Below are 144,179 nucleotides of genomic sequence, written 5' to 3'. Positions count from 1 at the left end.
TTCCTGGTCGGCCTCACCAAATCATCTTGGTGGAATGTGTGCACACAGAGACAGACCCACCGTTGCCAGTGAACAGTCAGTGCATGCTTTACTGTATGGGTAGGAGGTCTCGAAAGTTGCAGCAGTTTCTTATTTTACTTTTCAACAAACAAGGGCGCTAATGCCTCATTAGACAGGTAATAAGTACTCCTTTTCCCCCCACTATGACAAGTTTCAAATAAAAAGGAGCGCCAGTGATAGCGTTGGACCTGGGTTCTTCAGATTTCAGATGTGAAGCCTCCAGGGACAAGTGACATTCACTGACACCTCATTACAGAGTGCATAGGGGTCAGCAACTCTCACTGACCTCACTCCACTCTAAGATGAGGTAAGGACTGCTGCCTCCTCTCATTGGCTACCCTAAGCTCCAGTAAGGCCTATTGGAACTTCAGAGACAACTCTCCATTTCGAAATAAAGATGCAATCAGTGTGTTGTTTCCAAAGTCATGCTTGAGAGCACTTATGGCTTAATTGATGCCATCACTGATGGATCATTTAGGACTTTACTCTATGAACAACTATCTGACATGATGTAGGTTGCATCTACGTCAAGCAAGCACAATAATTAATGTTTCTAAACATAAAAGAGCATTTAGGTAATGATGGCGCCAAACCACTATGCTACACTTTATCAGTGCTGTATGTTCAATTAGCATACTCTTCCTGGGCGGTAAATAAAACCACCTGAAAGAACCAGGGCTCATTATTAGGTGAACCACTGCAGACAGCAGTTTTGAAAACTGACATTTAAAGATAGAATGTGTTTTTTAACAAATACCATCATGTTTTTACACCAACTTCTGAAGTACACAATGGAACATTTGCCTCTTTCTCTTACAGAAGAAAACCAACAATCTTAGGATTTCGGTTACTGTTTTCAATATACATTTCGCTGTTTTAAAAAAATAAATAAACTTTCCACTCACTAGCTGCACCAAGGAAACATGTAATATTAAAAGTACGTTCAGGTAGCATGCCTGATGGTACTTCAAAACCATTTTGAGCTCTGGTGATCTCCACAAATGACTTGTGGTTTAGTATGCCACCAGAACCTCTCAATGGCATTTTTGGACCTTAACACAAAGTTATGTGTGATCTATATAACAAACTAACCTCATTCCGGTTCAAGTATAGTTCTTGAGAAATGTGGAAGTAAGTTATGCACATTTCGTTTGAGTGGCAAGACCCCACAATGGCAATTGCTAAATTGTACAAAAAGCCCCTGAGATGAAGGACTGGGTGTGCTTAACATTCAAATTTGGACCTTGAAATAATTATTAACGACTGAGTACTAATGCCTGTGACAACATGATAAACAGACTAAAGAGACAGAGAGCTAATTGATGGGATAGCATCAACATATCCTATACAGGACTGATATTTTCTTGAAACATGCATGGATACCCAACAACTTCTAAAATGTCACCAAGAAAAAGGTTGCTTCCTCCTTATAAAGCCATTGTATCAGACCAAAGGGTGTCCACAAAAATATCACAAAATTTGAAAGTGTTGGATGGAACACTACACACACTAGTGTTGAAGGGAAAGATGGAGATTCTTGTAATACCTATTGAACCAATAATGATCAAACATCAAGAAATGTGAATACAGTCAACAGGAGATTGCCTGATTGAATGAAATTCCATTTGAGCATGCTTCAACAGATATGCCACAGACTTTGTGACAATAAGAGCGACAAACGTTCATTGTGAAAATGAGTGCTTCCGAGATGTTTTTACTTGATGGTTGTTCACCATGGTTGACAAAAAGGTTGACAAAGCTTCTCAAATGTTTGCTCCGTTCATGGTAAAATTTGAAAATGTTACAATTTCCTGATTTTTAAGTTTAACATAAAAAATTCTACTCAATTATGTAATATACACCAATAAAAGATATGTTAAAATAATGTTGAAAATATGTATATAAAAACGTTAGGAAATGTTAAAAAAAATGTAAACAATGAAAAATAAGGGATTAAAATGTACAACAGGCAATTGTATATAAATTGTATATGATTTAACTGTTTTCTTATTGTTAAAAAATAATGAAAAATGTTTTATTAACCTAACATTATTTTTATTTGTATCTGAAGTTGATATCATTAAAAACGTAAAACTACACAACAAATAAATATTGGAAACATGCCTTTATCATATAAAGAGTGTATTTAATAACACTATTGGTTGCAAACATACAACTAACAATTTATTGTATTTCTTAGCACCAACAATAATATAAAAATAACACTAAGCATTTTTACTACAGACAAATAAAAGTAAATTAATGATTTTTTATTAAAATTACACAAATTAAATTTTCACACTCCAACATCAATCACTTAAAAAATTGTTACACATTAAAGGGTGTTATTTACTTTCGAATTCCAATCTAAGCCAAGTTGGAGTCGGCATTGGACACTAAATGGGGTAACATCTACTCTAATCTAACTATATTGGAGGAAGGTGTTAGACAGTAAAGGCATGACGTTTACTATTCCCACTCCAATCTAAAGCAATTTGGGGAAGGTGTTGGACAGTAAAAGGGTGTAATTTACTACTCCCACTCCAATCTTACCATATTGGGGGAAGATGCTGGACCCTAAAGGGGCAACATTTACAATTCCTACTCCAATCTGAACCAATTTGCACTCCATGCAAAACCAATTTGGGGAAGGCATTTGACACTAAAGGGGTGCTATTTAATATTTCCACCCCAATCTAACCATACTGGGGTAAGGTTTTGGACACTAAAGGGGTTACTTCTACTATTCCCACTCCAATCTAAACCAGTTTGGGGAAGGTGTTGGACTCTAAAGGGGTGACATTTACTATTTCTACTCCAATCTAAAGCAATTTGGGGAAGTTGTTGGACAGTAAAGGGGTGACATTTACTACTCCGACTCCAATCTTACCATATTGGGTGAAGGTGTGACACTAAAGGGGTGACATTTACTACTACCAGTCCAATCTAAACCAATTTAGAGAAGGCGCTGGACACTAAAAGGGTGACATTTACTATTTCCAATCCAATCTAAATCAATGTGGGGTAGGTGTTGGACACTAAAGGGGTGACATTTACTATTTCCACAACAATCTACCCATAATGGACGAAGGTATTGGACAGTAAAGGGGTGACAGTTACTATTCACACTCCAATCTAAACCAATGTGGGAAAGGCCTTGGACACTGAAGGGGTGACATTCACTATACCTACACCAAAGTAAACAAGTTTGGGGAGGTGTTGGACACTAGAGGGGTGACACTAACTATTCCTTCTCCAATCTAAGGTGTTGGGCGCTAAAGAGGTGAAATTTACAGTATCCACTTCAAAATAAAACATTTTACATAACATATTACAAAATAAAAATATTACATACACTATCATTACTTTAGGTTCCCAGATATTTAATTTATATTACAAAATTAACTAAAATGTTATCTAAAGACACAATAATCTTAACTATAAACCTTTATATTTTGAAAATGTAAGTGATAAAATTAATATTTAATTACAATTAAAAATTAAGCTGTTGTTCAAATGTTTTTGTAAACATGCCTTTATTAGCATTTTACACCAATGAAAGTACACAGGAGTAGCCCAGGCAGCGCATAACCACACAGGGCATCAATGTGCTTGGCACATCATCCAATATTATCACAAAAGGATTAACTAACCAAATGCCTATCATAAAAAAATTCAAAAAGGGTAGAGTCGATGCATGTGAAGTCAACATTAAATAAACAGCAGCAGTATCAGTAAGAAGGTGGTGGTTCACATCTTGGGGGAACCCTCCCCAGCCACACCATGGGTAAGCAGATGAAGACAACTTTCAGGATGGACTATAGGGACATTAGGCAGGGGGCAACTGAGGGGCCAAAGCGGGATCGACCCCGAAGCGTGGAGAGCTGCGAGCAACCAGGGCCCAAGTCCCCCTGACATACCATCACACTCTTTCTACTGTACACCGACAAGCATAGCCACCTATCTGAGCTCTAACTCCAACACAGCTTGCTAGCCCACCATACAGGGTGTCCCCTGTCCTGGATCAATGGAATCGCTGGAGTGGGCAGGGTTCAGCTCATCCACCTCTGACAGGCCAGTCAACATGTCCTTCAAATTTTCAAATCACGCTCAGCATGCTCATCTGTGCGCACTCCTCTAAACATCTCTTCACTGCCACGCCCCATTCCTGCATGTCTGTCAGCCATTTACTGCTTTTCAGGGGCGCGGGCTGTGTCCAGTGTATGGCCACCCTCCTCTTGCCCAACACTAGACCCAACAGTACAAACCTGTGACGTATGCAGACCCTACATTTAGGCATCAGGAGTACTCCTAGCAAGCAGTGTTCAGCTTAGACCTCCACAATACCCACATGACTCCCTGCAGTGTCCTCAGGGCCTCCTTCCGGGCATGGTCCCAGGTCATATGAAGAAAGGACGCTGGGGTCAACCCACAGCAGGGACAGGCCTCCGAATGGGCCCTGTTTATCCTATGTAACCACAGTGGGGTCAAGTATGCTTGTTGTAAGTAGAAGAACTCACATTGTTTGCCAGTTCCTTAACTTGGGCAAATGCTGTTTTCCAGGCCCCATCCATGTCCCGAACCACTGCATCGTTTGTGTGGCAATCTTCCTTAAGAGCCTTTTATAGTCACAAAATCAAGCCTCAGGTCCCCCAACACAAAGACAGTGTGGGATGTCCGCCGAGGCATCCCTTCCGCCCATCAGGTTTTTTTCTCCATTGGGACCATGGGAACACTACTGAGCGGCATATTGCAACAAGCTTGCATAACAGTACAGTGTTAGGTCTGGAAGACCCAGCCCACCTAGGTCAGTGTCTAAATTCAGAAGATCCAGCTTAACCCTGCTGCACCTTTCCACCCACACAAAGGACAACAGGAGGTCATTAAGTCTGCCGAAGGTAGACAACAGAATGTCATACATAGCATTTTGTAAGACGTAGAGGCAGCGGGGTAAAAGAACCATCCTGCTTAATGTGACCCTACCCATCACTGACAGTGGCAGATGAACTCCTCCAGGCCACTGAGGACTCTTCCCAGATTAAGTTTATATCGGGCTGCCAGAGTACTTGCTATCTTGATACCTAGATATCGAAAATGGTCCCTTTCGCACTGAAAGCCAATACGAGAGCTTGGATAGCTTCAGCCACACCAGAACTGGCAACAGAAACAGCATCATCTTCTATTTATTAATGCGGAGACCGAACACTATACCGAATTCAGACATGATCTGCAATAGGGTCCCCACTGACTGCTAAGGGGAGCTAACATACACTAACGCATCATCCGCATAAAGTGAGACAACATTGGTGAAAACCCACTCAGCCATGTCACGGCAATGGCGTTTGGCCAGAGGCTTCATCGTCGAGGCAAAAAGGAGTGGTGACTGGGACAGCCCCGACTGGTACCCCTCCCAAAAGGGAAACACTCCAACACCACAGAGCCTGTCCGAACCCAGGTGACTGGGCCGGCCAAAAGTAATTTCACCCAAGACAGAAATACCGGTTTAAACCCCATCCTCTGAAGAACGCCCACAGATACTCCCAATCCAGAATGTCGAATGCTTTTCCGACATGTAAAGCAATTAAGGCCACCTCCAACTCACAATCCGCAATAGAGTGCATCACATGAGACAACCTCCGTAGATTTATGTGGGTCCCTCATCCCGGCATAAAGCCACATTGGTCATTGTGAGCCAGGCTGATGACTACACCGCACAGTCTAGTGGCAAGCACCTTCCCTAGAATCTTGACATCTACCCTCAACATGGACAGGGGTCTATAAGAGCTGGGGTCTGACAGGTCTCTGCTTGGTTTGGGGAGCATGACTATCTGTGCTTCACACATGGTCTGTGTCAGAATCCTGTGCCCCGCTCCTCGAGGAATGTTTCTAGTAGATGGAGGAGAAATAACTTTGAGAATGTTTGGTAATACTCCACCGGTAGACCATCTGGTCCCAGTGACTTACCGCAGGCCATTCCCCAGACCACCTCCTTCAACTCCTCCATCAAAAGCTACTCCGTGAAGGCTTCAAACTCCCCAACCATAAGGTGAGGGAGTAACAACAGATCCAAGAATCCGCACATCTCCTCCAAGTGGCCATTCCCTGTTGTGTTATAAATGGATGTGGGATGATCCCACAGAAGGAGACCAATTGCAGCCTTGGTCCCTGCAATGATGCCATGGTGGTGTCTCAGAGAAAGACTCACCGGAGGGGGGACATTCCCTCTTAAGTGACCACGCCAGTAGACGTCCTGATTTGTCACCCTTATGGAGAAGTAACTGGCGATATTCACTCCGGATCAACTGGTCCAGTGTAACCCAAGTCTCCCCTACTGCCCTCTGGACTGTTCAGATCCTTTTGTGGAAACAGTCTGTTGGAGGGTCGCCAACTGTCCATCCTCCTCGAGCTGTCGGGCCTGTAAGCAACACCTAGTGCCACTAATATATGACAGGCACTCCCCTTGTGTCACAGCTGTACTCCTATGTGATGTAGTTGGCCAGTTGGAGTCACAAAATGCCCAGAGTCACTACCCTAAGTTCTTTGCAAAACAGCGAATCTGTAAGTGCCTCTGGTATTAGCCACCACAGTGGTACTGAAGGACGTACACCCCCCCCCACTCCAAAAGCAGTGGTGCATGATCCGGAAGGAACCTACCCAATATCTGCATCTGCACCACCTTAGCAGCAACATCCGCCATGACTAAGAATCTATCTAGGTGATTAAAGGTCTCATGGTTTGGGGCATAACAGGAATATTGTCTGACGTCTCAGTGTGTTGTGCATCAGACATTCAAGCAGCCCACCCGGTCTATCACTGCACACAGTGCAGTCACCTTATTTGGTTTAGTACCCATTCTGGGAGGGTGGCAGTCTCAATCACCCTCCAGTACACTGTTAAAATCTCCCACCCAAAGTAGGGGGGTCTCAATGTAGGGAAAAGCTCCTGCTCCAGGGCCAGATAGAATGCCCTGTCATCTATGTTGAGCGCATAAAAGTTTATCAAGCACACCTCATGAACATCCAACGGGCCACAAACAGTAAGTATCTACCCTCAATATCTGCTTTATAGTTTCTCATCTGGAAGGGCACATGTGGGGCCACCCATATGGAAACACCGCAAGCATAGCCACATCCCCACATTCAAAACTCACTCCACCATAAATGACCCACTCCTACTATTACACACACACTCCAGTCAACTCATCAATGCCATAGATGTAGAGCAGGAGCCTGGGGACCACAGTTGGTTCCCGTCACCAGGTCCAGGCTGGCCCCAAACGCACACTTGCAACAGACCAAGGGCACGCATTCACTGACTACACATCCAAGCTTCCATTCATACTACTCATGTATACAATTTAGAGGAAAAACTATACAATGAAAACATTATCCTTTAAAAAGAAAAAAGATAGAAAGCGAAAGGAAGAGAAAGGGGGGTGAAGCCCGACCCAACCTATTCAATCCAACTATCGACTCCCAAGCCACGTCTGACTATCTACACTACTAGCATAATGCCGTATAGACTCACTCTCATCACGGTCGTGCAATGAGCTCTCCCCTGCTGAAAGAAGGGGATCTCATCTTCGTAGAACAGTGTTTGGGTCTGATGTTGTGGAGGGCTTTGAAGGCGAGGGTTAGGATCTTGAATTTGCATTTCTTGTGTACTGGCAGCCAGTGTAGCCTTCTAAGGTGCGGGGTGATGCTGGTATGTTTAGGAAGATCTATGATGAGTCTTACTGCAGAGTTCTGTATAGTCTGGAGGTGGTTTAGGAGTTGAGTTTTGATTCAGATGTAGAGTGCATTCCCGCAGTCCAGTCTGCTGGTAATTAAGGCTTGGGTTACCTTCCTCAGCATCGAAGGGGATCCATCTGAAAATCTTTTTAATAATGCAGAGGAGGAGGAAACAAGGGTGGCCAACAGTGTTTTTCTGTAACTTGAAGGTGAGTTTACTGTTGATGATGATGCTGAAGTTGCAAACGTGGCACATCGGGGTCTGGGGTTGCCCTAGAACAGCAGGCCACCAGGTGTCATCCCAGGGGGATGCGTGGTTTCCAAAAATGATCACTTCTGTAATGGTCGTATTCAGTTTCAAGCAGTTAGTTCTCATCCACTCCGCTACCCTGCTCATGGCATTGCAGAAGTTGGCTCTTGGGTTGGTGTGGTCTTCAGACAGTGAGAGGATAAGTTGCATGTCATCTGCGCATGAGAAGATGTTGAGTTTGTGGGTGCAGGCAATGTCTGCCAGTGGCGTCATGTAGGTGTTGAATAGGGTGGGGCTTAGAGGCTCCCTAGGGGACGCCGCAGATAATGTTCTTGAGTTCAGAGGTGAAAGGGGGTAGGTGGATTCTTTGGGTGTCATGTGCGGAAGGCGTGGATCCATTTGAGGGTGTTGGTCTGAATTCCGAGGTGGTGGAGTCTGGTTATAAGGGTGTGATGGGATCCGGTGTCGAAAGCCGCTGAGAGGTTGAGGAGAATTAGGGCTACTTTTTCTCTGCGGTCGGGGAGGACTTTGATGTTATCTGTTGTGGCAATCAAGGAGGTCTCAGTGCTGTGGTTGGCGCAAAAACCTGCTTAAAAGGCGTCCAGTGGATCGAGTTCTTCTAGGTATTCAGAGAGCTGTTGGTTGATGGCTCTTTCTAGGACTTTGGTGGGGAAAAGTAGCAGTGAGATCAGGCGTTCTAGTATTCACTGGGGTCTGTGGATGGTTTCTTCAGGAGCAGTTTTACCTCTGCGTGTTTCCAGGCATCGAGGATGGTGGCCGGGATCATGGAGGCGTTGAGGATGGGAGTGAGGGCTCTGCTGAGCTCTCTCTTTTTCAGGCTGGAGATCTATTGGGGGCAAAGGTAGTTGGGTGATCCGGAGTGGGTCGTGCTCATGATGGCTGATGCTTCCTGAGTTGTTATCGGCTTCCAGTCGGTGTTGGGGTGGCTGTGGGTTTCATCAGAGTTAGAAGGAGGTCGAGGCTGGTGGTTTGGGGGGCTAAGTTGTATGTGGGGGCTGCTATTTTGTCTTGGAAGAAGTCTGCCAGAGAGTCACAGAGGGTCTGGGAGGGTTTGATTGTGTTCTCAGTGGCTGCAGGCGCACTATGCTGTAAAGCTCCTTGGAGCGATTGGTGCTCTTCTCGCTGTGGTTGATCAGGGCATTATTTTTTGCTTCCTTTAGGTAGTGATGATAGTTGTTGAGGACTGCTTTGAAGGTGGCTTAGTCTGATGGTTTTTTACTAGTGCGCCATCGCTGTTTTAGTCATTTGCATTCTCTCTCTAGAGGGTGAAGTCCGAGGGTGAACGAGCTGGCAGGCTTGCTGGATCTTCTGGTGTTGGAATTTGTTGTGGGTGCGATTTTGTCGACGCAGTTGAGGATCCAGTGTACCATCCAAATTCAATGTACCAACCTGTCTGATCACCACCAGAGGTGGATCTGGAATCTCCGCCGCCCGCTTTCCTGACTGTCGTGACCAGCAGGAACCCCCCATTCCACCACAAACTCTACAAGGAGGTGGTACCTGGATCCTGTTTCTGTCCTATATCTCCAGACAGACACTGCTTCTGGGCTGGTGAAAAAGTGTGAATGCTTACTGTGTAGTACCTTTCATTTCACGGGGTACAGTAGCATATAACAGAGTCCCAGCTTATTTGCCCCGCCCAAATGTCTGGTGCTGCACCTGCCTTGTATAGTCCAGGAGGATACGGATCACATGATTCTCGAATTTGGGGTCTCCATCCTGATGTACCACTCACAAATATCATCTCTGTCTCTATAATTATGCACCTTTGCAAAGACTGTGCGTGGGGGTGGGTCCAGCAGGGGGCTGTGGCACCAACACACAGTGAGCTCTCTCAACCACAAAACAGATAGACAATTGGGTTGAGGGGATCCTTGTTGCTATCTACTGATCAAGAAAGAGTTTGGGAGTATAAACCTCCACACCCTCCAGAAAGCCAACAAATCAGAGGTTACAGCTGCGAGAGTGGCCCTCCCCGTTCTCAGCCTGAGTCTCAAGTGTGATCGTCCTGGCCAACAGGGACTCCAACGCAGTTTGCAAAGAGGCCACCTCACCCTTCAATTTAGCGATGTCTTGCTCAGTAGACAGAGGCCCATATTTATACTTTTTTTGCCCCGCATTTGCGTAATTTTTTACGCAAAAGGGGTGCAGACTTACAAAATATAATTGTATTTTGTAAGTTTGTGCCACTTTTGTGTCAAAAAGTTACGCAAATGCGCAACAAAAAAAAGTATAAATATGGGCCAGAGTGCGTTCCGCAACACCACAAACATCTGCATGCAATAGACCCACATCTGGTGAGACAGCTTTAATTTTTGCCTGAACAGTCACACTTGAAGCCTCAATTGCAGCCAATAGTTAAGCACTAGTTGGACCCTGTGACTCCAAGACCTGTTCCGAGTTGCCCTGTGGCAGAGGGTTTAGCCCCGTACTGAACTTTGGGGCCTTGAATTGGTTGATCTTGGTCTGCTGTGCCCCCTCTGTGGCCTGTCCTGCCCCATTGTGGATGGCAGTAGGCTGGGCTGAAAGGGCCCACTTGCACCCCTAGGCCTCCATTGGAAGTGCAGCACGAGCAGCTCCCCTGCAGCCAGGGATGGTAGGTGGTGAGATTTTTTGTGTGTAGCCAGCAGGTTCCAATACGGCAAGTGCCCCAATGACTCCGCTGGCCTCTTCGTGTCTGCTCTGTAGTGACAATGGCGGGCCCACGTGTAGGCTAGAGGGCACCAGGGCCCAATAAGGCAGATTGTGGGTACCAATTACAGCGTCGTTGGGACCCCTTTCCTGTTCACAACCGTGCATTGAATATGTCCAGGTGTGTGTGCCACATCGGGGAGGCAAGTCACAGAGTGCGGGGACAGGAGTACCCTCTGTCACAAAATGTGTCAGTTTGGCAGTCAAGTGGCAGAGGTCTATTTGAAATGTGCAGGTAAGCACCAACAGCATAGCCACTGAAAGCAAGGGGAGGCCCAAACGTGGAGTCTGCAGCATGCTTGGGCACTCCTGCTTAACCAGGAGCAAGCACTGTGTGGTAAAGGATGATGCCCACAAGGTGCCTCTGCATGCTATTGGCCCAGAAGGTAATAGTGGTTCTCTACTGGCCCCCAGTGAGTTGAGGCTCTAGGTCGGTGGTACATCCAATGGTGCCACAGTCTCCCGGTCCTGGCAGCCACGGCCAAGCAACACCCCACTAACAGCAATGGAGGCCCCACAGGGGAAGTGACGGCCAGTGGGCAAGCTCACAGCGGCTCCAGAGTTTTTCATTGTGGCCGAAACGTAGACTACCCAGCAGCAGAGGTGAGCACCAGCGCGGAACCCAGCAGTGCCCAGGGTCCTGGAAATCCCATAGCCCAATGCACAGCACATATTGTTTGGCGGCAAGGACAACAAGTTTTCATGTTTATTTTGTCCTTGGGACAAGCAGACCCAACCCCCTGCACGACAAACCCTTTGGCTGCTAAAGTTTACAGGGAAGGAAACTGTCTGCAGTTGAGGTAATATTTGTGTCCACATGTTCGAACTTCTATTTACGGTTCATTATAGGAATTACTTATAGGGTGAGCTCGCTTTTTAAACGCTGTAAGTTCACACTGCACTACAAACAGTGGTTCCAGTAAAAGAAATGTGTAGACACAGGTTTGAAAGTTTAACAATATGAAGCTATGTATAATGCTCCCAGAATGCTCTCTGATTAGATGTAAATTTTTGCAGAAGCTTGTAAGCAAGATTGAGGATTCTTTGCTTCCAAAATAAAATGTTCACAAAAAAAAATGCAAGTAGGAAATGTTTTTGCTAATTTACTGTGAAATTGTAGGTACTATTTCTTTGCAGCATAATTTAGTAAAATGTGTTGATACATGCTAATATTTTTTAAGTATTTCCAACAAGATTATGGTAAACATAAAAATAAACAAGCACTGGCAAAGCCAACCGATCAAACATTGGTGGCCAGTCTTTTGGATTTGTCAATGCGTGTCTTGTTTTGACATGGCTTTTGTAACACTTTATTGTTGTGGGAGCGGCCAGGACCTCACCATTGTAAAAAACATTGGTAAAATGCAAAAAAACTATTTTGCACTCAAAAAGCACACATTGCCACAGTACTCCCAGGCACTTAACAAAACTACTTTGTGTACCAGTATGCTCCTTGTGGAAGAGCAGAATGCTATTGCTCACAGTAAAGCCAGGTGATAGATGGATAAAGAAAGAAATACAATTTTAATACAAACAAAATATCTTGGTTAAGGCCTAATTAGGGGCCCAATTCCTAAAGAATATCACAGACGTGCACCTATGGTATATGTCTTTGCATTAGTGGCTTTTGCGCAACAATTTACAGAAGTACTCTTAGAAATGATTGCATTTTAGCACGAGCAAATGTAGATTTGCTCAAGCAAAAATCTGTTAAGTGTTTACAAGTTCAATTTCCCCCAACCACTTTTTTCCCAAACCTGGAAGAACTTCTATTTCTGTCCATCTCAGGAGTAAATTTCCACCCTTTCTCAGTAGGGGGGAAATATTAGAGAAAAGTTGGTGAAAATCTTTAAAACATACAAGTTAGTAGGCTTTCACAGACTCAAAGGCATGCCAGCACTGGATCTATTGCTTACTGCTTTCTTCCCAGTAAATAGATCTGTGGAAAGGTGGCAAAATAAGGAAATTGCTATAGTAGGGCTTGAAATGGTTAGTATTCAAGCCCTACAATAGTATTAGCTCTGGCATAATCAGAGAGGCTATTAACAGAGCTCCTAGATGATGGGTTTGCTGTCATAATTTTTCCGTGCACTATATGGCACCAAAGGGACAAGTAGACTTCTTTTTACAGAACAAGGAGATTTATGAAGCAACCTGTCCCATGGACAGGTAGATATTTTGCTGAATTTCACACCCCTGACGGCCCAATCATTTTCAAAATGTAGGATCAGGCTGTCCCCCACAGTATCTCTCCGGATGACCAGTTAATCCAGGTAATTCAGGTAATTCAGATACCGTGGCCTCCCACAATGTCACCGCAACTCCGGGGAGGCCAACAGCGCCAGGTGTAGACCCTGCTGAGGCACCACACAGCCGGTATGAGGAGGCATGCACCAACTCAGGTTGGTAAACCAATCTGCAGCACTGCGTTTCAGGTGTCCACAGGCTTATCTAGCTCTGGAGATCCATGCTAGGGACCCAGGTGCAGCGCCAAAGGAGCAGCGAAGAGGACAGGACGTCTCGGGCTCCTCAGGAACCTCCTCTCAAGCACCGGTGAGTTATGCGCATTGCTCCCACAGCAGCTTGGGGACACTCTGGGGAAATCTGGCAGTTGGCTCATCTTTCTAATCCATACCTCGCTGCTGTGTTTTCACCAGCACAGCAGTGCTGCCACACAGAATACTGGGGCCAGGCGGCTCTGATCCACAGCTAAAGGGAGTCTGGGCATCAACACGCTGTTAGTTGTAATCGAATGGGCTGAAGATATTAAGGATAATAAACGGGCCCGGCACCGAGCTCCCTAGCAGTAGTCGGGTGCAGCCGCCATCTTGCCCACACCCTGACTCCCACTGTTTAAAATATCTACTACCATTCATAAGCTTAAAATAAAATGCAAATAAAATCATAATACAAAATGAACAATCATCCGTTTAAAAATACTCAAGTAAATTTTATATTTTAAAAGATTTAAAAAATGAACTTGAAATTAAAGTTCAATTTTTAAAAAATAGAAAAAAAATTGTATACAATATTGAATATTTTTTTTAATGCAAACTTTTACATTTTAATATAAACATATTTCTAAATATTGTATTTCATTAAAATATTTATCTGTTTATAAAAGTTTATAATGAATTCTTCCTACTTTAAAGAATATTTAATACCTATAATACATATCTTAATATCAAATTAAACTATATATAACATGTTAATATAATAAAATACATTCAACAATTCTACATTATTAATTTGCATATCTTTAAAATTATTACCTTAAAATTTCAATTTAAAACATAATTAAAAACATCCTCGCCGTTATCCCCTAAAATCCCCCCAAAAATTTAAAATTAATTATATACATTAATTCAACTAAAATACAACCTTCAACAATTTCATAAGTAAAAAATGATCTTACTAAAAACAGAATTAAAAAATAAGCATGGTACAATACATTACATGCTAATTAACACAAACAATATTACAATGTTTTCTACTTCAATATTTTTTGCAACTATATTAAGAGCACTAAAAACTATATTTTTACTTTCAATATTCCTGCCCACTATATTTTTGATGTCCCGATATTCTGGACATATTATTATTGACTCAAGATATTTTTTTCCAATATTTTTTTCCAAACACCCAAATGAATTCAAGACATATCTGGCAGTGGAGGTTGGTGCTAGAGTCCTCCAATATGGCCATTGTGCAGTCCAAGAACTTCAGGACTCTTGTCAGCAGCTGTACAGCAGTGCTATGCAAACATCTGTCTAGGCCCTCTTGGAGGGATCTGAGTCCTAAGTGAATAAAGCAGGGGAGCAAGAGTTTCCTTCTATGTTCTAACAGAGGAATAATATATGCATTAATGATTTGCGGCTAGTTCCACACCCCCTACAGCACAGCAGGCTTCACTGAACTTCCAGGGTTGAGTGGACTTTAGAAGAATTATTATAACTCTGCATCTGATATCTCTGAGGCGTGTCAAATGTTTCAGATTAATAGATTAAGAAGGCTGTTGAGATGGTGAGGCGTAATATGACAAAAATGCCTGCACCCCTGAAATATTTCAAAGCCTCTAAGTTAGATTTACCAGAAAAGTTATTTGCAGCTGTTTTAGCCATTGTTTTGAATAGAGTGTAGTCTGGTCTGGAGCCCCACAAGGCCTTTAGGTGAAGATTGTTCAGAAGCTTCTCCAGATGCCTCATACCAGTTGTCTGATGGATGTTAGGGAAGGTTACTAATTAGTTCCAAAACAGACTTTTTAGGGTCTCGTCTGGTGCCCTTCTCAGCCTGGAGCAATCGTTTGTGAAGCTGAGGTCAGTCAAATCCGTATCTTCAGTAGACCAAACTCGAACCTCATTTGACTGGCAGGCGCTGATATTAGTAGAGCAAATAAGGCTCTAATTGCTTCTGAGTAGAGCCTCTCTGTGCTGTTATAGAGTTGTGAGGCCCAAATAGGAAAACCATATAGGAAAGCTAGGACCACTTTGCCTGAAATATATCCAAATTATAGGAACCTTTCAGCCAACTTAGTTGCTTAGATATATGTCATGGATGATTCTGTAAGATGGAGCAATAGGTAGAAAGGCTTTGCGTTGTTGGTCACATTTTAACTTGTCATCTAGCCAGACTTCTAAATAATAGTGTGCTTCTGTAGTTGTTACTGTTTGATTGTTGGTACTCCAAGTATGTCTGCTCTTACAGGAGCTAAATTTCTCAATTTTTGTTTTGCCTTTTTTAATTTTAGCGTGTTCTTAATGTTGTAGATATTAAGACCAGTTAGGGCTCTTTGAAGACCAGTTGGTGTTTGGTCGAACAATATAGTATCACTAGCATACTACAATAAATTCACATGCTGGCCACATATTGTGGCGGATACGTTCTCAGATCGGAAACAGAAGTTAACAGATCTGCAGCATGGAGGTTAAACATGCTGGGGCCAATTTGCAGCCTTTACTTTAAGCCTTGATTAGTATTTAAGACTGCAGTCCCAGTGCCCAGTTTAATGGAAACCTACATGTCTGAATACAGCACTCTAACCACATTAAGCTGTGGTTTGTGGGCGCTCCATGCTTCAGTTTTGGCCAAAGAATTCCACAATTCACTTTGTCAAACGAGACACTGAAGTCCAGGAAGCACACGTCCAAAATGAATTTTGCTTTAGTGCATTGTTTGCAAGTATATTAACTGCAAAGATGTTATCTAGGGTTTCACAGCTTTTGTGAGCATAGTCTAGAATTTTGGCAAAATATTCCGATTGGAAACCCAGCCTTCTAATTGTTCTAATACTATCCTGACAAATGCTTTTGCATCAATGTCCATTTCTTGGGCCCTTTTTATGGATAGGTGGAGAATTTAGCATCCATACTTGTCAGGAATGATGTTATTAGCTATTATATCTGTATAGAGAGTTAAAAGCGGAGGGAGCCAACAAGCGAAGTCTGTCTTGAAGATTGCACAGGGATTACATTTGGGGCTGTTGTAGCTTAGTTTTTCAGCCCATAATCATCTTTGTCTCTTTCTTGTGAGTAATGTCATGTAAGGAGTTTTGGGTGTTTTGCTGCTTGGATTCTGTCCAAGAACTAAAGGGCCATCTCGCTTCTGAGCTTGGTGAGTCCATGAAAGGAAAGGATGCACAAGTAACTGTTAATTGGTGATCATAGAAAAGGTCTGACAAATAAGCCTCCCATGTTCATTCGTCGATTGAGTTGGCTTGAATCTCACACAAGATTCGTTTATGGATTAGGGTCCAAAAGGCCAAGCTATCTTTGGTATAAATCCATTTGTAGAACTCAAATCATCTCTTAACTTCAAAATCGGACTTCTCTTTCCAACATCTTTGTAAGTTTTTGTTAATTTTTGAAGGTGTTGTTTAATTTCCTTGCTTGCTCCTACCTCATGTAAGTGCCTTGTTTATTGCTTTCCAAATGACCTTGTAATATGGCGAGTACCAGTTAATGAATGTAACAATATTGACGTCTCCGTTTTACCTCGGGTGTCAGGCTTTTTTGTTGGCTTGAGCTGAACTGATGATCAACCATAGATTTCATAATTGTGAACCATCAGCAACTAATCATGTCTGTTACATTCAGTTGAGCAAAGTTGGTGATAAGGGTATTGTCTTCAGCTTGCCTGTTGTAAGTAAACTGGGAGGGTGTATTCCATTTTATTTTGTCCTGCTGAGTGATGGAATTTGCTAAAGAGATTGTGTTTATTGCCATTTAGGTTATGATGCTCTGAGAGTGTGAATTTTCTAATATGTTTATTAATGATCTTTATACAAAAATGTGAAATGAATTAAGGTGCAAAACTAGTGACTTTTGAAAATGTTTGATTTTCAGTTCTTAGTTGAATGAGATTCTAACTAAAAGCCTTGGTTATTTTCCATGATTCAGATGCTTACATAAAGGTGTTTTCGAATTTTGTGGAGATGTGCTCACAGCTGTCCCTAGTGGGTTGCTGCATTCTATCTTACAAGGTCATGTTTTACCCAAGCATTGCATAAGTTGAAATGTCCTATTGTTTGAGAATGTTAGTAATGTCTGGTCTTTCTTTGAGGATGGAGGTGAGTGGATACTGCAAAAACAACAAGTGATGGACGGAATGCTGAACATTGTCAAACACTCACCCCCAGTCATAGATCTGGGTTTAATCCATCGTTCTTTTGCTCACCATGCCACCCCAGTTTGGACCCAGCCATATGCAAATCAGTCTTGACCCCGTTCCTCATGGGAACAGTCCAGACCGAACTGCCAAGCCAGGTCCTCACTGGACCGGAAACAAGCATCCTGGGACCGGTTTCGGGGTTTCACCCCTCATCAGCCAGGCTAGCTTGACTCCAGTGGCATGGGAAGCACGGGACCCACGTCTGGGCATACCCTTCCCACTTAGGGCGACAAAGCAAAAACAACAAGTGATGGACGGAATGCTGAACATTGTCAAACACTCACCCCCAGTCATAGATCTGGGTTTAATCCATCGTTCTTTTGCTCACCATGCCACCCCAGTTTGGACCCAGCCATATGCAAATCAGTCTTGACCCCGTTCCTCATGGGAACAGTCCAGACCGAACTGCCAAGCCAGGTCCTCACTGGACCGGAAACAAGCATCCTGGGACCGGTTTCGGGGTTTCACCCCTCATCAGCCAGGCTAGCTTGACTCCAGTGGCATGGGAAGCACGGGACCCACGTCTGGGCATACCCTTCCCACTTAGGGCGACAAAGCAAAAACAACAAGTGATGGACGGAATGCTGAACATTGTCAAACACTCACCCCCAGTCATAGATCTGGGTTTAATCCATCGTTCTTTTGCTCACCATGCCACCCCAGTTTGGACCCAGCCATATGCAAATCAGTCTTGACCCCGTTCCTCATGGGAACAGTCCAGACCGAACTGCCGAGCCAGGTCCTCACTGGACCGGAAACAAGCATCCTGGGACCGGTTTCGGGGTTTCACCCCTCATCAGCCAGGCTAGCTTGACTCCAGTGGCATGGGAAGCACGGGACCCACGTCTGGGCATACCCTTCCCACTTAGGGCGACAAAGCAAAAACAACAAGTGATGGACGGAATGCTGAACATTGTCAAACACTCACCCCCAGTCATAGATCTGGGTTTAATCCATCGTTCTTTTGCTCACCATGCCACCCCAGTTGGGACCCAGCCATATGCAAATCAGTCTTGACCCCGTTCCTCATGGGAACAGTCCAGACCGAACTGCCAAGCCAGGTCCTCACTGGACCGGAAACAAGCATCCTGGGACCGGTTTCGGGGTTTCACCCCTCATCAGCCAGGCTAGCTTGACTCCAGTGGCATGGGAAGCACGGGACCCACGTCTGGGCATACCCTTCCCACTTAGGGCGACAAAGCAAAAACAACAAGTGATGGACGGAATGCTGAACATTGTCAAACACTCACCCCCAGTCATAGATCTGGGTTTAATCCATCGTTCTTTTGCTCACCATGCCACCCCAGTTTGGACCCAGCCATATGCAAATCAGTCTTGACCCCGTTCCTCATGGGAACAGTCCAGACCGAACTGCCAAGCCAGGTCCTCACTGGACCGGAAACAAGCATCCTGGGACCGGTTTCGGGGTTTCACCCCTCATCAGCCAGGCTAGCTTGACTCCAGTGGCATGGGAAGCACGGGACCCACGTCTGGGCATACCCTTCCCACTTAGGGCGACAAAGCAAAAACAACAAGTGATGGACGGAATGCTGAACATTGTCAAACACTCACCCCCAGTCATAGATCTGGGTTTAATCCATCGTTCTTTTGCTCACCATGCCACCCCAGTTTGGACCCAGCCATATGCAAATCAGTCTTGACCCCGTTCCTCATGGGAACAGTCCAGACCGAACTGCCAAGCCAGGTCCTCACTGGACCGGAAACAAGCATCCTGGGACCGGTTTCGGGGTTTCACCCCTCATCAGCCAGGCTAGCTTGACTCCAGTGGCATGGGAAGCACGGGACCCACGTCTGGGCATACCCTTCCCACTTAGGGCGACAAAGCAAAAACAACAAGTGATGGACGGAATGCTGAACATTGTCAAACACTCACCCCCAGTCATAGATCTGGGTTTAATCCATCGTTCTTTTGCTCACCATGCCACCCCAGTTGGGACCCAGCCATATGCAAATCAGTCTTGACCCCGTTCCTCATGGGAACAGTCCAGACCGAACTGCCAAGCCAGGTCCTCACTGGACCGGAAACAAGCATCCTGGGACCGGTTTCGGGGTTTCACCCCTCATCAGCCAGGCTAGCTTGACTCCAGTGGCATGGGAAGCACGGGACCCACGTCTGGGCATACCCTTCCCACTTAGGGCGACAAAGCAAAAACAACAAGTGATGGACGGAATGCTGAACATTGTCAAACACTCACCCCCAGTCATAGATCTGGGTTTAATCCATCGTTCTTTTGCTCACCATGCCACCCCAGTTTGGACCCAGCCATATGCAAATCAGTCTTGACCCCGTTCCTCATGGGAACAGTCCAGACCGAACTGCCAAGCCAGGTCCTCACTGGACCGGAAACAAGCATCCTGGGACCGGTTTCGGGGTTTCACCCCTCATCAGCCAGGCTAGCTTGACTCCAGTGGCATGGGAAGCACGGGACCCACGTCTGGGCATACCCTTCCCACTTAGGGCGACAAAGCAAAAACAACAAGTGATGGACGGAATGCTGAACATTGTCAAACACTCACCCCCAGTCATAGATCTGGGTTTAATCCATCGTTCTTTTGCTCACCATGCCACCCCAGTTTGGACCCAGCCATATGCAAATCAGTCTTGACCCCGTTCCTCATGGGAACAGTCCAGACCGAACTGCCAAGCCAGGTCCTCACTGGACCGGAAACAAGCATCCTGGGACCGGTTTCGGGGTTTCACCCCTCATCAGCCAGGCTAGCTTGACTCCAGTGGCATGGGAAGCACGGGACCCACGTCTGGGCATACCCTTCCCACTTAGGGCGACAAAGCAAAAACAACAAGTGATGGACAGAATGCTGAACATTCTCAAACACTCACCCCCAGTCATAGATCTGGGTTTAATCCATCGTTCTTTTGCTCACCATGCCACCCCAGTTTGGACCCAGCCATATGCAAATCAGTCTTGACCCCGTTCCTCATGGGAACAGTCCAGACCGAACTGCCAAGCCAGGTCCTCACTGGACCGGAAACAAGCATCCTGGGACCGGTTTCGGGGTTTCACCCCTCATCAGCCAGGCTAGCTTGACTCCAGTGGCATGGGAAGCACGGGACCCACGTCTGGGCATACCCTTCCCACTTAACAAAAACGATGGATTAAACCCAGATCTGTGCCTGGGGGTGAGTGTTTGCATTGTCAGCACTCCGTCCATCATTCTTTTGTGTTGGTAATGTCGCCCTAAGTGGGAAGGGTATGCCCAGACGTGGGTCCCGTGCTTCCCATGCCACTGGATTCAACCTAGCCTGGCTGATGAGGGGTGAAACCCCGAAACCGGTCCCAGGATGCTTGTTTCCAGTCCAGGGAAGACCTGGCCTGGCAGTTCGGGCTGGACTGTTCCCATGGGAACAGGGTCAAGACTGATTTGCATATGGCTGGGTCGAAACTGGAATGGCATGGGCAGCAAAAAAACGATGGATTAAACCCAGATCTGTGCCTGGGGGTGAGTGTTTGCATTGTCAGCACTCCGTCCATCATTCTTTTGTGTTGGTAATGTCGCCCTAAGTGGGAAGGGTATGCCCAGACGTGGGTCCCGTGCTTCCCATGCCACTGGATTCAACCTAGCCTGGCTGATGAGGGGTGAAACCCCGAAACCGGTCCCAGGATGCTTGTTTCCAGTCCAGGGAAGACCTGGCCTGGAAGTTCGGGCTGGACTGTTCCCATGGGAACAGGGTCAAGACTGATTTGCATATGGCTGGGTCAAAACTGGAATGGCATGGGCAGCAAAAAAACGATGGATTAAACCCAGATCTGTGCCTGGGGGTGAGTGTTTGCATTGTCAGCACTCCGTCCATCATTCTTTTGTGTTGGTAATGTCGCCCTAAGTGGGAAGGGTATGCCCAGACGTGGGTCCCGTGCTTCCCATGCCACTGGATTCAACCTAGCCTGGCTGATGAGGGGTGAAACCCCGAAACCGGTCCCAGGATGCTTGTTTCCAGTCCAGGGAAGACCTGGCCTGGCAGTTCGGGCTGGACTGTTCCCATGGGAACAGGGTCAAGACTGATTTGCATATGGCTGGGTCGAAACTGGAATGGCATGGGCAGCAAAAAAACAATGGATTAAACCCAGATCTGTGCCTGGGGGTGAGTGTTTGCATTGTCAGCACTCCGTCCATCATTCTTTTGTGTTGGTAATGTCGCCCTAAGTGGGAAGGGTATGCCCAGACGTGGGTCCCGTGCTTCCCATGCCACTGGATTCAACCTAGCCTGGCTGATGAGAGGTGAAACCCCGAAACCGGTCCCAGGATGCTTGTTTCCAGTCCAGGGAAGACCTGGCCTGGCAGTTCGGGCTGGACTGTTCCCATGGGAACAGGGTCAAGACTGATTTGCATATGGCTGGGTCGAAACTGGAATGGCATGGGCAGCAAAAAAACGATGGATTAAACCCAGATCTGTGCCTGGGGGTGAGTGTTTGCATTGTCAGCACTCCGTCCATCATTCTTTTGTGTTGGTAATGTCGCCCTAAGTGGGAAGGGTATGCCCAGACGTGGGTCCCGTGCTTCCCATGCCACTGGATTCAACCTAGCCTGGCTGATGAGGGGTGAAACCCCGAAACCGGTCCCAGGATGCTTGTTTCCAGTCCAGGGAAGACCTGGCCTGGCAGTTCGGGCTGGACTGTTCCCATGGGAACAGGGTCAAGACTGATTTGCATATGGCTGGGTCGAAACTGGAATGGCATGGGCAGCAAAAAAATGATGGATTAAACCCAGATCTGTGCCTGGGGGTGAGTGTTTGCATTGTCAGCACTCCGTCCATCATTCTTTTGTGTTGGTAATGTCGCCCTAAGTGGGAAGGGTATGCCCAGATGTGGGTCCCGTGCTTCCCATGCCACTGGATTCAACCTAGCCTGGCTGATGAGGGGTGAAACCCCGAAACCGGTCCCAGGATGCTTGTTTCCAGTCCAGGGAAGACCTGGCCTGGCAGTTCGGGCTGGACTGTTCCCATGGGAACAGGGTCAAGACTGATTTGCATATGGCTGGGTCGAAACTGGAGTGGCATGGGCAGCAAAAAAATGATGGATTAAACCCAGATCTGTGCCTGGGGGTGAGTGTTTGCATTGTCAGCACTCCGTCCATCATTCTTTTGTGTTGGTAATGTCGCCCTAAGTGGGAAGGGTATGCCCAGACGTGGGTCCCGTGCTTCCCATGCCACTGGATTCAACCTAGCCTGGCTGATGAGGGGTGAAACCCCGAAACCGGTCCCAGGATGCTTGTTTCCAGTCCAGGGAAGACCTGGCCTGGCAGTTCGGGCTGGACTGTTCCCATGGGAACAGGGTCAAGACCGATTTGCATATGGCTGGGTCGAAACTGGAATGGCATGGGCAGCAAAAAAACGATGGATTAAACCCAGATCTGTGCCTGGGGGTGAGTGTTTGCATTGTCAGCACTCCGTCCATCATTCTTTTGTGTTGGTAATGTCGCCCTAAGTGGGAAGGGTATGCCCAGACGTGGGTCCCGTGCTTCCCATGCCACTGGATTCAACCTAGCCTGGCTGATGAGGGGTGAAACCCCGAAACCGGTCCCAGGATGCTTGTTTCCAGTCCAGGGAAGACCTGGCCTGGCAGTTCGGGCTGGACTGTTCCCATGGGAACAGGGTCAAGACTGATTTGCATATGGCTGGGTCGAAACTGGAATGGCATGGGCAGCAAAAAAACGATGGATTAAACCCAGATCTTTGCCTGGGGGTGAGGGTTTGCATTGTCAGCACTCCGTCCATCATTCTTTTGTGTTGGTAATGTCGCCCTAAGTGGGAAGGGTATGCCCAGACGTGGGTCCCGTGCTTCCCATGCCACTGGATTCAACCTAGCCTGGCTGATGAGGGGTGAAACCCCGAAACCGGTCCCAGGATGCTTGTTTCCAGTCCAGGGAAGACCTGGCCTGGCAGTTCGGGCTGGACTGTTCCCATGGGAACAGGGTCAAGACTGATTTGCATATGGCTGGGTCGAAACTGGAATGGCATGGGCAGCAAAAAAACGATGGATTAAACCCAGATCTGTGCCTGGGGGTGAGTGTTTGCATTGTCAGCACTCCGTCCATCATTCTTTTGTGTTGGTAATGTCGCCCTAAGTGGGAAGGGTATGCCCAGACGTGGGTCCCGTGCTTCCCATGCCACTGGATTCAACCTAGCCTGGCTGATGAGGGGTGAAACCCCGAAACCGGTCCCAGGATGCTTGTTTCCAGTCCAGGGAAGACCTGGCCTGGCAGTTCGGGCTGGACTGTTCCCATGGGAACAGGGTCAAGACTGATTTGCATATGGCTGGGTCGAAACTGGAATGGCATGGGCAGCAAAAAAACGATGGATTAAACCCAGATCTGTGCCTGGGGGTGAGTGTTTGCATTGTCAGCACTCCGTCCATCATTCTTTTGTGTTGGTAATGTCGCCCTAAGTGGGAAGGGTATGCCCAGACGTGGGTCCCGTGCTTCCCATGCCACTGGATTCAACCTAGCCTGGCTGATGAGGGGTGAAACCCCGAAACCGGTCCCAGGATGCTTGTTTCCAGTCCAGGGAAGACCTGGCCTGGCAGTTCGGGCTGGACTGTTCCCATGGGAACAGGGTCAAGACTGATTTGCATATGGCTGGGTCGAAACTGGAATGGCATGGGCAGCAAAAAAACGATGGATTAAACCCAGATCTGTGCCTGGGGGTGAGTGTTTGCATTGTCAGCACTCCGTCCATCATTCTTTTGTGTTGGTAATGTCGCCCTAAGTGGGAAGGGTATGCCCAGACGTGGGTCCCGTGCTTCCCATGCCACTGGATTCAACCTAGCCTGGCTGATGAGGGGTGAAACCCCGAAACCGGTCCCAGGATGCTTGTTTCCAGTCCAGGGAAGACCTGGCCTGGCAGTTCGGGCTGGACTGTTCCCATGGGAACAGGGTCAAGACTGATTTGCATATGGCTGGGTCGAAACTGGAATGGCATGGGCAGCAAAAAAACGATGGATTAAACCCAGATCTGTGCCTGGGGGTGAGTGTTTGCATTGTCAGCACTCCGTCCATCATTCTTTTGTGTTGGTAATGTCGCCCTAAGTGGGAAGGGTATGCCCAGACGTGGGTCCCGTGCTTCCCATGCCACTGGATTCAACCTAGCCTGGCTGATGAGGGGTGAAACCCCGAAACCGGTCCCAGGATGCTTGTTTCCAGTCCAGGGAAGACCTGGCCTGGCAGTTCGGGCTGGACTGTTCCCATGGGAACAGGGTCAAGACTGATTTGCATATGGCTGGGTCGAAACTGGAATGGCATGGGCAGCAAAAAAACGATGGATTAAACCCAGATCTGTGCCTGGGGGTGAGTGTTTGCATTGTCAGCACTCCGTCCATCATTCTTTTGTGTTGGTAATGTCGCCCTAAGTGGGAAGGGTATGCCCAGACGTGGGTCCCGTGCTTCCCATGCCACTGGATTCAACCTAGCTTGGCTGATGAGGGGTGAAACCCCGAAACCGGTCCCAGGATGCTTGTTTCCAGTCCAGGGAAGACCTGGCCTAGCAGTTCGGGCTGGACTGTTCCCATGGGAACAGGGTCAAGACTGATTTGCATATGGCTGGGTCGAAACTGGAATGGCATGGGCAGCAAAAAAACGATGGATTAAACCCAGATCTGTGCCTGGGGGTGAGTGTTTGCATTGTCAGCACTCCGTCCATCATTCTTTTGTGTTGGTAATGTCGCCCTAAGTGGGAAGGGTATGCCCAGACGTGGGTCCCGTGCTTCCCATGCCACTGGATTCAACCTAGCCTGGCTGATGAGGGGTGAAACCCCAAAACCGGTCCCAGGATGCTTGTTTCCAGTCCAGGGAAGACCTGGCCTGGCAGTTCGGGCTGGACTGTTCCCATGGGAACAGGGTCAAGACTGATTTGCATATGGCTGGGTCGAAACTGGAATGGCATGGGCAGCAAAAAAACGATGGATTAAACCCAGATCTGTGCCTGGGGGTGAGTGTTTGCATTGTCAGCACTCCGTCCATCATTCTTTTGTGTTGGTGAGTGGATACTGTCAAAGTTTCTTCCTGAGACAAGATATTCGAGAGGCGGTGAAACAATGGAGCTACAGACGAGATGGAAGAGGAAAAGTTATTCTTGAAGAAAATTTTATAGTTATCGTAAATTTGCTGTGTTTTAGGTCATCAATTTAGTTGTTGATTGGCTGAAATTAAACCACCCCATAGGCTGACCAGTCTTAAGCTTATTAGGATTTAGTATAAAAACAAGGAGTTAGAGTATTAATGTGCAATTTTAAAGTTTGGAGAGCAGACTGAAGCAGATGAAGTTCGTATTGAATGAGTGGGTTAGTTGTTGCTAGGCCATAACTGATGGTGTCCGTGGGCTGAAGCAAGCTACTTGCTGTTTCTACTTTAATCATTGGTAATGTATGTCATTGCAATGTAATATGTGTCTCTTTTGCTTTCTAGGTACCAGCTGCAACTTATGACTTAATTGCTGCATATTAATAATATATTTTTATCATTAACTGAGATAAAGAGTTTTTCTAAATTTGTGTTACTAAGTTCTTTTCACATGAAGGCCAACATGTTGATGCTAATTTGTGGTTAGTGAGGGAATTAATTTTGAAATAACATGTTTTGAAATAATTTGATTCTTAACTAATGTATACTATGCCTTTATTACTGGTCTTTGTATTATTAATAAGTGTGATTCTTTTGGAGATAATTTGTTTAATTGTCTTGATCAAATTGAGATATATAAGACGCTTTAACCAGCCGCTATTGATCTTATATGCTTATCATTTGTGTTTGAGAGTTATTTTCGTGGCATTAGCATTGTTAATATAGGGAAATAAATCTATGAATTCTTCGTAATAAACTGGTGTGGTTATTGATTGTAGTTTGAAATATTGAACGTTATTAACTTTAGTTGATACTCACAACGTTCATTGATTACATCCCCTCAAACCTATGTCGCTTCGATCCATCGTCCTCTAGCGCAGAATCCACTATACACTGTAGATAATAGCTAGGATTCCGAGGCACGTTAGCAATGCCCTGAACGAATAACGATGACCAGAAGTGTTTACCTTTGGTGCGTCGGTTGGTGGTTGGAAATGGCATAGATGGGATGTGGTACAAGATGGCTAACTAATTGATGGCCAGAGATTGCAATGCTTCCAAAGTCAATATCACATTAAGGTGTCACGTAAAAAGCACCTTGTGATCGTTTTGTTTGCTGAACTCAGAGATGGTGTAATGATGTGTTCTGAGTGAGTCTTTTCCTGATAGGGCCTGGAGGAATGTAAATGCTGTCAGGAAGAACTCATGACATATTGAGAAAAGTTATTTTGTCAACCAATATCATGATTTCAGTACAGATGAATTTGAAATTCGATGATATGGGGTTGCAGGCTTACTGTGCAACTGGAACAAAGCTATACCTGGCTGATGAGCCCTAACTGTGGTGAAACGGGGCCTAGATTGCTTGTGTTCTGTTTCAGGGAGGAGTTGGCCTGAGAGTTCGGGCTGGACTGTTCCCACGAGTAGCAAGGTTGAATGATTTGCATATTGTTGGTTCTAAGCTGAGGTGGGCAAAAAAACAAAGGGTTGGGATGTGGACCAAGCGATTGCCAGAGGCTGCGATTACTTCAAACATTCCATCCATCACCTTGTTGTTTTTGCATTTGCCACCCTAAGTGCATTGGGCATGCCCAGAGGTGAGACGGGGGGTCACTGTGCCACTTGAACCAAGCTATACCTGGCTGAAGAGCCCTAACTAGAGCAAAACCAGTCCTAGGTTGGTTGTGTTAAATTTCAGGAAGGACCTGGCCTGGCAGTTCGGGCTCGACTGTTGTCTTAAGGAGAAGGGTCAAGATTGATTTGCATATGCCTGGGTCCAAGCTGAGGTGGCATGGGGGAAAATAAACAATGGTTTGGGATGCAGCCCCAAGCAATTGCCAGTGGCTAAGATTAATTCAAGCATTCCCTCTATCACCTGGTTTCTGCATTTGCTGCCCTGAGTGTGCCGGATATGCCCAGACCTGAGTCCAGTGCTAACTGTGCCACTGGAACAAAGCTTTACCTAGCTAAAGAGCCCTAACTAGGGTAAAACGGGCCCTAGTTTGCTTGTGTTCTGGTTCAGAAAGGACCTGGTCTGGCTGTTTGGGATGGACTGTTCCCATGAGAAGCAAAGTCACAACTGATATGCATATGGCTGGGTCCACGCTGAAGAGACAGGATGGGCAAAAAACAAACTGTGGTTTGGGATGCGGCCCCAAGGGATTGTCAGCGGCTGACATTAATTCAAGCTTTCCATCCATCACCATGTAATTTTTGCATTTGCTGCCCAAAGTGCGCTGTGTATGCCCAGATGTGTGTCCCGGGCTCACTGTGCCACTGGAACCAAGCTATACCTGGGCTGAAGAGCCCCAACTAGGGCAAAACCGGTCCTTGTGTTCAGGTTCATGGAGGACCTGGTCTGGCAGTTAGGGCTGAACTGTTCCTTTGAGGAGCAGGGTCAAGACGGATTTGCGTATGGCTGAGTCCAAGCTGAGGTGGCATTTTGGTCAAATAAACAATGGACTGAGATATGGCCCCAAGCTATTGTTAGTGGCTGAGATTAATTAAAGCATTCCATACATCACCTTGTTGCTTTTGCATTTTCCACCCTAAGTGCGCCGGGCATGCCTAAACGTGTGTCCCAGACTCTTGGTGCCACTGGAACTCAGCTACACCTAGTTGAAGAGCCCTAACTAGGGTGAAAACGGTCCTAGGTTACTTGTGTTCCAGTTCAGGGAAGGCCTGGCAGTCCGGGCTGCACTATTCCCATGACGAGCAGGGTGAAGACTGATTTGCATATGCGTTATTGCTAGCTTATTGTGGTCAGCTGTGGAATCAATTGTGGTTATTGCTTGGGTCACGGTCTATGGAACCTTTGTGATGTAGGGTGATTCCGAGGCTGAAAGTTAAGAGGAAGAAGGGGAGCTTGTTTGCAGTTGGTGGTTCTTGTACTCCTGCACTGAAGAATAAACCTCCTCTCAATATCACTTGGAGTACTCTGATTTGTGTGTAGTATACTTTAACTTTATCACTGGTAATGAGGAATCCATATAATTACAGAGAACCACCAGCATGTTTCACAGTGTTAGGGACTCCGGACTACTGCAAGCAAACTGCTGCTGAGCAAGAGTTGGAATGATACTACTATTCTTTGAGGTCGACAATAGTACTTTTCAGCAAGTATTGTTTTGATTTGTGAATATAACATCTTTAAGCCTACGGAGTATAACTGTGTGTCAAGACAGTTACTAGGTGCACGCAATTATGGTTACTGCCAAGCAAGGACTATCCAGCTATGCTTTCAATGTGAGCAGTGCTTACCGGCAAGATTTGTTTGGTTGCCAAATATCATTTTAATTAAGCCTGCAGAGCATACTGTGCATCGTTATCAACAATTACTGGGCGTGCGACCGTTGCTGCTGCTTACTTGAACATTCGCATGACTGTCAGCAGTACTTTATCCATGTGCGTGCCTCTCTGGGATGTTTACCTTTTTCCACGTCTTGACATCTTACTGCTTTGTGCGTTTCAGTGATGTTGAACAACACTTTGTATGTTTGGGCTTTGCATGCATCTGGTGGCCACTGGGTAAAAATCACAACCTGAATTGCCGGAGCGGAGTGCTGGCGGTCTTGTTGATGTGCATGCAGTGACATGCACACTGAGGAGAAGCGAGATGCGCTGACAGGCACAGCATTGGTAAAGGTTAACGGTGACCTGATGTGTGTGCAGTGATGCGCACACTGAGGAAGAGCATATCTTAGAAGAACATTGTTGCATTTTGACGAGCCCGTGAATAATGAACACAGTGAAGTGTGTCTCAACTTATGACTTTGTCATCTATCCCTGAGGCGCACAGAATATCTAGACATGATTGAAAGCGCTGACACGCACAGCAAAGCATGTCTCAACTGGCAAGCCTATCTCTGTGGCTGAGTTGCACAGCTATAGGGAGCAATATACAAACACTGATACTTTTGGATACATATTCTCTTCAACTTGACTAATAACACCATTCCTTTTGCAGGTATTGGTTTATCTATGTAACTAGTGGCAATGGCTGCAGCTAGTATGTCTCAGCCCCCACAGTTTCTTTCAGAAAAGGTTGAACCTCTGTTAAGTTGGAAGCAGTTGAAACTTTTTTTGATTTTTATTTACTGGCAATAGGTGGGAAAAAGATCTCTGCTGCATAAAAATACAAGCTGTGTTAGTGCATAATTTAGTAGTTAAAGTATGAAATGTTTATGAGATCCTTGATATATTACCAATGGGAAAGACAGAAGGTGAACCTACAGATCTTTTTGAATGGGCTTGGTGCAGTGTTTTCTCAGATTGTAGATGGCGAGGAAAGGGTCATTGCCTTTGCCTCATGGTTGATCAAGGGTGATGAGGAAAGGTACTCAGTGATCAAGCATGAGGCATAAGCGGTTTCTCAGGCAATTCAACATTTTACATTTTTTCTTTGGGGGATACATTTCACTGTGAGGACTGATCATCGTTCTCTGGTCAAACTTTTCTCCTGCAGGGAAAGTACATGCTTAACTCCCAGCATAAAGAGGTGGGGTGAAGGACTAACAGAATAAAATGTTTATGTGGTATTAGGTGTTGGATGCCTCTAACAAAGCGGCAGAGTGGAATAGTATGGGTAAAGCAGTGTGCTATTGATAAATAAGAATGGTATAAATTGTGTGAGATGGATGGTGATCTGAAAATGGGTTCATGATATGTAATTCAAGGTTGGCCTGAATATTAAGATTTGCAGGAGACTTTAAAAGGCTTCTGGAATGTTTGGGATGAGCTAAGTCTGATGGAAGTGAAGGTTTTCCTTTGCTAAAAAATTGTTCCATTGGTAGTAATGGGAGGTAAGTTATTTAACTTGGCCTATGAAGGACATTTGGGCAGAAGTCCCAGTTAAACCAGTGGTATTGGTGGCCCGGATTTGATCATCACATTGAGGAGGTAGTGAATGATTGTATGTTGTGTGCAAAGAGTGACAAGAATAAAATCACAAGGTCTTCTCTAACTGCACCAGTAGAAATCCCTATAGTGCCATGGACTAAAGTGGGTTTGGACACTGTAGGTCCATTGAACAATTTGTCATCACATGAGCGGTTTGTTTTATTAATGCTGAATTATACCTCAAAATAGGTGGTGGCAAAATATGCAAGCTCAGTGAACAAAATGGTAACTGAATTTTTTAAGGAAGTGCTCACAAGAGAAGGAGTGCCCCAAGTTCTGGTGGCAGACAATGGGATTCAGTTTTTTTCTGGGGACATATATGAATTTCTCAAAAGATTATCCATTGTTTATTTGAAAACAGCTCTCTATTGACAACAGGCCAATGGTCTTGCCGAGAGAATGAATAGAGTGATTGAAGATTGTGTAAATAGAGTAGTGGAAACAGAGGTTTCCTTGGATGAGATTTTGAGGGAAACCTGGTGGGCCCATAAACTACTCCAAACTGTATCTCACTGGAATCCCCTTTCTCTTTACTCAAAGGTAGATAAACAGAGACAAAGATCAACCCTCTTTTGTTAAGAACGGGGTTGGGAATAGATGATAGAAGAAATCTTTCTCAGGCAGACATGCTCCATAGACGTAAGGATCATCAGAGGAAATACAAAACCAGATTTGATGAGAAAAATTGTGTGAAAACAGGGGCTTGCTATGAAGAGGATGAAGTTGGTGAAGAAGCCTGTTTTATCTAGGAAGGGTATGTCTAACTGAATGGGTCCATTCATTATTTGGGAAGTCAAGACAAAATGTGGTGATTCTGGACTTTGGAGATGTATGGAACACGTTTAGACTGGTGAAAATGAAGCTAAAACATTGAAGGTGTGTTTTGAAACATCACTAAGAATCAGATCTTTGAGTAAAGTTGTCTATGATTTAATTGTATGAGCTCAATATTATACATTACTCTCTAATGGAAAAATAAAGTTTTTATTTTGTTCTTATTTGATTGTTATTTTAGCCTGGCTGTGCAGTTTAATTTCCAACCAATGTTTTTCCAGTTATTAGTTATTGTTAATCTCTTTTTATTGCTCTGTTCATTGTATTCATGTTTCCGAGGGGCAAGATGTGTTATGGCTAGCTTATTGTGGTCAGCTGTGGAATCACTCATGGTCATTACTCAGGTCACGATCTATGGAACCTTTGTGATGTAGGGTGATTCCGAGCCTGGCAGCTGAGAGAAAGAAATGAAGCTTGCCTGAAGTTGATGGTTCTCATACTCCCGGACTAAAGAATAAAACCTCCTCTCTTAATACCAATTGGAGTACTGTAATTTGCGCGGATACATTTTACCAATATGGCTGGGTCCAAGCTGAGGTAGCATAGGGGGCAAAAAAAGTGATGGACTGCAATGCAGTCCAAGCGATTGCCAATGGCTGAAATTCATTCATGCCTTCCATCCATCACCCTGTTGTTTTTGTATTTGCGCCCCTAAGTGCACCATGTATGCCCAGTCGTGGGTCCCGGACTCACTGTGCCACTAGAACCAAGCTAAACCTGGCAAAACTGGTCGTACATTGCTTGTATTCCAGTTCAGTGGAGACCTAGCCTGGACGGTCGGGCTGGACTGTTCCCATGAGGGGCAGGGTCAAGACTGATTTGTATATGGCTGGGTCCAAGCTGAAGTGGCATTGATTGGAATGCAGTCCAGAGCAATTGCCAGTGAATTACATTAATTCAAGCATTCCATCCATCACCTTGTTTATTTTGCATTGATCGTGCAACCAGTTCCACTCCTTAGGTGTTTCTCCATTGATTAGTTTATGGTACAAAACAAGACAGCTGGCTGTCTTTTTCCAGGCCTGCTCATCATGGTTGTGACCATACTCCCAGGTGCTACAGGACGCTCATGTGCAATGCTCCAGTACAATGGGATGTGCTTGTAATATTCATGAATTAAGGTATGCATGCGTTTGATTGAGTCATGCCATTATATTTCTCTGATGTCCACTTTTTGCACTGGGGTATATGTATTTATGGTTTACTTTGAGATGTTAAAGCACAGTTGGTTGGACCAAATTATGTGAAAGAACATTGTTTTGTTTTCTAAGTAATCGCCAAGTGCTATGAGCATATGGCATGATGACTCATCCCTAGGTACACAGCAGCAAAGCGGAAGAAAACATGGTTCATCCTTGACTAGTCACCACCACCTGTTATGTACATTGTGCAAAAACCTGATGACTCATCCCTAGGTACATAAGCAATTAAGCCACTCACAAGGAAAACAACAAATGGTGACTTAGGCCTCCCAACAAGACTATTTGAACCAAGCGTTTTTTTGAGCCCATGCTTTGACTCATCTCTACTCCTTACCTGAATTTCCAGCCTCCTGTAGCCTAGCAATGGGCTTTTCCTCCTTCGACCGGCGTTCATATTCAGCATTGGTTCCCTGGTCAATGTGTCTCCTGGCAACCATCCTCTGCGCAGCTTCAGCTCTACACCTCCTTGGCTGCTGTGAAGAAACAGGAGCCAGGATTTGGTGAAAGACTGAAGTATATTGTCTTCAAGAACTTTGTTCGCCCTATGTGTTGTATGGGACAAAAGTCATTATATGTGATGAAAGCCTCTGTTGAAATTTTAGGTACTTTAACCTATATGTCCATGGACATGGTATAGTTTCTGGCATAAAATCAAAGCTGTGTTCAAAAGAACCTACACACTAGTAAACTAATTGTGCCTCTTTTTACAGACCTGCTCCCATGCTGGCTAACAAAGGGGACCCAATGGCTGTTACAACACAACCTGTCCACCCATCTTTTGCTCAATAAGAAGGAGTGCTGAGACCAGAGTGGTTCATTTTTTTCTATCGCCTCCAAACCCCCTTCCCTTTGGGGCCTCACCTCGTGCAGGGCTTAGCTAAAAGAATCACTGATATCACAGCCAGGCCCTGGAGGGACTTAGGGCCATACTCCCCCCCCCCCCCCCCGTCAGGTGAGTGGCTTGTGAAAATTGTAACTGCTAGAATCTTCCATAGGTCTGATGTTGTTTAAAGGCCACGTACATTATGCAAATTGCTTGCAGATGTAAGTTTTGTTTAAAGTATTGGAATGGAAGCTAGGAGAAACATTATCGTTCCCCATATTGTGTGGTCCTTCGCTGTTGTAAAGAGGTAATAAAAGTACTAAACAATTTGATGGAGCTCTCCGCTGGTTATGATTGATAAAATATTCATAAGAAGATGGAGTAATTTGTAGACCATGCTCCCAGTGTCTCAACTAATCTACAGGATCTAATCCAGAGGGTGCTAAGCTGCAGGTTCTTTTAAGGGTCATGCCTAGGAGCAGAAACAAATAAATCCTTTTTGATTAAACCAGTTCCTGGAAGAATCTGCTTAGGTATTTCTGTTGGCAGGCTATGATACCTGGAGGAGGCTGGCTAGGCTACAGACTCAAACTTAGGAGTGATGTTACATAGTTGATAGTGTTTCACTCTTTATCTTTCTCAGTGCATAGTATTTCTTGTGTTGGCACTGAATGGGCCGAAGGATGTACGTGGATTGTAAACACTCTAAAACTTTTTCAGGACCATGAAATGGCTTTGGCAATGGTCTTCGTCCCTAAGCCATTGGTTTCCTCGACCAATGACGGTTGCACAGGTTGCTGTGATTTTACAGCAAAGTACACTGCAATGTTACTATGAGTTTTGCTTTTATCCTATTTAGGGAGTTTTTAAGTCTCTTTTTGTTTTTCTTGATAGGTTGCCAGAACACTTCTGTAATATATCCATTTCTTGAAAGGATGGGGCAATCGAACCCAGAGCCAGCCTTTGCTAAGATAGCGGCCTTGGCACGTGCGGAAAGAAATTTGGCACCCTTGCTATAGTAGTGAATTAAATGAGGCAGCTGGTGGTCCCTTTTGTGTTCACTGTTCAGAACCTGGATGAGCAGCGACTGCCCCAACCCACCTCCTTGTACAGAAAATGGTTTTGTTGATGTGGGTCGGAGGGTGAAACGAGGGCAAGGAAGGGGGCTAAAGGAGTGTTAAAACATTGCCCAAAGAACTAATACCATTTTAAAATGGCAAATTAGACGTAACCCTAATGCACACAGCTCCATGCACCCCTGGGAATAATGGTGCCCTGGAACTGGGCCCAGCTCGCCCATGCTAAAGACTGGCCCTGATCAAACCTCAGCAGCTTTAAACTCAGGCCATTCTGCTAAGTCCCTACTTCGAAATCAATTATGACCATACCCTCTGAACTTTCAGGTAATGTGTAAGCTGGTGAAAACATTGGGGCCATGTCTTCTGGTGGTTTGAAGGATGAATTTATTCTCAGGCAGTAGGTTTGTTGCACTGAACGTCTACTGAATTCATACATTGAGGCTGGAGACATGTTTGGCCAGGCCCTGATTTGATGAATTAAGAGGTAAAACGTGCAGCATAATTTCTGTTACGACCTGCATCCATCCGCTGTTCATTGTGTGTAAAACCCAAAGTTTATTAATGATTTCTCCACAAAAGCAGGGAACAGAGGAAGAGCTTCTACTGTGAGAAGATACTTTATCATCAAGGCCTTGCAATTGTAGGCCAGTTCTTGAGAGTGTGTCATTTTGTATTTCCATTTTGAGAGTCTGCAGGTTCAACGCTTCAACTATCAGTCAGTAGAATAGTCATTGAGTTCAATGTCCTAACAGGGGAGACTGTATCTGAAGTCACTGGTTTGTTTTGTGCCTCTCTTTTAAGCTCCAAAATTGTTGTTCTGGAAGTTGATGTTGATTCTGCTACTTGTTTTATTTCTATGACTTCAGCAGCTCCCCGACTTTGCTTGGTGCAGTCAGTGCTGACTACTGTATGGGTGGGTATCCAATATTTATCAATTGAAACACCCCACTCTACAATCACTTTATTTACGAGGCTATCTTCAGTTGGTAAGTTTTCTTGGTCATCCCCCTCAGAACAAGATCTAGTTGTTTTTCAGATTTTTTGAGAGCCACTGCCTCTGTATCATAGGTCCAGGGAGTTAGAGAATAAGTTGGGGATCTTAGTTGGGAAAAGCTATGACCCACTTAATTCTTGATGCTCTTGCTGCATAGAACAGAGCTGCTGACAAGCTGCGAAGGGGTTCCTCAGGATCACCATTATCAGCTGATTCACCATCTCTATAACAGCCTTTCTAGGTTTCAAATAAGCCTCCTTCTTCCGGATTACACTGGTTGAACAATTCAACTGGGTTGAAGTACATTTCCAGCAGTTTTTCAGAGAGGATTTAGTGGCACTGAGGTTCATAGATGTGTTCCCTCCCCTTTGGAGCTTTGACCATGCCCTCATTTACCTCATCCTTACTAAAAGACTATTAAGGATTGAGAAGGGAAGTTTACTTGCAGCTGTTGTGTTAAGACTATGATTAAAATTAAGCTTAAAACACTTTTATAAATTGTACTGTTTGTTAGTTTATAGTCTGCACAGTAGGTTGCATTAGATTGGAATTGCTCGCATTTGTTAAATCAGATGCTTAAGATAACTGAAAACGTTTAATTAACATTAAACATTTTTTGTTGTGCAATACTACTGCCATATTCGAGATATGGCACTCAAGTTCTGGCAAGGAGTTTTCCCACGCATTTGCTGTGCTGACGCTGGAGAACGGATGGCAGAACAAGCAATGACCAAGGGAGTAGAAAGAAAGAAAAAGTACCTCAAACTCAGCACGAGCAGCATAAGGACACTAATCAAAAAGAGGCAATCAGTACTAGGTCCATGCTCCACGTACGGCGGGACAAACTGAGATAGTGAAACTGGATGCACTGGCCAATCAGAAGCCAAGAAATAAGAGTGACAGTGTATCAACTAATGGTAAGCAATTGTCGGGCTCCAAGATTTTTAATTTACAAAATGTCTCATAAGCACATGCGCTTTCTCTTAAAAAGGGAAGAAGACAGAAGGCAGCTTCGGGTGGCCAATGTTTAGTTCAACTAGTCTGCAACTTTTCATGACCAAATCGTGCACTGTACCAAAAAGCATCATCAAGAGCCTAGTATTTGCAGTTCCCCTAGCTTATAGATGTCTTTGAAAAGTGTGTCTGGAAAACATGAAGCTGCCTTGGCTCTGGTAGGAGTATGCAAGCATACTGACAGGAGGTGGTAACTAGTGCAAATATTAATGGTGCAGGATACACCAGTATTCAGCATGAATTGGCAGCTTTGCTTACAGCTACATAGCCTAGGATGAGAAGGAAGTGTCTGGAGAAACAAAATCCTCTTAACCTGTACAGTTACGTGCAAGGCTAACTGATTGGTAATAAAGTTCCTCCAACAGAACATATTTCCTCGTCGATATGGTACTCTGTCAACACTTCTGAAAGGGAAAGAGGAGTTTGGAACGTTGTTTTGCCCTGATGAAAATTATTCAATGGTTTAATGAATACAGGAAATGCTGCACAATGAAATCCACATGTGATTTTACGGGGAGGAAAATTACAGCTTGTCTAGAAATCAGATAATAGGATTTATTGCCCTGGGTGATGACTTGCGGTAGAATTTTAACCTCTGGTCTCTGTATTAGGAACAATGGTGGAGTCCTTGTAGCCACCACAAAAATTCAAATCATCTGGGAAATACCAAGGTGAGCAAACATCAAGCAAAGATGGGGCATATGTTAAATCACAGCAGGACAAAATGGAGAGCTATTCATTTCAGGAGATTTCCTTCAACAAACACTGTCTGGTCTTCTCTGGATGGGTGTTGCAGAAAAGCCAAGCCAGGGCCATTAGAATGGCAGCTTAAGGTGTTTTACGCAGTTCTGGAGTGGCTGGAAAACTCAAATAGGGATTTAAATGGCCCAGGAAGGATGAAGCAGCATTCCCCTGACAGCTTGTGCACATGGCTCACCACACTAAGAATTTCACAGGAAGTGGGTTGGATTGGCAGTTCAACAACACATTACATTGCTTAACTATAAGAAGCAGGGCAGATCCCTATTTAGACTACCAGGGCAACTCTAGGGTACCAAACTGACTATAGCCTCTGGAGCCACTAGGCTGTCAGTGCGCTGCAGTGGAGGAAAATATTTAGTAGTTCCTTAATGGTCATCATTATCTGCAAGTACGAAGATACAAGTATGGAGTCTAGTAAGGCCACACTGAAATCAAAGTGTTTTACTGAAGAGCTTTCTAAGTTCTAACGCAACATGGCTTGGAGAAACTTGGTTGACCTCACGAAGCAGTTCGTAACTTGTATCACTGCATTCAAGATAGATTGCAACTTTGCCTGGAAATGGGGATGCTTATGGCCACAGTGAGTAACCTAGATCAGTGGTTCTTAACCGCTGGTCCGGGGACCCTTAGGGATCTGCAACTGCTTAGAAAATGTAATAATATTAAGAGATTAATAAAGAGTATATAAATAAATAAGCAAAATGTGCAATTGAACATTCTGTAAATGTAAAGGAATTTGTATCTGAAGGCTAAAAACTAAATTAGTATTGTCAGACTGATTCATGATAGTAGTGCAAGTGCATCAAGTAGAATAGGTTATGGCCGATGAGTAGAGACAGCTGAATTTAGTAAAACTCCAAACTCCCCATTGTAATTAACATTTAGATTTTTTTTTATATTTGTTTGTGAATTAAATAAACTGTTTCGCACTTTGTATGTTTGTTTGATTAATATTTCTTTCTGCATTTTTAATGTATTGTTTTCCAGTTCAAATTATCGAAAATGCTTAGGCTTGGGTCCCCGGCTTCTAGTTATTACTCAGTGGAGGTCCCTGGATTTAAACAATGATTTAGTAGGGATTCACAGGATCCACTAATGATTACATGGGGGTCCAGAGAAGTTTGGACCCACTGCCCTAGTTGCAAAAGAATTAGATGTCAGTACCACACCAGGTTCCTTCGGAGTTCAGTATCATAACTAGCTTTTGAGTTCATGAACTTCATACTTTTATGTATGCCAATGTTATCCAAGATACTCAAGGTTTTTCAGCCTTAATTCCATGTCATGGAGTAAGTTGTTCATTTGATTACTTTATAACAACTGGACTACTATCTCCTTTGACTTCAGCAATTCTACTACAATTCGTGCCCTGAACAGCAAGTCACTTTTTCAAGATTCCTCAGTTAGAAGTATTTCCTGGCAACAAACTGGAGTCTGAAATACTACTGAAGCAAACCACTCAGCCAGCATTTAGTGCTGCATGGGAGCAACAGCCACTGATCCATTACACTCCAGACACAAGTCATGGAGCATTTCAATAAACACCACAAGCATCAAAGACATCAGTTTTGGCTATTTATTTCTGCACCACAGAGGCCAGGACAATGAGACAATACAAAGGTCATAATAGCCATTTTAAAAGGATAACCTTACATAAATCCACCCTCAAGAATAGAAGAAATAAGAGAATCAAGAGACATAACTTTGAAGATAAATATGAATCAGAAAAAATATTACTGTTATGGAACTTGTTCTTTTCATGGATGCACCTTCTATCTGATTCCCAGAGGACCGTCTAAAAACTACTCATATGTTCATTCAGAGCAGAAAACAAATTGGTTTGTCAAACTAAGCAGGACTCCCTCACATTAGTATACACCCACAAATGGTTTGTGAATGTGAGCTTTGAAAACCAATCTGTTGCCTGCCAAATCTCCAAAACTGTATTCCTCTCAACAGCACAGATGTAGCAGCTGTACATCTTTCAAAGTGGGTTTAATACCACATGGCTGTTAAGAGCCAGTCCATGACACACTTTAATAGAGAGCAGAACGTATCTCGAAATGGTCGGTTTTATCATCACTTATCATTACTTTTAGCACCAGAACAAAAAGGTGGTAATCAATTCTGCAGTCCACGGTTCTTTCTTTAGAGGTGATCAATTCCTTGCTGGAATCGAGATGATCGACAAAACAGAAATTCTGCCTCAGAATCAACAATCACAGACCAGAAGCTTGATTGCGGATGACATACAAAACTAAAGAGTAAGTTGATGTACTGCACCAGCCAAATGAAAGGCATTGCAATTACCTCAAGTCAGAAACAAGAACAAAGAGCCTTACTCAGGAGTGAGTAGAAGAAAAACAGAAACAGCTGCCAATGATCGTTTTGTACTCCCTACAATTATACTTTTTCAAGCCAAGGAAAGGCGTATTAGTACTATCAGAGTATTGAAACTAAGAACATTAACATCTTGCTGCACAGGCCAGTCCAAAATCCTATTCCATCTCTTCGAGGTCACAGAGGATCAACATGACACAAATGCATCTGAGTTTCTTACTCAGATTGGAAATGTGCCTCAAAGTTGTGGATCTCAATTAGTTGGCAAGTCAGAACAAAAAAAAGTTATAGAATAATCTCCACTATCACAAATGTCCTTAAGTAATATTTTTCTGATGAAAAAAACATGAGCCACAGCCATGCTCTGCTTATGACCTTACCAATTATATTTAAAAAAAAGGCATCACTGATGACATGACCCAATAAGTGTGTTAGTTTGTTTTATAGTTTACATAGTAGCAGGTAACCACCATATTACTTTTGTACCCAATCTTGTACAGCCTCTGGCCAGCTAATGGGAGTGTTTACAAAAGCCATGTGCTCCTAATGCATCGTAGCTTTGTAGAGATACTGAGCATGTTATATATCTGTGTATCCAGGAGTAATTCTGTGTGCAGGTGACAGTTGACGACTTGTGTCCAAAACGTTTTACTAAAGTTTCTACATAATAGTTAATAAGTACATAAGCAGCCATAAATATTTAGACAGAATTGTCTCATTATGACAATTTCTACATAAGACAGAGGACCTTGGGGAGCATGTACATGTGCTTGATTAGCTTCAAAAGATTGGCTACCTGTAAAGTTTTCACCACAGTGTGAAGGCTGCAGGTAGTCGCACCTTCAGACCTCAGGATTTTTTTTATTGAATAGTCTCTTAGGACAATGTTTGCATAGTGAACACTTATTAGTAGATACTTTTTAATACTCTGTGGTGTATTTCTCATGAGAATTTTTCAGTGTGCAAACTGGCTCCAAAGGGTAAACAATGTTTACAGTACCAAATTTTCTACTCCTATCTACTGCATTTCTCACAGTAGGTGAGGGGACTGAAGGGTTTCAAACAGGAAAAGGCTGTCCGTAGTAAAGTATTAGTTATGTAACAGAACTTGAGCATCTGGAGGAACTTGGTTTTCTCTGAACAGTTGTATAAATATTGAACACCATGTACAGTAGGGACTACCCTTGTACCTGTGGTTGATTGTTATTTTGAACTAAGCTACCCATGACATGTACTGTATAGGGTCAATGTTGCACATAACAAAAGCTTGCTTCACCTAAAAGGGTGCATGTGTGATGGTATTAATGATGCTTCTTATCACTTTGAGCTATTTTAGGGTGGGGGGACGGAGTGTGGGGGGGGGGGGAGGGCAGGCCCAGTGGTCAATCCCTCCACAGGCAGTCATCCCACGCTTCGTATGGCCTTCAGCGGTGCACAGCAAGTGGTTGGCCACAGAGCCTACCCTGCACACAGCCTCCCCTGTCCCCCAAGCCAAAAGGGGCCTCAGGATACTATGCCTCAGGGCCAAACCATATATGTGAGGGGGATGCACAGCCCCACTCTTTCAATCCAACAGTACCCCCCCCCCCCCCCCCCCAAAAGACCACATGCACTCAGAGCTAAATTCTCAGGGGAGGGGACCCACGGGCATAGGGTCTCATGCAGCCCCCTTCCCCTGGCCTTATTAGGCCCCAGGTATCCCATCCCCATTGGCCAAAAGCAATTAAATGGGGGGGGGGGGGGGGGGGGGGGACAAGCAGCCCATCCCTCAAACAAAATTATATTATTTAGGGAGGGGGCCATGGAGACCGTAATAGGCTTTGAGATGCCATCTGCTGGGGCTGAATTCTAAGGTGAGAGGGGGTCGCATTTCCCAGAAAGCCTTATCAGGACCCAGGGAACCTGATCCCCTGGGGCTTCTTTATCATAGGTGGGTGCCCCGGTGCCCACCCAGGGCACCCATCAAGCAACACATTGGGGGCTGCAGGGGCAGTCCCAGGGCCCCAGGCGGCTTTCCGCATAGTGCCGGTGCCAGCATTGCTTCTGCTTGGAGGGAGCTGCTATTTATGCTTGCCCCTTCTGGGCGGGAGCAATATGTGTTCCATTTCCATGCCTACAGGAGTATGTTCCTAGCCCGTGGGAGCATGTTTAAATTTCCCACGTGCTGGGAGCACACTTGCCTTCCCTGCACTCTTGCAGGCAGGGAAGCCATATTTGCTCCCATTTGGCAGTATAGTGGGCAGGGAAAATACTGTGTCCTGTGGGACACAGTAAATAAGCTGTCTCAAGGCGATGAGGTTGCTGGAGCCTTTATAGGGTCAGAGATGAGCGCTGTGCAGCCCTCTTCCTTTTATGTTATTTACAGACCTGGGGGTGGGGTGCATGGGCCACATCAAGCTTCTTTGGGGGGGAGGGAGGGGAACGGGGAAGGGGGAGATGTGCATGGCCTGCACCCTCTTTCCCTTTTATTGATTTTGGCCCTAGGAGATGTGGTCCCCGGGGCTTCCTGAGGTTTAAAGAAATTGTCCCTGGGGCCTCAGTTTGGAGGAAGAAAGACGCTGCCCCCCTTCCCTTAACTGACATACCCAGCCACGCGGATGGGATCTCCAGGGTCCAAAATGGGATCACAGAGGAAACACAAAAAGTGCCCCTGCAGCTAGATGGCAAAGAAAAAACAAGCACCTGCAATGCAATAGGTAAGAATTTGCTTGATTTAGAGCTATTGGAGTTGTAAATGCATAACTGGACTTTTCTTGCCATATAAATTAGTCAACCCTGCCACATAATTTGGTCTTCTCTGTCACAAAATCCTTGAGGCCCTGCATATAACTAAAGCACTTCCATTGCCCTTCTCTCTGTTCCTGCAGCAAAAAATGAAAATACTATCCATTATTTATTTTATATTATTATTTTGGACCTGCCTCCCTCACCGCCAATCTAGTCTGGAGACCCAGAGATGACCTAGACAAAAAAAGTGTGTGTGCGGCGAGTTATGGGCAAAAGAATTTGTAAAAGGAATGCCTCACAAAGCATTATGAGGTGAGTTTCCAAGTGCAGCGAATATTTTGTCTTAACTGTAATACTCAGGACAGCCCCTAGAGGACACCTTAATAATAGCATTTGTAAGAAACATGATCATGTAACCATACAGTCAGCCAATCGAGGGCACAACAACATGAAAACAGAATAGCAGAAAGTAGTGCAGTGTAACCATATATGTAGACCCTCACAGGCCTACTGCAATACTATTACAAAGAAAGCCCTTAAAATAAAAACTACTCCCAGCTGTAAAACAAAGGTTCCAGCCATGAGAAAGCTTAAAAATAGACATTGAATGGTGGGAAAAGTTACTATTTTGTCTCCCTCCCCTGCCCCATCTTGTGTGGGGACCCAGAAATGACAGACAGTGTGTGTCGTGCCCAATGTTTTGATGGGGGTCTCAGTAGCGAGGCAAAAAAAAAAAAAAGAAAAAGTGAGCCACACTAAGGTATGTCGCCGATCGTGCAATAATCCGTGTCATAGGGTCAGTCTCCAAGGTGGTAACAATGCAGCCTCAAGGTGGGACAAACAAAGCATTTCTCTACAAAATTAAGGGAATTTTGAAAAGCAGGCTCAGAAACGAATTAAAGTGATGGGCGTGGTTAAAGCCCACAGAATAGATTACAACAAGTCAAAAAGAGATCACAACAAGTCAAAAAGAGATCACCGCTATGCTCGGCCTAAAAAGCATTGGCGATGCCAATCGTTTCTACTTCTGTAGGTTGGGAGAAAAAAAAAAAAAAACACTTGCAAGGTTGTTTAATAAGCAGAAGAGATAGCACATGGGTAAGAGCAAATAATTCTAGTTTGCCAAACATAGGAAGTATTGGCTTGACACTGCAGATAGAACTGTTCTGCATTAGGAAGAACATACTCCGTCACCTGTCCTATCACTGCTTCCTCTGCTAAGAAGTTTAAGCTTTGTGAACATAATTTCATTAATCAAAAACCAAAACAACTGGAAACTTCAGGCCCAGTACTTAATTGGAGCCAGTGGCTGCAGAAGAGGCCCATAGGCCTTCATTTTTAGGTATTTGGCTCCTGCTTTTCCTCATCAGACTATGACCCAGAGGAAGAGAGAAAAGACACAAAAGGGGGAAATTAGGAAGAGAACAAAGAAAATCAATGACAAAGGGAGAAAGCAGGGATGAGTGTTATGAGGTGGAAGAAAGATGCAGGAAGTGGATTCAAGACTACTGATCACTAGGTTTCTGCAATTGTCACATTCATCAGCACCGGCTGCAGGTATCTGAGAAACTTTGGGTAGGGGTACAAGTTAAGCACTGATCAGACATATCCCATTGCACACACTTAACAAGCGCAGAGCATGCAACAGAAAATGCTTGCCCCCTAAACATACAACAGTTACATGAGCTCTCCTCTGACACAGATGCCAAATGGGCATCAGTACAGAAAGTTTCAGTTCAGTACAGAATATGTAGCATAAGCTTAAGTATTACAAGCTACCCTCACACACAAAAGGAGCAGATAGGAGTACAGCATGGCAGGGTGCAATCTTGTGAGTAGTAGTCAGATCCGCAGAGCACAATACAATCAACTACACTTGAAGAAGGCCCAAGCAGCTGGGCGATTGCAATGTGGGGATTCTAACTGTAGGAAGGGAGAGGAAAGATCCTTGTGGAAGCCACAAAGAAAGGCCTGAAATAGTCTGTCTCACTTAAAATTACACAATACAACACAATGAACTTTGAATGCGTGGTCAAAACATAAATCGTCCAGTAACTGCATTCCTCAAGCTTGGTTCCTGTAATACCACTCCAGCTACAACAGGCAAAAATGAGAAAGTTCATCATTACCTTCCACTTCACTCAAAACATATCACACCTTAGATTCGTCACATACTAAGCTGGGACAACTTTTTAGATCAAAGTCCCATTTTACAAATCTGGACAGCCGACAACGGCCAGTTTAATTTACTATATTTGCTTCAGGGCTTGATTTATTGTTCCTATGGGCACTTTGAATACCGGACTTTTGCCACATTGCTAGTGTGAATTTGAACTATTCAGTGACAATTCGGAAATGTACATGACATGTATGGAGTGAACTACTAGGCCCCTCTTACATCTCACTACTGAACATTTGGACCTTGAGTTTCCTGCTGCAAATTGTAGATGTGACCGGTATTTGCCGCACTGAAATTTTGAAGGCTATTTGGCTTGAGTTGTGTTGAGGGATATTTTAGAAGAGAAAGGTGAAGTAAGGTTGCGAAATATCAGTCAAGCGAAAAATTAAGACTTGCAGCTAAACAGGAAACACTAAGTTGGAAGTGTGTGTGTGTGGACTTTGACCAAGGTATTCATAGCACCATTAAATGTTTATTCAACGCCTAGTCCCCATTCTGCCTGAAAAGGAAGTGACTGGGCTTTCGCTATGTCAGCAGCCAATGCCAAAGCAGAGCCGGAGGAGTGTAACTCCTGTCCTACTGAAAGTATACTCAGGTTCGCCTATGTACCCTTCAGGGTTATAGGTTTTACGATTAATCTTCTGGCACACCAAGTACCGAATGACTACTGGAAATCTACTGAATTTGGTTGTGAGTAATTGGGGGGAGGCTTGTTGTTACTTCACAAATTGCATTTCGGCTAAAGTTCTACTAGCAGCTTTGAAATGCGTCACATTAGTTAATGGAGTCTATCTACTTTGAAGTCAGCAGCTTTTTAGGTGCTGGGCGGGAGATTTATTTTTTTGGCAGGGGGTTCTCGTCCTAAAGTGTCTGTTCATATTTACCAGAGAGCGAAGAACATGATAAAATGTGATGCCTTAGTAACAGCATGAGGGACCATCTCAGCACTGTAGAGGTGCTTTGCATTTGGGAGAGGGGGGGGGGGGGGGGGGACACCTCCTCCTCTTCCGGAAGCAGTTCAGAGTCATCAGACCCCCGCGGGTGGGGAGGAGTGTTGTGTGGGAGGTTGAGACATGGCAGCCGGCTGTGAGGGCCGAGGTGAGAATGACCGGCAGACAGGCAGTCAGCTGAGTGGGCAAGGAGGTGGCTGACCCGTCTGCTCGCTCTCCTGGTCGCTGGCAGATGTGCTTCTCATGCACATTTTTAAGGCATGCTAGTAATTGCGCACACATACCCTTAAAAACATATCCTTAAAAAGGCTAACATGAGTTTTAAACAAACAACGGCGAAGGAAAAGAGATGGCTTGTCATGGCGTAATCACACATGATGTGCTGCCGCAATCTTAAACTGGAGCAATGCACATTAAATGTTGTAATGGTATCGATTTTCTCTACCTATCAGCAGCTCGTAATGTAAACATAGCTGTGGTAACAATTGTCTTTGCGTGGTGGCAGCAAGGGGCGGAAACAGGAGCTCCAGAAAACAGCCTCTAACATTTGATCTCGGTCTTTGTAAGCACAGCACATGTAATCAGAGAAAAACATGAGTTACAGTCCTGATTTCAGAAAGGGACTGGACCCACTAAAAACATCCAGCGCTCTGGTCAAGTGCTCTTAGCCTAAGAAAAAAAATGTGTCCCTATGCAAATGCTACAGTGGCACAAGTGGAACAGTACAAGTAGTGGGGCCATGCTACAGGGGAGTGTGCAACTGGGGAAAAGATGGGACCAAGAGGACGGATTAACCACTAGCAAGCAAGGATTTTTTTTTAAGAACACTGAAACAAACCAATGAAAAAGCAGAAAGCCCACAAAAAAGTATATAAGTATACACAAGAGGCAGTACACTTACGCTCGACCTTACAACAAGTTTTGGGGCACGGCTTGTGACCGGGAAAACAAAAAAGCGCTACCCTATATTCCGGAAAGGGAATCTGGGTGGTTACAAATATACATATACACTGGATTCTTTTGAGTAATTTCCATTCTGGATTATATTACACATATATCAAGAAAATATGCTCTATTCAATTAGTTAATTCACACTGCTAGACCTTAAACAGTACAAAATTCACAAGTATGCTTTACCAAAAAACGGGCCATGATTCAGTTCTCGTTGGATGGAATACTCCTTCACAAACGTGACGGATATCCGAGCCTCTGTATTACAATGTCCATAGATTATGAGATCGTAGTACGGGGGACAGGATACCCATCAAGCTTGTGATCGAGTATTCCCCACGGCCAAGATTTAAATCAGGCCCATAGTTTGGACTACCATCAACAGGTTTTCATAGCAGGTCGAGTTGGCAGCTCGTTACAGTCAAGGGCTAACTTTAGTAGAGCAGCTACACCGTGGTTTTATATTCAAAGTCTAATTTATACGTTGTGCTGCATCAATTTATTTTCAAACCCACTATCAAGCTGGACTTACCAGTAAAACATTCAGGGTCCTGGGACGTAGAAGGTTGTATGGTAAGGAGTGGAACACGCATTAAACCATGTGCAAAAGACAGACCTGTCAACCCATGCGGTATCCCGGTGAGGGGCCAATATCACACGGTGACAGAGAAAACTAACTGAAAACCACTGTAAACTGGTTTTCAGCTCATTTTCGGAGGCTTTTTAACTGCCAATGCCCTTTATTGGGTGTGAAAACACCCCAGCACATCGGCAGCAGCCTCAGCAAGCTTCTTTTTTTTTTTTTACATTTATTTTGAGAAGGGGGTTTGGGGCCCATTTGGGTTGGGACAAAAAAAAAAAAAAAAACAGCAGGAGGACCCAACCTCTCCAAAGCCCTGCCCTCTCATTGCACTGAGGTTTTTGGCGAAGTTGGCAGTTCTGAAAAGAGCAGTTTCTATCCATTTCTGGGAGATCAGGATGAAAGAACACTCACAACAAATGCAGTATCATTTTTAAGGAGTGCAAGCACCTGTTGCCCAATCATACAGGCATAGAGAAAGGGACAAGGTTAGGCAGCAGGGGCATAACTAGGCATGTGCACATACCTCATTCAATGCTTCGGCGAATGCTATCCAATTTTAAGTGTGACATTCAACATGCTTACAGTGAAGACCGTCTGCTGTACATAGAACAGATTGGACTGCTCGTTTTACTGAAAACTGAAGACTTAAGATTAACCTCAACAGAACAAAGGCAACCAGCTCCATTGTTTAGGTTTCGCTTATGACAGCGCATGTGCTGTCTCTTGCAAGAGATAATGTGTTTTCTAACAATGGGCACAGAGGCCACCCATTACGTACAAGTGGTTGGCCTCATTGTCACTCATTTGCTTTCTTACTCTTCATTTCTTTGTCCCTTACATAGAATACTGAAGCATTACTTATGTCCTTCCACTGCTTATTTTTTAAGGCGTTACTTTTGTCTGTTTGAGCATTCTGCCACAGCATCTTTTTCAGCTGTCTCCCTCATGTACTACTCTTCCCTCAGTGTTCCTCCTGCCCGCCGGCCCTTTGCTGTCATTCATGTTCCCACCCCACCATATGCCTCATTCCATTGTCAGAGTGTGCCTTCCACCTACCATCACTCCATTATCCATGTTGCCCCCATCCCCTACCCCTGTGTTGTCCCTATCAGCATCTAATGTCTGTGCTGCTGCCCCACTACCCACCCTCCATCTGTTGCCTGTGTGGCCCTGCCACCCTTTTTGCCCTCATACCCATGGTCTGTGTTGCATCTGCCACCTGCCCTTCCACATTTGCCCATGTTGGCCCATTCCACCCACCCTCCATCTGTTGTCCACGTTGCCCCGCCACCAGCTCTCCCTAAGCGGTCTCTGTTGTTCCCCCAACCTAAAATAATATTTTTTTTTAAATAAAGAAGACGAGCACTGCGACACAGCCAGCGGTGGCTTCATCAGCGCCTCCCCCCACACTCTCACTTCTCCATGTTGCCCATCCCACATGCCCTGACTACATGTAGCGCCTGCCCTCCATCCAGCAAACTTTATAATAATAATATATTTTTTTTAAACGGACACTATCAGAGTTGACTGTAAAACAAAACCTTTTTTCTTTTCACCTTCCAGCCATGGTGCTGTAAAACATGGCTAAAACCATTACAAAAGTCAATACTTCATGGAGAAATGACCTATTGGCTTTGCCCATCACTATTTTAATATCTAACTCACTTATTAAAGGGAGTGGTTTTAATTAAAGACAGTCAAAAGGCACAAAAAACAAAGAGGAAGGAGACACTGCAAATACAAATGTTCACTTTCTACTCACTATTAAACTGTCATTAAATTATGACCAACTGAATGAAAAACCTTTTTATTACATTTGTACTGAATCAGAGTTCAGATCATTAATCCTGGTCAGAAGTTAATCGCGTTTCAAATGTTTTATGCAGATTGGTACAGGGAAAGTTTGAAAGACAGGATAGTTTGTTTTTCTGAAAACGTTACCTGAATTTTGGACCGCTGATAATTTTTAGTTGATTACAGCTTACAAAATGGGGAAACACTTAAGCAGGCAACATGCTACATATTTCCCTTCCTGACACATCGCATTGCTTCAAATTAAGCGGTTTCTTCGTACAGACACACAAAGCTCTCACTCTACCTTGAATCTTTAAGGGGTGAAAACACAGATAAAAAAATTGCAGAGCTAAACAAATGCAAATTTTAACAGTTTTCACACAGCTCATTTTTTTGCCTCAATAGATATATTTCCGATCAAAAAGACTCCAGATCCTGACAATGATCAATTTCAATGGCATCCTCTGGGTCCACCCTCATTTCAACATGTCCATCGTGAATATCATCAAGGGATGCTAGGGCCTCATTTGTGTCACTCGCAAACGTTTCTCGTGATGCATCATCATGTTCTTGAAGATTGATGCCTTTAATCGCCTGCTTCATCTTCAGTCCTAAAATATGTCGCCTTCTCTTTTTGGCAGCTTTCTTGCTTTCACATTCCTTTTGGTGTTCAGAATGGAAGATAACCTTTAGGAAGTAAAATAAAATTACAAGTTAAACTAAACACAATTACTAAAATTGTCACTTTATGTAACATGTTACATGTCGGGATTACAGGGTCATATTTTTATTTTTATAACACATTGCCGGCTGTCCATATTTAAAATATATAACGTGCATATATTTCTGTTTTTAAGCATTATTATTGAAGGGAGAGTGAATTTGAAGTTAGTTACAAAAGTGGGGGGGGTGAGGAATTTGTGTATGGCAAATTTTATTTTATGGCATTTCTGACTGAGAACCTGTGATGAATCTGCAACCAGTGGTTGTTGGATTTAAAGTGTTTATTTAAACTATAACTCATGCCCTAAGATAACTATAAAACTCTAGTCCCCTCCATCGCACAATTTTCTCATCAATAATTAATTGCAAATGTTGCAATAATATTATCAATGATTTCATGAGTGATGCAATATGTAATATTTTTAAACATAGTAATAATTTATTACCATACCTAAATCCAACCTCCTTGCATGCAGCCAACCTCAGTCTGTGCCGAGGGTGTGTTGGCCACAAGGCCTGGTCTGTGGCCAGGCCGTGTGGCCAAATCCACCAAGGCAGCTGAGTCCATGCTCTGCAGGGTCCTCTGCTGTCTGTTAGAGGGAGTGGGTTTTTGAGCCTTTGCCACGCGGTATGGGATTGGCTTTTTGACCCCCATCCCCGAGGCCGAATACCATAAACACGGGAGAGGGTTCATGCCCCATAAAAAAAAACTACAGTGGGTCCGAGGGATAAAGTCCCCGGGGCCAAAGACTGCCTGTGAAGGGGGCCAGGCGAGCCATTTTTTTTTTGTCCTCATTCACCACAGCCCCTGAACCATCTCTCTTCCAAAAACACTTTTCACAACTTCTCAAAAAGAGAATGGCCCATGCCAGGGGACTCCATTGAACTCTCATACAACCTTTCGCCTTGGAGGGAGAAACCACTGCTGGGCAGGAGATCCTGGAGTGAGGTGTATAATCATTGGACATCCAGAGTTTTATCATTAAATACCTACTCCACAGCCCCCTCAAAAGATCTCAAGATGAATCACTCCTTTCTATCAAAGGGGCCCAAAGATTCACTCTTATCCTCCTAGTACTTCGTAATTCCAAGTCCATTTGTGAAGTATGAAAGACGGCGCTGAGCCAATCCAAATAAGTCAGGGGGGAAACGAACATCCATCTTCTGCAAATTTCCCTTCTAGCCAACAAAACAACATAAAACAAAAAATTTATCCTATCGTTCCTTTCTGCTCCCCAATTCCAGTTCCTGTGACTTCCCAAATATTATCAAAGGGAGAGATACTGTAATTTCCCAGCCTAATATACCCGAAATGATACTGCATACTTCCTTCCAGAATGAATAAATATCCGGGCATTCCCAAAACATATGAACATCTGTTGCCCTTTCAAGACAGCATTTCTGGCATTTGACCACCTCTCTTTTTTTTGGGGGGGGGGGGGGAGGATAATTTATCCGACAAAATATAAGCTCTGTGTATAGTGTAGATATGGTTTTTCCTTAATGGAGCTGGTTTTACTACATCAAACAAAATAGACAAGGACTTCTTCCACCATCTATGTACCATCTCCCTAGATATAAGGTCCCCCCAAAGATCCATGGGCAATTTAAAGTCTCCGTCTAGTCCTTCCACAATGTCCCAGTACCAAACCGCTACCTTTTTTGGAACCAAGGAGAACCCAAACACCCCTTAACCCCCGTGCCCATGTGGACCAACACTTTGCGAGATCTTGAAATATTTTCAACTTAACCGTTTTGAAAAACTTGGGGTCTCCAAAATTGTGCAAAAGGTGTCTTGCTGCCCCTTAAACAGTCATAACCATAGCCTTATACATAAGGCCAATTGCCGTGGTAGACGGACATGTAAATAACATCCTTGAATTTTTAAATAAAAATGCCCAAGCATAGTATCTCAAGTCCGGCAATGCCAAACCCCCTTTTTCCCTCCTTCTGCACAGTTTCTTCCAAGATATTCATGGGCCCTTTGACCTCCATATGAAAGCATTGATGACCTGCTGCATCTTATCTAAATATCCTGTATGCATTATAAGAGGAATGGCCGAGAACAAAAAGTTCCACTTAGGCAAAATTGCCACTTTAACCAGGTTGACTCTTCCAAGTATAATCAATGAAAGGTGTGCCCATCTTTGCATTATGCCTTTGCATACCACCAACAATTTTTGCTGATTCTTCTGCCAAATGCTTGAGATTGTGTGTCACCATTATAACTAAATACCTCACTTCCTTCTTTCCATATAACAAACCATCCTTCATATTCCAAGACATTGTATCCGCTTTTTTCAACATTCATCCGGTATCCTGATATGCTGCCAAATTTATCAGCCAATTCTATTACCGCGGGAAGAGTTGTTGATAGCTTATCAGTATATACAAGGAGATCATCCGCATATAAAGCTACCTTTTTTACCCAACCTTTAGAACTGAAAGGAGAGATTGTCAAATTCTGCCTGATCTTCCTAGCTAAAGGTTCTACAAATACAAATTAAATAGTACAGGAGACAAAGGGCATCCTTGCCTAGTACCTCTTGTAATTTAGATGAATCCTGCGAGGTTCCCGTTTACTAATACCCTAGCCGAGGGGGCTTTGTAAATCTGATGGTAATTTGGGGGATAAGTTTTGTAGGATTATCTAAGTCTCAAAATTGATTATAAATAATTCCAATTAACCTGATCAAAAGCTTTCATTGCATCTATAATAAGAATCACCAGAGGAGATTCAAAAGAAGTGGCCAAATCTATTGCCCCAGTCAGATTATAAATCCGTTCATGCAAACATCTTCCTTTAGAAAAACCTTTCTGATCAGGGTGTATCAAATTGTTCACTACTCAACCTATCAGCTAATATTTTGGCAAATATAATCACTGTTCAACAATGATACAGGCCTTTATGATGCACATTTGCCCGATTTGTATCTGGTTTCAAGATTAATGTAATAATAGCCTCACTCCACAAAGTCAGTATATAAGCTCCGTTTTCAAGAATCCCTCCAAACAATTCCGTTAAGGCTGGAATGATTGTGTTCCCTAATACCTTATATATTTCCACTGGGATACCATCCGGACCAGGAGGGTTGCCCCCTTTCTCCTACCTAAAGCTCTCCTTATTTCTTCTGAAGTTATAGGTCTATTCAAAAGTGCCTGCACCTACTGTGAAATACTAGGAAGTATATTGGGCCCCAACCAATCATCAACCTTCTCCTCTCCCACCTCTAACTCCTCTGTGTAAAGTATTAGTTACTCTTTCTCCTAACCGATCTACTTCAATTTCTTTAACCACTCGGGTGCCTTGGATGAGGTCACCTCGTCCTACACCTGGGAACCGGGGGGAGCGCTGCACTCCCCCCACCCCCCCAAGGCAGGGATGGAAGGGGAAGCCCTTCCCCTTCCACCCCCGACCACCCCCCCACCCCCGTGACATCAGCGTGCATCGCGCACTGACAAACACAGAGGGCCTCCTCCCATCGCGCTGGAAGCTCAGCGATTGAAAGAGAAATGCTATGCATTTCTCTTTCGATCATGTAGGGGAGGCCCGGAGAGGCTTCAAAGGGAAGGAAAGGAATTTCCTTCCCTTTGAAGTCTCTCTGACCGTTTCAAAAGCCGGATTGCTTGCAATCCGGCTTTTGAAACCCACCAGACACTAGGGATTTTTGTATTTTTTCCTGAAATTGGCATAAGGGAGCGACCCCTTGGGCAAGGGTCGCTCCCAGTGGGGGCATTTTTTTCGAAGGCCTTTTCTGCCCCCCCCCGGGGGCAGAAACCTCTAGGCACCAGGGATCATTATTTTTTTATTTTTTTTGTTTTGTTTTTTTGCAGGTGGATCGCTCCCCTGGGGGGAAAATTTATTTTAGGCCATTTCTGCCCCCCTGGTGGGCAGATCAGCCTATTTTGATTAGGCCGATCTGCCCCCCACTAGGCACCGGGGATTTTTTTTTTTTTTTTTTACAGATGGGGAGCGACCCCTTGGGCAAGGGTCGCTCCCCTGGAGGGGAAACTTTTATTCAGGCCAATTCCGATCGGCCGATTTTTGCTACGCCAATCGGCCCCCAAGGGGGTCAGAAACCACTAGGCACCAGGGATTTTTTTTTTGCGCCAATGTCACGCAGGGTGAGCGACCCCGTAGGCATGGGTCGCTCCCGGTGGGGGGACTGGGGAGGCAAATTTATTTTAGGCCATTTCTGCCCCCCCCCCCAGGAGCATATCGGCCTATTGTTATTATTCCCTTTGAAGTCTCTCTGACCGTTTCAAAAGCTGGATTGCTTGCAATCCGGCTTTTGAAACCCACTAGACACCAGGGATTTTTTTTATTTTTTCCTGAAATTGGCATAAGGGAGCGACCCCTTGGGCAAGGGTCGCTCCCAGTGGGGGCATTTTTTTGGAAGGCCTTTTCTGCCCCCCCAGGGGGAGAAACCTCTAAGCACCAGGGATCATTATTTTTTTTGTTTTGTTTTTTTGCAGGTGGGGAGCGACCCCTTGGGCAAGGGTCGCTCCCAGGGCAAATTTTTGTTTGTGTTTTTAGAGATTGGGAGCGACCTATTAGGCAAGGGTCGCTCCCCTGGGGGGCTAATTGTATTTAGACCATTTCTGCCAAGGGGGCAGAAGCCACTAGGCACCGGTGATTTTGTTTTCTGCGCTGTCACGCAGGAGGAGCGACCCCGTAGGCAAGGGTCGCTCCCGAGGGGGGGGGGGCACATTTATTTTAGGCCATTTCTGCCCCCCCCCGGGCCGGCTGAGGTAGAGGCCAAAATCCACAGGTAGGCACTTTGCAAAAAAACACCTCTGTTTTCTGTGAAAAAATTTGATGTGGCCACGTTGTGTTCTGGGGCATTTCCTTTCGTGGGGGCTAGGCCTACCCACACAAGTGAGGTACCATTTTTATCGGGAGACTTAGCGGAACGCTTGGTGGAAGGAAATTTGTGGCTCCTCTCAGATTCCAGAACTTTCGGTCACCGAAATGAGAGGAAAAAGTGTTTTTTGGGCCAAATTTTGAGGTTTGCAAAGGATTCTGGGTAACAGAACCTGGTCAGAACCCCACAAGTCACCCCATCTTGGATTCCCCTAGGTCTCTAGTTTTCAAAAATGCACAGGTTTGGTAGTATCCCTAGGTGCCAACTGAGCTAGAGGCCAAAATCTACAGGTAGGCGCTTTCCAAAAAACACCTCTGTTTTCTTTAAAAAAAAAAGTGATGTGTCCACGTTGTGTTTTGGGGCATTTCCTGTCACGGGCGCTAGGCCTACCCACACAAGTGAAGTATCATTTTTATCGGGAGACTTGGGGGAACATAGAATAGCAAAACAAGTGTTATTGCCCCTTGTCTTTCCCTACATTTTTTCCTTCCAAATATAAGAGAGTGTGTAAAAAAGATGTCTATTTGAGAAATGCCCTGTAATTCACATGCTAGTATGGTCACCCCGGAATTCAGAGATGTGCAAATAACCACTGCTCCTCAACACCTTATCTTGTGCCCATTTTGGAAATACAAAGGTTTTCTTGATAGCTATTTTTCACTCTTTATGTTTCAGCAAATGAATTGCTGTATACCCGGTATAGAATGAAAACGCACTGCAGGGTGCAGCTCATCTATTGGCTCTGGGTACCTAGGGTTCTTGATGAACCTACAAGCCCTATATAACCCCGCAACCAGAAGAGTCCAGCAGACGTAACGGTATATTGCTTTAAAAAATATGACATTGCAGGAAAAAGTTACAGAGTAAAACATAGAGAAAAATTGCTGTTTTTTTCACCTCAATTTCAATATTTTTCTTTTTCAGTTGTTATTTTCTGTAGGAAACCCTTGTAGGATCTACACAAATGACCCCTTGCTGAATTCAAAATGTTGTCTACTTTTCAGAAATATTTAGGTATCTGGGATCCAGCATTGGTTTCACGCCCATTTCTGTCACTGACTGGAAGGAGGCTGAAAGCACACAAAATCGTGCCAAATTTGTGTTGAAAAATTGGGTTTTCTGATTCAAGTCTGCCTGTTCCTGAAAGCTGGGAAGCTGGTGATTTTAGCACCGCAAACCCTTTGTTGGTGCCATTTTCAGGGAAAAAAAACACAAGCCTTCTTCTGCAGCACACTTTTTCCCATTTTTTTAAAAAAAAAAAAACGAAATTTTCACTGTATTTTGGCTAATTTCTTGGCCTCCTTCAGGGGAGGCCACAAAGTCTGGGTACCTCTAGAATCCCTAGGATGTTGGAAAAAAAGGACACAAATTTGGCTTGGCTAGCCTATGTGGACAAAAAGTTATGAGGGCCTAAGCGCGAACTGCCCCAAATAGCCAAAAAAAAGGCCCGCCACAGGAGGGGGAAAAGGCCTGGCAGAGAAGGGGTTAATGTAATTCCTTACTTGGTCTGATTTGCTCTTCCAAGTGAATAACTTCCCTGCGTTTTCACCATATTAAAAATGGGCCAATTTACTTGCCTCCCACCTTTTTATAATTCTACGTTGTAGCACATCTTCCAACTGCCGCTTCAATTTATCCAAATTAATCCTCAAAACCTCCGTCTCACCCGTCTCCACCAGCTGATGCTCATTCCTAAGCATTTCCTGTTCTAAAAAACTTATTTCATTCCTAAATAGCTTATTTTTATAACTGGATATGCTCATAATAATCCCTCTTATAACTGCTTTAAAGGTATCCCAAACAACTGATGGCAAAGCAGACCCTACATTAACTCTGAAAAAGTCCTCTGTCTCCTTGCGTAATTGAAATACAACCTCATCATCTAATAATAATAATGAATGGTCTAATGCCCATCTTTTGCTAGTTGTCTTCTGAATCAAAGCAATTTCTAGCAAAACAGCTGCATGATCAGATAAGTGAGCTGGCAGGTATACTAACTTCTCCACACATTCTCTCAACCGTATATCTAACAGAAAATAATCTATACGGGAGGCATGTCTATATTTTTTTGTTAAAAAAAGGAGAAATCCCTTTTGTTTCCAACTCTCTGCCTCCATTTATCACACAAACCAAGTTCCTTCATCATCCCCCTCAAATATTGCTGGGACTTCTGAGTTCCTAAGGATTCACAATTATCTGACCTATCTAGTTTATTATCTAAGACGACATTAAAGTCTCCCATCATTATAACCGGGTCTGAAAACTCAAATAGCTGGGAGAACATCCGTCTAAGTGGTTCTATATTGTCGCAGTTCAGACCATAATACCCTACCAGTACAATGTTTCTACAGCCAACCTGTACCCTGACTATAACCCAGCGCCCTGCTGTATCTGATCTTACATCTAATAATACTATATTAGCTAAAGATTTTGAGAAACAGTTCCTCTTGGCCCCTGGCCGCTACCCCTACTAGCTATCCCTAAGGTGTAATATAAAAACTGACCAAGGTGAACAAGCCTTTTTTTCTATTTCCCCCATATGCTCCCCACCAAGTGGCCCCCCATTACCCTCCCTTCCCATAGAGAACCCCCCCCCCCCACCCCTGATTTAAGGGCAGATGTTAGCCCCATTTTTAGAAAGTTCCTGTATTCCTGGGTATGATCATTCACTCAAAGGAAGAAAAAACCTTTACTGGTGTTCGGCCTGCCCACTCCTGACTGCTGCCAACAGTTCATCCGCTCCATTCACATCCCTTATATTATGCATTTTGTTGTTATACATAACTTGAAGAGATGCAGGGAATTTTAACTGTGCTGAAGCCCCTAAGCTCTTAAATTCCTCCAAGTGTTTCCCCAACTCCCATTGCTTGTCCATGGTAGACCTAGATAAATCTGACCTAATCTCAAAAGTGACATCCTCTACCCTTAATGTTTTTTGTTTTAATGCTTTAGACAGAATCCTCTCTTTCAGCTCGTAAGTTATAAAATGTATCAACATTTTCCGAGGTTTACTACTGTTAGGCCTCCTCCTAAGGGGGTCTCTATGGATCTTCTGAATACCCTTTTCAATCCCTTCTTTACTTTCATCATGCACAATTTCAGATTTGATGAGGTAGACCACATAGGACTTCAAGTTCCCCCCCTTCCACTCCTTCCAGTATCTTCAATAGTCTCAAGCTGTTTCTTCGTGAATAATTTTCCAATTGCTCTAACTTATTTTGTAGCTCCTGCTCTTTCTCTTAGTACCTGAATCTCTCCTTTATGTAATCTCAATTCTTCCTTCATTCCTCCCACAGTCTCTAAGGCTTGAGTTCTTGCCATCAGGATGTCAAGCTTCCTTTCTAATACCTCACAGGCTTCCCTGTTCTCCCCCTGATTTATCTCAGCATTTGCAAAGCCCTTTTTTTATATATTCAGAAATAGAGAGGATCATTGTCTCGACTGAGGAGCCTGAAGTAAGGCAAGGGGCAATAGGAGCTACAGATTCTGGCACAGTCTGAACTTTAAGTGTCTGGGGAGCCACCGGTGATGGATCAACAGCTTGCAGGGAGGCAGACTCCTCAGTATTGCTCTGTGCAGGAGAAGAAACCCCAAATCTTAATTGCATCTCCTCAGAACATCCATTGGCTTGGAGAGGCGGGAGTACGCCATTTTCTACTGTTCCAATGGCAACTCCATCCTGTTCCCCTATTTGCAGGCCAGGGACCTCCATTACCTGTTTACTCCGGGTAGTCTTTACCTGCCCTGGGGCAAGTACAGTAGCCTCAGGTCTAACCCTGAAGTAAGACATCAAGGAAGGCGCAAGTTTACTTTTAATTTTATGCATGTTTTCACTCCCCCTCTTCACACGGTTCCTGCTACATTCAGGCTCTTTACTTTTGCATGCTCTCCCTGTTTTCCCTACTTCAGAGCCCCCCTTGCAAGACACCTCCTACCCCAGTCCACCTTCTTCCAAAAAACCTTTGGGGGTGGGGGGAGGAGGGGTGAGCCACAAGCCCCCCCCCCGCTCTGTCTTACCACTGCTCCGCCGGCTGTCGCCGCCTCCACCTCTGCCGTCACACCCTTCGCACTCCTCTTCACCTCCACTCCAGGCTCCTCTCCCCCCACACCGGCAGCATTGCTTGTGCTGCCACAGTTTCCCCAAAGGGGAATACGCGCTGCTCCTCGGTGCATCCGACGAAGCTCCAGCGCAGCTCCAAATACCCCACACCAGCCGCCGACCGCACCGCTCCACCAGCCGCCGACCGCACCGCTCCTCAATGTGCTTCCTGCCCTCATCGCTGGCCCACACATCAGGGGAGTGTACCCTCGCTTCCAGACAGTGGCGCCACCTTCACTACCCAGGAAAACAGGTAAGCATTCTAGCGCGCTGCTTCTCTAGTGCAGCCCGCCATGTTCTCCTCCCTGCACCCGTAGTGTTGGGCAACCCATCTTATAAAAAATAAATAAATAAATAATACATGTCAGGCCCTGGGGACCTTGGGGCCAAAAATGGCTTGTGAAGGGGGTGGTGGGGGGCTGGTTGTTGCCCTTGCCCAATACAAATAAAAACGCATCGTCTCTCCAGTTCCTGGCCCACCCCGTGTAATTTTAAAAAGCAACACAGGCTTCCTCTGCGAATTGATGGCCAAATTTAATAAGAAGAGAAAAAAAGAAAAAAAAAGTTTTGGGCCTCAGGCAGGGTCCCCACCACCAGGCCAAGGGAGTTAGGTTATCCTCACACTGCCCACTTATGTCTTTTTTTGTATTTTATTTTTTACATTCTATTTAGGTCTCTGGACTGAGTGCTGAGTCATAAAAAAAAAAAGCTGCCCTACACTTCCAAGTTGAGGAAGTGACAGCCAATCAGATTGAGATTTTTCAGCGCTGCAGATTCTCCGCAGTGTGATATATACAACTGTTTTGAGCCTTAATTTCACCAAAACTAGTGAATAGATTTAAACAAAAAAAGCACTCTCTGGATCAGAATCCAGCTTTCTGCCAAATCTGGTGTATCTCCGTTCAGCAGTTTGGGCTGTAGCGGTGTCTAAAGCTCCTTTGGTAAAAACATACTTACATGTTGTACATCATATCAGTTGCTACAAAGCATAATGTGTTGCAAACAAGGTAAAATAACACATTGTAAAAGTCAGTGGAAAAGGCATACATTGTGAAAGACATGCTGTAATCTGTTAATAGTTGATATTCCCTTGATCCATTCTGTTTCAAAGTAAAACTAGTTAGCAACATGATCCTTTAGGAATTTCAGATTGTGGCCCTCAATTAACTGCACTGATGCGAATATTGTAAGCCTAGAATGACATGCTGCATTTGACCTTTCAACTGACCCACCTGCATTTTCAGATTTGCACCGACCCGAGGACCACCCTCAGAGGATCCCTCATCTACCGTCCTCCCGGACCACGCCCTTCAGCGACACCATCGCCGACTTCATCTCCCCGCACGCCCTCGCCTCACCGGACTACATCCTCCTAGGCGACCTCAACTTCCATCTGGAACAAAACAACGACCCCAACACCGCCACCCTGCTCGACAACCTCGCCAACCTTGGCCTCAAACAACTGGTGAACACCGCCACCCACATCGCCGGACACACACTTGACCCTATCTTCTCCGCCAGCAAACACGTCTTCTTCAGCCACACCTCCGCTCTACACTGGACCGACCACAGCTGTGTCCACTTCACATTCCAACGCGAGACCCGCCACCTCCGCACTCAACCCATCCCTCGTCGACAGTGGAACAAGATCCCCGAAGAGCAACTCTTCTCAGCACTCGCCGCCAACCAACCCACCCTCACCACCGACCCCAACGACGCAGCCCTCAGCCTCTCAAACTGGATCTCCAACTGCGCAGACAACCTTGCTCCCCTCAAACGCACGCATCGACAGACCAACACCAAAAAACCTCTCTGGTTCTCTGACACCCTCAAAGAATCAAAGAAAACTTGTTGCGCCCTCGAGAAAGCCTGGCGCAAGGACCACACCGCTGACAACATGACCGCCCTCAAGAACGCTACCCGCGAACACCACTGCCTGATCCGCGCTGCTAAAAAGACCTTTTTCACTGACAGACTGGACAAAAACAGCCACAACAGCAAAGAACTCTTCAGCATCGTCAAGAAGTTCTCCAACCCAAACGCCAACGCCGTCACGCCCTCACAGGATTTGTGTGAATCCCTCGCCACTTTCTTCCATCGCAAGATCAGCGACCACCACAACAGCTTCGGACACCAGACCCAACAGAACACCACTGAACCAGCACCCCCGGCCATTACCCCCAACAACTGGACCCACATCAACACTGAAGAAACCAAATCCATCATGAACTCTATCCACTCCGGCGCCCCTTCGGACTCCTGCCCTCACTTCATCTTTAACAAAGCCAACGACATGCTCGCCCCGCACCTCCAGACCGTCATCAACTCTTCCTTTTCTTCTGCTACCTTCCCCGAATGCTGGAAACACGCCGAAGTCAACGCCCTACTAAAGAAACCTACGGCTGACCCGAGCGACCTGAAAAACTTCCGCCCCATCTCTCTTCTGCCTTTCCCAGCCAAGGTAATAGAGAAGACCGTCAACAAACAGCTGACCACCTTCCTGGAAAACAACAACCTGCTCGACCCTTCACAAACCGGATTCCGAACCAACCACAGCACGGAAACCGCCCTCATCTCAGTCACTGACGACATCAGAACCCTAATGGACAACGGTGAAACAGTCGCCCTCATTCTCCTCGACCTCTCGGCTACCTTCGACACCGTCTGTCACCGCACCCTAATCACCCGCCTCCGCTCCACCGGGATCCAAGGCCAGGCCCTGGACTGGATCGCCTCCTTCCTCTCAAACCGCTCCCAAAGAGTTTACCTCCCTCCGTTTCGCTCAGAACCCACCAAGATCATCTGCGGCGTACCTCAAGGCTCATCGCTCAGCCCGACACTCTTCAATGTCTACATGAGCCCCCTCGCCAACATCGTTCGCAAGCACATCATCATCACCTCCTACGCCGACGACACCCAACTTATACTCTCCCTCACCAAGGACCCCGCCAGCGCCAAGACCAACCTACAAGAAGGTATGAAGGACGTCGCAGATTGGATGAGGCTCAACCGCCTAAAGCTGAACTCTGAAAAAACGGAAGTCCTCATCCTCGGCAACACCCCGTCCGCCTGGGACGACTCCTGGTGGCCCACGGCCCTCGGCACCGCACCGACCCCCACAGACCACGCCCGCAACCTCGGCTTCATCTTGGACCCTCTTCTCACCATGACCAAGCAAGTCAACGCCATGTCCTCCGCCTGCTTCCTCACCCTCCGCATGCTCCGCAAGATCTTCCGCTGGATCCCCGCCGACACTAGAAAAACTGTGACCCACGCCCTCGTCACGAGCCGCCTGGACTACGGCAACACCCTCTACGCCGGGACCACAGCCAAATTCCAAAATCGCCTGCAACGCATTCAAAACGCATCGGCACGCCTCATCCTCGACGTACCCCGCAACAGCCACATCTCCGCACACCTGAGACACCTGCATTGGCTCCCAGTCAGCAAAAGGATCACCTTTCGACTTCTCACCCACGCACACAAAGCCCTCCACAACAAGGGACCGGAATACCTCAACCGACGCCTCAGCTTCTACGTCCCCACCCGCCTCCTCCGTTCCTCTGGCCTCGCGCTCGCTGCCGTCCCTCGCATCCGCCGCTCCACGGCGGGTGGGAGATCTTTCTCCTTCCTGGCGGCCAAGACCTGGAACTCCCTCCCCACCAGCCTCAGGACCACCCAGGAACACTCCGCTTTCCAGAGACTCCTAAAAACCTGGCTATTCGAGCAGCAGTAACCCCCCCTTCCCCTATCGCCTTGAGACCCGCACGGGTGAGTAGCGCGCTTTATAAATGTTAATGATTTTGATTTTTTTAATTACTTGAAAAGCTGAATCTGCATGTCTGGATTAGATAATGAACACAAGTTTTGAACCACGAAAGGACTGCTTGCGTATTTCCTACTCATTGCTATAGCCATTTACCATTACACTTAATGGTCAATTGTATCATCTATTGAGAGAAAAAAATAACATCATCATGGCTAGCATTATTGCTTTATGGGCCAGAGTCCACATTGTTGACCATGTAGGAGACTGTGCTGTTCCACATGGTCCCAGGGTTGGTTTGTTTCCAGTGTCTTATTCATGAAATAAAATGTTATCAGATTGGCTCCCTCCTATGCATGTGCACTGGATTACAACAGCAGCGTGATGATGGCATTTTTCAGGGGGTCTTTGTACAGCAATGAGTGGAAGTTTTCATTAGTGTTTGAAAGTTTGTCAATGTTTCAGTTACAGATAATGGTTTATTCGACTTTCATCAATTTCCAATTCTAATAAGGCATGTATGTCCTCGTGAAGTTGTTAGGTTGTGTGCCGGATTTGGTGCAATAACTCATCAAACACAAATCTAAGCCAATAGTCTACAGAGTCCTAGTTTATGGGTTTTACATTCAACACAAACGTCTTAGTGATGTGGGTAAATCGGCACTATCAACAATGAGTGGAAGTTACCCTTTACAGACTATCTTGAGCACAGCTTGTGGTACCTCCATGATAAAGGTTTATGGGAGATGTCTGCTCCTTCTTTTTCAGTACTCAAAAAATGTATCAATTCTAGAATGTGCCAGGTACAGCAAATTTACAATGCAGTGACAGGACTCTGTGTGACAGCGGTTCCTACCAATATTAGAAATGTCCGCTGGGGTGGCAGATGTTTCAAAATTTGGCATGTGTGGTGGGGGTGGGAGGGGATTGGGGATTGCCGCAGAGTCTGTGGCCAGGCCCTAGAGCCAACCCCTCACAGTGAAACCACCCCACACGTGCACTGTCAAAGTCAGGGAATGGCCACCCACAGGGTGTTAGAGGCATGGCCTGGTCGCAGGCCAGACTCCATTGCTAACCCTGCACCGAAGGCCTTGTACACCATGGGGAAGTTTGACTGCGAGGGACTGGCTCCAGGGACTGTGTAATGCTATACTATATAAAGTATCAAATAAACAAACTAACATACTCATTTGAAATGTCATGAGTGATGTAATGTGAGATTATAAGCAGTCCATGGCGGGGACGCAAGTTATAGTTAGCCGTAATAACTATTAACTGCTGAATTTCTGTGTTTTCTTAAACTTTTCACCCAACTATAACGTCCCTTTTTTATATAGACACACACAGATATATACATACATATCTACACATTTAAAAAAAATATACAGTGGAGGTAGCCACTCCATTGTTCTGTAGTTATCGTCCGGGTTACCAGAGATGGGAATTCCTCAGATTTTTGCCCCTTAATAACTTTGCAGCCATTTGACGAATCTCTGCAAACCTTTGCAGAACTATTGCCCTGTATACGTTGGTGGTGTATGTAAAGTTTTGTGGCGTTTACAAAGAAAACAAGCATTTGCAAAAAAGTTGACATAAGCAAGCCAATTCAAAGCGGTGCCGTAAGCGTGAAGGAGACAGACGAAAGGAAAAAGAAGTTCGCTTGCAGTCTAAGTTATCAGCAAAAGTGCAATTTTCCATGTAATATGGTTGATGGCCAAGGCAGTAACAAAACTGCCCTAAGGAGGGATAAACGTAAAGCAGTTACCAATGAAAGGAAAGAATTTTTGAAAGTCAAGCCCATGAATGAGTGATCGCGATGGGCGTGAGGTGGGCGTGGTTAAAAGCCCAGATACATACCAACACGTCAGAAAAGCAGCACTTGCGCGCTGCTATACTCTACCTAAAAAAGGGTGGGGGGGCTAAAACACATTTTGACCCCAATGGATTTTACACAGGTTTTGTATTGGATGTAGTGTGAAAACTGCAGGATAGATTAGTCTGAAATTTCACATGTAGTTACAGAATAGTATGCAGATAATCCTTTTTTCAGACTGTAACTCCATTTGTTTAGCGGTGATTGAATTATAAGGCAAAATAACTTAGTGATAGCTGTTGTTGCGGTACTAATGCAGTATTTTGCAGAAATATCACAGTACATAGTGATGACATGTCATTAGATGATTGGACCTAAAAACAAGATGGCTGCCTTAAACTTTTTAAAGGCAGTCATTAGCCAGTTTTAAAGAAATTATACAAAATGAAAAATACACGGCAATATGCTACATTTTACAAATATGGAGTACTAAAGTGAGTTTTTTTATTTTTATTTCTACATATTTAAATATGTACCAAAAAGTCTACGGAGTAGCCTTGCAATTCCTAACAATGGCTGAGCTAGTTAAAAACAAAAAACAAAAAAAAAGTGCTGTGCTATAGCGACTGCTATAAAAATATATTGAACATACTAAAGCCAATACCCTAACCCAGAACACACCAAAACAAAACTGCACAATTCACCAAAACTGAAATCAAAACTGCATGGCTGCCTTTTGCCTTGGGTAAACACAGCCATTCACATACTGACTTCTGTCACTTGTTCTGGGGTATACCACTGCTATTTTACTGTACAACACTACACTGTAAAACATACCACTGTATGCCACTGCACTCTATGCTATTTCACTGTATGCTACTACATTCTACATCACACTCCACTGCACGCTATTCTGCTGCAACACACTCCAGTGTATGCTACTCTAGACCAATCCATTCTACGCTATTTCACTTTACGCTGCTACAGTGTACATTACTCCACCATATGTAACTCAACTGTACGCCACTTCAGTGGGTGCTAGTCCACAGTACCACACCCCATTGTAGCCACTGCAGTGTACACCACTCCACGCTATTCCAATGTATGCAGTTTCACTGTACAGCACTTTGGTCCCCGCTACTCCACTGTATGCCAATGAACTGTACACTATCCTGGTTGCCAAGGTTAATCGTAAAACCGTCATTCACGCCTTGGTTACTTCCAATCTAGACTATGCAGCCAGATTATACTTGGGTCTACCATCTTACTTACTGCAACGTCTGCAGATTATTCAAAATGCAGCAGCAAGTCTAATCATAACTATCCCAGCTCGCAGATCTGTGTCAACCTCCTTAAGTAATCTACATTGGTTGCCCATTGCCAACCGCATAAAATGCAAGGCATTAATCTTTGCTTATCGAGCCTTTGACCAAAGCGGCCCTTTATATCTTTAAGGAGGAAGAACCATGCACGCTAACCTTGCTAGATATCCAACAAGCGTTTGGTTCAGACTTTTGGTTCATGTGGTTGTATTATGCACTAAGGGGCTAGGGAATAGGTAGATTAATTGGTCAATCTGCTGTACACCAGGACTGTGGCGAGAGTCTGCACAGAAGGGATAGTCTTGGAGCAATTCACAATGGAGCAGGGCACAAGACAGGGCTGCCCCCATCCCCTGCTCCTGTTTCCATTGGTAATGGAGTCACTGGCCTGCAGATTACGATAAATGCTCCAACACTGGTGAGCACAGGTGGAGGCTAACACCCACGTGGTGTCTTTATATGTAGATGGCATATTGGTTAATCTCGGGCAACAAGCACACACAGCCCCAATATTATTGCATGTGTTATCAGAGTTTGTGGAAGTGTTGTGGCTGCACAGTAACTGGAATAAATCCTAGCTCTAGAGACTAAACGTTTGACTCCCTCCCGAGGGTTAGTGTTACATGGGTGACCCTGGACTTTAGGTACGTGGGTTTTCAAATCACACAGTATAATGACAGTTACAGTTTTAAAATGGGAAGGGAGACAGAGAGCTTTCAATTCTAGATTATTTTCTAGAAAACACTGCACCTGTCTGCCCTAGGCAGAGTGGCTTTAACCACAATTGTGTTTCCACCACCATACTTATATGTTCTGCAACCTGTACATCCCCCGGTGTTTAACTTCTTGGACAAACTAGTGGTGGAACAGATATAGGCAGGTAAGAGGAGCAGGGTGAAACTCACCATCCTGAAACGTGAATGGGAGAAGAGCAAGTTGGAGGTGCCAGACATGGTGCTATATTACATGGCTACTTGACTCCAGCATGCAGTGCACTGACTAGATAAAGTGAGAACAGGGAGAAAGGCTTTTGGAGAGATTGTATAGAGGGGACCATCTGCAGAACTTGATAATGAGAGACCATGGGGCACCAACTTATTTACCCTATACAATCATATCTCTATTATCTGGGCTACAGTAGTTAAAATAGTCTGGCAGCGCCCACCGTTGTCGCAGACATTCCAATAAGGTGTGCTCATCCTTTTAGCCAAATCACTCATACTACAGCAGTGCAGACCTGGAAGCAAGGAGGTTGTTTGACGCTGGCTGATTTGCACCCAAAGTACAGATTTGAGGAAGTGCAAAAGCATGCTTCTTCCCTAATGCATAGCTATTATTCACACTATGTGGCAGTCGGGCAGGGTACGGAAACCACCCCGGACTGATAGACCCAGATTCAGAGGCCTCATGAGCAGAGGGGTTTGTGGTTGCGTTTGAAAAATAGGCTTGGGAAACTTCACAGGTTGTTACAAATGCTGATGAACAGACCGAGGGCGGGTGGAGGGAGGGGGTGGGGGGGATTGGGGGTCAGCAGCAGTTAACTGTTACATGCATGCTGTCCAGGTATTTTGCAAGAGGCATGTACAACTATTTCTGCAGATGTTCTGGTCACCAAGATGTAGATGTAATTTGCACTGCATTATTAGTTATTGTGGATGATGTTAAATGGAAACACCTAAAAAATCTGTTAGCGAAAAAAAAATTGAGGAAGCACAACAGAGTTTTATTGTTGGTAGGGGGTCAGCTGCTCAAGTAGGCCAGCATAGCTCGTACCGCAATCGATATACAGACCAAATTCCTGAAGACCACCTGAGCCTACGCAACGGATGGTAATGCGGCTTGCTCTGCCCCATTGCAGAAAACTTGATAGGATGTTACATGCAGATAAACCATCAGAATCCCTATGGGTGAGGGAGAAATGGCAGATGCACTTAGATGAGGAGCTCACTGACAGGGAAAGGGTTTCAGTGTGTCAGGTTGTGAAAACAACATCAAGTAACGCAAACGTCAAATTAATTCAGTATAACTTGCGTCCATATGACGTACCTAATCCCAGCCAACCTGAGCGCTACTTACACAGGCAGGTCCTCTAGATGCACCAGATGTAATACAGAGAGATCACATTTTCTACATGTCACCTAGGAATGCCCAATGATACAGGGGTTCTGGATGGAGGTTACCCAGACACCTGGAGGATGCATGAGAGGTACGCAACCATCCTCAATAAAACAGTTTGCTGAGAATAATAACCCCAAAAGAAAAAGTATCACATGGGCATAAAATCTCCAAATTCTAAATATAGCAGGAACTGTACTGGCCAAGAGAAGAACTGTCAAATATTGGTTGAGATCTAGGCCCCTCTACTCTTAATAGCTGGGTTGGGAATCTAATGGAACAGGCTGCAGCAGAGGAACCCTAATGAAGAAAGGGAGGACAGATGATAAACTTGTTAAAAATCTGATGGAATGGGCTGAGCTGGTCCGCTATCTATCTGACCCAGCGGGAACAAGCCTCCATGAATAAAGGTGAAAAAACACCATCATACCTATGGATAATTAGAGGGAATGCTGGGGGAAAACACGTCTTAGTTCAAGCTGCAAAGGAACCAGGAAATGAGGTACCTGGGTGAGAGTGGGTGCATGATTAAAGTTAGATCAATGTATAAACTGAAATCATGTCAGTTTGACTGGCTGGACCTTACGGACTACAAGGTGGACATTTACGTAAAATAGGCTGCTAACATGATACCCTGCTGATATCACATAAATGGATATGAACAATGTAATAAAACTGAGAGGATGGGGAGGAAACAAAATGTATAACGGCGGTGTGGAACTTGCCAATCAGACTAAGGTCAGTTTACCTGAAAGAAGAATGGGCAACTGCATTGTGATGAGTGAGTGCACACATGGATGAGTGACTGCTTGGATGGAACAATCTTGACACCAAGTTATAAGTCAGACAAAGATGAATGACTACATAGATGATTAATTAGTTCTTGAGTGTATCTGGATGGCTGAGTGCATGGCTAGGAGCATCCAGAGACTTCTTGTTATACCCCAAAGCTACTGATTTTGCTTGTGCTCTTTGTGCGTGGACTCTGTGGTACACCCACATTATCAGAGAGGAGTGAAGCTTAGAATATCATAACCTGGACGTAGTGTTATGTGCACATTATTCTTACATTCTGCTTTTAGCTTGAGTTTGGTTTGAGAAACGTTGTCAGGTGGCTTTGGAGAAGATGCCGTAAAGAGAATTAGGACGAATGGGTCTTTTTTATGTGTATTTGAATGGATGTTTTCATCTCATTTTCTGTCTGCCACTGTTTGTGTTCTAAATAAATTTGTCTTTAAGCAACTTTCTATTTCCCTGAATACAATAAAAATGACCATATATTAACTCAGCTTTGCTCTAGGCAAGCAAAACAGCAAGATTTCACTTCATCGAAGAACAAAAGGCTTCAGTTAAGTGTAGCTTTTAATATTTACCTTGATTTGGTCTACTGTGACACTGGGTGTATTTTTTAACAGGTTGAGGTACACGCCACCTGGAGTTCTTCTTCTACTGCCGTTCTGTGAAACAAAAAAACCTGGAAAGTAAAAATCTGTCGTAACAACAATTTCTTACAATCTCACATATATTACGATTAATGGAAATAAATTCATCTACACACCAACCAACATATTCAATATGAGAGTGACATTCATCAGGCATAAGGGCCTGATGATCTAGGACATTGATTAATACATGTCAATCTCTACTCACTGATCTTTGACAGACAGAATCTCCAGGAGGACAAAAAAGCATACTTCCATAGTAAAAGTAACAATTTTGGGGATCAGACGCATGAGTGCGGAATACATGGTCCTCTTTCCCCGGTTCTTTTTTTTTCTTCTTACCCATCCTTAGATACAGAGGAATGATGGGTGGATTTGTCTGAAGGAACGGGGTGGGCTTATAAAGCAGCAGCTAAAGAGTCAGAACAAAGAATGTAAACAGAATGAAAATGTCACTTACCCAGTGTACATCTGTTCGTGGCATTAGTCGCTGCAGATTTACATGTTGTGCATAGTCCGCCGTCTGGTGTTGGGTCGGAGTGTTACAAGTTTTTTTTCTTCGAAGAAGTCTTTTCGAGTCACGAGACCGAGGGACTCCTCCTCCTTTGTTCCATTGCGCATGGGCGTCGACTCCATGTTAGATTGTTTTCCCCGCAGAGGGTGAGGTAGGAGTTGTGTATGTTAGTAATAGTGCCCATGCAATGGAATGAATAAGTATGTACCAAATAAGGTTTAAGTAATATATTTACAAATATACAAATGTTGAAGATAACTTCCAAACGGCTACAGGCTCCCGGGGAGGCGGGTGGGCACATGTGAATCTGCAGCGACTAATGCCACGAACAGATGTACACTGGGTAAGTGACATTTTCAGTTCGGTGGCATGTGTAGCTGCAGATACACATGTTGTGCATAGACTAGTAAGCAGTTATCTCCCCAAAAGCGGTGGCTCAGCCTGTAGGAGTGGAAGTAGTCCGAAATAAAGTTCTTAGTACGGCTTGACCTACTGTGGCTTGTTGTGCGGATAGCACGTCTACACAGTAGTGCTTAGTAAATGTGTGAGGCGTAGACCATGTGGCTGCCTTACATATCTCGTTCATTGGAATGTTTCCTAGGAAGGCCATGGTAGCGCCTTTCTTTCTGGTTGAATGTGCCCTTGGTGTAATGGGCAGCTCTCTCTTTGCTTTGAGGTAGCAGGTGTGGATGCACTTAACTATCCATCTGCCTATACCCTGTTTTGATATTGGGTTTCCTGTATGAGGTTTTTGAAATGCAATAAACAGTTGTTTTGTTTTCCTAATTTCTTTTGTTCTGTCAATGTAGTACATTATGGCTCTTCTGATGTCTAATGTATGTAGTGCCCTTTCAGCTACTGAGTCTGGCTGTGGGAAGAACACTGGTAGTTCTACCGTTTGATTTAAGTGGAACGGTGAAATAACTTTTGGTAAAAATTTAGGATTGGTTCTTAGGACTACCTTATTTTTGTGTATTTGAATAAAAGGTTCTTGTATAGTAAACGCCTGAATTTCACTTACTCTTCTTAGAGATGTGATGGCAATGAGAAATGCAACTTTCCACGTTAAGAATTGCATTTCGCAAGAGTGCATGGGTTCAAAAGGTGGGCCCATGAGTCTTGTTAAGACGATGTTGAGGTTCCATGAAGGAACAGGTGGTGTTCTTGGTGGTATAATTCTTTTTAGGCCTTCCATAAACGCTTTAATGACAGGTATCCTAAATAGTGAAGTTGAATGGGTAATCTGCAGGTATGCAGATATTGCTGCGAGGTGTATTTTTATGGAAGAGAAGGCTAGATTTGATTTTTGTAAATGTAGTAAGTATCCCACTATATCCTTTGGAGATGCATGTAATGGGTGAACTTGCTTATTATGGCAGTAGCAAACAAATCTTTTCCATTTGCTTGCGTAGCAGTGTCTAGTGGATGGTCTTCTAGCTTGTTTTATGACTTCCATACATTCTTGGGTGAGGTTTAAATGTCCGAATTCTAGGATCTCAGGAACCAGATTGCTAGATTCAGAGATGCTGGGTTTGGATGCCTGATCTGTTGTTTGTGTTGTGTTAACAGATCTGGCCTGTTGGGTAACTTGACATGGGGTACTACTGACAGGTCTAGTAGTGTTGTGTACCAAGGTTGTCTTGCCCATGTTGGTGCTACTAGTATGAGTTTGAGTTTGTTTTGACTCAATTTGTTTACTAGATATGGAAGGAGAGGGAGAGGGGGAAAAGCGTACGCAAATATCCCTGACCAGTTCATCCATAGAGCATTGCCTTGAGACTGCCTGTGTTGGTACCTGGATCCCAAATCTTGAAGTAAGTGTTTAGAATGTGGGGGTGAATCTCCCATTCGTGGACCTGTTGGTGATCCCGAGAGAGATTGTCTGCTAGTTGATTTTGGATCCCTGGGATAAATTGTGCTATTAGGCGAATGTGGTTGTGAATTGCCCATTGCCATATCTTTTGTGCAAGGAGGCACAGCTGTGTCGAGTGTGTTCCCCCTTGTTTGTTTAGATAATACATTGTTGTCATGTTGTCTGTTTTGACAAGAATGTATTTGTGGGTTATGATGGGTTGAAATGCTTTCAACGCTAGAAATACTGCTAACAATTCGAGGTGATTTATATGCAGCTTTGTTTGATGTACGTCCCATTGTCCTTGGATGGTGTGTTGACTGAGGTGTGCTCCCCACCCTGTCATGGAAGCATCTGTTGTTATCACGTATTGTGGCACTGGGTCTTGGAAAGGCCGCCCTTTGTTTAAATTTATACTGTTCCACCATAGAAGCGAGATGTATGTTTGGCGGTCTATCAACACCAGATCTAGAAGGTGACCCTGTGCATGTGACCATTGTGATGCTAGGCACTGTTGTAAGGGCCTCATGTGCAGTCTTGCGTTTGGGACAATGGCTATGCATGAGGACATCATGCCTAGGAGTTTTAATACCATCTTTGCCTGTATTTTTTGTGTTGGATACATGGCTTGTATAACCTTGTGAAAATGTTGAACCCTTTGTGGACTTGGAGTGGCTATTCCCTTTGTTGTGTTGATTATTGCTCCTAAGTATTGCTGTGTTTTGCACGGCAGAATGTGAGATTTTGTATAGTTGATGGAGAAACCGAGTTTGTAGAGGGTTTGTATGACATAATCCGTGTGGTGTGAACACTTTGTTAGGGAGTTGGTTTTGATTAGCCAATCGTCTAGGTACGAGAATACGTGTATTTGCTGCCTTCTGATGTGTGCAGCTACTACTGCCAGGCATTTTGTAAATACTCTTGGTTCGGTTGTTATACCGAACGGCAACACTTTGAATTGGTAATGTATTCCTTTGAATACGAACCTTAGGTATTTCCTGTGCGAGGGATGTATCGGTATGTGGAAATACGCGTCCTTTAGATCTAAGGTTGTCATGTAGTCTTGTTGCTTTAGCAGTGGTAGCACGTCTTGTAGCGTGACCATGTGAAAGTGGTCTGATTTGATGTAGGTGTTTAGTGTTCTGAGATCTAGGATTGGTCTCAGTGTTTCGTCCTTTTTTGGTATTAGAAAGTACAGTGAGTAAACTCCAGTGTTTTTTTGTGTACATGGTACCAATTCTATTGCGTCCTTTTGCAGTAATGCTTGAACTTCTAGTTTTAGAAGGTCTAGATGTTGTTTTGACATATTCCGTGTTTTTGGTGGGACATCTGGAGGGAGTTGGAGAAATTCTATGCAATAACCATGTCGGATAATTGCTAAGACCCAAGTGTCTGTTGTTATCTCCTCCCAAGATTTGTAAAACTGACTTAGTCTTCCCCCCTCTGGGTTGAGTGACTTGTAAGTCACTGTTTGGTTGGAGGGGTTTTTGGACTTTGAAATTTCCCCCGGTTTCTAGGGAATTGTCCTCCTCTGTACTGGCCCCGAAAGCCTCCCCTTTGGTACTGTCCCTGGTATGTAGCCGGTGTTGATTGTGAGGTGCTGGCTTGTGTGGCTTGACCCCGAAACCCCCCTCTGAAGGTTGTTTTGCGGAAGGTGCCGAAAGTGCCTCTGCCCTGCGGGGAATAGAGTGCGCCCATGGCCTCGGCTGTGTCAGTGTCCTTTTTCAATTTCTCAATTGCCGTGTCGACTTCGGGTCCAAACAATTGTTGTTCATTGAACGGCATATTGAGCACCGCTTGCTGTATTTCTGGTTTAAAGCCAGATGTGCGCAACCATGCGTGCCTTCTTATGGTTACTGCGGTATTTATTGTTCTTGCAGCTGTGTCCGCTGCGTCCATAGAGGAGCGTATTTGGTTATTGGAGATGTTTTGTCCCTCCTCAACCAATTGTTTTGCCCGTTTCTGAAATTCCTTGGGTAGATGCTCGATGAGATGCTGCATCTCGTCCCAATGGGCTCTATCATATCGCGCTAGGAGCGCCTGAGAGTTGGCGATGCGCCACTGGTTTGCAGCTTGTACTGCAACCCTTTTCCCAGCCGCGTCGAACTTGCGGCTCTCCTTATCCGGAGGTGGTGCCTTGCCTGATGTGTGCGAGTTGGCTCTTTTGCGAGCTGCCCCTACTACGACTGAATCTGGTGGCAGCTGTGAGGTGATAAAAGTAGGGTCCGTGGGCGGTGCTTTATATTTTTTCTCCACCCTTGCAGTTATCGCTCTACTCTTGACAGGTTCTTTGAAGATCTGCTTTGCGTGCCTTAGCATTCCTGGAAGCATAGGCAGGCTTTGGTAGGTGCTATGGGTGGAAGAGAGGGTGTTGAAAAGGAAGTCATCCTCGACAGGTTCTGCGTGTAACGACACGTTATGGAACTCTGCTGCCCTAGCTACCACCTGTGCATACGCTGTGCTGTCCTCAGGTGGTGAGGGTTTGGTAGGGTACGACTCAGGACTATTGTCTGATACTGGGGCGTCGTATAGGCCCCAAGCGTCTTGGTCATCTTGGCTCATGGTGGTATGAGCCGGTGAATGTGACGGAGTCTGTGCCGGTGATACATGAGTTACAGGTGGAGGAGAGGGTGGCGGGGTTACCTTTTTAACCACTTTTGTTTGTGGTGTTTGTTCCTGTGTTTGGAACTCGAGTCTCCTTTTTCTCCTGATTGGGGGAAGGGTGCTGATTTTCCCTGTCCCACTTTGTATGAAGATCCGCTTTTGTGTGTGGTCCACGTCAGTGGTCTGCAACTCTTCCTCAAATCTGTGCTTGCGCATTTGAGAGGACAGGGATTGTTCCTCTGAATACGAGCTGGCAGTCGGTTCGGTTGCCGGTCGTTTTGGCACCGAAACTGTGTCTTTGCTTGTTTTCGGCTCCGAGGAGAATTTCCTCTTTTTCGGAGTCGAGCCTTCTCGGCGTCAATCCTCCTCGGTGCTGCTGTCTCTGCGTCGAGCAGCTTCGGTTCCGCTGTCTCGGCGTCGATCTTTTTCGGCAGCAGTGTCTCGGTCCCGAGATTGCTGCGTGCCTGTGTCTCGACCCGAGTTGGACGATCTCGGCACCGGTTCGGCCTTTTTCGGTGCCGATGGTCGGTCACCTACTTTATGGGTTGAGCCATGGCCTGTTGGCAGTGGCATCCCCTGGGCCTTGTCTGTTTTCTTGTGTGGTGCTTGCTTCGACGTCTTACTCATGGTTTCTTCGACGTCGAATTCGTCCGAGTCCGATTCATGAATGGAGAAGGCTTCCTCTTCTTCTCCTTGTTCCTCGAACCCTCGTTGTCCTGTCGGCGTGGCCGCCATCTGTAATCTTCTAGCTCGCCGGTCACGGAGCGTTTTTCGGGACCGAAACACACGACAGGCCTCACACGGCTCTTCCTTGTGCTCGGGCGACAGGCACAAGTTACAGACCAAATGTTGGTCTGTATATGGAAATTTATTGTGGCATTTAGGACAGAATCGGAACGGGGTCCGTTCCATCAGTGTCGATCTTACACGCGGTCGGCCGACCAGGCCCCGACGGGGGATCGAAATTACCCCGAAGGGCTACCGGAGCTCTTCACGATTCGGTGTCGATTCTATTCTAACCCGATACCGAACTAAACAATACCGACGTAGTTTTCCGAAGTTATGACTATCTTTCCGTCCCGAAACCCGGAGCGAAAAGGAACACGTCCGAACCCGATGGCGGAAAAAAAACAATCTAACATGGAGTCGACGGCCATGCGCAATGGAACAAAGGAGGAGTCCCTCGGTCTCGTGACTCGAAAAGACTTCTTCGAAGAAAAACAACTTGTAACACTCCGACCCAACACCAGACGGCGGACTATGCACAACATGTGTATCTGCAGCTACAAATGCCACCGAACATATTGTTCTCCAACACTGGTACATTTGGTAGGTTCACATGAGTAAAAAAGTATTCCCCGAAGTCGAACTGGCTCTCTTAAAGAAAATATGAACAAAACAAGAGACTGCTGCTAGGGGAACTCCGCCAGCATAGTATTGAAAACCTCAAGAGAGTAGACAAACATACCACAGTACTTCATGCGTACTGCTGGGGAACTGGCACCAGGAGCATTTCATATCCTTAAATTAACTGTGTTAGCTAAACATTTTCAGGACTGACCCAATAGCATAAAGCCATGCCGAGACACATTTTAACTGGCCGAATTCTAAGGCCTCAGGAGCTAAACTAATTGAGCCATCTTGGATTATGGCGGACTTTGTCTGCACTCATGAAGCTAATCCACACTATAGCTTCCAGAGACACGCAACACTAGGTCGATATATGTAGTAAATCTTGGTACAGTGGTGTCACGTAAGTGGTCCATTAGCCAATTAGGAGGATTCCTGTTTCGCTATCTGTCATGGTAGGAGGGGGATGGGGTAGAAAGGTGCACTGACATTCCGTTTTAGGTGATCGAAAGGACACCCCCTGCTCCGGGGATATTTAGAAGTGAAACCTTGGCATTTTGCTTTTTAATGCGTTACTAAAGGTATGGTCCACAGTTGAACGATGGAAAACAACTGTGTTGTGGTGCAATTCCCAGTCTTAACAGCTTTCTCTTGTGGCATGGAGCTGGTCTCCTTTTTCTTTTTTATTTCCATTTGCTGCTACACCATCAGGGATTTGATGTCAGGCACCCATTTTCCACAGATCCCTTAGGAATAACAGTAGTGAGGTTTGGACATTTTACATCATCTTATATAATTATAAGTAAAAATGCATTGGTCTTAGAAGGTAAATTACTAAATCTATGAGAAGCAAACTTATTGCCTGAATAAAAAAAGTGTCCATACTGCCATCTAACTGATGCTTTGAAGCTCCTTGGCTGCTACTGCCTCTATATATCTGGGGCCTTGTGGGCCAGTGTGGCTCCTCACTTCTTTCCTGATGAACTGAACCACCTGCTGGAGATTGGAGGTGAGCAAAGATACCCATTATGTATTTTTGTTATTTATAAGGGGGGGGGGGGGGATCTGTTTCATCCTAATTTAGGTATAATGCATTCCCTCTCCCTAGTTTCCCTGATACCTGCCCATCAGCCAGGGCGTGTGTGATGTCAGAATGTTTAGGTATGTCTAGAGAAAATTTGGAGAGAGTGGGCTGCGCAGAAAAATGCTGCTCCTGGTGGGGTGTTGATAAAGCATTGAGACGACACCTGTAACTAAGACTTTATTCTTCAAATAAACTTCATCATACAACCTACGTTACCTGCCTAATCAGGATCTATCTTTAACTGTAAAGAGAGAGGAAGTACCTGACCTCTCTAGTTCAACTGGTAATAGAAAAACTAAACAGGAAAAAGTAACCAAGCTATCCTTCTTACATTTTCAGTAAGCAGAAACAGACAACCTATGGGCACATGCTTTGAGCTTTGGTTTTAGTAAATACACAAGAAGCTAGACAAATTGACCTATTAGAAGATACAAAACAAGTGTGAGTTGACTAATAAAGTAACTTCTGATTTTGAGCCAGTTACTGTCAACTCCACTCAAATAGCAACCCCATTGCCTCTTTAATTAGGGAGGGGAATATAAACATCTTATCGCCCCAAGTCAGTATTTAAAAAGGCGGAGCTTATGGGGAAAAAGAACACACCCATTGGCACCTGCGTCGGTAAACACAGAGCCTAGAATTCATCCATTTAAACGATCAAGAAAAGGAAGGGCATTATTGATAAATCATACTGGATATGTGAAAGGAAATTTCAAACTTGTTTCTCCCAGTCCAAAAAGAACTCTTCTGAGGGACCTCCAAGCCCAAGGATTCCACTCAACCATCCGCATAAATTAAAAGCCCCACCTTCTAGACATTTTTTTCCTGTTAACTATCCCATAGTACAGAAAACTACACAGGGGGTTGAAGGGAATTCTACATCCCGCCAGAAATGTGCTATAAGAGTTGCCAAACTACAACCAGCTAAGACTACATCTCTGAAGGGGACAAGCCAGTTAGTTGCCTAGTCAGAGAAATATTTGTTCTGTAAAAGGTTTACCAGTTCAAAACGAAAAGTTAAACCACACCCTTTACACAGGGGCAGATTGGTAGGAGCCTTTCAAGTGATCCACTCTTTGAAAAAGAGGAGTTAAAATGGCATGGCTCCGGTGGGGTTTTGTAACATGGACAATGCTTAAGCTACACAAATATGCTTTTACTCATTACAAGTGGCATCAATGGTAATAAACGTAGAAAATGACCTCTAAAATGCAGGAATGGAGCTTTGGTAAGGTCCAGAACTCAGGACCTCTAGCCCTAACTGACAGAACCAATCGACTGGAGCTTTGAAAAAAAAAAGTCCTTCATCTATGTACGATTCACTACTAGCCTACAAATTAATTTTCTTTTTTTGGGGCTTTTTGAGTGAAACTTAAAGAACCCTATTCATTCCTTTCCATGGACAAGTGATACTGATACTTTTCTTTTTATCACTACCTTGAACAACAGACTCCTAAGACAGAAACAACCGGGAGGGACAGTTGTAGTCAAACTTCTTTAATTCCCATATTTTCTAATGTGTCCATGTCCTCCTCATCGTGACAGAAAATGTCGGTGTACCGGTCTTTCGGTTGTGCTTTTGAAGAAATGATCTAATAATTGTAATACCCATCTCCGCAAGCATACGTTAAGGACACAAGTGGATGGTACTGACTGTGTAGGCACAAATAGTGAGGTGAAATTACCCTTGCTTTGTCCCTCGTTGCTATTTAGATTTTCCTTCAGCTCTAATTGTTTTTCCGCTCCCTTCACCACCGCCAACATTAGTGAAGATGGCCAGGGCTTGGAGGTTTGTTTTCTAGAGGGGCATTAAAGATGTAGCTAGGACCTCTAGTTTGCAATATCTCCACATCTTTTGGGACAAACACCACTTACACTTAACCCACGAAATAGTTTTGATTTCCTAGACATTACTCCATTTGAATGAACTGTGGAACACAATTTGGCCATCTGCAAAGTTAGTGTTACACTGTTTATTTCAACCATTTTTTTGTTGTACATAATGTAATAAATACATTATTATTAGAAACATAACAAGGTAAGTAGAATTTGGGAAAATGATTACAATCCTCCATTTTTCAGTACTCTGTTCGTGACTGGGTAACAACTGCCAAAAAGGCATGTTGAAAAAAACTGCTTAAACCATACAACAATTTGATAGTATCACAGAGATTTAGCATTTCCCATTTTCAGGCGTTTTCTAGTCTTTGGGATTGTTTAGTGTTTGGGAACCACGCATAGCCAAAGTACTCTATATGAGTAGTCAATACTGTGACATAGAAACATACAGCCTATCTTCATTATTATTTGACCTTTGTTTTTACTGTTAATATCCTTATTTATATAGTCAATTCGACATAATAAACTTAAAAAAAACACACACACAACTTTGGCTGTCAGTCGTGCCTTTGTTGTAATTTGGTTGCACTTTACAGAGGCTTCTTTGAGCTAAGCCCTGACTGTACATCCACTTGTATCAGGTGACACAAGGGGCTTGGGAGGACAACTTTACCTCGCAGAAAAACATCAATGTTCTGTTTAGAGAAGCACATTCTACACTACTGGTGCTCAGCTGACTTGGAAGAAGAGCCTTAAACTGCTTTTTCGTGAACGTGCTTTCTCTCCTTCAACTAAACTTTGAGTAAGCTTGTGTAGATGGGTGTGGGTACTGAAGACCTTCAAAAGGCTTTATGTTGCATTCCTCCGATATATGCGACTTCTGTTCAGATTATTGTGCACAGGACACAAATTAAATTAACCAGAGAGCAAATTTACCTTAACCATATATGGTAGCTCCAATTTCCCAAAGGTATCTTAACTGCAAGTACCACAGATTTCATCAGAAAACATTACCACAGAAATTCCTTACCATTACAAAGAGCCCTCCGTTTTCCTCCACTTCTGCTGTTTCCATCAGGAGTTCGATTGATTTTTTCTTTCCAACGGTCTGAACTACCTTGGATATTAAATCCTTCTTTGGTTCTCTAAGGCTAATGAAGAAAATAAATGCCACGTTACTGCAGCACTAAAAACATGGTTCAAGGTACTCTTCTTCACCCAACAAAGGATTCTCTAAGCACTTAAAATAAGTAAATAAAGAAATAAAAACAAATTTAAGTTTTATTGCCATGTTTTAATTAGTGATTTAGCATGCTTTTAAATGTCTGTCATGTCCATCCACTCATTGTTTTCCAATTACCTTTTACCTCTTTCACCATAACCCCCAATGAAGTTGCACTATCCAGCTTTTCTGTCTCTCCATCTGTATTTATTCATGGCTACTAAGGGGTAGCCATTAAGGCGCATTCAGAGAGAAATGGCTTTTAAATCAACAACGTATTACAATCTATATCTTTTAGTTTGTTTATACATTTTAACTCTGGGCTAAAAAACAAATCTTACTAAGCACAGCACATGCTGGCAAAAAAAGTTGGCTTTTCCGACGTTGTTGAATTCTACAGGAGGCCTCTTGGCATACAATATTAAACCCCTCCAAAGGAGTTTAACTCAATCCTAAAGTAAGCCAGATTATTGCCACGGATGGGATGTAAGGCGAGAGATTAGAGAGGTGGCAATGGCCTACCCATTCTATTCCATAGCACACGAAAAGATCCCATGCAAAGATTTCTGGCTAATATTCCGAGAGATACTGTCACAGGTGCAGACCCTTGAGTAACTTCCTTGTCTGATCATTCTCACATGCTCTTAACTGTAAAGCTCCCTGATCATTTTCAACATCAATGCGTTTAGTGCTTTACATCAAGGGCCCTGGGTGACCACGTTTTCAAGTCAGACTTTGCTGTTGGAATACAGGATTTAAAAAATATATAAATGCAGGCTGTCTCCTCCATAAATGTATTCATGCCCAGTTTAAAAGAAATGAAAAGGCACTTCTACCGCCAAACTTAGTTGTGAAGCTACTTATAGCACATTTTCCCTTAAAAAGCTCAAGGACATACATTTCCAATTTAAAGAGTGCTGAGCGGGAAATAAATTACTTGGGTAAAAACACACAGGTTCATGTGTATTTGAGGTTGAGAGACCCTGCAAAACTATCCCGGCTCTTGAGGATAGCTCAGCCATGTACAGTTATACATCTCAGGAGAAATATAAATCGGCAATGGTGATGTTTTGCTGAATTTCTTAGCTTATTATACAGACTTGTATACCTCCAAACATCATCATACTTTAACAGCGACCAAGGAGGAACATATCACACTGGTTTGGGTAGAGGGTGGTATACGAGAATAAATATGCTTCAGCCAACATCAGTAGCTGAAATTAAATGTGCAACAGTTATATTTTTGACAACAGATAGATTAACTGGTGAATTCTTTCCTAGGATGGAGAGGTTGAACAAGCCACACGAGGCAGGCAGCTATGAAATGCCTAATTTTGAAAGAACTTTCTAGCTGCACAGTCACACTGGGACATATGCTGGATTGACTCACAAAGCACTGCGCCACATTTACCCATAGTGGGTGACCAGGTTGAGACAAGGACACTGTGAAGCACTCTTGCTGCTATGCTGCCAAAAGCCAGTAAGTTCACAAAGACTGGCAGGTGCACATATTGGGCAATGTGGTCAGTGGTCAAGGGAGCAGGTAAGACGCTGGCATTCTCCCCAAAAATACCCATCACTGATAAATGTACCTATCAAGCGATGATGGAAGGGACAGTGCACCTCACACTGTGTGATCAGACTTTGCAGAAGCTGGATCAGCTTTTTACTGGTGGCAGCTTCCTCACTCCTGAGCAGCTGCATGAATGTTCATCTCTCAATGAACTGGTTAGGTTAGTAAACTATTGACTGCATCAGGGGGCTACAGCTTGTTTGGATTTGTTCCCTCAGGAAGCCATGGGATGCCCCCCGCAATAAGACTGATGTTCTTCTCTACCAATACTAAAGAATAAGGGGGTCATTCTGACCCTGGCGGTCATGGACTGGCTGGCGGTGCTTCTGGGGCCATTCTGACCGCGGCGGTACAGCCGCGGTCAGAAAAGGGAAACCAGCGGTTTCCCGCGGCCCCAGGGAATCCTACACGGCGGCGCTGCAAGCAGTGCCGCCATGGGGATTCCGACCCCCTTCCCGCCATCCTGTTTCTGGCGGTTTTCACCACCAGAAACAGGATGGCGGGAACGGGTGTTGTGGGGCCCCTGCAGTGCCCATGCCACTGGCATGGGCACTGCAGGGGCCCCCTAACAGGGCCCCATTGAGATTTTCAGTGTCTGCTTAGCAGACACTGAAAATCGTGACGGGTGCAACTGCACCCGTCGCGCACCAGCAACTCCGCCGGGTCCATTCGGAGCCGGCATCCTCGTTGCTGGGGCTTTCCCGCTGGGCGGGTGGGCGGCCTTTTGGCGGTCGCCCGCCAGCCCAGCGGGAAAGTCAGAATGACCGCCGCGGTCTTTTGACCGCGGTACAGTCTTGTGGCGGTTCCCGCCAGGCGGGCGGCTTCTGCCGCCCGCAGGGGTCAGAATGACCCCCTAAGTCTCTAAACTACATAAACAGGAGTCTCCAACCCATCGAAAGTTACCAGTAGCTTGCTGACATCCATAGAGTACCTTGTGGCCGGCCATTTTTTACCTTGTATTTTTCTGTGTGTATTTTCAGGCCTTCTCTGTTGCTTACTCGCGCTCACTCAAACCATTTGCTCAGATTGGCTTAGCTGAGCTCAGTTAGAGCAGGGAGGGACGAAGCAGGGGATGTTGCTGAAACTCAGAGGCATTATTGGACTACCCAACAGAAAGCGCGCCTGCTGCCTCCTAGCTAACTCCATAACATGTTGTACATGGTATCATAGTTCACTCTGTGGCACTCCACACATTTTGCTGTAGCTCACTGCATGGTATTGCAACACACTACATGGCAAACTGCTCATGGTGCTTTAGCTGACACTATTCTCTTGGAACTGTCATTATTATAAAATTAATAGGAAGAGCTGAACAAAGGCCAGACTCATCTCTATGACCCCTTGCACAAGCAGTCATGGCAATGCTTTTTCATTTAAAGTTAAATACTACAAATGATGAAACCAATGCCATGTATACAAAAGTATGATCTTTTAAATTATGAAAGTGATTTCTCCAACATGCAGAAGGGGTTTCATCTCATATCAACAGAATATATCACTGCATTAAGAGGCATATTTAGGCATGACAGTAGTTTAAAAAAAATCATGGACTCCCTCCATCCCAGACGACCAAAATATAAGTCATTTGTCATGTTCACTATCTATGAGGCCTAGGTAGTTATGACTACATTGGGGCATCTTTATAGTTTAACAGGAGAAATTTCTATACAGTGCACACTATGATCTTGTGCATTTCAAGGTGTTGCAGTGTAATAATGAAGAAAAGGGAGGCACAATGTAATTAATTGTATTACATTGCAGCATTAGTAGCACTTACTAATCCTATGTGAGGCATTGGAGTGCTAAACTACATAGTCAGCAAGCTACATCATGCAGGGTGTGTGATTCTCTATTGTGATCCTATGTGGAAAGTGTTTCTGTGTCATGCGTGACGAACATAGAAGTGCGGTTATCATGTTATGGGAGGCAGTATGTAGCAGTGTGGAGGATAATTAGGTGCGAAACGGATGCACAGTTTACGGTTTTCAGTGCTTTGGACAGTTCTAATGATCCCTATGGTATTTCCTATGACTGTAGTCTGCTTAACGGGCTACTGTAGAGTTCAGGATCACACAATTTGTTAAAGAAGGAAGCTGGTATTGATCCCAGGTTTTAACATTTCATGATGTATATTGCAGCCACTAAAATCTTTTTCTCCCCAGAGATGGCTTCGCCACCTTTAGTGCACCATATGGTGAGTTGAGGCGTATGCAACACGGAATAAGAAGTTGAAACAAGCAGCTTTTCTGGCCTCATCTTGGACACAAGCACAGCACAGCGGCAGTTTAAAGAGTAGTGCTTGACAACCAGATTCTTCGCAACAGGGACTGTCAAAGAATAACTTGACACCCTGATGCCAACTCATTTCCATTCCTAAGTACAATGGCATAATCAGATATCAACCTCTGCCTCTTTCTGCAGTGAGCAATGTGGAGTATGGCTTAGGCTAAACGTCACCCAACGAAGCAACATTTGGTTTAAAACTCGTTTAGGTTTTAGGGCATGGTTTCTTGTAATTGTTGCTTTCAGATTATAGAGCAAAATATATAGCAAAAAAGAGCATATACATATTTTAATGATGTTTCAGAAATCTCACTTCATGATTTCTGTCCTGATGAGATCCTGTATGATGTTATGGGTTGAAATGCTGTCAACATTTCTAATAACAAACTACATTTCAATATTGTCCTTGCAATTTATTTTGCTTTATTTCGTGTTAAGAACACACAGAGTATGTACCAAAGTCACTACATTTTAGCTCATTTAGGCTGTGGTTTTCTTCTTTCAATGGGGCACATTACATTGATGTTGTTAACGGAGTGTTAGACACCGATCATCGTATGACAGCATTTTGGCTAAGAATTATTTCTATTGAAATATGAAGTGATCTTGTCATATATGTTACCTAGTTTAATGGCATTTGTTGCAGACAGCAATTTAATTTTGCTGACTGACATTGGATGTGGATGAAACCAATGAGAACCACTGTTTGTGAAACCTCCTCCCACTATTCAGCAGCTCATCGCACCTATACAATGCTTCACTACCTTTCTGTGGACAAACGCCTGCTTCTCATGGTTAAAGAGTTAGAGCAAGGCCCCATCAGGACTTCAGGCCATGGTAAACTCACAGCAATGTGCTGGAAGGGAGTGATGGAGATCTCATCAGAGGAGACTTTAGAGATTGAATAAAGCTCTCCTGAAGGATCCAATGTGAGCGCCAATAAAGCACAGGTTTTAAAGTTTACCTTGTGCACAATGCAGGGGACACAGTAAGCCTGGCATCATGAAACTTCTGTTCATGGTTATTCTATTAAAGGGAGTGTGATAATTATACTGGGATACAGTGGGAAAATATGTTCTTCAGCAAGTCAGCAGTCATAGTGGCTCAAATCCTGGTGAAGGTGTTTTCCGAAGTTAGATTTTTTTTTTCTCCGCGGGGGCTGGGTGAAGGGGAGCAATTGAGATTTGTCTACCATACTGACTATAGCGGTCTACACTCAGACATTATTGTGTAGCACTACTTCTCTATGGCAGGACATTAAAAGTTATTAAACTATCCTAGTTTACATGTAGGAGACTGGAGCATTTAAATAACAATAAAACTCAGTATTACCTATTTCAAAAGAAAAACACACACAGTTGTACTTTAAAAAAAAAATGTTTAATCCCAATACAGTTATATTTTGGAAATAGAAGTCCTTGAGTTGAGAACATCAAAAAGGTGCAGAGCAGCACAACTTTCAGAAGAGAATCTTGACACTTACTCTAAGGATGCACTGTTGCAATTGTAGAAGACAGCCAGCATTGCTGTCTGTTAAAGAACAGGGTCGTTTCTGTGGTGATATAAACTACTGAGCAAGGGATTCTGGCTGGGTAATCAGCGGGTGCTTCTCAGAAAGAGAAATCACCTTTTGTTACGAGGTACTAATCTTGCAAAATAGTACCCCGTGAGGCCTTTTCTGCTTTGGAACCTCTAGAGACCCACTCTGACACCCTTATCCCCACAGAGTGCCTCTGCAGTTATCGCCTCAGTGATTGCTGCTCTTGTTCGCTGGCAACATTTTAAAAACAAGGGTCTGCTTCCACACGGACTTCTTTTTTGTCAATGTCATTACTTCCTGATTGTTACAGAGTTTGCCTAGGGTTTCCTTACGGTTGAGGCTTTCAACACTGAAATCTTCAAAGTTGAGAGGTAAATTAATGCTAAAACAATATGCTCCACGTACCCAAGAAGTTTAGAATTTGAGCTGGTCTACTCAAGTTAGCCTGTAAGATGGCTCAAGGAGTCAAAAGCTGATCAGGGACTGTAGATTGAAATGTCTAACTAAGCAAGGCAGTCTTCATTTCCCACCCCTTCTTTTCAAGGTAAAACAAAATGGAGTACTATTTAAATCAAAAGTAGGCTTGATTTTTAATTTAAGAATTTTAAAATGTCCTTTAACTCATAGCTTAAACTAGATGTGCATATCCAAATCCTCCAACATGTCCTAATCTGCTCGACATTTGCCAACTCTGCCTTCTTTCTGCTGATGTGAGACCGCACAGGCTCTTTATGACCAGACATAGCTGCACCTGGCACCCCTGGTTTCTTGCTGGCTGGAGAAGATTTGGGAACAATGCAGTTACTGTCAAACAGAGAGGACGCTCCCTCCCCCCACTTCTATACGTGCCAACACAGCATTGCTTCCTGTGATAGAATGCGCAGATCTCATTACAAAGAGATTACTTAACATGTTTCAGCTAATACAAGTATGCATGAGCAATCAACTGAAAAGGGCCCGCAATCCAAACAATCATAAGAAGGCACACCGCAACAAGCTACCCAGTTGAGTTGGCTTCCGAGTCTGACTTAAGGTTAACCTCTGCAATATCAGCGCACCTGGAACCTTATTTTCATTTTCTGTCCAACACTGTCAGGTCACGCTAATCAACCTTGCATTTGCATGCACCTGGGGCTTCCACCGATCACGGCATCAACACCAAGTTGATTGGTAACTTCTAGACAGTCTTCTCGCAGTGGTAAACACTCGATTACCTCTGAACCACTACTCTTCTACAGGACAATAAGAAATAATATAACTGAAATGCATACAATATGTTACAAAAGCAAACATAAAAATAAGAGAAACGTATTGGAGATAATACAAAATTGTACCACAAGCATACATGTGGAAAAGCATTTTAATCAATATTGATGCAAAACCAAGACTAAAGATAATCAGTAAACGTAAATGGTATTGCGTTGCTTCAAACATCAATGAAAAACCATAGGCAGCTGTTATGTTGACTTAGAGAATTTCACACACAGTACTTTCTCAGAATGGCGTAGCCGAAGATGAGACAGAAGATAAACTTAGTTTTACATTTCACCCTGGTCCTGCTGATCCTGCACCCACTGCAAAATAAACAGGAGTGCTAGAGCTCAAAGAACAGCTGGTTTAAAAGTCTCTATAAGAAGATTACTACAGCTTATACACCATGTTAAAACAGTTACCTACATGGACAAGCATTATTAAACTTGAAATTTAGTAACCGAAGTGCAGATCTAAAAGAAATGAAGACTTAAAAACAAAAAATGTTTGTAAAATATACGTTTTGTCAAATTGGATTTAAAAATGTTCCTCGAGAAGGCGAACAGCTCTAGAGCAAGAGCAGCATTTGACGGGCATCTGATCAGAAGGCAATGTTTCTGATCATGAATATTGCAATTTTGGATATTATGCAATATATTTTGGGCTGGTATGTTGTTTTCTGGTAACATTTTGGGGCACTGAACCTTTATCTGGTAGTTGCAAATAATGGATTGCCGGACAGCAAAGAGTAATGCAGGCAATGGGGCACTACTTAGGACAGAATTCATTACTCACATATCGATCGTCTGCATCAGTGATTTATTGGTATCTAACCATATTACATTTAAAAAAAAAGTCTATTGCACTCCTAGATTGTATTAAAGCACGTTTAAGCAAGCAGAAGAGAGGTGGTAGAAGTGCATCATTACAAAGTTTAACACAACAATTAAAAATGCAAACCTCCACTCAAGCTCCCCCTTCAACAATTGTATTTATTTTTAAAAGTCCTTCTATAATGCGACTTTTCCAGGGCGTGTGATTCCACCGCCAAAAGACACAAAATGATATAACCGTTATTGCTCACTGTTGGTCTTTTTTTTTTAAACTATTTGTAGGAACTTGAACAAGCCTGACCAAGTCATTACAGGCTAGATCAGGAACAGTTGGGCTGGGCAGTCGATGGCCTACACTGCAATCTCACCTAGCACACCACATCAATATTACCCTGGTTATCATGTTAACCAGGGTTTTTCAAGAGGTGATGTTCCTCACATGGGTACTCTGATGCACAAGTCTAACCAAGTTCACATGCCGACTGGCTATCACATCCTGGTCAATCTCTAATATTTTCCCTATCTGATTTTAAATCAGAACTCCAAATAACACGGTCAAACATACTCACACAACTCATCATCTGACGAGTTGCATCACCTCCCCCATAACCTCTATGTCACACCCTCCCCAGATTACAACCTAGCACAGTTAGCCATATTTTTCATCTATTATTCCACTCCAAAAAAGTATAACGGATTGAGGCTACAATTCTGCTTGACTACATTTTGTCTTGTGAAGGGTGCATAGGTAGTCTCCTTGTACTCAACTGCAAAGCCCCAGCTTGAGTGATTCTTTCGCTCACTCTCTTATTATCCACTTTCTCTCCATTAACACTTTTCCATAGAGCAGCTGCTGCTCTTTGCCATTTAGCTCTCTCTATCCACTTCCAGTGGGATGGAAAAGCCATGCACACAGACAGCTGTTGCTTGGCTTAGTTTCACCAAGTTGCTAGGGAGTAGAAAGGCTCGGAGGTGCTCTGAAGTTCAGCATGACTGAGACCTGATACTGGTGTCAAATGTGTAATTGTGCCTTTTGATGTCATAAGATAGGCAAAAATACCTATAAACTGTCACAGAGTAAAATATTTTCAAACTGTTCTGCATACACAAAACACTGTTGTGAGCAACGACCATCAATGTAAAGTACAAATAAATAAATAAATAAATAAATGATGGAAGCCCCCCAAACCTCACCGAAAAGCAATTTCATCAGCAACTTTTTCTTCAGTATCTTCCTCTGTAATCTCAAATCGTCCTTTAAAGTCCATTTCCAATCGTTCCCCCAGCCTCTCTTTCACAGGCCGCTTTCGTTTGAGATGCGCATGTCCATTTTCCTCCCCTTTGTGGGCTGGTTTCTTATCCTCGTTTTTTTCCTCATTCATATACTCATCTAGCTCTTTATCCAAGATTGCCATCTCCTCTCCCCCTAGTTTTTTTTCTTTCTCCATCAATTTCTTAGCCAAAATATAATTGTAGGCCTCAGACTGCCGACTCATATCAAGTTGCCCATCCATTCCCAGAATACCAAGCTCTGATGCTACTGCATCTTGATTCTGATCCTGCAGAACAGAACCCCAGATATTATTCACTTTTTTCATGGGGGGTGCAGCTGGCCTTGAATACCCTAAAACAAAGGGAACGGGCTCCGGTTTAGAAGGCAGATTAATCTGCTTCTGTCGTTTCCACAGGGAACGGTCTTCATCATCAGAGTCCGAAGCACTTTCATCACTTGAAACTGCACCTTTAGTTGTCCGGTAACTGGTGCTAGATGGAAGGGTTAAGGCGATGTTTTGAAGACTTCGATCTGTACAATTCAAGAAAGATTTCTGGAGAGAAAAAAAAAAAAACAATGAACAAGACAAGGCTAAAACAAACTTCCGTGCAAGAAATAACTGTTTTCACTCACTGCTCACAACCTAGTTTTTTATACAATCACGGAGGGTATGGACACAACTAAGACAGCTAAGAAGAAAACAAATTAATATTGTTAGCGGTGACAGTGCAGGCAAGTACACACCATTCCTATTCATTCTCTCCTAAATTATGAGCAGCGCTGTAATAATTTTTTTAGATTTCAGAAGAAATCAATATTTAGAAACTGTGACCCCCACCATTTGAGCTCTGCATTAAGGGAGTATTCACTCTGGTTTGTGGAGAAAGGAGAAGGACTTTGAGAGAATTTAGGCACTTTTAGTTGAGTCTTGAGTTAATTGTGGACACTGTCAACACTTTAGTGTTGTTTGTTTAGTGCGTTTGTGGTTTGGGTGTTTGGGTATAGGCACAAGCACCAGGGCTGGAAGTGTAAATGTAGAGTATAAAGCTAGCAGAATTGTTTTAAGTCATCCTGGGGAATCATCAATTTGGTCGAGAAAAAAAAAAGAGGGGTTCGGGGGTTATGGGAACTCAAGAATTATTACAGAGTGTATGGGCCAAGTATGCGAGCAGAGCAAAAAATGGTTCTCTTATTTCAAAGCATTGAAGCAGTTCAGAAAACCTTAAATAATTTGTCAGACATGGACAGAAATTACCCCTTTGGCGAATAAATTTGAAAAAAAATTAGGTGTGCATTATTTATTGAGGGTTTCCACGTTACTAGAAATATATTTTGGATGGCTCACGTAAAGGGGCAGAAAAAGTAGAGGAGAATACAACACATAATTAGGTGCGTCATTAAGATATAGAAATATGGAGAGAAGAGAGAACATGGTAGTGCGGTAATGGCAGGAAGACAAGAAAAGGCCGGAGAGTCAGGCTATAAAGGCCAGTGTTGCCAGTAATAGGGAATGTCCAGCATATAAATCAGTGTTGGACAGGTGTCGCACCCCCAAGTATTCTCAGAGAAAGCAATAACTAAAATAAATATGTGAGGACATAGTTTTGAAGCTGGGAGAGAAAGGATAAGACAATCATTCAGAATGGGTGGTTCTGAATAAAGTGAAGGTGAAGATATTGTTCAACACTTGCTCTAAAAACGCACCATAATTTCCGAAAAACAGTATAGAAATTGTTTTACAGAAAGGAATGTGCAGCATTGAACAGATATAAAGCCAGGGGGATATGGAAGACAGTTGATAAAAACAGGGGGTTATTTTGAAGCTATTCTAGACTTTAGTGGCAGGTGTTTTGTAGGTAATGAATGTCTGTCAGTCAGTCGAAGAGGATGAGATTTTACTGTGGCCACACCAGAAACAGCTGGAGGTTCTTTAGGATGCAGTGCATGTCTTCCGGTACAAGTGCAATAATTTGAGGTAGGTTGTAAAGACTGAACTAAAAACTTTCCAAGTGTTTTCCGTGAGAATACTGCGGGTGTTTAAAAATCTATCTATGCAAGATCAAGTTCAAAGAAGGAGCTAAACCTGTATCTACGAAAGACAAGATGTTGTCTGTGGATGTGTATGACCAAGTCAAAATTAAAAAAACTGTGTAAGTTAGGTGGTACTGAACCTGTTGAGGCAACGAAGTGGTGGGCTCCAGTGGTGGTGACAAAGGCGGCCAACTGGAACATTTGCCTAAGTGTGGACATCAGATCACTGAATAAATTACTGCAAAAAAGTTTCAATTCAAATATAATGGAAATGGTGACAATGTTGTCTGACCCCAAATTGTTAACCAAATTAGATTTGGGCTCAGTATATCACAGTTACACAAAGACTCACAGGGTCGGACAGCATTTATTACACCAATGGTTGCTTTCCAATTTGTTCAAATGCCTTTTAGACTCATAGCATAACACGTAGAATTCTGGAAAAACAGAATCTGCAGCTGAGAAACATTTCCCAGGAAGGTTTTGAGATTTAAGATGCAATAGGACAGTTAGAATGATCTTGGAGAAATAAAGAATTTGGTTCGACTTTGATTGCAAAGAAGTGTACTTTAGGGAAGCAGGGTTTTTTGGAGAAGTTAACAGAAAAACAGTGAATCCAGAGAGAATGTTGCTGTGAAGAGGCAAGATTTGGGCAAACTTTCCAAAGAACGCGAAAAGTCAGTGTGCAGGACACCAAAGGTTCTGCAAGACTATATCTGCATTTGGAAATAAAGATGGTGTAATCATTTCTAGTACGTCTGCAGCATTGTATTGGATTTTACATGCATGGATGCACTGCTATTTAGTTGTCATTTAATGTGTCATAGCTGGGGTTTTCAGAGGATTTTGTGCATAGGTTTGTTTACTTTTATGTTTCATTTAATGAAGGGGAAGGTTTGAATGAAGGTTTCCATATTATATTGTTTTATATGCAGTGTGGCAGACGGTCTGCAGTCTGGAAGATAGGCACCGTTTATGCCTAGGGTACCACAAATACAATTCAACTGTGCTGCAATGTCATACACCTGCTGTATTTTTCTAGTGAAAGCCACCAGTGGGCAAATGTGATAACATCCTGGACTCATTGTTCTATACTCAGGTAACAGTATCTCTCCAAAACTACCACCTAACCCACTTTCTTGGCGCTACTTTATTCGTCCAATGAAGCCTCTACAATATTTCTGACTTTAGAGTTCTCTAGACTCCTGAGCCAGATCAGAAGGAACTGTCGGCAAGCAATTAGACAGCTTTTAAACTCAACTTTCCAGGTGATACCCTGTGATAAGTCTAGAATGTGATTCAGACAATTAGCCTTAAATGCTTTAAGATGAGGTTGCAATACGAGGGCCTCCTACAGCAAGATTTCAGCCCATGGCTGTCAGCTTAGTTTAAAGTTGAACCAATGGGTTTTCCACTGCAAAGTTTCAGAGAACTGAGTGCTAAACAAGAAATCAATCTCATCCCCTCCAAATGATGTCTGTTAGACCATCATAACACTGAGGCTGAAGCCAAATACCAGCACCTTGGATTTTTTCACATTAATTCCCCAACTTTCTCTGTAGACCTAATCAATTATTTCCAAGTCATCTGTGTACCAAAGTCCAGTTACATGATTATAATTCAGCTTTTTTATAACAGTTTTATTGCTTTTATATTGAGTCAACAAACATCACAAGAGAAGCATCAAGCTCAAGCCGCAGGGCCACATCGTGAACATTTAGCAACGGAAATATTCTGTATAGAGACATATACAACAGTGGTAGAAATCAGTCAGTATTGCTGTACATATTTAAATAATCGTGACCACTACTTACTGGCACAGTCATTAGGAATCAAACTTTTCCTCCCACACTCCCCAGATTCGGGGGAACTTTTGAGAGACCCTTCTACCCCCGCCCCCCCAATAGAACATTTTCTCTAGACCTGCACATAGGTCCATTCCAGGGATCCACTCCTGCAGGGACGGGCCTGCTTTCCCTCCAGTGCCTAGCAAGATCCCTCTTTGCCACAATAATTACTGTTGCTACGAGTGAGCAAGTCACCCTTGAGTCTACCACTGAGTCAATTATCCCTAAAAGCATCATTTTGGAGTAAAGGTCTAATGGGATAACCAGCACCCAGCCCATATGACTGTTGATAGAGGCGAAGCATTGCGTTAAGGCGGTCACACCATTTATTTATAGTTTTGCCTGCCACAGATCTCAGTTCTGTCATCACAGTGAAGGGACAGTCTCCAGTAGCCAGCCAATATATGAGCTTGCCTGCGTTATGCCCCATCTTGTATATCCAACAGAGTGAAATCTGTAGTTTGGCTGTATCCAGCAATGTATGCCGGAGTTCCAAACGCACCTGTACCAACTTGCACTGCTCTGCATGAGTGCGGGGGCTCCAGAGGCGCCTTCAAGGTCCCCAACCTCACCTTCCAATCGCTGAATTTTTTACTCACAGTGGCAAATTCGATCCCCCTACTGCAGAAGAGGCCTGGAATTAAGGACCATCTTGAACGCTTCCCAGAGCATCATTGGGGAGTTTACTGAGACTTTATTAAGGTCAAAATATTCCATCATAGCGGCTCGGATCGCCTCCGCAAAGTCTTTGTATCACAGTCTCCATGCATTTAGCTGGCCTAGTCCCCGCTCACCGCCATCGCCCCCACCCACTGTCAAGAGCACTGGTGAATGGTCCAAGAGCCCTCGGGGGAGAATACAGGTCCTAGATGCCAGTCATATGTCCTAGGATGGAATATAGAAATAGTTGAGGCGTGAAGATGTGATGGAATCGCCAAACGTCTACTACACCCAAAGCGCCCACCAGGATCTAAGCCTAGTCGTTCGGTGCACTCCCATTTGGGATTTAGTATCTGCCTGAGGGTCCATTAAGACATTCAAGTCCTCTCCCAGAAGCGGGAACCCAGGGACGGCCACTGTCAGATGACCCGACACCACATCAAGGGTCACCCTGAGCATCTGCGGGGGCGCATATGTGCATCCCAGTGCCCACGCCTGTCCATCTAACACACCATGCAGAATTATATATCTCCTGGACTGGTCATGGTGTTCGAGGGATGGGGAAATATCGCCTGGCGCCCGAGCCATGTTGATTTTTACAACGGGCAATAAGATTTAAGGGCTATATTGTCCGACGTACATGTAGGCATTAAATCAGTAAATAGCTGTGAGCGATCAGGCTTTGTCAGTATGCGCTCCCCTCCCCCGCGCCGACACGATCAATCTGTGGCACACCCTCCTCCAAACACTCTGTCTCTGTGGCGGGTAAACAGGAATGGAGCAAGTGGCTGCCACGCCAGAGCAACGCACCAGAGAAGACTGAGTTAACGGCTGCAGGATGGGAAAAATTAATGCTGTTCGTGTTTTACTTGTCGGCCTGTGTGATCACTAGGCAGGGCAGGGCAGGCCATCATCATTACAAGTACATACATATGTGTAATGACGATGGCCTGCTCTGCCTAATGATCACAAGGGGCAGGCGTACAGTACATATGTACGCCTTTGTGTACGTTTAAAACAAGAGCCTTGCTGCCCGTATGATCATTAGGCAGAGCAGGCCATAGTCAATACGCATACTACTTGTAATGATGATGGACTGCCCTTCCTAATGATCACACAGGCAGCAAGGTCCTTGTTCGACAGTAAATAAAGGGCCTTGCTCCCAGTATGTTTGAGGCAGGGAAGGCCATCGTCATTACACAAACGTACGTACTTGTAATGACGATGACCTGCCCTGCCTAATGAGTAAATTAAAACGTGCCGGTGCTCAAAGCCCTCCTCTTAAACCCTGGGCTGCTGCAATTAAATGTGGGAACACGGAATACTGATGCAGCGTAATCCTGAAGCCATCTTGGGGGAGTGGGGGGGCCTCTTCAATCCATTTAAAGCCACTCGATCAGATCACTTTTGCAGTTTTCTGCTTTCTCCCCTGTGACGCTTTTTCGTTTTTCTCTTCCTCCCTCTTTCCCATATGGGTCTTTTGCTCGCAGCAAATGCTTGGGGCAAAAGAATAAGCACCGGCCCTCAAAAATAAGTGGCGGTGCTCAGCACCGGAAACAAGCACAAACTAAGCACTGGGCAGGGCAGTTCAGGCCACAGTCATTACAAGTACATAAATACGTGTAATTACGATGGCCTGCTCTGCCTAATAATCACACGGGCAGCAAGGCCCTTGTTTAAACGTACGCGAAGGCATACATATGAACTACTTGTAATGACAAAGGCCTGCCCTGCCTAATGATGACATGGGCAGCAAGGTCCTTGTTTAACAGTAACTATAGAGGGTCTTTCTCCCCGTGTGATCATTAGGCAGGGCAGGGCAGGCCATCGTCATTACAAGTATGTACGTTCGTTTGTGTAATGATGATGGCCTGCCCTGCCTAATGGCCTGGGAAGAGAAAGGGGGTGAAGCAGGGGTAGGAAACCATATGCCAGTGCTGCTGGGATTTGCTTATTTTCCTCCATTTGAACCTGTCTGCACTGTTGTCATTCATCCTGTGACATCAGTCCAGGGCCGGCTTTAGCATTGGTGGTGCCCTGTGCAACCGACATTTTTGGTGCCCCCCTAAACCCATGACCACCTTGGATCCCCTCACTACCACCTAGCCCCTCATCTCTCAAATGCCCCCTTTCACATGCATTGATTTGTTTGAAAGCACTTGTAAAGGCTCTGATTTTACTTATCCACTTAGCTAGGACATAAAATATAAATCTGTTCTTTGCAGCAAGCATATTTATTAACCCTCTAGTCTAACTTTATGGCTGCCGCTAGAGAAAAAACTCCCATCTCTCTCCCTAGCAGGAACATTAATCACAAGAGGTATCTTTCTTAAGCAGTCAATTATACATCATTTCTAATGGTTTTGATTTTTTTTTTAATGGTAACATGGATGGTAGATTGGAAAAGGACAAGCTTACCTAAATGGGATTCAAAAGCCCACATCCTTGTTCTTAGTGTAAATCTTTTTTGGCTTCTAGGTCTACTGTGCAGCCAGTGTAGCACCAGTTCACAACTTGGCTGGAAACAGAATCACTACAAACCATAGCAGCATAAATCTTCATTGCAGCAGGCTGCTTCAGCCTCTTGTTCTCAGAGAGTCTGGAAAACTGTCTCTAGATTTATTGGAGTTTCCTATGTGAAAGGCTTGCCGCAACTGGCTCTACATTTCTGGACTGAGTATAAAACTAAATCAAGTAGTTTCAGACTTGATCACTTTGTCCTGTTGTGTCTCAGCAAAGTCTTTTCAACTTTGGATTAAAAAGAAGTAAAGACACTGGTAAAGAGAAGCCAGGAGAAGAAAACCAAATAGAAGCAACTGAGGTTCAGTGCTGTACCATACCACATAATCCTAACCTAAATAAGAACAAAAAGTATGATGGATTGACTGCGTGGAATCCTGGCCATGGCTAGCCCTGAAGGAAAGCCAGGAAGGAGAAGGACCAAAAATGTACTGCACTATTCGCCAAAAATATCCTACTGTAGCAGTCAGCTATTCAGGTTCAGGTAGAAATGCATTCTTAAGTGGATGTGACCAGTTGGGCATTGAACCAATTAGAGCTCATGAAACTAGTAATACACATATGACATGTGTTTCATGGCACCGCCAATAAATGGAAGAAACGGCATTGCAGTCTCAGACTCTTAGAGAGAGTACCACAAATTCCAGTCCCCCTACAGAGTAGCCCCTCACCATGCAAGCACTGCAAAAGCTGAAGGAGAGAGAAAGAAAGAAACGGACCATTGTGTTTAACAATGCTTATCTAATTGCAAAACAAGGTAAGCCACTCAGACATGGAAACCATATGTAAGGATATGAATAAAGCTGGTGTGGATATAGGAGAAAATTATACAAACCGTGAAAAAGCCTAAGAGTTCATTAGATGTGAGGCAAGATATACTTCGACGGGAAATCAAAAAAATAATTTCAAATTCTCGCTTCATTTGCATTACTGCTGACGGGAGCACAGATGGTGCCATCATTGAACAGGAAACTGTGCTCGTGAGAATAGTCGGTGATAGGAAACCCTACACTATTTGCAGATCTTGTTACACTTGAACATGCACATGCTCACGGTGTTCTGGATGGTATAGCTAAAGGAATCCAAAAGTTATCTTTGGATTTAGTAGGCATGAGGTCTACAGAATATCCAGGGCCATCACTAATGGCTGTCAATGTTGATGGTTCTGCAGTTATGATGGGATCTAAGGGAGGAGTTGCAGCACGTCTAAAGAAAGATGTTCCTTTTCTTCTAAGGTTCCACTGTGTAGCTCACAAGCTTGGAATTCTCGACGCTGTAAAATCCAAACCCTCTATTTGAAGAAACTTTGAAATGGATTTTCAAATTTTACTGGTATAGTCCTAAGAGGCGAAGAGATGCCAAAGAAATTGCAAAAATAATTGATGAAATTTTGCACATTTCACTGATATTAAACATGTTAGATGGGGATCCGGCAAAACCAGGGCTTTTGCAGCCATGCAACAAAACCTGCAGACAGTGGTTCAACACCTGGGACAGGTTGCAGCTGGGAGTGATGATTCTGCTGTTTAATGAAAAAAGTACCTCTCAATTGTAACTAGCTTTACATTTATAAAAGAAAAACCTTTACAGCCTGAGAGATGTTCTGAAGCTAGTGTCTCAGCATTCTTTCAGTCTAATGAACTGCTTTTATTACATGTTCCACCTGCTGTAGAGAGGTGTGCATTGACCCTCGTAGGCCTTAAAAGTGGGTTGGGTAAATACATGCAGCAGTTTAAAAAAACTGTACCACCCTCAAGAAAAAAAAAAAAAAAAAGGAAACATTTCTACTGATGGCTGGGAAATAAAGTTATCAGGCTGCCACCCACCACCAGCAACAATCCAAAGTGAGAGTGAGCTCATTACCAGTGTAGTTAAGTACACTGATGAGTGGTTTGCAAATTTTTATTCCATGCCAGTTCAAGGATTTCAGGCATTTGATTATACACTGTGGCCAGAGAGTAGAGAGGAACTGTATAAATATGGGCTCTCTGATATTGAGGCAATTGTCCAACATTTTAAAGTACTTTTCACCACAGACTATCGGTTGGCAATTGTAGGAGTTTTGTGAACTTAAAACCCATGTGAAAAGCTTTCAGACCAAAGGCTTTCCTGTATTGTCTGCATACTCCATCCACCCTGCTGGCAACAAAACCATCTACGTTAATTTATTAAAGCGTGTGGAGATGATGTCCACATTTAGGGGGTCATTCTGACCTCGGCGGTAAAAGGCGCTTACAGCCGGTCAGAAGACCGCCATAACACCGCCGCGGTAAACCGCCACGGTCATTCTGACCCACAACTGGCAAACCGCCAAAAACCCGACATCAACAAAATTCCGCCACAGCCACGGCCAGCGAAAAACTGGCGATGACCAAACCTCCACCGTCACGCCAACAGAAATACGCCCATGCCATTCCGACGCACAAATCCCCGCAGCGGTCTTTCAACCGCGATATTCCATTGGCGGTACACACCGCCGCGGTCAAAATACACACACCTTTACAAAACACTACCACATTGGACAATTCAAAATACACACACCTGAGACACATACACACACCACTCCCACACACCCAATAAAATATAAAACACACCCACATCACCCACAAACCCTTACGAGCACAATTGCGACTGAAGGACAGAGAGAGACAGCACAGAATAGAGTAGACCATCACACAGAGGCAAATCACAGCATCACCCACACAATATCCACGCACAAAACACCATTCACCACCACACTCTACAACACAAACACCACCCCTCACCTCATCCACACCACCCCACGGCACCCCAAAGATACCCCAGGTTCTCTGACGCAGAACTCAGGGTCATGGTGGAGGAAATAGTTCGGGTAGAGCCCCAGCTCTTCGGGACACAGGTGCAGCACACCACCATTGCCAGGAAGATGGAGCTATGGCAAAGAATAGTGGACAGGGTCAACGCTGTGGGACAGCATCCACGAAATCGGGACGACATCAGGAAGCGGTGGAACGACCTACGGGGGAAGGTGCGTTCCATGGTATCAAGGCACAACATCGCGGTGCAGAAGACTGGCGGCGGACCCCTACCTACTCCCCCAGAATTCACAGCATGGGAGGAGGAAGTCTTGCACATCCTGCATCCTGAGGGCCTCGCAGGAGTAGGTGGAGGAATAGACTCTGGTAAGTCAAATCTTCACTACTTCATTCCCCCCACCCCACCTGCATGCCAAATCATACCCCCACCCTCACCCCCACCCCCACCCCATCACACCAACTCCTTGCAAATGGCTCACCATCACAACCCACCCATCCCAAAACCTAGCCCTGCATGCGTCCCCAAAGCATGGACACCCATCACCAAAGCATGGCCACTGCACATACCCATCTCCCCCACAAGCCACCGTCACAAAAGCCCCCACAAGGGAATGCCAGCACTGGGGTACACGGCCACCCACCCATTACACGAAATGGCACACATAGAAGCAATAACCATACTCTTATACCCCTGCAGGACCCGAACGCCACCACACCGCCCAGGAGGGTCCAGAGATGTCCATCCCACCCCCAGAAGAGGCCCCCAGTGATGACAGCAGCTCTGTCTCCCTGGACCCAGATGACCAGCCCGGCCCATCGGGGACCTCGGGACAGTCGGTTCCCCACAGACAGCCACAGGCTACAGCAGACCTAACCCCCTCTGGGAACACCAGCACAGCTCCCACCCAGCGGGCCCATGCCTCTGTCTCCAGGACACGTCAATCAGCAGTGTGTCCACCATTACAGGGCACCCAGGTTGACCCACCACCCCAACAACAACAGGGACCTGGGGGCAGTGGTAGTGGGCACACGGTCCAGGGGACAGAGGCCCAGGGAAACAGGGGAACTGGGAGGGCTGCTGTGCGACGGGGCGGGGGGGGGGGGGGGGGACAGGCCCAGGGAACCGACTCTCCAAGAGGCCCTCTCCTCCATCATGGGAGCATACCACCGCTCCCAGGAGACGATGGCTATGGTACTGGCCAGGTTCCAGGAGATCCAGGTATTGCAGGAGGAACAGTACATGGGGTTCAGAGAGGAACTGAGAAACCTTAGTTCCGCAATGGGGACCATTGTCGTGGCCCTCAACCAGATAGTCACCACATTGCGGGACCATGTGGCACCACAAAGGGCCCATGTCACTAGTATGGACCCAGACCAGGCTACCACCTCCGCCGGCGCTAGTGGACAGGAGGCCCCCACACAACGACAGGCCACCAGAACCCCACCTCCTGCAGAAGAAGAACCACCCCGCAAGCGGTACCTGAGATCTCAGAAGAAGACAGAGTAGGTTGCCAAGACCCCCGCCAGCAAACGATACCCCCTGATGTCATCCCACTGTCCCACATTGTCACCCTGTCCAAACTTAAACTGCCCCTGCTCCATCCTTCCACAGGCATATGGACAATGCACCTGTGAGACTGAAAACTGGACTCTGCCATGGACATTACTCCACCATCACCCATCACCGTTTTACAATCATGTCCCTAAATTTAGCACTTTAATAAAATCACTTATTGCACTTAAAAAATCTGGAGTCTGCTTGTAATTTGAACAAATGTATTAGACATAACGGTGCCAAAATGTTCTGTTACATTGTGATGACAACATACCACTGTCACACAGCTGTAGTCCATGGGCAAACAAAGCAGAGGTCACGCAGTGGGGCCCACAGCTCTGAAAACGGAAGGGAAAGTCACAACTCAGTTAACAGGAACTGGGGGGAAACACATACAGTAGAGAGGCAGGAGACTTTAAGTAAATGTAAAATGTCGGGGTTGATTCGTACCTGTGTGCTACTGAAAATACTGTTGTATCACTGTGTCCCTGTTGTCTGTGTCGTCCCCGTCGTCTTCCTCCTCTTCACTCTCCACAGGCTCCACAGCTGCTACAACACCACCATCTGGACTATCCTCCTGCAGGAAAGGCACCTGGCGTCGCAAAGCCAGGTTGTGAAGCATACAGCAGGCCACGATGATATGGCACACCTTCTTTGGTGAGTACATTAGGGATCCACCTGTCATATACAGGCACCTAAACCTGGCCTTCAGGAGGCCGAAGGTCCGCTCGATCACCCTCCTAGTACACCCATGGGCCTCATTGTACCGTTCCTCTGCCCTTGTCCTGGGATTCCTCACTGGGGTCAGTAGCCACAACAGGTTGGGGTAACCAGAGTCACCAATTAGCCACACACGGTGTCTCTGTAGCTGTTCCATCACATAAGGGATGCTGCTATTTCGCATGATGTACGCGTCATGCACTGACCCAGGGAACTTGGCATTTACATGGGAGATGTACTGGTCAGCCAAACAGACCACCTGGACATTCATCGAATGATAACTTTTTCTGTTCCTGTACACCTGCTCACTTTCACTGGGGGGAACCAAAGCCACATGGGTCCCATCAATGGCACCAATGATGTTGGGGATATGGCCAAGGGCATAGAAATCACCCTTCACTGTAGCCAAATCGCCCACCTCAGGGAAAACAAACAATGTAGCTCCGCATGTATTTCATCAGGGCAGACAACACTCTGGACAAAACCTTAGAAAACATAGGCTGAGACATCCCTGATGATATGGCCACTGTTGTTTGGAATAATCCACTTGCCAAAAAATGGAGTACTGACAGAAGCTGCACCAGAGGGGGAATCCCTGTGGGTTGGCGAATGGGGGACATCAGGTCTGGCTCCAGCTGGGCACACAGTTCCTGTATAGTGGCTCGGTCAAGTCTGTATGTCAGTATGACAGGTCTTTCTTCCATTGTTGACAGGTCCACCAGCGGTCTGTACACGGGAACATTCCTCCATCTCCTCGCAAGTCCCAGCGGACGGTGCCTAGGAAGGACAACATGGAGCACAGAGTCAAGCAACCCACAGGTACGTAACCACAGCTTGCACAGAACACGATTTGCTATGCACTGAATGGCTTGTATGAGTGGCAATGCAAGGCCTAGGCCTGTGTGACGCAGTAGAAATTAAGCCATGTGGGCCCTTGAAATGGCGGCTGCCTGACCTGTGAAGTGTGACAATGGGATGTGAGGTCAATGCGCTGGCGTGGCACACCGTGGCGGTAGGCGGTCGAAGCATTGGTTAACATTGAACCCTATGGGTCTCAGGAGCCAATGACGATGTGCGCCGGCGGTCGCGGTACGCACCGCTGCGGGCGTGACCGCCATTTTCTATCTGCTTAATCACTCGAGACCTGATCATCCACAGGAGAGGACCTATACTGCAAGTGCTGCTGTGACCTCGGACTGGAAGATACAATGGCTGCTGCGACTGGGGAAAGGGCCCCTGCCTTCACATCTGAGGAATTGGAGAAACTTGTTGATGGGGTCCTCCCCGAGTATGCGCTACTCTACGGTCCTCCAGACCAACAGGTAAGTACACTGGGACCATGCTTTGTGGGCAATGCCTGTGTTGAGTGGGGTGGATGAAAGATGGTGGGGAGGGGAGCGAATGAGGCATGCATCGCACGACAGATGAGAGCATGTGCCATATGGCAAGGTTGGGGAGGGGGGGCCACTCACATCGACCATGCAGAAAATGATTATATTTATTTTCCCACCCTGTCCATGTCACATAGGTCAGCGCCCATCAGAAGATCGACATTTGGCGTGCCATCGCCAAGGACGTCTGGACCCTGGGGGTCCACAACAGACGGGGCACCCACTGCCGAAATAGGTGGGAGGACATCCGCCGCGGGAGCAGGAAGATCACGGAGGCTCTGCTGGGGATGGCCTCCCAACGTAGACCCCCCTGATGTCCCGGATCCTGGCGGTGACTGATTTGGATGGGCGCGTGAGGACATCACAGCAAACACAAGGGGGTGAGTATCAGCACATTCTGCTATGTTAGCGCACAGTGGAGGTGTCTGGGTGGGGGAGGAGGGCTGTGGGTATCTCTAGGCCAGGGCGATTTCTGTAGGCTGGGCCCCTCCGTAAGGCATGGTCCTGTGCCCCCGCCCCCCACCTCTGTAGGGTGCTAAGTACAGCTATCCATGGCCCTGGGTCACCTATGTGTGCAGTTGTCGTCCATAGGCTTGTAGGCCAAGTCACAATAATTGAGTAGTGTACACCGAGTGTGCGGCGTAGTGCAGGGGGCTTCTGTGTCTGTCCTCTCTGCCAACGGTGTCGCCAATGCATGCACTCAACATGTCATTTTTTCTCCCCCCCCTTTTTTTTGGTCTTCCTGTTCATGTGTGCATTAGCATCATCAGGCGGAGGAGAAGTGGCATCAGAGCACGAGGGAGCTGCATCTCACATGGCCCCGGAGGGCCATGCAACGACTCCGAGTTCACCAGTGAGACGGAGGGCGAGGGGAGCTCCACAACGGGGACCCGTGGAGACGTCAGCGACACAGACACGTCCTCGGAAGGGAGCTCCCTTGTGGTGGCGGCAACATCCGTGCCCACCGCTACAACAGGTACAGCCGCCACCCAGCGCACCAGCTCCACCCTCCAAGCAGCCCCTCAGCGTTCGCCCCGTGCCCGCTCGGCCAGGAAGGCGGGCATCTCATTCGCCCCAGGCACCTCAGGCCCTGCCCCAGTTACCCCTGCTGCCCTCAGTGAGGAGATCATTGACCTCCTACAGACGCTCATTGTTGGGCAGTCTACCCTTTTGAATGCCATCCAGGGTGTAGAAAGGGAGGTGCACCGGAGCAATGCATACCTGGAGGGCATTCATTTAGGTCAGGCTGCCCATCAGCGATCGTTCAACGCTCTGGCCTCAGCACTGATGGCAGCCGTTGTCCCTGCCTCCTGCCTCCCCCTTCCAATTTCCTCATCCCAGTCCCACTCCCCTGTTCCTCTGCCTATCCCAGCCACACCTACAGACCAGCCTGCACACACATCAACACCCAAGGGCAGCTCATCCAGACATAAGCACCACAGATCACACAAGCATTCACACATGCAACATCCACATGCAGACATGCCAACAGCCACTGCCTCCTCTGTGTCCCCCTCCTCCTCGTCTCCCTCCTCCCTCCCTGTGACGTCTCCACTCACACCTGCATGCACACCACCATCAGCCAGTACGTCCATCACCAGCACACCCACCAGAACACTCCGCACACGTGCAGTCACCACCCCCACTGCCATTTACACGTCCCCTGTGTCCTCTCCCAGTGTGTCTGTCACCCCCTCTTCCAAACCACACAAACGCAGGCAGCCACCCACCCAACAGCCATCCACCTCACGACAGCCTCCGTCACAACCTGCACCCAAAGACAGCACACTTGACTCTCCTACAACCACATCCTCTTCCTCCACTCCCATACCCACTGCACCTACCCTTCCCACTGCTCCTAAAGAGTTTTTCCTCTCCAAAATTAACCTCTTTGCATCACCTGACCCACCCCCTCCATCTCGTAAGAGTCCAAACAGCACCTCAGCCACCACAAGCCCTGCACCTACAAGGACCATAGTCCAGGGCTATTGGAGTCCACCAGCTTCTAGGGCAGCAACATCGGCCAGCAGCAAGGGGACAGCCAGCCCACCCCCTGGGAAAAAAACTAAAAAAGGGAAGGGCCGGCGCGAGAGGCCAGAGACGGCAGCCCCCAAAGGCACTACCCTGGCACCGTCACCTGGCACATCCACAAAGGGAGGCAAGGGCCCCAGAGAATCGGCGAAGGAGGGCAAGGGCAGCAGGGCGGACAAGTCTGGCAGCAGGCGAGCTGCCCAGGAGGGCCCCACCAGCCCGATTTCAGGTGTGAAGGAGGACACCCACGGGCCCAGGACTCCAGCACTGGAGGGCCCCGCAAGCGAAAGGTCGGATGGCGACTGAGCGGAAAATATTGGCCCGATTTGGTTCCCTGGGAACACATGTCAAGCACCGCCGAACTGGGCCCTTCAAGACAAGCACCGCCGAACTGGGCCCCGCTGTGACAAGCACCGCCGAACTGGGCCCCGCTGTGACAAGCACCGCCGAACAGGGCCCTTCAAGACAAGCACCCCCGAACAGGGCCCTTCAAGACAAGCACCCCCGAACAGGGCCCTTCCTCTCAAGCACCGCCGAACAGGGCCCTTCCTCTCAAGCACCGCTCCGCTGGGCCCTTCCTCTCAAGCACCGCTCCGCTGGGCACCGCCGTCTCAAGCACCGCCGTCTCAAGCACCGCTCCGCTGGGCACCGCCGTCTCAAGCACCGCTCCGCTGGGCACCGCCGTCTCAAGCACCGCTCCGCTGGGCACCGCCGTCTCAAGCACCGCTCCGCACCGCCGTCTCAAGCACCGCTCCGCTGGGCACCGCCGTCTCAAGCACCGCTCCGCTGGGCCCTTCCTCTCAAGCACCGCTCCGCTGGGCCCTTCCTCTCAAGCACCGCTCCGCTGGGCCCTTCCTCTCAAGCACCGCTCCGCTGGGCCCTTCATCTCAAGCACCGCTCCGCTCCGCTCCGCTGGGCCCTTCATCTCAAGCACCGCTGGCCCATTGGCAGGGCCGGATCTGTGTCGGCCAGGGCTTCACGAAGCACTCTGAGCACCATGCCTCCTCCAGAACCAGTGGAGTCTGTAATCCACTTGATGGACTGTGGCTTTGCACTCCCCAGGATGGATCAGTGGGCAAGCCACCCACTGTAGAGACTTGAGAGACTGTGGCTTTGCACTCCCCAGGATGGTACAGTGGGCAACCCACCCACTGTAGAGACTTGTGAGACTGTGGCTTTGCACTCCCCAGGATGGTACAGTGGGCATGGAGGCCCCTCGTGGATCTGGCGTCGTGGACTCAACTGGCTGAGGTGCCCCCCCTTCCCTTCCCCCTGAGGTGCCTGTAGTTTTACTATCTGATGCCCCTGCAGTGTTCTCTCCAATGGAATCGGGTCTCGTGTGTGGGCTTTGCCCATGTGTTTAGGCCCATTGGCCCACGAACAATGGATGATAGCCAATATGGGCCGGACTTTTGACCTATGTATATATTGTTCATGATGTAATATATTTTATTTATATATTTCATATTTCACTTAACTTCAATTATGCTATAATATACTTCATTTTTAATGATCATTTTATTTTGTCTTTGCATTCTTCCAGGGGGCTTGAGGGGTGTCACTCTGACTTGTTGCTCTGCATTGATGTGTGTGTTGTAGTGGGTGAGGGTGGGGGTGGGTGTGTGGCGTATGTGTGTCCCCGTAATTTTTTGCCTCCCCCCTCCCCTGTGTCGTAGGTGCAGTACTCACCGTTGTCTTCTGCGCCGGCGTTCGTGCTCCTGGTAGAGGAGCAGGTAGACAATAGCTGGTAGGATGTGTAGTTCTGGTTCCATGCAGTCCAGATTCCTCGTGGAGTGTGTAGAGGTGAGCGTTTTCCCGTTCGTAGTCTGTTTCCGCCGTGTTTTTATCGGCGGGGCTCCTGCCCCGGAAAAGGTGGCGGATTGGTGAGTTGTGATAGGGTGGGCGGTACATTGTCTGCCGCCTGTCTGTTAGCGGTGACCGCCGCGCTGCTTGTCTGTACCGCCGTGGCGGTCGGAGTGTTAAGGTGGCGGGCTGTGTTGGCGGTTCCCGCCAGGGTCGGAATTCCACTTTTTTGGCTGCCTGCCTGTTTGCGGGTTGGCCGCCGCTTTTACACTGACCGCCAGGGTTGGAATGACCCCCTTAGTGTGTCTACAGCAGAAGCTGAACGTGCTTTCTCTGCAATGAATGTCATTAAGAACCCACTAAGAACACGGTTAAATCAAGATGTTCTCCAAGATCTAATGCTTCTTACAATAGAAGGGCCCAACTTTGAGGACTATGTCCCCAGCAGTGCTATTGATCTCTGGCTTACAACAGGAGGCACAAAACATGTGTGCAGACATAAGAGGCCACATCTGTCATAACTACTGAAGTATTGTCAATAATGAGTCTTAGAGCAGCTTGCTTTGTCATGCAAGATCATTTACTGCTGTATTCCTATACAATGTCTATACTTTTGAATAATAGGAATAATGTAGCTGCTTTCCAAGTTTATCTTTAGCATGATTACAAAGCACTGAATAGTTATTGGTTTAATAAAACAAAATAAAAACATAATATATGTTTCTGCGTCAGCCATTATAATTGATGTAGGAAGTAGGTGGGACAAGTGGATTCTTCACGACATGTAGCTCTCATAAGCTTTGTGTCCCTTGGCCAAGTTAATTATTTTAAAAATTCCACACCCCTGTGTACTGCATTGACCACCAGCACGAAGGTGCAGTGCAGCGATACGGCCACCCCCGTGGATCCCCTTGTGTAACCTAAATGGAAAATGCTGGAGTAGCCGTAGCAGCCCAAGAAGGAGCAGCTGGTCCCCCAGTAGGTGGGTCTCCTGAAGAAGGACCACCATGGGGGCATGCCTCCTCCCATACGCCATCACTGCCCCTCCCTTGATTTTATCACTGAGGCCACTGACGTTCCATGTGACGATCTTGTGCTCCCTTATATGACCTGCCATTGTCTGTTATACTGAGAAGTTGAACAACGTGCGTATGCCCTCACTGGAGAGGTGTCGAAGTGGATCCTAACCGTGAGCTTGTGTAACTGGAAATTAAACATATGAATACCCCAATGCAGTACCGGTGGTGGTGTAACCGGCAGGCACCAGATCCAATACCCTCCCCTCCACCCTACACTTCCTCCCCTTAAAGCATCTGTTGACCTAAAAACAAAACCATAACACAGCCCTGTCAAACACAAACAGGGGGAGGTTCCCCTACCCTGGATAAAAGGATAGGACTGTCCATTGAGACCTAGGTCCATTGAGACCTAGGTCCATTGAGACCTACTGTCCTTTTTAAGTTGCTTGGGTAGCAGCCTGCCTTGAAGGTGGGCTACTACTGCAGTACTTTTAATGTGTAATCGGGGAACAGCATGATTCTTTGACCATTGCAGAGCAGGTCTACCCTCTTGCGGGCCTATCGCAGGATTGTGTCCCAATCGATAAAGTTGACAAGCTGGGCAATGATCGGCATGGAGGCATCCTCAGTGCCAGGAACCAGTGTGCTCTCTCGTAAACACAAAGCAAGACGATAGGGGGTCTTGCAGGACCCAGAAGTGAAACCAATGAAGGCAGTGGGGTGGGGGACCTCAGAACCCTCTGTGCCCCCCACTATGCGGACCTTGTGGTATCTGGACCTGCACTCAGCATCCTCTGCCCTGGATTCCAGGAGGACCACTCGCTGTCGGGGACATCAGTTCAGCTCAAAGGGATGTGGTAGTGTCCTCGGCCACCAACAGCCACCCCTTGGTTTCCGTGACCCTCTCCACTGTGCTATGGAGGTGTTGACGGAGTCGGGAGAGGTTAACGCTCCGCTCCCCAATCTTGGTTTCAAGAGATGAGTGAAAGTCCTGTTTTGACAGGATTGTGGTGCATAGGGGGGACCTATTAGTCCAGTGGAAAAAATAAATATGAAAATGTGTTGGCCTTGACCACAAACGATGTTATGCCCTGGGTTTCAGGCAAGACAAATTCCAAAGCTGTATATTAAAATGTGTATGTCTTAAGGAACTGAATTTTACTTCAAGTCGAACCAATGAGAGGCTTAAATTTTGCCCACCTGCTCTAGGCTAATGGACAGTCCGTGTCTGCAGGCACTAACGACAGATCTTAGTTACACGAAGGACAAAGTTATATGGGATTAGAGTAAACATAATCAAGCATCAATTTGCTCCTATCACGCTCATGCCATTAATCATCTTACCACTTGTATTTTCCTTCTCCTAATGATTCTCTTATAGCTACGGTTCAGTTCTAGAGACCGATATTTTGTTTATACTATTCTTTAAGTGTCAAGCAGTTCCTTTTCCGATTATCATTTTCATAAAAATATGCATTTCAATCTTTCACAAACACTCTCTGCCAGCTCCCGTCTGAATGACTTAAGGCTGTGGAGGTATGGGCAGGTAAACAATAACTTACGTTAACCCATCTCAGGCGTCACAAAACCTACTCGTTCACTCACTATGGTGAGTCATATTTTATCAGGTTGAGCTATTTTTAGGACCTACTTGCCCCTTCTGGCCAGTTGACAAAGAACAGGTATTCTGTTCAGTCAGAAAGTGGAGGAGCAATAAAGATGCCTTTAAATATTATTCTAGTCACATTTGCTCTGAGTTCAGAGACAGAGGTCAAAAGCCAGTTTGTCTTACAATTAATTTGCCTTCTCACTGCAGAGTTCCAGGACTTTGTCAGGTTTTTCCCAACACACAACATTTAAATAACTAAGTCAACTGTACAAACATTTCCAAATATTTCAGTAGTTGTGAAAGTCCATTGTTTGTACTTCTGTGTGATGAAAAGAACTTGTAATTGGATTAAAACAAATAAGAACACTTTACTTGGTTATGTGCAGCAAATAATTATGTCTTCCTAAGCCCGATTTTCAGAGATTGTTAAAACTACATAATGTATTATCAGTAAAGCTGCATGTTAGTGGGGAGGTTATTGGACATTTCTTGGAAATGTTCTGTCTGTAAATGACAGGGTGCAACCACATCATGCATTAGTGATATATTTGTTAAACATGAGTGTTTACACATAAACTGAGAAACACTACAGCCATGATTGCAATATTAGTAAACTAAGAGGCAAGCAATGGACCATGTGTTCCTTATATGTAGGCTACATTCTTTTCATACCTGGACCAAACGTTTAGTCTACTTAATCAAACAAAGACTTTTTGTTGTACAGCAGAAATGCTGAGCTCACATATTTTAAGGTGCACTCACATCTGACAATGAAGAAAAGGGTGACTCTGCAAACTAAAATATTGGACTAGGATCCCACATTTTGAGACCCTTTTACGGGTCAAGTACATTACAGTTATAGCTGAGTAGACTACTCAAGTGACTTGACCTGGAAGTCTAGTAACATTTTCATGATTTTTCAAGGCCTGCATCTAAGGCGGAGACTCTTTTCTTCTCAGCATCTTCTACATTTTTCACACCATCTAATTTGTAAGAAACTGGAATATTAGTTGAGGGAGATAACTAGACACCTCAAGTAATAAATCACAATCCTTCATAGTTAACCCCTAAAGTCACTAAATTAAGCTAAACTCAATCCCCTAATAGCTATGGCACAGAATCGAGAAATGTAATGTGTTTCAGCAGTACCAAAACTGTTATAAAGTCAAAACGCAACACAAGAAAAATCCCAAACCAATTTAGAAAAATAAAGTACATATTAATAAAGAAAATGACAAACTTCTAATACGGGGAACTGGTGATAACTGGTGATATCAATTTTTAAGGTTTTTAGTAGAAATACTGGCAAGAAGCACAAAGCGCCAATGATAGTCAAAGGCCACTGTACAGGGCTTGAAATATCCACTTGCAGGAGTTGACACTGAACAGGTGTTCTGTTCAGTTCAAAAGTGGAAGGGCAATAAAAGATGCCTTTAAATCTTGTTCTTATATCACATTTGCCCTGTGTTCTCAGACAGAGGTCAAAAGTCAGTTTTTCTTACAATGAATTTTCCTTCTGACTGCAGAGTTCCAAGACTTTCTGAGGTGAACTGTGTGACCTGCTGTTTAGAATGTAAAATAAAAGGATATAGGGTGTCAGGTTTTTCCTAATACACAACATTTAAATGACTAAGTCAACTGTGCAAACATTTTAAAATATATTTCAGTAGTTGTGAAAGCCCTTTTTTATATTTCTGTGTGATGAAAAAATATTTTAATAGGATGAAAACAAATCAGAATACTTCACATGTTGATGTACAAAGGATGTTTTCTGAAACTCAATTTTCACAGGTTGTTAATACTCTATATAGTTTTATCAGTAAAGCTGCAAGTTAGTGGAGATGTTTTTGGACATTTCTTGGAAACTTACTGTGTAGATGACAATACATCATCATATCATGGTTTGGTATTATATTTTTTTAAATTGAGAGTTTAAACAAACTGAGAAACACTCCTGCCCTTATGGCAATGTTGTTAGTAAACTAAAAAGTCCTAGGTTATGTGGGCTAGACCTCATGGGTATGTGGGCTAATTCTTCGGATGCATCCAGCAAACATTAGTCTACTTAATCAAACAAAAGGGTTTTTTTGTACTGAAGAAATGCTGAGCTCACATATTTGAAGGTGCAATCGTGAAAATTAAGAAAGAAAGGCAACTGTGTAAACTATTTGCCTAGGATCACACAATTTGAGACCCGTTTATGGGTCAAGTACATTACACTTAGGTTGAGTACATTTAAGTTACTTAACCTGCAGGTCCAGTAACATTTTCATGATTTTTGTAGTGCAGATCCAATACACTAACCAGGTTTGTCCTTGTCAAAGATTTTACCTTTTGGCTTAGTCATTTAAATCTCAAACCACCACAGGAGTACAATTCTAAAGTCCTCTAGGACCTTAGGTGAAACAACTAGGAGATCACAGCATGTCCGGCAGAGACCAACAGCAGGATCCATTCAAGGTCCAGTTGCTACTGGTCAGCTTGTCAGTTTTAGGAAATGGCTTCTTATAGCTTAATGTATCTCTGTAGCGTGAATTGGGGGGGGGGGGAGGAGGAGGGTGGTTTGAGGAATCAGCTTTTTGACACCTGGAATCATCTTCTTTGCCCCAGGAAAAAGGGAAGCAGGTCCAGTCCTTTAGGGCCCCTTTCGGGTCACAGACAGCAAGTCCAGTCCTCTTGTTTTTCCTTAGGTCCAGAGGTGCTCTGAAGTGGATGACTAGTGGTGCCACATTTACGTCTGGAACGTTAGTGGGTAGTAATGATTCCTGGCACACCCTAACCAATGGGGTAAAAGTTACCAGGGCCAGCCCCTGATGAAAGTCTTCAGCTACCCTAAACTTTGTCTCCGAGTGCTTGGGGTGTGTGTGGGGAATGGACTATGGTAATACTAGTGTCCTCCCCCATTTAACATAAAAATCCAGTTTGGGACCGTCACTGTACCCTCAATAAACTAAAAAGACAGAAGTATGGAAGAACAAAGCATGGTTTTCCACCAACCAGACAGTATACACACAAGAATTATTTTGGCATGGTTTCCTTTCAAGTGCACCATCAAGGTTCTACGTAAAACCGAGAGACAGAAGTCTAGTTCATTAAAAGTAGGGTTTTCCAACAACCAAGCAGTAAATACACAAGAACAGTTTTGGCATCCTGTGCTCCTTCCTTTCACGTGTGCCCCAGAGTGCTATATACACCCAGCAGACCTGTCAAACAGGTTTAGACACTAATATCAAAAAGGATGAGCACAGCCCTAATCTGCATATTCTGATAGGTTCAGAGGTTGCATCTCTGCCCATTCAGAGCAGTCTACTGTTTGCTCCGAGGAGGCACTTTGCACCCTTTTCAAATTCTTACTACTAGCTGACAGGAGTGGGAGAGCAAATGCAAATGTATCCTCCAAGAACTTCAGGCAGGGAAAGGGTTTATAAAAATTACTTTCCCTTAATATGCATTATAAAAATCTGACTACAATTAGATTTTAGTAACTATTAAAAATAGATATTTAATTGTTTGTATAGCTCATTCCCAAAATACAATATTAGGATTTGTAATTGCTACCCTAGTGTTCTGCTTTGGACAGCTAGGTCTGCCACAGTGAAAGATAACTTTTCTGTGCTGGTCACTGTAAAGGCATATTAACATTACATTTCTTCATGTCCTACTTTTCAATATCAGGCACCCTGCTTTGCGGGTGACAAGTCCCACATAGGGGGAGGATTTATATTTAAGAGAGAGGTTTTGACCTATCAAAAAGGGTTGATGACAGGTCGAATTGCACTTTACAGACTGCTACATTTAGGCTACACTGGTAAGCCAGAAGTCAAGTTTTATAGTATCACTGCAGTGTGTTACAATTCACTAGAAAGATTTAACTTATAGGCCCTGGGTACACTTGTAATAAAGTTAAATAAACCAATTAAGACTATGCCAGTTCTATGATATCTAAAGAAGAGCACAGGTGCTTTACCACTGGTTAGCAAGGTTAAAGTACACAGGAGGTCTAACATCAGGAAAAATATACGATCTAGTAAAAGGCATAAAGTTCAAGGGGACCACACATAAAAGATTTCTTACATATTAACTTAACATATTCCTTTTAAGCAGTTACTGCTCAAAATATAGAATATCGTCCCAACTCGTCTGCTACTCTTAAAAAAAAAAAAAAAAAACAATTCTGTCATTCGTGGGTCGGTCATATTCAGCTTTATAATACTGAGGAGAAAAAATAATAATATGTCTCTCTCTCTGAGATACCCTCGATTTACCTGTCCAATCTATGGCTTATTTTTCCGCTTGGATTATCCAAGTCCTGTTACTTATCATATTTCACTATACCACTATTGAATTGTACCATACCCATGTACAGTGGTTTCTGTTATTCATGTTTTCAGTGCACCTGTCGAACATATCATTGCATTTCTTTTTGTGACCATCTGCCCCACCCAACCTCTACTCTAATCTTCAAAAAACAAATGCTAGTAAGGGAACTTTGTTTTACACCTTTATTTTATTCAGATAAACCTTTGCCCTGCAGCACGTAGTCCCTGCATAGACGATTTTACCTACTGGCTCCTAATCTACAAAATATACTTTCCCTAAATCTATGTTTGACTTCTAACCACTCAAAAACAAATCAGGGTAACCCTGCTACACCAAGGGCAAAAGGTCTCTAAAGATCACAAAAACATATAACTCCACTGGGTACCAAAGGATCTACAGTGATACATTTGTTTGTATATCCACTGTGCAGAAATCAATACACAAAAAATATTATTTATCATTTTCTAAACATATAGACATGTATTAAGCATGGCAATTTCAAGAGTAGCTAACATACAAAACCCACATCTTTCTTTGGATGTATAGCTATTTCTCATTACTTAGCATTCAACTGTGAATATGTCACAAGCCCTTATTTCAGTGCATTAATGTGAGAAAAGAAATTAGTTCACAATATTCTTCAAAGTGTTTCTGTGCTGAAGAGCAATAACAACCACCTTTATCAGGAAACAGTTGGAAATATGCCACACAGGGTTCCTATGTGGTTTTTATAAATACATTGTATTAGGATTTTTAAATAGCCCAATAGCACACATAAAATGTGACAACTATATACAAGCTTAATACAAAACTTGCAGAGATGTCACAGCTGTTGATTTATATCCTGCCCTTTTAACCCTAAAATAAAAACCCCCTTATGATGTAGACCATAACTACAGCATTGTCATAAATGGATGACATATCATTGACACTATATACATTCTCAAAGATATTCTACAAACAAAGACATACATTTGTCATCTGCACTTAGATGATGGAATTTACCATGATTAAATAATTACATTAATCTCTCTCCCAATCTTGGAGATTCGTGACTGTTGTAACACACTGGTATTCTTTTTTTGTACATCAATGACCAAAGGCCCCTATGTAAACAATATATGGCATTGCAACATTCTGATTCATATTGCACTACAGACCTAAAATCCTTTTAAAAATCCTGGTGAGGACATTGCTCTCAGTACTTTAAATTGTACTATGTATTGAGACCTAGTATTGCTCCCTGGAAAGTCTTACTTTAAACTTTGTGCTAAAATTCTTTTGATAAAAGAACATCTATTTGCCTGTTTTCAAAAGTAAGCAACACCTATTTGTTCGCTTTAAAAACAGAGTACATGCAGATATTAACCCCTTCGATGCCAGGGCTTTCCCCCTCCTGTGCCAGGCCTTTTTTTGCCTATTTGGGGCAGTTCGCGCTTAGGCCCTCATAACTTTTTGTCCACATAAGCTAACCAAGCCAAATTTGCGTCCTTTTTTTCCAACATCCTAGGGATTCTAGAGGTACCCAGACTTTGTGGGTTCCCCTGAAGGAGGCCAAGAAATTGGCCAAAATACAGGGAAAATTTCGTTTTTTCAAAAATATTGGAAAAAGAGGCTGCAGAAGAAGGCTTGTGGTTTTCCCCCTGAAAATGGCATCAACAAAGGGTTTGCGGTGCTAAACTCAGCAGCTTCCCAGCTTTCAGGAACAGGCAGACTTGAATCAGAAAACCCAATTTTCCAACACAATTTTGGCATTTTACTGGGACATACCCCATTTTTGCAATTTTTTGTGCTTTCAGCCTCCTTCCAGTCAGTGACAGAAATGGGCATGAAACCAATGCTGGATCCCAGAAACCTAAACATTTCTGAAAAGTAGACAAAATTCTGAATTCAGCAAGGGGTCATTTGTGTAGATCCTACAAGGGTTTCCTACAGAAAACAACAACTGAAAAAGAAAAATATTGAAATTGAGGTGAAAAAAACATAAATGTTTCTCTACGTTTTACTCTGTAACTTTTCCCTGCAATGTCAGATTATTGAAAGCAATATACCGTTACGTCTGCTGGACTCCTCTGGTTGCGGGGATATATAGGGCTTGTAGGTTCATCAAGAACCCGAGGAACCCAGAGCCAATAAATGAGCTGCACCCTGCAGTCCGTTTTCATTCTATACCGGGTATACAGCAATTCATTTGCTGAAATATAAAGAGTAAAAAATTGCTATCAAGAAAACCTTTGTATTTCCAAAAAGGGCACAAGATAAGGTGTTGAGGAGCAGTGGTTATTTGCACATCTCTGAATTCCGGGGTGACCATACTAGCATGTGAATTACAGGGCATTTCTCAAATAAATGTCTTTTTTACACACTCTCCTATATTTGGAAGGAAAAAATGTAGATAAAGACAAGGGGCAATAACACTTGTTTTGCTAATCTATGTTCCCCCAAGTCTCCCGATAAAAATGATACCTCACTTGTGTGGGTAGGCCTAGCGCCCGCGACAGGAAACGCCCCAAAGCACAACGTGGACACATCCAAATTTTTGGAAGAAAACAGAGGTGTTTTTTGCGAAGTGCCTACCTGTAGATTTTGGCCTCTAGCTCAGCCGGCACCTAGGGAAACCTACCAAACCTGTGCATTTCTGAAAACTAGAGACCTAGGGGAATCCAAGATGGGGTGACTTGCGGGCTCGGACCAGGTTCCGTTACCCAGAATCTTTTGCAAACCTCAAAATTTGGCTAAAAAAAAAAAACACATGTTCCTCACATTTCTGTGGCAGAAAGTTCTGGAATCTGAGAGGAGCCACAAATTTCCTTCCACCCAGCGTTCCCCCAAGTCTCCCGATAAAAACGATACCTCACTTGTGTGGGTAGGCCTAGCGCCCGCGACAGGAAACGCCCCAAAGCACAACGTGGAAACATCCAAATTTTTGGAAGAAAACAGAGGTGTTTTTTGCGAAGTGCCTACCTGTAGATTTTGGCCTCTAGCTCAGCCGGCACCTAGGGAAACCTACCAAACCTGTGCATTTCTGAAAACTAGAGACCTAGGGGAATCCAAGATGGGGTGACTTACGGGGCTCGGACCAGGTTCTGTTACCAAGAATCCTTTGCAAACCTCAAAATTTGGCTAAAAAAAAAAAACACATGTTCCTCACATTTCTGTGGCAGAAAGTTCTGGAATCTGAGAGGAGCCACAAATTTCCTTCCACCCAGCGTTCCCCCAAGTCTCCCGATAAAAATGATACCTCACTTGTGTGGGTAGGCCTAGCGCCCGCAACAGGAAACGCCCCAAAGCGCAACGTGGACACATCCAAATTTTTGAAAGAAAACAGTGCCTACCTGTGGATTTTGGCCTGTAGCTCAGCCGGCAACCAGGGGAAACTTACCAACCCTGTGCATTTTTGAAAACTAGAGACCTAGGGGGAATCCAAGATGGGGTGACTTGTGGGGCTCGGACCAGGTTCTGTTACCCAGAATCCTTTGCAAACCTCAAAATTTGGCTAAAAAAAAAAAACACATGTTCCTCACATTTCTGTGGCAGAAAGTTCTGGAATCTGAGAGGAGCCACAAATTTCCTTCCACCCAGCGTTCCCCTAAGTGTCTCGATAAAAATGGTACCTCACTTCTGTGGGAAGGCCTAGCGCCCACGAAAGGAAATGGCCCAAAACACAACGTGGACACAACATATTTTTTCACAGAAAACAGAGGTGTTTTTTGCAAAGTGCCTACCTGTGGAGTTTGGCTTCTAGCTCAGCTGGCCCTGGGGGGGGGGTGACCCTGATGGGTCGCTACCCATCTCTAAAAAAAAAAAAAAAAACTAACAAAAAAAAAAACCACACAAAAAAATGTTCCCTGGCGCCTAGAAGGGGGGGGGGGGGCAGAAATGGCCTAAAATAAATTTGCCCCCCCAACCCCCACCCGGGAGCGACCCTTGCCTACGGGGTCGCTCCCCCTGCGTGACATTGGCACCAAAAAACAAATCCCAGGTGCCTAGTGGTTTCTGCCCCCTTGGGGGCAGATTGACCTAAAATCGGCCAATCTGCCCCAAGGGGGGCAGAAATGGTCTAAATACAATTTGCCCCCCTGGGGAACGACCCTTGCCTGATGGGTCGCTCCCCATCTCTAAAAAAATAAAAAACAACAACAACAACAAAAAATTGCCCTGGCGCCTAGAGGTTTCTGCCCCCAGGGGGGGCAGAAATGGCCTAAAATAAATTTGCCCCCCCAGGGAACGACCCTTGCCTAAGGGGTCGCTACCCTTGCGTGAAATTCACGCAAAGAAAAAACTCCCTGGTGTCTAGTGGTTTCTGCCCCCCTTGGGGGCAGATTGGCCTCATCAAAATAGGCCAATCTGCCCCCAAGGGGGGCAGAAATGGCCTAAATATAATTTTCCCCTAAGGGGTCGCTCCCCTTGCGAGAAATTCACGCAAAGAAAAAACTCCCTGGTGTCTAGTGGTTTCTGCCCCCCTTGGGGGCAGATTGGCCTCATCAAAATAGGCCAATCTGAAATGGTCTAAATATAATTTTCACCCAAGGGGTCGCTCCCTTATGGAAATTTCAGTAAAAAAAAAAACTGGTGTCTTGTGGGGTTTCAAAAGCCGGATTGCAAGCAATCCAGCTTTTGAAACCCTCGGAGAGACTTCAAAGGGAAGGAAATACTTTTCCTTCCCTTTGAAGCCCCTCCGGGCCTCTCCCAGTGATTGAAAGAGAAATGCTTTTGCATTTCTCTTTCAATCGCGCTGGAAGCTGGGGGAGGCCCCTGTGACAAATCAGCGCGCGCTCGCGCACTGACGTCACAATGGGGAGGGGAAAGGTGTTCCCCTTCCATCCCCGCCTTGGGGGGGAGGAGGGTGCACGGGGGCACGCTAACGCTCCCCCAAGTTCCCCTGTGCCTTGGACGAGATCATCTCGTCCAAGGCACAGAAGCGGTTAATGTTTAAACAGAAGCATTAATATCCTGGTAAAACAAATTGGAAGTACAGTTTCCGTAGGTGAGCAAATTTCCTTAAATACTAACAGCGTGCCCTCTCTAGGATTTGTAAATGTTTTCTAGGTTTTTAAGTCTATGATATAATATTAATCAGTAAGTACGTTGCAAAGGCCATATATTGGTTACATAGGGTTCGCTTTTCAGTGATGTAACATGTCAATGATTTTTCCTGTAGTTAGACAGGAGCATCCAAAATTGGGAGATAATGAATGACATTATTTAATCATCTTAACTCCAATACCCTAGTTGCAGAAGACTAATTGTGATCTTTGTTTACACAACAACTGGACTATGCATATAACTGATACATCATCCATTTACGACAATCGCTTCAGTTATATTCTTTATGACCAAGAGGGTTTTATTTTAAGTTTAAATGTACAGGATATATTTCATCACAGCTGTGATTTCTGTGCAAATTTTGTTTTAAACGTTTATGGCAAGTTATTTTTATTGTGCTTAAATTTTATTGTTTGTTTTTAGGCATGTTCTTATCTTAATATGATGGATATATAATATTAGCCATTAGGAGTTCTGTGTGGAAGATCTCCAACACATGTGTTCTGAAAAAGGAGGTTTTTGTTTTTACTCTTTGCAACTGAAATGCGTGGAATATTGTGAACTCATTTCTTTTCTCACATCATTTGAATGAAGTAAGGACTGGTGACCTATTGACCATTCAATGATCAGTAATGAGAATTAGTTATAAACCCAAAGAAAAAGTGTGGGTTTTGTATGTAATCTCCAGTTGCGTGGGAAATTGCCATTTTTATACATGTATACTTTTTTTTTTTTTAAATAAAATTAAATATTTTTGTATTTTGATTTTTGCACAGTGTATATATGAATGTATCACTGTATATATTGTAGTGCCTGGGGGAGGTTTAGCCTTTTTGTCTCCTTATTGCAGAGTTCTTTAATAACAGCTCAAGATTTATTTAATTTAAAGAATTTCCTCAAAAGTTAAGTGACATGTAAATCAACTCTTTAAACTGGCACGACTCTGCATGCTGGATTATTTAAGACAACGCATTTAACATGAAGAGGAAAACTATGTTCCAAAATGCGAAATAAGCTGGCTTGTATTACACGAAAAAAGGCCTCTTGATATTTATGTTGTACAAAGCACATTGGTTCTGATGTTGACTTTCTTTTGGCTTTGTAATACTTATTTTCTTTTTTATGAAACCACGCACTGTATTATAATAATCATACAAAAAATGTTGTTAAAAAAAAAAAAAAAAAACACACACACTGACTAAAAGCCAAATAATGTAAAAGCCTACATTACATCAGTAATCCCTGGTGCTGAAAACAACTACATACTGTGTAGATGTGCATATGTGTAAGAGTTGAATTCAGTCACTAACAGTCAGGTAGGCCAATGGCTGAAGTGTGCTCTTGTGCCCCATGCTGTTGGAGTTGGAAGCAAAATGCAACTGACAAAACAGCAGACCAAAGTTGAAGAGGAATGACTGAAAGCCCTTGCAACTATGCATAGTATACAGTGCAGGATATGAAGGGGGATCCACCACAGCTATTATAAAAGGTGGATCTGGGCTTTCCCTAGTGAAATATGCTAAATTTGTCTCAATATAATTTGCTGGCTCCATGCGCATTCAGGAGTGCCTGCACACTAACTGCTCTCCGTTTGTATCAGCAATCTGCAGGGGACTAGAGGGATTTTCACTTCCAAATAGGTCCAACACAAAAGGCTTCACTTGTAGGGTCATCAGCCCCACTTTTGTTGGAGCCTGATCCAACATGAGAGCTATTGTCGTGGGTCCATTTTAGTCGCTTGGACAGTGATAGCTTAGCTTAGGCTTGCGGCCTGTGCCCTTTTATTCAGTATCCATGCTCTGTATTTAGTGCTATTAATCTTATTATTGCTTCTTTAGTGGCATTGTCTTAATTTTATTGCCAACTACTATTCTGAGAAAGCATTATTATCAGTACTATCAATGACATACTTTGAATCATGGTAGACATCAGCCTTTGTGATTCCAAGGATCCTGATCCGGAGACTTACAGCTTGACCTTGAACCAAGGTAACAGGGATGGGGTGTGCTTCTCATGGACACTGTACAGACAGATTTGGCTTATATCGCCATGCTCTCGCTTAGGCTTTTAGGTAGGAATTGTATATTCATGATAGGACAATATGTTGGGGTTGTTTATAGTCACCTCTCTGATTTACACAATCCTGATTTTGTTATTCCTCATTATCCTAACCATTGCAGCTTATGCATTTTATCATAGATTGCAGGCTTTTCAATAAATGTATTAAAAACTGTTGTGCATCTCTTTTCTTGTATCTGTAAGAGAATTGTATATGGAGAGAAAAAGGGTAAGACTTGTTTTCACCATGATTTCCCCAGAGTGGTTTTCCAAGTTCCATGCAAGGCTGCCACAGATCTTTTACCTGTTGGGTTTTGGCAAGGTGCTGCTAATGAGCCAGGTGAGTTTGGCCGACAACTGCCAACTGGTGTGGGAGTGATTCAGTAGCCTACAACGCAAGGTTGCTGCTGCCCCAAATCCAGCAATCTTGTCAGAACAAGAGCCCATATGACACAGCGCTACCAACAGTGGTGTAGGTACTCATTTTACGAGTGTCCCGAGTACCTCAGAGTTCCATTACACGGGGACGTCCGTGGTCTTAGGGGTAATCGTCCTCAGCTAAATAGGGAGCACCTATTTAGACTGTAGGTTGTTAAAGCTTGAACCATAAAAGGATCTTTCCCCCATTGGTGTTACCCAAAACATATTCTCAAATATGGCAAATCCTGTGGACATCAGGAATAACTGCAGACAACCGCTCACGCAGTTTCTTTTAGGCAATAGCTTAACAGAAGACGGCGGGGATGTTACATTCGTCATGGAAGCCCTTGATGCATATAGGACAGACATTTTTCAACCTTCCTGAAGATGATGAAAGTACATATACATTTCATGCGTACAGAATAGCAAATGTACCACAACAGTACAGAGCTCACCAATATTTAGAGACAACTCCCTCTTATCAAGAATATCAAAACCTGTTCAATGGTGCCCTTCCACGTGTTGTACAACCCAGGAGATTAGGTCTTTTGAGCAATGATGGACCAACATGGCCAACACTTAGCACGAATACACCACATACCAATGTGCATGCTATACAAGTAGCTGACGTACGCACAATTTACTAGATTCCTATGGGTATGGCATAGTGGTCAGCTGATGCAGGTCATTAAAGACTTGCAGGTCTTTATCAGTGTATATGTGGTTGCAGCATTCCACGTGGACTAGGGCCCTGCCTTTGCCTCTAGCGCATTGAGGGACACCATAGGAACAATGGGTGTTCAACTCCATTATTCTTCCCCCCATCATCCCAAGGGAAACAGCGTGGTGGAGAGGAAGAATCTTTAACAGCAAGAGTTATAGGTTCAGGAATGTTGGCTTCATCACCTATATGGGGTCAAGAGCACACTAAATAATCTGTCCAGAAGGTCCTCTTCAGGATACCTATGTAGGTCCCTGATCTTGATGATCTGGCTCGGTGGCACCAGACACTGATGGACGTGTCACTGTTTTACAGGAGCTACAGCAATTTTGTGATGAGAATTCATCCATCAGTGCTGCCACCTTCAAAATAAGGGATTTTCCAAGAACATCTACAGGCTGTATTCCTAAAGCAGGTGATCGAGTATGTGAAAAGATTACTGTGAAAAAGGAATCTGGCTCATAATACAGAGCACCGGTTCCAGTTCTGGGAATACACAGTACCAGAACTCTCATCATACCACCAGTACCTGGTTCCAATGAGAACAGATTTGTTTCTATTGACAACCTCAAGTTCCACCATGTGGCCGATCCTACACAGTAGTCAAAGAGGTCCTTCGACTAGTACCCGCTTCCTTCCCACTACAAAACAGGCTATACATTTACAAGCAGTAAACAATGTTTCTGCCAGCAACTATGCTACAACTGCCTCCTCAAGCATAGGGGGGAGGAGGCCAGACAATGAGTTTCTGCTGGTTCCTGTTAACACTTCATTGGTGAACACTGTCCGAGATATGGAACGTTATTATTCCAACTCGACTCCGACAGATGACATTGTCTACTATGAACCACCACAAATGGATCCATCCATCAGCTCTGCACCTGCTCCTGTGGTTGCACAACCTGCTTCTAGCTATTTCATCGCCATGGATGACTTTCTTTTTGACTTATCTGCTTTTGCAACTGAGACTGTATCAAAGACAAGTAAGCGGTACATTTGGCTTAAGAACACTTACTTAATGCAGCCCAACACCAAGATCCCAGCTTTACAGGCACAAAGGCACTCATCTCATTATCACATCAGGAGTGCTTAAGCGAAACGGTCTTGGAGGAAGCTTTTTGACTCTGAGCAATCCCTATGTGTAAGAGAGATGCATGGACTGTAAAAATGTCAGATGTATCTGTATGAGTAACTGTGTTAATAATGATTTAAATAGCAATGATTTCTTCTTTTTTTGCATGCTACTCATCCAAAGCTAAGGTTTCAGAGCACTTTACATCATATAAACATAATGCAGAGACAGTGAATCATGTAGGTGTGTAAATCAACACACAAGAAGTGTTACACAAGACAATGAAGATTACAGGGTGTAGGATCCACAGATCATCTATACTGGTAGGCACTATAATAAAGATTGCTTGGTGTGGAGAAACACAAATTCAAAACTTAAGACGTAACAAAAGCAATAAGATCCTAAATATATGTCCTGTAGTTTGCATGCAGCTTCTTGATGCTGGTGCATAGATCATTGTGCTATATTAGGATTGTAACTTATTAATTGTAAGTAACAAACAAATCCTTATAAACAAAAGCATTGACTAGCTGAGCTAGCTACATAAAATACAAATCCGTGATAAGTATGTTACACATTGTGCTTTACAGCACACGAAACTAACCCCTCTGCAACGTACAAATTGACAGACTTCTTTTCAGCCCCTCATAACACAAGCCCCTTTCAACTGTTATACCTTGGCCCCCATATGATCCAGCAATCATTGTTATGATTTGTAATTAAAATTGTCTAATGCCAGGCCTAAAAGGTGAACGTGGCTTAGAACATTAAGTAGGTGCCTCAAGAGGTGTCACGTGTCAACTACAAGGTCTTCTTTTAAGGTTTTGCGACACTGAATAATAAACAGTACATCTGTACACTGCCGTATGCACTAAGGTTCACGTGCATGTCTCGGCGCTAAGTGACGGGGATCTCTGCTATCATGAACCTACTGCAGTAGTAATTGGAGCTGCTGTTAGAAGCGGCGGCCACAAGCCTCTGCAGAGAAAGCAGCAGGTGGCAACCTGGCCTGCCACCTACAGAAGCAGCAGGTAAAAACTAACGGCGATACAGACACTATTAAAGTGCTAGCGTGAGATGCGGACGTCTTCCAAGAGGACGGGGGCACTGTATTTCTAGACACACGTACTACGGAGAAAGCGATCTCCGTGCCACCTGCGGCACTTCAGGAGCTGGCGGGAAACCGTCAAGGGGATGGAATATTGCTTTGTGCTGTAGCGGCGGGTGGAATAACCTCCCACCCTAACAGCATTCATTACCTGCTCTTGCGGATTCCTCTCCAACACCACTGGGGGGACGACGACTTTCATATCCGAATCCGAGTCGGAGATCTCGCCATCCTCCACCTCCGCCATCTTCTGCCGTGAAGCCTGGACGCCTTCGCTGGTACTGCCTCACCCCGCGGAATGGGAAATGTGTAGCAATCCCCACTCCAATATGGACGCCAGCGCTGCTCTAATGAACGCTAGGCCGACGCTCAAGAAGCCATGGAAACAGACGGCGGCACTCGATAGTTTTAATCCTATGCACGTAGGTTCTACATCGCGGCCATTTTGGAAAAGTGAAACAAACGCATTTCAATGTTAAAAGGCATTCAAATCTACCGAGACCTGCTGCAATAATGTATTCAAAATGGCGCACCCCAGAGGGCGAGGGGGTGTTCTACTTCGCTTTTGGCATATAAAGGTGTGGGCCAATACAACGATTTCTGGCGTACCCGACAAGCATTTTCAATTCATAACCCCTTCGCTGCCAGGCCTTTTTCTTGGCTATTTGGGGCAGTTCGTGCCTAGACCCTCACAACTTTTTGTCCACATCACATTTGCATCCTTTTCTTTCCAGCATCCTAGGGATTCTAGAGGTACCTAGAGTTTGTGTGTTTCCCTGGAGGTGACAAGGAAATTACAAAAAATATAGCGAAAATTTAGTTTAAAAAAAAAACAATTTGGGAAAAAAGCTTGTGTTTTTTTACCCCTGAAAATGGTATTGATAACGCGTCCTTCTATGTTAATTTATTACACATTAGGACTCGTTTTAGGTCAATGAATCTTTTGACCCAGTTGAGAGACACCGTAGGACGAGATAGCTAATCAATATGTCAATCAATATATCAATAATGTCATCAATATTTACCACAACAATACATTTCACTTTAGTCAAAGTCATTAATCAAATTGACGACGCAACCATGACCTTCCAGCCATGAATAACCACACCAGTTAATAGAATTTTTTCATGAGTTTTATTCCCTATTAGTTACAATCTATGATTAAGTGCGTCAATCTCAAAGCCAAGAAACACAACAGCATAGTTACGATATGGCAACTTTGATAAAATTTCATTAAGGCAAAAATCATAAACATTAGAATATAACACGGCGTGAACATAGATCAGAGTATGGTAGAGTATTGATATCACGTCAGTTCAACAAAGGATTGTCTCAGTCGTTTGTCTATTTGCGTCAGTTTGTGGATCACCTGTCCTAACCACTAATTAGCATTGGCATGTTGGGCTTCATGCAAAACAATTTAGAACACCAATTTGGAAAACATCTAGCTATGGTCTCTGTCAAAAGCAAGCAGTTGGTACCTAGAAAGGAAAAGCAAACAGATAAATTACAATTGCATTGTCATAATTACCCTCCAGAGAATAGGTCAGCGCACAGGTTCAGTCTTCGTCTTCAGGTCATCAGTCAAATCCCAATCAGTCAGGATTTAATTAAAGGGCGGAAAGTGACACTTCCCTCATAAGGAGGAAAAGTGTGAATGGGCAGTCTGTGGGTCAGGATGGTTTTAATAAGTCTCAAAGTCACCAAACAGAGTGACAGAGTTTCTGGATGAAATCAATAGCATTCCCTACCTAATTCCCCGACCTTTCTGTGACATGAGTTTTTATCCCTTTTTCGTAGTACGTTCCCCCAAAATTCTATTGGACATTTGCTATACCACACTATCTTTAACCTATCAAATTTAACATTTGGTAATCCCAATTGTCACCCCACATTAATTCACGGGTCTTTGATTGGTCTTCATAATTGACGCCCTCAGAGGTGGCACATCCGGCGTTCTTCATTCTTTGGCACGTCTTTGGGTCAGCAGATTCATTGTCCATCGGTCTAAGTGACCTTGTACATTTCATTAATCTACATTTGTTTCAATTTACTCATAACTTTTAAACCAAGGCATCGAATATGCGCTTGGGAACGGATTTAACATGGTTACATTCATCTTCCAAGTTTGAAGAAAAAGAACATTTGCAGGGTCATGGCCCCTTGCGAGTCAGCACACTGGAAAAACAGAAAAATGCATTTAATATGAGAGCTGGGCAGCTAAAACCCGCAGCTCACACTAACTTAAGGCCTATAAAGATTTTCAATACAGATTCAACAGTATGAATGTTAATATAAGCTCAATTGATCATAACATAAACATTTTATTCATCATTATTAGTTTGCGTATACATTGGTGGCCATTCTTCGTGGTCACAATTCAGGTGCGCGTTTAAGCAAATCGCTATTATAGTTTTCTATGCGGCATCACACATTGATATATAAACGTTTCATGTTAATATAGATTATATAAGCTACGCTCTCTCAGTCCCACCTCTGATGACGCACGTCATCACACAAACCTTTCCCTTTTGACCTTTCATTTCAATTTTTCACTTTACGCATAATGCGCATTTCAACGTCTTGCCCCTTATGTGAACTTTCCCAAATTTCATTGAACATCTTTTCTGTTTCACTTTCTTCATTTCTCCTGGTTCTTTTTGTCCAATTTCTTTTAATTTTATCATTAATTTTGCATGCTCCCCATAATCCTAATAGACAGGCCAGAACAATTAATAGACCCATTAGTATTTTTGCAAGCACCCCATTCCAAATGTTGGTAAACCAGCTCCCTATTCTGGCAATTCCCTTTCCAAATTTCTCCCAAACTCCAGGTTCTTTCAAATCCTTCAAATCTGTACTATCTCTAGTTAGGTTAGTAAGCATACTTCTAATCTTTTTACTGTTATCTGGAATGAATGAGCAACAATGACGCTCTTTGAGCATCTTGCAGCCCCTCCACTCTTTGCTAAAATAATGTCTAAAGCAAGCCGATTTTGAAGAGTCATAGCTCTTTCTGCAGCAAGTTCAGTATCCATCAGGAGTATAGCTCCTGTAAAAATTGTCAACATGTTATCCACAATAGTAGACAACTTTTGAATTTTCATGGAGTTCAAGATAACCCCTACTGAAGGGATTATGGCTCCAAATATATCACCAATGACAGCGGCCACTGATTCTCGTTTCTGTCTAGTATGTTGTAATTCAGACGTTTTATGTATTTGCTTTAAGTCATCAATCTGGTAAATCTTTGGGAAAACTATTCCCAAATAACATGTCCCATACCATCCCTTAGGGAGACGGTAATAAGCATTAAGTCCACAGATATAATAGAGCCCAGGGATCGCTGGATCCTGTCCATTCAACATAAATGTCCATTTACTCTGAAACAAAAACACATGTCTACATTCACTCGTTCCCACAAACAAATTATCCTGCTCAGATTTCGGCCTATATATACAAAGCCTACCTACATGTAATGCATCTATAGCTAGTTTGCCTTGCGTTTTGATTGCGGTGTAAGCATAATCATTTGCATATGTGCGTTTTTCTAATCCTTTTTCTAATCTTTGTTTTAATGCTTTGCGTCTATCATCAGTGTGATCTAAGAAGCTTTTCTCTACAGGTGACAGCAAACAGGTCAGATTGTTTCGATGTGCATAAGCAGTTCCAAATGTAAGCGTCGGCTCAAAGAATCCTCTTAACTATTTTTATATCATGCTCCTTAGCTAGCTTGTTCAGGAATTCAATCACAGGCACAAAAGAGAACACAACATCCAGATTTGAATAAAAGTATTGCACATGCTCTTGATTATAATATCTGGTTAGTAGCAAACTACAGCTAATCCCGTATGTTAGAGGAAGGCTATGATGGGTAACCCCTTCTTGTACAGATGAAGGAATCTTGGTACACACATAACAGTCTTTTGCATCCATGGTCTCGACATACTCATTCAGAAAGCGATAGAAGACATTAGTAGAAAGTTCCCCTTTTGAATTAGTTCCCTCATGCAAGTGTCTTGCATCCTGCTCAAACCTCTCCCACGGTGTTAGTGTCGTAGTTTCAGGTTTTGAAGTAGCGTTAATAGTCTTTTTATCCAACCGCGGCATTCCCACAATCACTCCCACAATTATTATTGCACATACAATACCTATTATAAAGCTTAACCAACCACACACCTTACTTTTCTTGTCCCTAACTCTATTGTAAGCCATGTCTGTATAGAATCAGATAGCAGAATAACAATCAACTCGAGGATGATATAGAACTCTTTTTCTCTCTTGCTCTCTGCGTGTATTTACAGCTTTTTCACTCGCTCCAGGGCCCCTTTGTCAAATCAGGTTAGCAGCTTGTCATAATCAGGTTTCTCAAAGTCAAATCAGGTTCTAATGTCAAATCCGGTAATTTATAAGTTTCTTTTTCTTAGTTTTCAGTTTTGATTTTTAACAAAGTCTTTTCTTTGAGTTAATTCAGGTACCGTAGTACTGACCTGGTACTTCTCGATCAAAACAGAATGCTAGGAATTCTTGTTGCCATTCAGATGTTGTAGCATACACCCATTCAGGACCTGTATATCTTCTGTTTGCGACTCTCTTTCTTTTCAATCTGCGTTCACCTTGCAGTTCTCCTTCACTTAGATCTTCCACTCGGGATGTATCAGTTTCTTCTGTTATTGTTTCGCCTGGTATGCTTCTTATCCTTAAAACTGGTTTCTCTGGCCAGTTATCACCCTTATGTGTCTTCTTCCGATTTGTCTTTTCAGGACGCTGGACAGCACCCTCTTCTTGTAATATGGCGTTTTCACTTGATGAACCTGCAACTGGTTCAGGGGATGTTGGTACACTCTGATCTCTTTCTATTATTTCCCCTTCTTCTTCTTGATCTGTAACGGGTTCGAGTTCTAACCCGTATCCGTCTACTTCTGGGAGACCCTCTCCTTGACTTAGTTCTCCTGCCGCCTCTACTGAGATAGGCACTCTGTCACCTCTCTTGAACTCATTCACTGTTTGAGGGACGAGGCTGTTCTCAGTGGGCTCTCCTGCAGTCTCCGTTCCTTCTTGGCTGCTTTCTGGCCCTGAGACTTGTCTTCCTGGAACTGTTGTGCCAGAAACTTAAAGTTCCTCCTCAGTTGGGCACGTTACCTTCTTTGTGTGACTGGCATGTATCCAGTTTGGAACGCCTGCACATTTCACAGCAGTGGTTGTTGTCAAGATTACTTGATACAGCCCTTTCCAGCGCGGCTCCAAACACGACTTTCTCACGTGCTTCTTGACAGCCACCCAGTCACCGGCCTGTATGGTGTGACCTGGATCTTCAATCGGTGGCAATGTGTTAGCCTCTACCTGATGAGAGAAAGAGCGAATCACATCAGCCAAACCTTTGCAGTAGTCCAACACCATATCATCTGTGTTATTCACTAGAGCATTCGCAGGTACTGCTGGCAACCTCATAGCTCTGCCCATGAGGATCTCATGGGGGACAGTCCTGTTTTCTTATCAAGGGGTGTTCCTCATTCACATCAGCATTAAGGGCAATGCATCTGGCCATTTCATATTGGTAGCTGCGCACATCTTTGCCATTCTTGATTTCAGAGTACCATTCATTTGCTCTACTAGTCCTGATGCTTCAGGGCGGTAGCTACAATGTAGCTCTTGTTCGATGTCTAGTGCGGCACACAGAAGTTTAATCACCTCATTGTCGAAGTGTCTGACCCTATCCGAATCTATAGAGACCGGAAACCCGAACCTTGGTATTAGTTCCCTAAGTAGCAGCTTTGCAACTGTGATACTGTAATTTCTACGTGTGGGGAAGGCTTCAATCCAGTGACTGAAAACACACACAATCACCAATACGTACTTCAATCCTCCACAGACAGGGATCTCAATGAAATCCATTTGCATTTTGCTGAATGGACCACCAGCTCTCCCAATGTGGCTCAAAGTTACCACAGTCCCTTTTCCAGCATTCATCTGTTGACAGATGATGCACCTGTGACAGGTAACCTCTGTGGCATGTCTGAACTTTGGGTTAAACCAATCGATTTTGAATGACCTGATCATTGCATCTCTCCCAAGGTAAGCCTGTCCATGATATAGCCTTGCAAATTGTGACAGAAGACTGTTTGGCAAAACTAATTTCCCCTCTTCTGAGACCCATAAATCGTCAGCCCTCTGTACACATTGCATTCTTTGCCAGGAACGTTTTTCCTCTTTGCTAGCTCGACCCTGTAATGTCTTAGCTCATCTAGGGTATCAACTACCCTTAATGCAAGGTTCAAACATGTGTCATTTTCAGTTTGCTGTAACAATTCCCACTGTTCCTTGAACGATATACAGTTCAATGCGCAAAACCTTGCTACTTGATCTGCATAACCGTTTCCCATGGACACAAAGTCTTGTGACTTAACGTGAGCATTGCATTTCACCACAGCAATTTCAAGAGGTAACTGAATCGCATGTAACAAATCCTTTATTTGTTCACCATTTTTCACAGGAGAACCAGAAGAGGTTATGAAACCTCTCTGCGACCACAGTTGGCCGAAATCATGTACAATTCTGAATCCATATCTGCTGACAGTATAGATAGTGACTCTCAGATTCACAGCTGCGTGGCATGCCTTAGTAAGGGCAATTAATTCTGCCACTTGTGCGGAAAACACTTTCTCAAGCCAGGAAGCTTCAATGATACCAGCTATGGTACATACAGCGTAACCAGCCCTCAGTGTTCCGACGGAATCTCTTAAACAAGACCCATCAACAAACATAATGCAATCATTTTCCTTTAACTGTGTATCTTGAATATCAGGTCGTGGTTTGGTACATAATTCCGTTACCTCAAGACAATCATGCTCAAACTCTTCTTCATTATTGACTTCAGTACTTTCAGCGGGAAGTAGAGTTGCCGGGTTTAACACAGTACATTGTTTCAGAGAAACATTTGGTGACCCCAGTATAATTGTCTCATATTTGGTAAGTCGAGCATTTGTCATATGCTGAGTTTTAGTTAGAGTCAACAGAATTTCAACTGAATGCGGAACCATTAATGTTAGGGGGTATCCCATCACTATGCCTTCACATTGCGTAAGGCTCTGACCAACTGCTGCAACTGCGCGCAAACAACCTGGTAAGGCTGCTGCAACGGGGTACAAGGTAGCTGAAAAATACACTACAGGGCGATTTGCACCTCCATGGACCTGTGTCAAGACAGACAAAGAACAAGCATCACGTTCATGACAAAACAGTAGAAAAGGCTTCGTATAATCAGGCATACCTAACTCCCTGAATGACTCAAGCTCTTCTTTGGACAAGGCTATAGTATACGGCTCATCCTGATCTCTTTACCTGTCAGCTTTATCAATGGTTTTGATATAATCGAGAAGTTGGGTATCCACTGGCGGCAGTAGCCCACCATTCCCAGAAACATTCTGACATCCCTTTTTGTCGTTGGAGGGTTAATTTGCAAAATGGCTGTTATTCTTTCCTTCGATATTCTCCTGGACCCTCTTTCAATTAGATGCCCTAGGTATTTCACCTCTTTCTGACAGTATTGCAGCTTCTTGGGTGACACCTTGTGTCCGTTCTTTCCCAAATGATTCAGTAAGGCAATTGTGTCATATTTACAGTTATCCCTTGTTTTGGATGCAATCAGCAAGTCATCGATGTACTGCACTAGAGACGAGTTAAAAGGCAGTACTAAGGATTCCAAATCCCTTTTCAATATCTGATTGAAGATGGATGGTGATTCAGAAAACCCTTGAGGGGAACTGTACACCTCATCCAGGAATTTGAAACTGAACAAAAATTGGCGGTGAAGAGGTATCGAAAAGAAGGTTTGTGACAAGTCTATAACGGTGAACCATTCAGCATCACACGGAACTTGAAACATGATCACTGCTGGATTGGGCACTATGGGGCAACATTTTACCACAATCTCGTTTATTTTTCTCAAGTCTTGCACAATTCGGACTTTCCCACAGGGCTTTTTCAGACCCATTATTGGGGAATTACACGGACTGCTCAAAATTTCTTTCAGGACTCCCTGTTTCAGAAAATCTTCAATTATTTGTGACACTTCAATAAGAACATCTTGTGCCATATGATATTGTGGCACCTGGGGAAACACTGCATTTGGCTTCACTTGTACTTTAACTGGCTCCACACCTTTTATTAGTCCCACTTCCTTTCCTGTCAGATCCCACACTTTCTCTGTCACAGTTCCCTGTAACTCGACAGGTAGGTCAATCATTGTAAGCATTGGAAACAAGGTAATCAGAGGATAATCCTCATTTGCCGTCCCTGTCTCTTCCTCTGAGAACTGACCTTCATCTCCTTCATCATCACTATTTGTCTGTACTTCGATTCCATCATTGGAACAGGTAATCGAACATTTTGTCTTGCACAGTAAGTCCCTTCCCAGTAGGGATACCGGACTTGAATCACAGACTACAAACTTATGCAGTCCCTGGAAGTTGCCAATCTCAACTTGCACTGGATCTGTTATCGGGTTTGTCAGGTACTGGCTTGCTACTCCGACCACCCTTATGGTACGCCCTGAAAGGGGTAATTTCGGAACTTCTGCACTTCTGACTGTAGAGCGTGTAGCTCCGGTGTCAACCAAGAATGAAACTTTGTAGCCCATTACCTTTCCCTCTACATAGGGTCCCCTCTGGTCTACTTCTAGGGTCGCTGCAAGCCTGCACTCTTCACTATCTGAGCTATCATCCGACCATTCTTCATTCATGCCATTTTCACCTCCTAATGGGAATTGCTGCACTGTATTATTTTGACTCATTACCTGACCTGTGACCTGTTGAGGAAGCATGACCTGTTGCTGTCCCATCGGAGCCATTGATAATTGCATTTGCTGTCTAGGTACCATGGGAATCTGATGTTGTACTTGTTGCATTTGTGCTGGCTGAATACGCGGCATTTGCATCTGCTGCATGGGCTTTACCACTTGCATTTGTACCAGGTTATTTTGAAAATATGGATTTTGATTTCTCATTTTCGGTCCCCTCATGTTTTGGAATGTACCGACATTAGTGCTTTGTTGAACGACACCATCCTGCACCACATTCGGGCACTCCCGTTTCCAGTGCCCCACGCACGCGTGACACAGTAACATCTTTTTCATCCCTTGTGCGTCATTTTGAACCACAACGGCATTCAAGTCTGGACCGCGATTCACGAACCCTCGACCACGACCTCTCTGTTGCGCCTAAAACACACCATTCATTTGTGGTTGCTGCTGTATCATCTGTTGAATTCCATTTCCCTGTATTCCTGCCTGTGCAGCCCTTATCTGCATCACCATCACTTTCTCTTTCAGCTTTTTCTGCTTTAATTAAATTTCGTTGCTACAATATTTCGCATACTGCAACACCTCAACAATCTGCTTTGCTTGCCAACAAATCAAATGATTCTTAATCATTTGACTGACCTCTGGTCTCAGCCCTTCAACAAATCTGAACACGAGATGGTTCATGTCCTTTGGCTCGATGGTTTCAGTACCACTGTAATGTTTGAATGCCTTTAACAGCCTTTCATAATAAGCATGTATAGATTCCTTAACCTCTTGTGAGGTCCGGTTGATTTTCTGCCAATCAGTCACTTTCGGTGACACCTTTTGTTTCAAAAACTTAATCACTTTATGATAGTACTTCATCACCTCCTCAGAGGGAGCTCCGGTCACCTTATCCCTTGCTGGATCCTTCGTTGGCCAATCTACCCCTCTCTTACACTCCAGCCACAAATCAGGCGGAACAATGATCTCAAACAAGGTATTCAAGTCTTCCCAGAGACACTTCGCAAGTTTCACGAACCTGTTTGTTTGCTGATACCACTCGATCGGTTTCTCCCTCAATCTGGGATAATCGTTAGTAAAGGATAGGATATCTCCTCTGGTCCACGGTACATGTACTAAAACACCACCAGCTGTTTCTCTCATAGGTAGTATTTTTACTGATTCTGTATCGGGTGAGGCTTTGGTCTGACTTGCCCCTGGACTGTCACCTTTTTCCTTATCTCTTTTCTTTGCCCATCTACCTTCCCATTTTTCTAATGCACCCCAAATTTGCGCACTTTGCAATAGTTCCTTTAAATGCGCCTTCATTCCAGCAGACCTCATGTGCTCAAAATCTTTCGAATCAAAGTCTAATCTGTAGCTTCTTTTCAAATGTTTAGTGCTCTCAATGTCAATATTGTATTTGTCTGCCAGGTTTGCTAATCTCTGATGCACCTTGCCCACTTCTTTGGTAATCTTGGGGAACAGGAATCTCAGTTCTGTTTCAGTGTATGACTCCAATCTGTTTACCCCCATGGTCCCGTCCACTAGTTCAGCAGCTTCCACTCCCAGACTTACAAAATTTAGGTAGTCATCTTGCCCTACCTTTTGCGGTTCCACTGCAGTCACCGTAGTCTTTTGTGAGGTATAAGTCTTTTCTAGCCATTCATTCAACTGTTCCACTGTAAAACCCTGCAGTGAAATGTTCCCTGCATGTATCATTGGTGACTGTGAAGTGTTTGTACTTATCGTCTGTGGAGTTAAAACCCCTAACCCTGTCTGACGCATTACTTCCAAGGGTGCTTCTACTGGGCTAAGGTCTATTAAAGACCTCAGCTTTTCAACTGGTTGTTCTCCTGGGGCCCTTTTCTGGGGAGTTCCTATAGACCCTCCTCTTATCGCATATTGGGTCATTATTCCCTGATCACATACGCCAGATTTGCCCTCTGCATATAATGGAACTGGTGGACCAACAGTGATTGGTAATGAGATTGCAGCAGGTGTCTGACCTGGTCCCAAACTCCGTGGAGCAGTAACTCCATAAGTCTGTTCCAAAGTACCCGGGACCGGTACTAATGGAGGACCAGCCACTGGGTATACCTTGGTATCACTTGTGGTTGCGGCTGGGACAGCAATTTTGGATTTGACTCAATCTGCACTAACCTTGATTTTGTATATATCGGGTCTGGCGGCATTATCAGATTTGTAGTAGTCTCAAGTACTGGGACGTCTGGATAGATTCTCTGTATCTGGGGTGGAGGTTGCAACTGTATCTGCATGTCTGGCGCAGTGGGTACACTACCACCATTCTGTATCGAAGCCGTATCACTAGTCTGTACTGTATCAGCAACTCCCTTCTCCTGCGTCTGGTTCCCAGGACCCATGCTAGTGCTCGGAATACTGTCGCTCACCGCATAAGGTGGCGGCCGATCATGTAATAATCGGTCCATGAATTCTTCATCATCTGAATCGTCTTCCTCTTCCCAAGGTCTCTTATTCTCTTTAGACTTACTAGAGTCCTTATCTGTTTTACAGGAGGCTTTTTTTTCCTGCGTCTCTTCTCCCTGTGTTATTGCTGGGAACAATTTTAGTCCATCAACTATTCGCCGTCTCCACATTTTGTTCTCATTATCCCATCTGGCTTCTGCATAAGGCTTTTCTGCCCTTTTTAGTCTTCTTTGGAATCTTTCTTGTCTATGTTTAAGGGCCATTAAATCCCAAATCGCTAAAGCCTCATATTGAGCTGGCCTCGGAGGTGGTTTTTGTATACTTAACATCCACCTTAAATTCTCTAATACCTTCGGATTAAACGTCCCATGTTCTGGCAAAGCCAAACATCCCTCTTTCTCTGTTAATTTGCACCACTGTTTCATCCATAAACAAGGCGCGACACTCTTCTCCTCCATAACCATGTAAGCTGGAGTACCCACAGGCAGTGTAGGCTCCCCATCAGTTGCCATAATATATGCGTCTCCTTTCAGAGCGCTCTTAAATGCCTTGACAAAATTCATTTTTGCGATTTCCTCTTATTTGTATTTAATCAGAAAGTGACTTAATTCCCAGGACACTCTTCACCCACCTTTCTCAACCTATTGCCTCTCACGGACGGCAGCCAATCCGTGCGCGACCCCTCTCGACAACTGACCTATCTCAGCGCGGCACCACTGACGTCACACTCACACACTGCAGCTGACAAAGTCTTGCGGCTCGTCCGCTCCTTACTAAGTCCACACAAACTAATGCAAAATTATTGCGAGCACCTTAAATGACAACACAAATCTGCCGGTTTACTACAGGAAGGGTAACACATTCGCTTCAGAACTTTACAGAGATTTCACTTGAAGCCTCGGCCGCTACTCTCTCTTTCTCAGCTCCTGCATACGCAGCAGAATTCGACCCGCAAATTCTACTCTCGACTTGTCAATGGTTCGTCCTAGTGCACTTTAGAACTTGCCAAATCTCCATCGAAGGTTTCACACATACGTTTTAACTCAAACTTGACTTGCCAACCACTCCCGATTGACCTATTAAACCGTACAGATTACAACATTAACTCAAGTGTCTCCTACACTTGTCAATATACTCCGGAGTCTTAGACCACGACGGGTCCGTACAAAACAACCAACCACATGGAGATTTTTTTTTTTTAGCACAAAGCTCCACACTCATGTGAAGTACGCCGACTTCCCTACACTCATAACGCGGAGTACGCCCACTCCTACTAAAACAACATTTACCTGACCTAAAAACACACAGATTTTACAATCACCTGCAAAATGCATAAGCTGAGCAAGCGTAAAACCCTATACCACACACATTATGACGCCGAGAACATTCCCAACTCACTTAGGCAGGCTCCGAGATCCTGGGAAAGTCATGGTGAATTTAGAAACACATCATACCTCCAATTTGCATTATCACAGAAAAACAAATTAAACAATGATTCTCCGTCCTAGGGCCCTAAAGGGCCAAAACCGTCGCTCTGCTACCAGAACTGATAACGCGTCCTTCTATGTTAATTTATTACACATTAGGACTCGTTTTAGGTCAATAAATCTTTTGACCCAGTTGAGAGACACCGTAGGACGAGATAGGTAATCAATATGTCAATCAAGATATCAATAATGTCATCAATATTTACCACAACAATACATTTCACTTTAGTCAAAGTCATTAATCAAATTGACGACGCAACCATGACCTTCCAGCCATGAATAACCACACCAGTTAATAGAATTTTTTTATGAGTTTTATTCCCTATTAGTTACAATCTATGATTAAGTGCGTCAATCTCAAAGTCAAGAAACACAACAGCATAGTTACGATATGGCAACTTTGATAAGATTTCAATAAGGCAAAAATCATAAACATTAGAATATAACACGGCGTGAACATAGATCAGAGTATGGCAGAGTATTGATATCACGTCAGTTCAACAAAGCATTGTCTCAGTCGTTTGTCTATTTGCGTCAGTTTGTTGATCACCTGTCCTAACCACTAATTAGCATTGGCATGTTGGGCTTCATGCAAAACAATTTAGAACACCAATTTGGAAAACATCTAGCTATGATCTCTGTCAAAAGCAAGCAGTTGGTACCTAGAAAGGAAAAGCAAACAGACAAATTACAATTGCATTGTCATAATTATCCTCCAGAGAATAGGTCAGCGCACAGGTTCAGTCTTCGTCTTCAGGTCATCAGTCAAATCGCCATCAGTCAGGATTTAATTAAAGGGCGGAAAGGGACACTTCCCTCATAAGGAGGAAAAGTGTGAATGGGCAGTCGATGGGTGAGGATTGTTTTAATAAGTCTCAAATCACCAAACACAGTGATAGAGTTTCTGGATAAAATCAATAGCATTCCCTACCTAATTCCCCGACCTTTCTGTGACATGAGTTTTTATCCCTTTTTCGTAGTACGTTCCCCCAAAATTCTATTGGACATTTACTATACCACGCTATCTTTAACCTATCAAATTTAACATTTGGTAATCCCAATTGTCACCCCACATTAATTCATGGGTCTTTGATTGGTCTTCATAATTGACGTCTTCAGAGGTGGCACATCCGGCGTTACTTAATTCTTTGGCACGTTTTTGGGTCAGCAGATTCATTGTCCATCGGTCTAAGTGACCTTGTACATTTCATTAATCTACATTTGTTTCAATTTACTCATAACTTTTAAACCAAGGCATCGAATATGCGCTTGGGAACGGATTTAACCTGGTTACATTCATCTTCCAAGTTTGAAGAAAAAGAACATTTGCAGGGACATGGCCCCTTGCGAATCAGCACACTGGAAAAACAGAAAAATGCATTTAATATGAGAGCTGGGCAGCTAAAACCCGCAGCTCACGCTAACTTAAGGCCTATAAAGATTTTCAATACAGATTCAACAGTATGAATGTTAATATAAGCTTAATTGATCATAACATAAACATTTTATTCATCATTATTAGTTTGCGTATACATTGGTGGCCATTCTTCGTGGTCACAATTCAGGTGCACGTTTAAGCAAATCGCTATTATTATAGTTTTCTATGTGGCATCATCACACATTGATATATAAACGTTTCATGTTAATACAGATTATATAAGCTACGCTCTCTCAGTATCAAGAAATGGTTTCAAGAGCTAAAAATCACCATCTTCCCAGCTTTCAGGAACAGGCTGACGTGAATCAGAAAACCACATTTTTCAACACAATTTTGGCATTTTACTGGGACATACCCCATTTTTACTATTTTTTTGTGCCTTCGGCCTCCTTCCAGTTAGTGCCAGAAATTGGTGTAAAACCTTTATGATTGATATTGTTACCCAGCCTCATGACAACATTGTTATTGTGCCTGACCTTAATAATTAAACTTACAAGGGCATGCAAATAGGTCGATGAACCTTTTAACTCGCAATTAAGATGTTTTTATCATAGCTCCAAAACATAATCAATAATCAATACACAATAATCAAAAATCATTAGTAATCAATAATCAATAGAGTCAGTAATTGTCACGCACCATGACCTTTCAGTCATGAATAACCACACCTTTAGTAAAAGTTTAGAAGGTTTATTTCCCAAAATTAACAATGCTAAGGTCATGTAAATTAATCTCAATATCAAATGAAACACATACAGAAACAATACTTGTTGTCCAAAGTGGCGGAAGAAACGCAATTTAATCAAAGCTTCAACTACAACACATTCTAGAGTTATGGTACAAATCAATAGCAAAGTCAGCTGCATCAATGAAATGAAGTACATGAAGTTTAGCAGAGAAATTCATCAAGCATTAGTCTGTCATCATAAATCGGGATCGTTAACTAACGTCAGATTAGCATCAGCATGTTGGGCTTCATGCAAAACAATTTAGTAACACAAATTTGGAAAAAAACATCTAACTATGGTTCCATCAAAACAGCGCAGTTTGTACCTCGAAAGAAAAAGCAAAAATGCATAGTAATCACAGTTCAGAATATACCTATCCTCAGGGTGGATAAGCAAAGCAGAATCAGTCTTCGTACTTAGGACATCAGTCGATCAGCAAAGCATCAGGCTTCAGCATCAGAAATGATAAAAAGGGCAAAGTCATTAAGTATTTAAGTTAAGCACGTCTCTTGTCTAGTCACACAAGAAAATAATAACCTTTCAGTCAGGAAAATATGGGCAGTAAGCTGTCTTCTCTCAGAATGAGTGACGGCATGAAGACAAGGGCAGAATGGTTATCTTCTCTCTCTGCAGCATCGTTATATCAAAGTTACCTAAACCATCCCCTAATTCTCTATTGGTCAGTTAATTGTATGTTCACACTCTGTCCAATAAAACTAATATCCTAAATCAATGAATTTTTATACTTCTCTGTTCTCATATTGTTGATTGGTTCGTCTTGCGATGTCCTCATCATCCGGCTTGTCAGGCAACAATATTGTTGCAGCTTCTACTCCAGTCAGTATCTTCAATGTTCTTCTCCTGGGAAATCAATCCCACGCACATTACACATAAAATGTTGTATTAGCAAGAACATCATATCCTAGCAGTCGGTTCACACGAAAAGCTTCAGTTATGAGCACATTTAAATGATACAATAGACATTTCACAGTTTAATTCTCTTGGTCAGCATTTTTATTAAACACTAAGAAATACAGCTTTACATGAGGTCTGGAAAAATAGGCCAAGACACTCGCTAAATTAAGGCCTACAACTAATAAAGCTGAAGCTAAACTCATAACCCTTAATATGACATATTACTGCATTAGTCTAACATATATTCAATATTTCATACTATTTAATCATTGATTAGTACACTTCGTTAACATTGGTGGTCATTCTTCGTAATCACATTTTCAAATGCGTGCATTAAGTTTCTACATTATTACATTTTCTACATAAACTTATTACTCAAAATACAGAAACATTAATTAACAATTTTTATTAAGACACCTGCTCTAGCAATCCCTCCTCTGAAGAATAAATATGTAATTACACTAACTATTACCCACAAACGTTCGCATCAGCCAAAAAATTCAATTTCTTCATAATTTTGTTTCCCCTTGAATTTTCCCTGTAAAATGTTTCCCTTTTCTTTTCTTCCCTCCTCTGATTATTCTTAGACCTTTTCAATTGAATTCTTTTACATCAATTGCATATTCCCTATATCCCCAATAGACAAACCACAACAATTAATATCCCCTGTAATAGTTTCAATAGTATCCCGTTCCAAATGTTGCTCAGCCAATTTCCCACTGAAGCAAACCCATTGCCAACCTTTTCCCAAACACCTTGTTCTTTCAATTCTTTCAACTCAGTACTTGCATTAGTCAGATTTGTAAGTAAGGGCCATATGTACGAACACATTTTCCCATAGACATAGAATGGGTAAAACCCTTTGCTACATCTGGGCCTAAGTCTCTTATCTCTTTACTATTATCTGGAATATACGAACAACAATGCCTAGAATTAATAATTCTACATACTCCACCATCCTTCGCTAAAAGAATGTCTAAAGCAAGATGATTTTGAAGAGTCATAGCTCTATCAGCAGGTAACTCAGTATCTATCAGGAGTATAGCCCCTGAAAAATTTGTCAGGATGTCATCCACAATAGTAGACAACTTTAGAATCTTTATTGAATTCAGAATGACTCCTACTGAAGGAATCACTTTTCCAAATATATCTCACACTATACCAGAAGAGGACTCCCTCGTCTGTCTCTAATGATGTAATTCAGTCACTTTCGGAAACTTTTTCAGATCCTCCATTTGATAAACCTTTGGGAAAACTATCCCCAAATAACATGTCCCATACCATCCTCTTGGAAAATGGTAATAAGCATTAAGTCCACAGATGTAGTGAATCCCTGGATTGCAGGGCCCTGTCTATTCAACATAAATGTCCATTTACTCTGAAACAAAAACACATGTCTACATTCACTCGTTCCCACAAATAAAGTGTCAGTGCGCGATTTAGGCCTATATACACAAAGTTTCCCTACGTGTTTTGCATCTAAAGCTAATTTCCCTTGCGTTTTAATTGCACTATAAGCATAATCATTCTTGTAAGCTTTTTTCGAATTTCTCTTTTAATGCCTTTCTCCTGTCATCTGTGTGATCTAAGAAGCTTTTCTCTTAAGGTGTAAGCAAGCATGTCAAATTATTTCTATGTGCATAAGCTGTGCCAAACGTCAATGTAGGTTCAACCCTCTAACTATTACTACGTCATTATCTTTAGCTACTCTCCTCCAATACCTAAAATCTGTAACTTGGAAGATTGGCAATTTACAGCAACTGCCCAAGAATACCTTTCACAACATGAATTCGGAAGAACTAGCAGCTTTGAAACGACTAACGTCTGATCCAACAATTATGATCAAACCAGCAGACAAGGGTGGAGCAACTGTGATTATAATGCAGCAGATCTACGAAGATGAATGCTTACGCTTGTTGGGGAATACACAGCACTATAAACGGCTATCCAGGGATCCCACATTAGAAGTGCAGGAAGAAATTGCATTCCTGGTTTCTAGAGGATCTGACAATGACTGGCTAACAAAACAGGAAGCAGCTTTCCTGGTCCAAATTAACCCTAAAGTGCCATATTTCTATATTCTTCCAAGAGTGCACAAAGAGACGAATCCTCCTCCAGGTAGACCCATCGTATCTGGAATTAGTTCGGAATTGGAACCTCTCTCACAATTCTATGACTTTTTTCTACAACCCCTGGTCAAAATGATTCCGACATACTTGAAAGACAAACCGATGTCTTAAATTTACTGAATGCAACGCCCTTTGACAAAACCACTGAACTCCTGATTACGCTGGATATGGAATCTCTCTACACCAATATATCCAAGGAAGCTACCCCAGAGGTCATCTGCGAACAGCTGGAGGGGACCAGAGGTGACTCAGGAACACCTCCAAAATTTATACTAGATTTAGCCCATATGGCGTTGACAAGGAACTACTTTGAGTTTGAGAAGCCCTTCTATCTACAGATACATGGGACATCGATGGGTAGTACCTTTGCTCCCAGTCTAGCCTGTCTGTATGTAGATAATTTCAAAAGACAAGTGGTGTTCCAAGATGATAACCCCTTCCTTGGGCAGATCAGATTGTGGAAACGCTACATTGACGACATCCTATTAATCTGGACAGGTACCGCGAACGAGGCCTTCACCTGTGCCAATTGGCTGAATGCAGTAAACCCCTATCCTAAGTTCACTATGACGATAGGAGGAAATGAGCTACCTTGACCTGCGTATTTACGAAAAGAACGGAACACTAGCTATTGAGGTCTATCACAAACCCACAGACCGCAACAATCTGCTTCAATTTCAAAGTTTCCATCCCAGGTCCCTACGGGAAAACCTACCGGTGAGTCATTTTCTACGTCTGAGACGTAATTGCTCAGATGTAACAGACTACAGGAAATGTGCCGAAAGATTGTCCACTAAACACCTTGAGAAAAACTATCCGGCACATCTCATTAGGAAAGCGGACAAGAGGGCCTGAAACAATAACAGAGTCCAGCTGCTAGAATTTCCACAAGTAAAACAAAAGACGGAACAGATCGTCTGCGTTACCACTTCCAACCCTCTCTCAAACAAAATCCAGAAAATAATAAGGGAGGATTAATAGATCCTTTCATCAGGGGGATTCTCCTTTGAACATCCTTTACACTCTTACAAGAGAGCAACCAATATATGAGACATGGTGGTCCATACGCAACCCCAAAAGAAGATAACTCCTAACAATCAAGCAACACTATGGGAATTACCTCCTTTGACAGGCCACCACCCATGTGGGAAATAGTATATGTCAATTTACATGGAAAAGCACCATAATGGACTTAGGCCTGAATAGGCCTTGGGAATTGAAATCCTTCACTAATTGCAATAGCAAGAACGTGATTTACATGATCCTATGTCCTTGTAGACTAAAGTACAGTGGGATGACAATGAGAGTGGGAATCCGTATCTGCGAACACAGAATTACCATCCGCTGCAAACGGGATGCCACGAAACTCACCAGCCGCTTCACTTGGAGTAACCACTTCCCGATGACCTAGAATGGACAATACTAGATAAACATTCTCCCACAGCAAATAACATGAACCAGAAACTTCTTTATTATGAACAGAGATGGGCTTGGAGATTGCGAACAGACACCATAGGACTGAACAATGAAATACCTTGGTCATCACTAACCAAGTGAGAGGACATATGGACACTCTCCTTTCTGACCCTTTAAAAAAAAAAAAATTGCCTTTTTTTCCTCCCCCCTGATGCCTGCCTCCTGGCACCTGTTATTTTCTTCTCTTGTTTTTCTGTCTGTTCTTCTTTGTCTCTCTTCCCTGTTTTTTCGTTCCCTCCCTACCCCTGTTTTCCCCTTCCCTTCCCCCCTCCTCCCCTCTTCTCTCCTTATTTCCTCCCCTTCTCTCCCCTCTCCAATCTGCTCTCTTGGCCACCCCTGCTTTTTGTCTCTCTTTTTTTTCTTTGTGATCCTCTTTACCACTTATGTCCCTGGCTCCTTTCTTGTCTTTTCTTTGCCTGTTTCTTTTCTTTTCCCGTTGTTTCCTCTGACCAATCCTCCGGTCTTTACACCCCCTCTCCTGTGTCCTTCCCCCCCACCCTTCACCCAGTTTCACCATTTGTTTTTCCTTTCCGCACTTCATTTCTGTCCTTTCCTTTCTTCTCCCCCCTCACTTTGAATCCGGGGGTACGGCACCGCGAGTCTCAGTACCCCCAACCTCGGAGGGTCATGGGACTTCAGGTCCCATGCTCCCTTCTTGCGGATGTACGTGGCCACGCCCCATGCCGCCTCATGTTGTAACGCGCTATGCCTCCCCGTGTCGGCACTACCGCCGAACGGGAGGCTACTTATTATCCATTCCTTCCCTACCCAAACTCACACATGGTCAGGGAGGGGTACGAACTAGGTGCACACAAGAGCGCTACCCTTTGGAGTAGTGAGTTCACTTGGAGCTCCCTAAGTGACCCACTTGCTACGGTGGACCCCGGCACTTATAAGATCTGATTGCTTGCAATTTCCTCTCCATATTTGTATTTGCATTTGTGTCGCACATGTGTTTGCCAGCCTAACATAGATAATGCTATGCTATATGTATGTATTGTCCTCAGAGCTTAGTTTCAATACCAAGTAAGCATCGCTCAGCACATGGGCTGCTGTATGCCTTATTTTTTAATTCAGCGCAGTCTCAGGCACTTATCCTGTTCTTTTCTTGAGCTACCGTCCCCGGTTAACTGCACGAGTGCTACCTAGTCTCCTAACATTGGGCTTACCCCCTGCTTTGGTATTTCTCTCCTGCTTTTAGTGTGTGACTGAAAGGGGACACTCCCCCTTCCATAGACCTAGGGCGACTTGCCCTGCAGTGATAGGGTAAGAGACCTCCTTTCCCTCCCTCTCCCCCGGAATCCGGGGCACTATATCTCACATACAGTGTGATTTTTTTATGTTGATGTTGCGTGACGTTTCGTCTGTTTGAGCATGCTCTGTCACTTTATTGTGTGCTGTGGTTTGCTGTGTAACACCCAGTTGATATACATTAATTAGTTATTTCTTTTTCTTGGTATATTTGTGTCCCTGTGGTTAAGTGTTCCACAGGTAGGCCCTGTTTCTCACCACTATTTGGGCACCTCCTACTGAGGTAGCCACTCTATCTCTCTCTCTGCACTCAAATTGGTAGTGCATGAATATAGGGATCCCAGGCCATGAAGAATGCCCCCAGACCTCTTTTGGCTCTTAGTAGTGGGCAGAAACATGTTGGCCAGTGAAGAATAGGTGACCCTTCGAGTCATTATCCTCAATAGGTGTCCCACCACTTGTTTTTAATCTCACCAGCAGTCACTACGAATAACGGTGTACTATAACACATGTGACTGATTAGTTTTTTTAATACTTTCTGTAGCACAACTGGATCCCACTTTTATCCAGATAACATTAATCTCTGCACTCCCTCCGAGTTCTTTTAACAGTGAGGTTGAGTCCGTCCAGGTGGTACTATCCTACCTGGATGGGGCTAGGTGGTCATATGATGAAGCATGACACTATATACTGTGTGAGACCACCTAGTCCATAAGGAGAAATTCCCCTCTGAACAGCTACATTCAGCACACAAACAAGCCTCATAGTCTGAGATATACAAAGGGTCCAGGCCTTC

At 44.3% G+C, this 144,179-nt stretch overlaps 1 protein-coding gene across 1 annotated transcript; it reads right to left on the bottom strand.

Moving 5' to 3' along the window:
* Window positions 1-48,637: 48,637 nt before the first annotated feature.
* Window positions 48,638-123,089, bottom strand: PHAX (phosphorylated adaptor for RNA export). The gene is made up of 5 exons (XM_069227241.1): window positions 122,881-123,089; window positions 87,925-88,556; window positions 79,059-79,179; window positions 68,717-68,800; window positions 48,638-49,327 (listed from the first exon to the last, which is right to left on the bottom strand). The coding sequence occupies exons 1-5, from the start codon at window positions 122,974-122,976 to the stop codon at window positions 49,058-49,060; spliced, it is 1,203 nt and encodes a 400-aa protein (XP_069083342.1). The 5' UTR covers window positions 122,977-123,089; the 3' UTR covers window positions 48,638-49,057.
* Between the last annotated feature and the right edge of the window lie 21,090 nt (window positions 123,090-144,179).

This window comes from Pleurodeles waltl, chromosome 1_1 (assembly GCF_031143425.1).
Source record: "Pleurodeles waltl isolate 20211129_DDA chromosome 1_1, aPleWal1.hap1.20221129, whole genome shotgun sequence".
Classification (NCBI taxonomy): domain Eukaryota; kingdom Metazoa; phylum Chordata; class Amphibia; order Caudata; family Salamandridae; genus Pleurodeles; species Pleurodeles waltl.
The sequence above is the reverse complement of the archived record's forward strand: the minus strand, read 5'-3'. Positions and strand labels throughout refer to the sequence as shown.

Bases quoted from the DNA above. Each gene is read 5' to 3' on its own strand.
- PHAX (XM_069227241.1), bottom strand. From the start codon at position 122,976: ATGGCGGAGGTGGAGGATGGCGAGATCTCCGACTCGGATTCGGATATG. The intron at 88,557-122,880 runs GTAATGAATGCT...TTTTCTCTCCAG, and splicing joins AGAGGAATCCGCAAGAGCAG to AAATCTTTCTTGAATTGTAC. The intron at 68,801-79,058 runs GTAAGGAATTTC...TTTGTTTCACAG, and splicing joins ACGGAGGGCTCTTTGTAATG to AACGGCAGTAGAAGAAGAAC.